The sequence below is a fragment of the Ptychodera flava genome, chromosome 7 (genome assembly GCF_041260155.1).
Source record: "Ptychodera flava strain L36383 chromosome 7, AS_Pfla_20210202, whole genome shotgun sequence".
Taxonomy (NCBI): domain Eukaryota; kingdom Metazoa; phylum Hemichordata; class Enteropneusta; family Ptychoderidae; genus Ptychodera; species Ptychodera flava.
The window spans coordinates 18972428-19116606 of record NC_091934.1 but is presented as its reverse complement, the minus strand read 5'-3'; the positions used below and the strand labels follow the sequence as shown (position 1 = coordinate 19116606).

Below are 144179 nucleotides of genomic sequence, written 5' to 3'. Positions count from 1 at the left end.
TATTGAAAAAATCAAAAGTTAACATTTCTGGCCATTTAGGCAATTTCATACAAGGCCGGGAGTTCCTGATGAGACTGAAGAGAAAACAAGTTGATTCAACTTATTTACAATGGAAAACTGAGATCTCTCAGGTTTGAGTGAGATACACTCATAAAACAGTGTGTCCTATCACGGGGAGGCCAGGATAAACAATTGAAAGATATAAGAAAGTAATAAATTGAATAAGAATTGGAAATAATTGACTGCACAATGCATGCAATATATTCAACATGTGACTTGAGTGTCAGGGAGTGGTGATTGCGTTGCTACATCCTGAATATGCTGCTTGTGTTGTTCAGTCTATAATGTAAATTGTTACTGAATTTTATGTTTTCTCATATTTAATTATTCGTTTATATTTTTGTATGGTTTGTTTGCTTTCTTTGCTTCCCTGTTGTACCATGATTTCAAGAGATATGCCTTGAGGTAGTGTGAGCCTCAGAACTGAAAGTGTTCGACTTATGCTCAGAACATTCTATTTCATATTATCGGCAATAAAAATCGAAATAATCTTGACGTACACACACAAATACCCCCAGATTTACCAAATATTTACCATTCAAAATGGCCGCTAGCTGTTCCCATACGATTCAGAGCATGGTTTACGCTCCGCGGCCGCGGACCTACGCCAAAAAAATCAAGGTTACGCAAAGGTGTTGCCGTAAAAGGGGATGGGGTTTACGACGATGGATACTCCCCGTGCTAATTCCGGTCGCGAAAAATATTCCATGTTCACAAAAACAAGATGTTCAAAACTTCATTGAATCCACTGGCTTTGATGTGAGCACACACAAGGGATGGGGCCGCCCCGTCTGTGGCTATGCATATGGGATCCGTACGGTGCATCTGTTGCTATGCTCAACATATCCCATCATCCCTTGTGCTCATCAAAACTACTGCCAACTGCTGTCTCCAATATTCTTACGGTAAGAAAACATTTCAGCCCCTCTCCCCTCCCTCCCAATTCAAGCAGTGAAAATCTACAAATGAGCAAACATGTAGACTTTAAGAACAGTGTACTGATAAGGCGAAAAATCAGATTTGTTTCTTGTCCATTAGCAAATCATTTTGAAATCTGCACAGCATCATGTATTTTCTCCCACTTTTTATAGCATTCAAAAACTCTAATCGTAGTTTCTCCAAGCAAATAGCTAACACACAATGATTCATAATATCGTATCAATAAAAGCAATTGACCTAAATACAATGCTAGAGAGTTAAAGAACGTGTTTTGCAGTCTGTGTAAATACTAGATGTTGTATTGATCCCGTATCAAAGCGATATCCAAAAAAAAGAAATAAAGAAAAAAAACTAAAATCGCACCGCGGCATCAGTTTTGTTTAATATAAATGACTAGAAAATTATAATTTCCCCCAGCCTAAGCTAACTGAAAAATAGCGATCTCTAAAAGGAGACTTCACAAAATAAAAAAAAAAGATTTGTTTTAAGGTAGTATGCGCCTGGAAAGTGAAAGACTTAAAGCCCCAGTGCTGCTAACGTTTGGTGATAATTTCACCATTTTTATTTTGAATGTGAACCATAATTCCTTGTTCTTCTCCCCAAAGAATGTTGATATACACAGTATCCAGCTTGACAACTCAGCTCCTGTGGTTGTAAAGTGCATTGTTATTGTTGAAAATTGACTTCTGGTCCGGACGAGAATTCAAAATGTAAACAATATTCATGCATTTTATACATATAGACGCTAAGTTGACAAGCTAAATAGTGGGTGTTTCAACATTCTTTAGGGAGTAGAATAAGAAGTTGCTATTGATTTATAAAATAAAAATAGTGAAAAAACCATCGAAAGTTAGCTATGGAGAAAAAAATAAAATTTTCGTATTTCGAAAAACTAAACCCGTGAAAAGTTTTTCTTACACCAAGAGCTTTAAAATGAACCCCCACAAGAGGTATATCTGAAAAGAGTTGTGAAAGTTTAAGAGTGTGAATATCTGTCCCCGAGGTGCGTTCTACCTTTAATAGATCTGGGACGGTTACGGTACACTTTCCAAAGTCCCCTCCAAGGCCCACTCCGTTTATTGTACTGAGTGTACAATCTTTTAAAAAGATGTAAACTCGATATTATCTTTCTTACATCGGAAGAAACAGATGTACCTCTTGACAAGTATAGATTTTGTCCAATTGCTGCTTCCTTGAAAGGGACAATAGCTGTAATATTTCATATTTTCTGGGTTCCCGTAGGAGATATATACATGTGCACAACATGCAGCGGTATTGTTTACAAATTAATGCTTATTTGGTGTTAAATAAAATTTTCAGTTAAGGATGTGCCATAACACACACACAGGCTAAGTCGACAAATTGGTCGCCTTAATTTGAACAGGAAACTCTGTTTTTTGTCTAGGAAAATAATGGCCTCTTCATCCAAACTGCTATAATTGCTAAAGTAACTTTTTGAGAAAAAATCGGCCCTAAAACATAATTTTGCTAGCTACATTTGTACTCAATCTTTGAGCCAGTAATGCATGGCATAAAGTTCTTTCTATAGTAGTAAATCGATTAATTACCCTCTCATACCCATTTTTGAGTTACAAAGTCCAACTTTACCCTGAATACTTCAGGATTTGAACAAATCGTAGAAGTTGAATTGCTTTTTGATCGATGACATTTAACCAAATCTTGACAGAACGTTCTCTTCTCAGTTTGTGTCGCTGCGTTTTGAAAGCTGTAACACGCCCTTGACGGCTTCATTGAAAATTTGAGTATGAAACATGGCGCCTAGCCTCCGTGTGCAAGCTAGACTTTTTGAAGATTTATACTGCCGACCTTTTCGGTTGATGATATCGCTGTAAAACTCTATAAAGTATCTCGCAGGAGGGCGCCCCACTCCAAATCGGTCTTTGAAGTTGTTGACAAGAGTTCTTTCTGCTGTGTGGCGTAAATTTATCTGGGTGACCAGAGGTATAAATTTGGACAATAACAATTTGGTAATTTGCATATGCAAAATGTAAATCTAAACGAAAGATTCGATAATGAACACATTTGTCCCAGATAAAGACTCCACCGTCTTCTTTCAAACTTTGTCAGGAGCCATGCTACCGTAAGTCAGAAACACAATTTTATACGGAATGGCACTCTAGAATAATTCTTGCGACAGTGTAGATTAGTGGACGGCGCTTTTCATTAATCACTGGTAACCTAGGGAGTCGTTAGCGCTTGGTTCTGGGATAGATGAGTGCACCACGAGAGGCTCAAGGAAACAACCCTTTCACTTTGTATCCCAATATTTGTGTCCACTATTATTCATTCTTGCTCGAAAGCAAAGATGGCATTTGTACTATGGCCGAGACATTTCACCCAAATTTAAAGTGAAACTAGGTTTGGTACACAAACTCCTGAGTGGGCAATTTCGTCATAATTTATTTTTCGAATCGCGGATAAATACTTCTATTGCCTGGTGCGAAGGAGTGTGTTGCTTCGCATTCAGCCATCGGCATTGCCGCGGCGCACGTGGCTTGGTACAAGAGATTACTCAAGGAAGACGCTAAGAAAACTGGAACGGGGAAAAGAAATGAGTGCACTGTGGCGACGATTGCTGTGGACACTGTTCAAAAAATCCGCATGCAGAGTTCAAAAAGTGATAAACGTAATTTAAATAAAATACATCGACACAGTGACAGTACGAAGAATTTGACAAATATAGGTACGTCAATGCAAAGATATTTTGAAATTTGTACACATAATAGAGGGAACCCCTAGGCTAACTTACTGTACGGAACCGTGGATAATTCTTTTCGACCAATACCAAGGCACGTTACATGATTTACAGTCTTTTTGTCAAATTCAGACATAAGCATTAATCATCTCAAAGTCGCCTGTTGTACAGATGGGCCCGGGGAGCAGTTTGCACCAACAGGGAGCAGACTCGAACTGACGTAACTCTTGAAAGTGTGAGGCTGCAATTTTGTTCACTCAGGTGTTTGAGGGCGCACTTTGTCAGGCGCATGCGTGGATCACAAAAGATCTGATAGTGCAGTGATTTCTGGCGCGCACATTGAAAGTTTTAGCGGTCAGTTTATCACAATTTGAGTGCGTTCATCACAACTTGCAGAGAACTCACATGAACCCCCTCTTGGTAAGCGTCCTTGTGTTGTATTTGAAGTCTTTCAGAATACTTTTCATTCAATTCTATAGACGTTTTCAGTTCGTATCTGGTTGGATGCGAACGTACGCACATGTGTGCGGACACACAGACAAGTGTTCAGCGGCCAGTGTTTACCGTTCATGGCCACAGTATTTTTCTGCTTTGATATTTCACGTTACTGTTGACACAAAACCGAGTCTAGTACTTTACGATGTGACTCCTAGTCATAGCCATTCTGAACACAGGACACTTTGGTGGTAATTTTGTCAGTAGACTCTTAGAGCGGCAACATTTTAATGTAATGTAATGTTTACACGTAGCGTACACTGATGGAATGTTCTGTACAATTTGCAAGACACTTACACCGCTGTCCTATTACTTAAACAGGTGTTTTAGTGTGATAACTGCAGAGGTTGTATGAGGCTACAGACACAGGTTGCATCCTGTCAGGGTGAGTTTTGTGTATTATTCACATGCAGTCCAAATTGTAGTACTGTATTCAACAAGTCTTTATTATTGTAATGCTGTGATGAAATAGCCACCCAGTCTATCCATTGCTCAGCATGTAATCTCTCTGATGCAACAATATATTGAATTTGTTACTGTACTGCATGTAGAGGTATGTGAATTTGATTTCTCAGTGGAAACTTGAAACAGCAGTGTAATTATTTACATGGGTATTTTCTGTACTTCTTGTACACAGGTCTTCTTCTTATCCTCCGTGCCGTTCCTTTACCTTGGCATAAGAGTTAACTGTTCTGTACTGAATGTACTGGCAGGAATGTACTACTGATTTGCCTGGAATTAATGTAGAATTGGAAATAAAAGAACCAGGTATTGATGACTCAAGCTGCTGTGTCTCTGTGCATCTCTACCGAACGTTACACATGGCGTAGTCGGCAGGATTTCCTCATCAATATTCTACATCGAAGACCCTGACTGTATCCGGATGTGATGGTGTTTGTGCAGTTGTATGAAAAGACAAGTTTATGCTGTACTGCTGAACTGTTCTGGACACACATATGTGCTATGTACGAAGAAGTGTCACTGTGCTGTGAACATTTAGAAATGTTTTAAAGTGACTACACATATTGAACAATATTACTGCTGATACTTGTAGAAACTTTTGAATGTTTTATGGTAATGCCATAGGTTGCTATGATACACAGATATAATTTCAGTCATTGAACAAAATTGTCACTTGCTATCGATTCCAGTGTAGTAACGTATCATACTAGTGTACTTCTGTGGTAAAGTGTTATCTATTCAGGATGGCCAACCCTACGGCAATGAAGGTAGAGATCACTGAGCAGGAGATGAAACAGTTACAGGATACTATAGCAAGCTTGAAGGCAGAAGTAGCTCGTAAAGACGATGAGGCTGCAGCGGCAGTTGCTAATACCAGAGAGGCAGAGAGAGAAATCAAGAGGCTGGTTTCAGAGAAGAAACACGTTGCCTCTGAAGTCGAGTCACCTTCAGGCCATGCCAGTAAAAGTGCAGCTACAAAGATGGTATATGTGTCACCAAATCAAAAAATTGACAGATTTGATGGCAAGCGTGAATCAGGGCTGCTCATTGAAGACTGGATAGAAGATGCCAGAGCAGTAATTGCATCAAGGGGTCTGACCAGCCATGAACAAGCAGCGTTTCTGATTGAAAACTTGTCTGGCAAAGCACGACGTGAAATATTGGGCAGAGGGAAGAGCATAAGCTCGGATCCAAGTAAGATATTTGCAGTGTTGACTAAAGTATTTGGTGATGGTGACACGTTGCCACAATTACAACAGCGCTTTTTTGCGTACCACCAGAAGGATGGAGAAGATTTAGTGGCTTGTTCCCTGGAGCTGGTGAACCTGTATGATAGAATCATCCAACTTGATCCATCGTTCAAACCAGGTAGGGAAACGCAACTGAAAAATCGACTTGCCAAGGCCGTGTTAGATGACAACCTACGAACAGAACTCAGACGTCTGAATGCTGACCAGCCTTCTCTATCATTCTTCGATGCTAGAGACCATGTCATAACTCTCATGGGACGGACTGAAAGACGTTCACGGGCAAAGCGTGGTGCCGTTTTATGTGAGGTTGCAGCAGAGGAAGACTTGCGCGCTCTGATTGTCAAACAAGGTGAACAGGTTGCAGCCCAGCAGAAGCAGTTAGAACTGTTGACATCTATGATACAAAATAGAAACACTAGTACCAGAACAAAGCCGTCAAAGCCTACTGTATCTGCAGATGGTAAGAGGCGATGCTGGAAGTGTGATGCTATTGGCCATATAAGTCGAGACTGTCCCAAGAAACGTGATCGACAAAATGGAAGTGCTACTGATACCAATGGGAGAGCCGAGACTGATGAGTTAAACTAGGCAAGCCTACTACCGTGAGCCATGTGGTAGGCGAGACTGTGACTAATGGAGGCTCAATCATACTTAAAGCAATTGGTGACTGTCCAACGACAATGGTGAAGTTAGGTGGTGTTGAGGCGGCATGTTTGATTGACACTGGCGCAGAGGTGTCGACCATAACTGATAGATTCTTCAGGGAGTATTTGACTCAGGAAGGGGAACTGGTAGATGTCTCCTCGTGCATCACGATTACAGCTTCGCAAGGGTTGGAAATCCCCTACAGTGGGTATGTGGAGCTTTCCGTGACTGTATTCAATATGAAGTTTGATGGTCTTGGATTCCTTGTGGTACGTGATCCAGTCAACACTCCTGTCGAGGCCCGGAAAAGGAGAGTTCCTGGTGTGATCGGATCTAATGTACTACGGGATATTAGACAAAAGTTAGTCTGTAAATATGGTGATGATTACCACAAGAAGTTATCTTCATCACTAGGCGATGGTGAGGTCAAACTTCTACATGCAGTAGAGATGTATAGGCCGATGGTAACGAGTCAAGAGACAATCGCAACGTCCAACGACATGCACCTTGTTCGTGTTGCTGGTAGGAAGCCTATTTGGTCCCCGCTCGATCAATCAGTGTTGTTGAAGGTTCTGTCAGGCCTGCTGCTAAGGGACAAGTATATCATGCCGTCATTGAAAGACATGAAGCCCGCGTGGCTGAGCTACGAAACGGACTTGCAGTTGGAGCGTCATATGTGTCTGTGGGTCGTGCTGGCAGAGTTCCCATGCAAATTGCTAACTTCAGTGATGCTGATGTCTATTTGCAGCCACGTACGCCCATTGGAGTTGCTAAGTCTGCAACTCTTGAACCGACTGTCACATTTCATAAGATTGACGAGAATTCAGTCCAAGTGAGAATGTCCAATCGGGACGAAACAACTTCATCCATTGTGAAGGACATTGTATCAAAGATGGATGTTGGTGAACTTAGTGAAGCGGAACAAGATGACTTGAATGAGGTAGTTGGCAAGTACTGTCAAACCTTTAGTATGCATGACAACGACATTGGTTCCTGCGATTTGGTTGAACATGAAATACACACCACTGATGACATTCCAGTTAAGATACCCTACCGGAGAGTGCCACCACATCAATGGGACGAGGTGAGAGAATACCTCCAGAGGTCTCTGGATGCAGGTGTTATAAGGGAGTCGAGCAGTCCATACGCCTCTCCTATCGTTTTGGTTCGCAAAAAGTGCGGGAAACTGCGTTTATGTGTTGATTATCGCGCACTGAATGCCAAGACGCGCAAGGACGCGTATCCGCTCCCCAGAATAGAGGAGGCACTGGACGTGTTGAATGGGGCAAAGTACTTTTGTAGTCTCGATCTTGCCCATGGCTTCCATCAAGTACCGGTCGCCGAGCAGGACATCGAGAAAACTGCCTTCCTGTCAGGCACAGGTGGTCACTATGAGTTTGTCAAGATGCCATTTGGTTTGTCAGGAGCACCGGCTACATTTATGAAGCTGATGGACAAGGTGTTTGGTGATCAAAACTTCCAGACCCTCCTTGTGTATTTGGACGATATCCTAGTGTTTGGATCAACGTTCAAGGAAACTCTGGAACGCCTTGAGATGGTCTTGTCACGGTTGACCAAACTCAACTTGAAAGTCAAACCGGAAAAGTGCCAGCTTTTTCACACAAAGGTCCACTATTTAGGCCATACCGTGAGTGCAGATGGTACTGCCCCGTTGCCTGAGAAAGTGAAGGCAGTACAAGATTGGCCAAGACCTCAGACGGAGCGTGAGTTGCGTGGGTTTCTAGGCCTGTCTAGCTACTACAGGAGGTTCATACCAGGTTATGCAAAGACAGCTGCACCTCTACAGAACCTGTTGAAGAAACCCGACGATACACATGGTAAGAAAAAGGACAAGAGAGTACACGCCAACAAGCGCAACCTACACAGGGTGGTCACTGAGTCATGGGACGAGTCATGTGAAGCATCCTTTTTGGCACTGAAGCAAGCTCTCATTTCACCACCAGTGTTAGGATATCCAGACTTTAAACTGCCTTTTATCCTGGAGACGGACGCAAGCTACCATGGATTGGGGGCTGTATTATCACAGAAGCAAGGTGATAAGGTGGTTGTGCTCAGCTACGCCAGCAGAAGTTTGAAACCCAATGAGCGAAATATGTCGAATTACTCTAGCATGAAGCTTGAGCTATTAGCACTACGTTGGGCTATCACCCAGAAATATCGCGACCTCCTTATTGGTGCGGAATTTACCGTCTACACAGACAACAACCCGCTCAGCTACCTCTTGACTACTGCCAAGCTAGGAGCCACTGAGACGAGATGGGCAGCTGAGTTGGCACAGTTTAACTTCAGTATAAAGTACAGATCTGGAAAAAGTAACGGGAACGCTGATGCATTAAGCCGGAAAAGGAATCACACTGATCAGGGAGAGTATGCCAGACTAGAAGAAATCCACATAGACATCGTTACTAAGGACACTTCGAGTGCCAGATCCTCAACACCTGTGCCCCAGGTTGTTCGTATTGAAGCTGAACAGAAAACGGCAAGGGTGCTGCTTAACGAAGTTAGGGCGAAGTCAAGCAAAATGGAACCCAGGGCAAGTTCTACATTTCCCTCGATCCAGGAATGTGACCTTAAGCTGATGCAGTCAACTGATGATGTTGTGGGTAGACTGTGGTTCTACTGGAATTCCAGACACGCCCCAACCAATCGCCAACTGATGAAAGAATCAAAAGAAGCCCGCAAACTTCTTCGAAATTGGAAAAGGATCCAAGAAAAGGACGGTGTTCTCTATCGTGTTGTGTATGACGCAGGGAGAGAAGTCAATCAGCTGATACTTCCAAGTTCTCTGAAAGAAAAAGTTCTAAACGCCGTTCACGATCAGGTCGGACACCAGTCTGCAGAGAAAACTACAGCACTCGTTAGGAACAGATGTTACTGGCCAGGCATGATAAAAGAAGTTGCTGACTATTGTCGCGTTTGCCAACGGTGTACTTTGGCCAAAGCAGGGAAGCGGTTACACCCCACCATGGGCTCCTTGACTGCTTCAAGACCACTAGAAGTACTTGCAATGGATTTCACAGTGCTCGAACCCAGTTCCAGCGGCATAGAAGATGTTCTTGTCCTCACTGACATATTCACAAAGTTTACTCAGGCAATCCCAACTAGGGATCAGAGAGCTGTGACTGTAGCGCGCACTCTTGTTAGAGATTGGTTCGTGAGATTTGGCGTCCCGCAACGGATCCATAGCGACCAGGGTCGCAATTTCGAAAGCAAGGTGATACAGGAACTCTGTCGAGTTTATGGCGTCAGGAAAAGTCATACCACGGCATATCACCCAGAAGGGAACGGCCAGTGCGAACGTTTTAACCGTACCCTTCACGATAGGCTGCGTACTCTTGCTCCAGAGAAGAAACGGAAATGGCCTGAACACTTGCCGGAGATTGTCTACGCGTATAACATTACGCCACATTCCTCCACTGGCTATTCGCCACACTATCTTTTCTTTGGAAGAGAGCCTACCCTTCCAATAGATCATCTGCTGGGTACAGAGGCTTGTGCAAGCACAGAGAGCCAGATGGATGATTGGGTTTTTGAACACCAGAAGAGATTGAATGAAGCCTTTGAGGCTGCATCCCAAAATACTGAGAAAGAAGCTAAGAGGAGGCGAGATAGGAATGATGCCAAGGCGGACAACACTGATTTGCCCATAGGCACAACTGTATTCTGTAGGAACAGAGCCATTAGAGGCAGGAACAAGATTCAAGACAAGTGGAGTGCTGAACCATACCGTGTGATCAAAAGGCTGGACACGGGAGGTCACACTTATGTCATTGAACCTTTCAGCAAAGAACTGCCAGTGAAAACTGTGAACAGGTGTGAGTTGCTTGATGCTAGGCATATGATCAAGGATATTGACAACGGTTATAATCCAGAAATATCCCTCGAAGATGAACATTCCGAGGATGTTAATAGTGAAGTTGACGATGACTTTTGCATAGACAGCGAAAGCTGGGATCAAGTGGTGAGTCAATCAGAGAACCAGGAAACGGCCACTTGCATCTCCATAGATGTTCCAGGCGATGACTCCAAGGCAGAAGATCAAGATCGTACCTTGATAACCCATTCAGAGCCACCGCAACCCTCCAGGACAGGATTGCCTGAACATTCCAGTGTAGAGTCCGAACACTCTGTGACGGATGACACTCATCCACAGTTGAGGCGATCGACAAGGGTTAACGCTGGGTTACATTCAAATCCACATCACTTGCCTCGATCGGTAATTAGTGAGTCAAATTCTGGTGATGCTAATGCTAATTTACCATCAAAACTTGATCCGCAAGTTCTTGCCAATTTAGTTCAGTCACATCTATTCATGACACAGTTACTAAATTCACAGAATTTTTAATGTTGTATTTTGCAATGTTTAGTATATTTCATTATAATGTTGGTTATGGGGACATTAACCGTCAAGCAGGGAAGTGTGTGAGGCTGCAATTTTGTTCACTCAGGTGTTTGAGGGCGCACTTTGTCAGGCGCATGCGTGGATCACAAAAGATCTGATAGTGCAGTGATTTCTGGCGCGCACATTGAAAGTTTTAGCGGTCAGTTTATCACAATTTGAGTGCGTTCATCACAACTTGCAGAGAACTCACATGAACCCCCTCTTGGTAAGCGTCCTTGTGTTGTATTTGAAGTCTTTCAGAATAGTTTTCATTCAATTCTATAGACGTTTTCAGTTCGTATCTAGCTGGATGCGAACGTACGCACATGTGTGCGGACACACAGACAAGTGTTCGTTCAGCAGCCAGTGTTTACTGTTCGTGGCCACAGTAATTTTTCTGCTTTGATATTTCACATTACTGTTGACACAAAACCGAGTCTAGTACTTTATGATGTGACTCCTAGTCATAGCCATTCTGAACACAGGACATTTTGGTGGTATTTTTGTCAGTAGACTCTTAGAGCGGCAACATTTTAATGTAATGTAATGTTTACACGTAGCGTACACTGATGGAATGTTCTGTACAATTTGCAAGACACTTACACCGCTGTCCTATTACTTAAACAGGTGTTTTAGTGTGATAACTGCAGAGGTTGTATGAGGCTACAGACACAGGTTGCATCCTGTCAGGGTGAGTTTTGTGTATTATTCACATGCAGTCCAAATTGTAGTACTGTATTCAACAAGTCTTTATTATTGTAATGCTGTGATGAAATAGCCACCCAGTCTATCCATTGCTCAGCATGTAATCTCTCTGATGCAACAATATATTGAATTTGTTACTGTACTGCATGTAGAGGTATGTGAATTTGATTTCTCAGTGGAAACTTGAAACAGCAGTGTAATTATTTACATGGGTATTTTCTGTACTTCTTGTACACAGGTCTTCTTCTTATCCTCCGTGCCGTTCCTTTACCTTGGCATAAGAGTTAACTGTTCTGTACTGAATGTACTGGCAGGAATGTACTACTGATTTGCCTGGAATTAATGTAGAATTGGAAATAAAAGAACCAGGTATTGATGACTCAAGCTGCTGTGTCTCTGTGCATCTCTACCGAACGTTTACAAAAGGAGGCGGTGGTCGGAACTGCGCTCAAACACAGTCACTCGTGAGCTATTCAGCTCTGGGACTATTCGCCCCATAGACGTGTGTACAAGCATATGTACACACGTCTATGGGGCGCACGTCTATAGCTCACAGGGGACTGTGGCTCAAAGATCGCTACGGACCCCTACGACCGATGTAAAATCTGTATCCAAGGTACGTTAGCGATTGATGAAAGTTAAAACATGTTTGTCTTAATGTACATCGTAAAATTTAAATGCTGCAGATATGTTGACATGATGCATCTATATATAGAGCATGAAATACATTGTATGTAAACAAGAAAGTCGCACATGCGCAGTTCCGACGACCGTTTCTCTTTAAATGTTTGCTTTCCATGGCACAATAAGTGCAATTTTTTTCAAATAAGTATCACATTTGTCTATACACAGTCCCTCTATCCACAGAGGGACTGTGGTCTATACAAACATCACAGAGCTAGCAGCAAGCAGCTTATCACACGATGCGCGTAGTCTCGTCACGGTTTACCAATGCTGTAGAAGAAAACAAGTGAATGAAAGGCAACATACTAGTATAATTAATATTAATGTCGTCAGGATTATTGCTGGTATTAAAGTGGCACTCCCACTGGGTAACATTTTTAAAGCACATTTTTTTAATGCTAACGGTCGATATTTGACTTGGCGACTGCGCGCGGATCAAGAGATATCGATAAAAACATGTCCTCAAAAAAGTAAAAGTTTTAATTCCGGTGGCCCACCTAAATTCAGCTTCCGAACATGGACCATTCGAACTGGGTCCATTGTCAATTAAGCTATGGAGTACGAGTTTACGCTTACGCTGCTGTATGCCACAGTACTACTCGCGTGGTGATCGGTCATGCCCCCTGGGGAAAGCCTAGTCTTACTGACTCTGAGAAAAAACGGAAAACAAAGTTTGATTCCACCAGAATTCGCACAGGTGACTAGCACAATTAGGCCTACGTGCGGTTGATACATAGCGGCCGCCGAGTGGTATGCATAGACACATACCACGCGCGCGGCGTACTGTGTGGCAGACGACAAAATGTAGTCATCGGAGGCGGCTAATATTTGACGCGTAAAAACTGATGTTTATGTGGTATTGGTTAAAAATATAATACAGCTGATTTAGAATAATGAAAACGACAAAAACTAAGGAGACGTTTTACAACACTTACCTGAGGTAATGGCATAATGCTGTATAGTCTTCGCAGTGGGAAGTAAATTAATTGCGTCGTTCGAACTTATTGTAGACTCCCTAGAATATCGTCAATCAGCACAACAACAAACGTTCGGGAGATTTCGGGTCAAAATCAGAAACGATCGTAAAACTTCGGGATGTGAAAAATACGCTCGGGAAATGATATGTTCTTATCGATATCTCGCGATCCGCGCGCAGTCGCCACGTCAAATATCGACCATTTGCATAATAAAAATGTGTTTTAAAAATGTTACTAAGTGGGAGTGCCTCTTTAAAGTGCTTTTTTGAGGTAAATTTTATAGTTTTATTTCGTCAATTGTTGCATCCTGATTATATTTCATGTCGTCTCTTCTGGTGTATGGTTTTATCAGTTCAGAAAATTACCCCAAAGATCGGATTGTGCGCCCGCAGGCGAGAAACACGCCCTATTGTACTACGAAAACGATACGAAAACAAAGGATTTTTGAAGATGTGACCTAGTGTATGTGGCGCTGCCCGTCACGTGACACTTTCAACTCAAGATGGCTGAATATGATCAGGTAAGTCGACTTCTAGATCTTGTGAAAGAACCCGTTTCACCTGTTTTTCCTTCGTATTCAGTCGAGCTGTAGTAAGCTCATCCAAATGTGGTCACATCGTGCGTGAAGGGGATTCACTTTACTTTTTTACTCGATCGATTGACTGTTAGGTACGTGTGTGTGTTTGATCGCCGGACTACGAGGCCCTCCTCCCAGCTAACGACGCGACGTTTGGTCTGTCAACATTTACGTACATATCAGAAGCATTTCCGGTTGATCAAAAAAGAGCATCGCCACATTTGTTGTTTTTGTGCGTATCATAGGCGAAGCAGACAGCGATATATTTTCATATTTTGCAGTTCATATGAATCGGTATCAGTTAAAATCACTGCGCCTGAATTCGCCTGATTTAATTTCATCATCGATTGTAACAAGGAGATGTCTGGGCACAGTGCAGACAGACACAGACTGTGGTGCAAAGGTGTATAGAGTTGCTATAATGCTCGCGTTTCAGACTCACCATAAAAGTTGTTCGGCTAATATCAGTAGAAGTATAGTCCCTACGTTGTTGTCGAGGGACTGTGGTAAAAGTTAGTCGTTTTTTTCATCATCAATATCGCGTGACATTTACCGCGGCGTCGATCTTGAAGTGTCACGTAGTGAATGTAACGCAGTATATTATTGTGCAGTCCAGAAACAAAAAAATGTTCAATCATTGAACAAGGGGCAGAGTCGAATCACGTGAACTTTGCTCATTTGCCAATGGCTGGTTACGAACAAGGGTTTTCCTTTGTCCCGGGATCGTTGTGTCAGAGACGACTACAATAGAACACTGGTGTATAAATGAATTTGGTCAGCCTTAATTGACGGCCATGTCACATGAAAAAAATGTGACAGTGAATATTTGGAGACATTTGACTTCCGGATTTGTGTTTACTTTTCTCGCAAAGATGCAGTGCTGTTTTTCTCACTATAGTATTTCCATATGTTAATCAAAGTGAACAATGTCTATAGTGGCCTCTAGATAACGCAAAATATGCAGATTTAAGGTGACATGTTGTGAAATGTATTGAACAGAAAATAATTGTTTCAAATGATTATAATTCTATGGAAAAGTAAAACTTGAGAAATGTCAATTAGACATTTGTGCAGGGAGAACATTAGGTTATGTGATGCATATTAAAGTGTCCATTTTGACAGCAGCTAGCGTCATTCACAGCGTGGTTATGAAGTCACTGAGAAACATGGTTCATGGGACAAAAGTTGTTGTTTTATGGAACATGTACATTTGCTCTCTTTTCTCCAGAAAGTATGTTGAAATACAGGGTACTAGCATTTCCAACACACTGTGAATATTGTTATTGTTGACCAATATCCAGACTAGAATCCATTTGTCAACACGCAGTCATGACTGTAGTCAATGGTAATATTTGACGTATACTTGTATACAGGCTGTACTGACAGATTGAAGTGGAGACTCATTAAATTAAATTTGGCAATACAACAAGAGATCTTATTTTACAAATAGACAAAAAAAATAATGAAAAAATTCTGTCAAAACTCATCGCTGATTGAGATTTCAGCCGTCTGTTGTAGAAACAGAGACAACACTTTGAGATATGCTCTCCTTTCTCGGTTCTGTGAGGTCTATGGTGTCTCTTTTGCGCACTGAAGTATAGAATGCAAGGGTTAAAGACCTGTGATGGATACTGAAGTGAGACCCATTGTCTGTGGTTGGCCTGTCTATTTCATTTTCAATGCAAAGAGATTAAATATCGGTTGTGAATAGCCAGTGCCAACACAAGATCCTGCAGAATTTTATGAAGGGTATTGTGACCTGAAGCGTGTGTCAACTGATAAATTGAATGAGTTTTCCTTGGTTTATAAATACATTTTTAACATTTTAACATGTTCAGTCTAAAAATTATTAAAGACTTCAACATGTTTCTGATCTGGATAAAGCATAAATTTAAAGTTAAAATGTCAATCGGCTTGATCAAACTACCTTGTAACAATGATTTTGAAACACTTTTCTGAGGTATAGTGTTTCACACATAACAGAATATACTACAGTTTTACCCATGCAGTTTTCTGCAACCAAACCCGCTCTGGTAGCCAGTCTTAAGTCCGCAAAGGCACTCAGTGAAAGGGCGATATACACTCAACAGCTGAAAACTGGAAAATTCGGCGTAGTCATTGTGTAGCAGCAGCTTGGAGCAGCAGTGTAGTGGAGGACAAAAACCACCTGTTTGATTGTCATCCTGTGCATAGCCACAACTACCCACTCAGTTTAACCCTGATCTTGCCAAGTTCATATTTTGCCATCAGGTCAAGTTGATGAAAGGTACAGTGAAGCATAACATGTCCAATATAGTGCATGTTAGCGAGATATTGAAGATTTTTAGGCCCCTGAAAAACGGAGATACTGCGAAGGTGATTTTTCAAACTAAAGCTGCTTATAACAGACCAGACAAAGTGTATAGCAATACATATGGTTTTAGCTGACTTGGCAGATGGGGATGTGATACTGTGGCGAAGGATTAATTATGCGCAGTGAACTTGCGCTCTCATGACTCCAACACTCAAATGTGATTGTCAAGTGCATGATGAATGTCTAACAGCCAGTGAAAATAAGTGGACATACCCATGATATACTGTACATGATTTTATCAATGTTACTATCTGAACAGAAAGCAATATGGAAAAGTTGCATATCACTTAAAAACTGTGATAATTCTTTTGAACATTTGAATCACAAGAACTGTTGATACTGTATATTCATGTACCAAAACATTAGCATGAGGAGCTAAATGAGTACTGGTCTGCTCTAAAACTGCTGGTTTTTAGGTATTGCTTCAAAAGCACGGTGAAAATAATCCCATAAATATGACGCAAGGGCATAGTTAGTTTTGTTGAACTCTGAACTGCACTTTGTCCAAGTAGAGGAGGTAGGTAGTTTATTTCTAGGGAGCACAGTGGCTGGTTTCTGTTTACAGGTCTTACTGGGTTTTGATACAAAGCAGGTCATGGTGACCTTTTGATCCATGTAGAGATAGGTAAATGTGGTTTATGATATTTACAGTGCACAGTGCCAAATCTAGTCAAAAAAGCTGTATACTTTGAAGTAATTGTTTCATTTGCTGTGTAACTAACCCACCCATACATTTCTGGAAGTCTTGAAAGTGTTTTGCATTTGTTGAGAATATAGTCTTTCAAGGATTGATTATGGCACACCTGAATAAAAAGGGCTGTCTTAGGGGTACCTGAATGATGATTTTTTTTTTTGGAAGATACCCCCTAAGATAGTGTTGAACTGTACCACAGAATAACGTGAGCTTGCTATTGTCCAGTCTTGTCAGTACACTAGGAAATTAAAGTCATGTCTCTTTTTCTGTCATGGAGACACTTATAATCCAAGAAAAGTCCTAGTCATCTTGAAGAAGATCCAGCCCTGTCCTTGTCCTGGTTTATGTTACACATGCTAGGGGGCCTGGAATCACTCATCATGAAAACATACCCCCTAGGATGACACTGAATTTAAATAGAGATTATTGCAGTTTGCACCATGAAACAATTTAGGTGTACTATCCTTCAGTTTTGCAGATGATGACAAAAAAGTGAGCGTGGTAAATAATGCGCAGCTAATATTTATTGCACACTAGAGTTCCGCATACGTAAACTCTCTTTCGAATGTAAGTCAGTTTTCTTGTAAAGCATCTAATAATTCTTCAAAGGGGTTGGAAAAGAAATCATTTGTCTTCTGTGCAGCTATGTTCACGTAGTTGCATTTCAGTGTTTAAAGTCTGGTCAGTGCTAGAGAAGGAAATTTGACTTTCAACCACCTTGTGTTGAGAACCAGGAGGTGTGACGAGGGAGAGTGTATGGCTAGACTAGAAATGGTAAAAAATTGACTGTTTCATAAATTGTTGACATAAAATGAAATCACTACGCCGTAAGCCTTCTTCGTAGGGAACCTTCTCGTGCCAGATATTTTCATACTTTTGCAAAATGGCAGGAAGTATGCGTGAAGGGGCTTTAGAAATGTGCCTGGTTCTAAAGAACGTGTGTCTCTTCTCTCTGTCTGAAGTAGTTGTTGGCTTGTGTAACTCAATGGGCTAACAGCACCCACATGGCCTACACAATGAAGTTGGAAATACCTGAGTATTAATTAGCATATCAATATAAAGGTCAGGGATCACCAAAGATCCCAGCATTGAAGTGACATGCCATGGGGCCGACATACAACAGTCGGCCAGTAGTTGAAGTCGTGGCAGATTATCTGAAAGTGAAATCTGTTGAATGTAAGCATTTTATCCGACTCTCATTCATAAATTGGTTGTGCTGCTGTAGAGTCCGTTTGTAAAGTCAGCCTTCTCACATTCCTGCTCTGAGAACGGGACTGAATGGATTGAATGAAACAAAGGGAAGATTTTCACAGGGGCTCTTCAAGTTGTAGGTTGAAATCTAACATGGCAGAGTAAAATGTGACATATACACGTGGTGAAGATTGGTGAATATTGGTCCAACGATACAAAAAATGTAAAAAACAAACAAAAAAGTGCAGCATAAGCATTGTAAGTATGAGACAGCTAATGGTGAAAATGGTGAGACTGTTATGTATATCCAGTCACGCTACAGTAAACAGAGAACAGACATCACATGAATTTTCATCGATCAAGCTGACAAATCAAATTTACCACAGAAAGTGACAAGGATAGAAATGCCTGTGAAGTGACTAATTACCAGCACGAGATTGTGAATCGTGTTCAAATTCCCCAGGTGAACTACCCATTAATGGCAGAGCTAGCTTATGAATGCAGTGAGTAGGTGTAACATCAGAGACACGTTATTCCGTAAGCTCAGTACAAGCAAGAGAAATCTGCATGACTTATTCCACTGCTGTTCTCTCAGGACATGATACTGCCTGTAGAAAGCCCTCGCTTCATGATTGACTGCCACGAGGCTTGGCTGAATAGAGAAGCATAGGTCTTATTCTGATAAGGTGATGTACACACAGCTTGAAGCTGGACATATTCACTCTTGAATTTCTCAGATAATTTTTTTTGTTGTCGTGGACAAAGTCCTCGGAATGGGGAACAATTCAAGTTGCTGGTGAGTTGAGGTAACTACACAACTTTTTATGTATAGTGTTAGGTGAAGCTCAAAATTCTTTTCTGAAAGATGCCTGATGAGAGAATTTAATAGCACACTGAACTAACTGATCAGTTTCAGTTTCGTTTCTTAATGCCAATTGCTCATGTGTAGACTTGTATCGTTGAAGGTCATACAAGGTCACTTCAATTCATGCCAACGGACTTTGCTGAAGAAAGACAACGGATACTGGAAACCAATTGACATTGACCATGTAATATTTTCCCGTTTTACAATCAAAACTTACTGATTTACATTCATTCATATTACAAGTGACCCGTTTAAGTAACAACCTTCAGTCTGACAGCAAGAAGCACAATGACAAAAAAGAATTACCAACTCACAAATTTTACTTAATCTTGTCTAATGATATGAATTAGCAAGTTAAACTAATTTAACAGTATTTTCTCACAAGCAAAGTGAGATTTTAACAGTGAAAGCTATTGGCCATGACTATGACAGTGACATTGACAGTGTATAATATATATATACACACACACACACACACACACACACACACACACACATGTATATACACTACTGTATACATGCTGAACAAGGCAGAATGACACATACCAATATTAATAATGGAGTCATTCATAAGGCAGAGTTGGATTATATTGAAAGATATTGATTGTTTCTGTGATGTTGGACAGAATGGGTGGTAATTACTAGGCATGTGTTATTGATAAGAGTGGAGACTGTGAAAAAAGTATGCTGTCACCGTGTAGGACAGATGCGGTCACTCAGTGCAGTTAACTAGCCTTCTATTCAACTGACTCGCTCGTAGTAGGAAGTGCTCTCAATGTGAATGAATGGGATGATGTGATTTCATTGCAGTCTATCAACAGGAAACATTCAGTCTTGATGACTTGCCTTGTTATGAAAACATATCCGGTTGGCTGGGCTTTTTATGCGCTAGGAGCTGACATCCAGGAACCAATGGTTCATGAATGTCTAGGCTTGATTACGATGATATGAAATGAAAACAGATTTATATTTGTGTTTGTGTGCTGATATTACCCCAGTGACTGCAAAATGTTGTTACAGTTTTATTGTTTGCAATGGTGTGTCATAATTCATATACAGAGGAAATAGTTGGGGTGGGGGGTTAGGGTCAGGGCAGGGTAGGGTGATAGTTTTAAAATGTTGATCCGTATCTCCCTGTTTATATCGGTTCAGCCAACAAACTGAAAAAAATAGGGATTTTCCAAAGTCTAATACTAGGGGTAAGGGAGAAATAATTTCTGCTGTCAAGCTGTTCACCCCAATTCCCTGTAAACAGGTCCACAATCACCATTGATAACAATGGGTTTGGGCCAAACCATGGCGGTGAAAGGGGTTAGAGGGACAGTAGCTGTAAATGTTGTTCACATTTTTCGTGATATCTATTGTTTTTCACAAGTTTTCACATATTAATTTGCCTCCCTAACATGTACACATGTATTGAAGTATGTAGCATTAGACTAGCCAACCCAACAGAATAAAATGTACATATATGTGTGTTATTGGTGCTCAGTGGTTATGTTCAATTTCAGCTGCTAATAATAACATTTGACTTTGCAGGCACTGTTGATAAATTAGAACCTCTGCATTTTAGTACGGCAGTCGAACAAGAAACTGTATTTATTACAAAGAAAACAAAAACAGCAGAAAATTCCTTACTTTTCTCTGCCATGGTTTTTGCCATAACCCCACTGCAATCAATAGTGATTGTGGACCGGTTTACAGGAGTTAGGGGTGGACAGGTTAAAACAAGGTGAAAGAACACGTAATGACAGCTATTGTTTATTGTTGATATTGTTGATATCTGTTAATCATTTTGTACCATACACTACCACCAAAATTGAACATAGGAATAGATAAACTGTACATCAAGCAGTCGGTTGCTTGACGACTTTGCATGCGTAACTGCAGTGTTGATTGGTTCCTGTATTACACAGATAACAATCACCCACTTCGCCATTCAGTGATTGCGCAATACCTAATTTGTTTCTTTCCCTTTCACTTTGCATTTTAAATGTGCAAAGCACAAGTACTGGCATCCTGTTCCCTTGTTGCCATGGCAACTGACTGCAACCAGCAGAGTAATTTTATCGCTGTGGTAAAGCAAGGCTGATCACATGCTGTGACAGTAATGTGCATTGCGCTGTTAAAAGACACTGACGCCATGGGGGTTAAGAACTTTTTTGTGCTCTAAGGGCATTGTTCATTTCATCATCATCATAGCCCGATCTGTTTTATCATCTGATATTTGTCAATTCCATCGCATATTTTGCCAATTGCACCACCCATGTGACATCCTGTGTAACCTGATTTATCAAAGTGTGTCATCTTTCACTGGTGCTGTTGGTGAGTTCCAATTCTTTCGGCACATCTTGAGCTCATTTAGATTGACAAGAACAATTCTCTGATAAAGAGCTTATAACCTGTTCACCTCCCTCCCCCAATTCTCTGTAATCTGGTCCACAATCATCATATAATGACAATAAATTTGGGCTGAACCATTGTGGCAGAAAGGTGTTTTTTTATACCTGAAAACGAATCTTCAATAATAATGAAGTTTGAGAGCAGATCAGTGATCTTTTGGCAGTTTAGCAGTACATGACGCATGTGAGTTTATCGATGAACGTGATAGTTCGACATAAAATAAAAACAGCGGTATTTCAAAAATGTTTTATCTGCCTCCCCTTCCAGCAGATATGATATCTGATGATTTTCAGTTGATAACACGGTAATGTGCTCTGATAAAGTCTGCCAGTGGGTGAGATTTGATATTTTTCCAGTGGTAATTATTTGTAAATTGGTTCGTGATAAGTAGATCTAGTACGTTTCTTATCGCAGAAGAAGATATTGATATGCTGGGGAGATTTCAGCTGACTACCAGCTGTGTATATTTTACACTTTACAAGATTTGCATATGTCTTGTACACCGTCAAGACATTTCTAGGCTTGTAAATGAGTGTAATATTGTCATATTTTTATTGCGGACAGTGTTGTACCAGTGGGTTGCTGTAGTATACAACGTTATTCATTGATACTCAATTGTAGATGTTGCCATGGTTACAGCATTTGTAATTCTTTCTATGACCTTCCAAGGTGGTCAGAAAATAAATACGTTCCTGCAAAACGCAAGTTTATAATTATTGCAGATATTTTCAAAAATGATGTAATTTTGATTCCTGACTTAAAATCATCATTGGGTATCAGTGTATATTGTTACACATTACAGATCTCCATGCTGTAGCAAAACTGATTAATACTTGACCCACACAGATGACTGTACAAAGAAATATGATCCTAGGGGTGCAGTTGCTTCACAAAGCTATGGTAGGGCCCCCCTCAGAAAATGCTATTGCTTTCATATACACAAACATTAGGCCCAGTTTTCTCCATGTACAGCACATTATTTTTCATGCAAGTAGTTTTTGTTTGCACTGTAACTGTCAGCAAGTTGGGAGCATTTGCTGTAAAATAAACCCAGCAGTTTTTACTATACTGCTGTGTTGAAAGCATGAATGAGTATTTTGAGAGCGTAACAATGGTTCAGTGTAGTGAACTAATTACCGCAATTTCCATTATTCTGTATGTGTACAAACACTGAAGCAGAATGAATTAGAATGACTGTGTTCGCAAACCAATCGATAGCCCGGGTTCAGTGCAAAGCATTGTGGGTATCGAGTAGGAACGCGCATACATTATAATGTCATCATCAAAAAGAGTGCTCCAAGAATTGTTGATACAATGGAATTATTGAGCCTTGTGGTGCAGGGACAGTGAAGATGTTTTGACAGCATACAGGTATGGTTTGTGTCATTTGTAGGTTCTCTAATCTTCATTTCAATATTTTATTCAAATGGGTGAATTTTTTTTGTTTTTTCGTGGTATTCTGGTGCAAATGTGTTCAGAGCCAGGAGGGCTCATGCCTTGTTTATAAAATATTTGATACATGTTGCATGGGTGAATGTTTTTACTGATGTGAAAGTGTACACTTTTTAGGTCACCGGTAACTTGTATCATGTCTTACATGATATTACTACAATGATGATTACTGCCCGCGGTAAAATTACTGGTTTTTGCAAATCTTTCATGCAAGCTATAGTACCTTCTGTATAGAGGTTATGCCGGCTTTGGAAAAATGTAGATGTCCCCCTCAGGAGGTAAATAATACAGTTTCAATGGGTCACTGTAGCTGGGCAGGCAGTGAGTGTGAAAACGCAGTCCTGGCATTTGCAAGTGCCTTTAGTAAACTTGAATACATAAAGAAATTTTGATCAGTCAATATATTATTGACATGGTATGGGCTTTGATGCTGTGTTTGACAAGTCTGTCACCACTACACCATGGACTTTGTGAAATGAGTTATTAATTACTTTGTTTGAGTATCAGTGTTCTATCTTCCTGAGCAGACTCCCTAGCTTGATGGGAAAAAAAGGCTTCTGTGTCAAATGTTTGCATGCTTGAGGTATGGTGGAGTGGTCATTTTTGCGGAAAATGTAACATTTTGTTATGAAACACATGTTCTGTCCAGGGTAGTCAAAAGTTGGGTAGAAGCACAAAACTGCTGTAACGGTCAGAGAGGGCTGTAAATGGTCATCTGGAAACATGAACTCATGAAGATAAATGAAACCAGCTTCCTATCAGCTTCATCTATTGCTGTTTTGTAAATATTCCAAATAGACCTTACACATCCCATGGAATGAATTCTGTGGCCCTTAAACCACAAAGAAAGACAAAGAATAATTCCTAGACTGATAAGATATACATAGTGTTATTTCCAGATTTGACCAGAAGTAGTTCTCTTGGTAATACAATTTGAAAAAAAAAATTTGATGGAGATTGTCTTATCCATTGGTTTAATGTCTATATACTTTGCTATTTTATGGATAAAAATAGTTTGATTGCAGAAATAGTTTTACTGTTCTAATCTTGAAAAGACAGGATACGCAATTACAATGGAGTTTCGTTGTCAACTTTTGAGTAGAAGGGCCAGTAGCTTTTACTTTTGATGAGTTTTTTTTCACGATTTTTGTTACGCACGCCAACTGCACCTTCTCATTCTGCTCCCCAAGGCATGTCAAAATCACTATTCAGCCCGTCAACACAGCATATAAGACATTACGAAAAAAAGTGAAAAAAAAAGTCATCAAAGATTACAGCCACTATCTGTTTAACCCCACGCGTAATCGTATCATTGGTCGTAAAAACTGACGCATGTAAAACATGGTTCCTTTTGTTTTTGAGGTGGTAGCACTTACAGTCAGATCTCAGTTTGTTTTCTCTTCATCAGAATCTCATTTTGAGGACGAGGGAAGCAGTCAACACAGAAGTAAAGATAGTATATATAGGCAATAATGATAATGTATTGGCTCATTTGCTTCGACCAGTGTTAATTTAATTGATTAAATTTGCTGCGGGTACGCAAAGGCATTAGGCGTAATTAAGGCAAGTCAACATGCAAGGTCTGTATTTTGTGAACTAATTACATCATTTCAACCGGTTCTTTTGTTCCTACGGTAATTCATGGCGGCATTGTTTCTGTTTCAATGTATGCTATTATTTCATGATAGGCATATGCGCTTCAACTGAAATTTATGAATGAAGAAATAGGGTCAATCAAATCAGCGAAAAATGTTATTTGTGAGATTATGATGTGAGGTACCATATATATATATATATATATATATATATATATATATATATATATATATATATATATATATATATATATATATATATATTATATAATATATTTATATATATATATATTTTTTTTTTTTTTTTTTTTTTTTTTTTTTTTTTTTCTTTCTTTTTCTTTTTTTTTGTGATAGATATTTTGTGAGAACGGGGAAGCAGATGTCCATATATTAAATTTGCTTTAGTATCTCTTGCAAAAACAGTCATTTTACAGGTAATTATTTTTCAAAATTCAGCCGTAATGTTGGTGTAACACCTGCCTTGCGCGGTGAAAATACATGCTGCCTATGTGTACAGTGTGCTGTAAGGCATTTCGTGTCTATGTTGACACCTACCAGCTTATGAAATGTCAATATTTTACAAGTAGAATCTATAGAAACCCATTAACTACACGGTCGTTTTTTTTTATAGGGTACATTTTACAACCCGTAATTTTGTACTGTAGATCTCAAAATTTGATCCTGTGACAATCCTTTGACTGTCTCAGAAAACAATTCAGCTCAGAATGGATTTGTTATTTTTGTCAGTTGTCAGAAATAATTTCTGGTTTGTCAAATGAGGGAGCCCTTATTCACTGTGTGCTAGAGAATTATTGATTTTATAGGTTGTCTTTGGCTTCTGTTTAAGAATTCTATGATAATTGATTTTTTTTGAAGGTTCTTTCGGATATTTATTTGTTCTCATTTTGTGTCAATTAAAGTCAGAGGATGTACTCTTGATAAATTCACTTCTGATTAATTGACGTTAGAACGTGTTCTTAAAAATCATTGATGTTTATGTGACCATGAACTCATGTGTATGGTACTGTGTGTGTGTGTGTGTGTGTGTGTGTGTGTGTGTGTATCTGTACATGTATATACAGTGTATGCATGTATGTGAGTATGTGTGTGTATGCATGCATGCATGTACATACATTTGTGTATGTACCCAGTATGTGTGTATGTCTATGTCTGTGTCTGTGTGTGTCTCACTGTGTGTTTAAGAGTTGCTACTAACTCCTCAGCTGCGTGTTTTAAACTTCAAAGAAAAGCCTGTGAATGATTTCACCAGTACACGTTTTCACAACCCAGCACACATGCGTATTCCTAACAGTCCCTGTAGTACAGTAACTTGCCCATGCATTTTCACAAATATCTTTTCCGTAGCCAAATTTCAATCCTTTAGCAGGGCTTTTCCATATGTACTTCTCTTATGTCACCGTCAGTCTGTCACCATACAAAGTCTGTACAGTCTACCAGTACAACAAAAGTGTGGTATGGAGTCTGGTTGTGTTCATTATCCACTCACAATGTCACTGTAGTTTGTCCAGGCATTTATAGCATATATTTTTTGTGAGATGATTCGTAAGATCCATATTTCATGTATGTTTATTTTGATTTTATGCCGGTCATATTTGGCAATGCTAGAATCCTAGATATGAATAAGCATACATACCTATGCCCAGCATGCCTTTTGTATAGTTGTAAACTTTGCTGTTGCCAAGAGATTTAGAATTCCTTTTCTGACAGACTTCTAACTTATTGCCTTCTGTATCCTCTGAGCCATTTTCACTAACAAATAAGGAAATGGCCACTTCATTGTAGGGATTGTAAATTTCTAGTTTTCAGGCATATCTTTGTCCTGGTTGTGATGAAATTATGTCAAAACGTGGACATAATTTTTGTGACATAATGCAAAGTACATGTAGATTCTCATGAACAAATCCTTTATACTTGACTTAAGCACTGATGACTTTGCACAGTCGTGTATTGTGTAATTAATTTGTATGCTAGTAGGTGAACACCTCTGTGTGGCAACGACCTTGCCAACCTGAAGGTCAAGTGATGAATTAACGGTTGACCTGGTAGTATTCAACCTCCATCCCAATGTAGAATTGCCCTTTGAGTCTGTCTGTCCTTCCCTTGGCCTACATCAGCTGATTCTTGAGTGATAAAATAATTTTTGTGGATAAAATTACGCCAAATAAGTCAGATCAGATACTACCGGTATAGAACCGTATGTTTTTAGAAATTGATGTATGATAATATTAAAAGTGCTAGCTGGCTGAGACTTGGTAAATATAGACTTTCCATCTAAATGGGTCACCAGTATTTACAGATTTTTGTCTATATTTCTGGCAAAAACACTGAGAATTGCAAAATTTTACAATGTTTTTTGCCGTGCTATAATTTCATAAACAAGTACTGTCTGAATATATAATGGAAAAAATATGCAAATGTAAGCTGCCCCAGCCAAATATTTCAGGAAGGACAAAACATATCACGTTCAGTCAGTGTCTGTCAGTAATCGCTTTACAATGCTGTAAACGATGTACTTGGTTAATACATTTGAGTAATACCATTTACCTTATTGTTGAATGTCAACACCATTTAATAGTCTTCCTTGTGTGATAAACCTAATTGACAATGCGGAGTCAGTCAGATAGACGTGGGCACTTTTGTTCCGAGTCATCACGATCATTATTGATTCCGTAAGCTTCCATAGTGAAATTCAAGATCAAATGGAAGTACACATCTGCTACTACGAAACAGACAAGGAGGTGTTTGTTGGTAGTGCCATAGACTTCAAGCATGTTAAATGGTCCATGAGTTGATTAATTTTTGTCAGCGTCTATCCAAGTTACATCTTCATCAGAGTTCAGCTTTCCTGTGTCCAGGAAAGACTTTGTAAGATATTGTCGCAACCCTTTGGCACTGCATTTGTGCAGCTTTTTAGGAACAACATTTTTAGGTTCAGAAATCATGAAATATTTTTCCAAGTCCTTATAGATTATTATTTCAATGGAAAAGAAAAGTGAAAACCAACTGAAATGACTTGAAAAAAAATGGGTGTACCTGTTTTCTGTGCAACATACTTGTGTAATCATGGAAGTAGACATCATTTTTAGTCAACCCTTTGAGTGCTATAATTTCCCACCAAAGTTTCAGTGCAACATTTTACCAATTTTTATGAATTTTTCTGTAATTTTTTTTATAGTTTTGGACCAAATAGATATAACTTTTCATCAGCTATAGTTTTCGTCCAAAATTTTGCAAAATCTCTACAAAATTATCGAGATATTGTTATGTAGGTCATTTCCCCCACACTCATCATGACCTGAGTTCAATTAGTCTAGAACATTCTCAAGGTCACTGCCCTTAATGACCTCACAACCTTGAATTCAATTAGTCATGTTTGGAATGTTCTGGAAAGTTGATTAGTTGTGTAAGAGAGATAATTTTAGAACAGTAATTAGCATGTCAATAAAAGTTCTAGATTGTTCTTATATGCCTTTATAAAAGGGACGTGCACTGCTTCCGGTCAGACTTTTGGGATCGTGTCTCTTGTGTGTTATGGATCGTCTCTGTGTGTTACTAAACTCCAGCAGTAGTCATTCTCAAGACTTTTCAAGACCTTCACTGTCAACGCTGGATTTATACTGTGGACTTTGTGCAGCTTCAAGCCTGCAAGCCAAAGGACTGTTCATTCATCCGACTGACTGTTACAACTCTGAGACTGGAGCTTTGCCGTCCCAGCTGAGATAAGTAGTCTGTACACTTTTAAAGCTTGTACTCTATCCCTGACTTAGCAATTAGTTTTATTTTCGTAATAAATTTTGTTTAAACGTTAACTGCTGAGTTCACCCTTTTTGTTCGTTTTCTCTGCACGTAACAAATTGGGGGCTCGTCCGGGAACGAACATTTTGAGCCGTTTGACAACATTTTGCCAGCCTTTTCAAAACTACTGTATACTGTGAACTCAGCGAAATTTAATCATGGCGGAATTCAAGCCAGACGAATTTATGGATGACCTTGATCAGGACACATTTAATTCCCTCAGAAAAGACAACCTCATAGCACTGGCCAATTTCCTTAAAGTAGATGTCAAAAGATCTATGCGCAAGCTGGAAATACAGTACCACATTGCAAAACATTTAGTTAATTTAGGCCAATTTGAGGAATCCACCTTGAAAGATTATGAACCCGAGTCTACTTTTGAACTAAGAAAACTAGAAATACAGGCAGATTTGGAAATTAAGAAATGGAATTACAAATGAAAGAAAAGAAAGGCAGGAAAGATTAGAAATGGAAGAAAGACAGAGAGAAAAAGAATTGCGATTAGAAGAACAGCGATTGCAGGTAGAAATAAAACGTTTAGAGCTTGGACAGTCAGGAAAATTCTCCCCTTCAGACAAGTTTGACATCACTAAGCATTTCAGGTTGGTTCCCCCGTTCCAAGAAAAGGATGTTGATAAATATTTCCTTCATTTTGAGAAAATTGCTCAGAGTCTGAACTGGCCTAAGGAGTCCTGGTCTATGCTTTTGCAGAGTGCTTTGGTGGGTAAAGCCAGAGAAATTTACATTCAGTTGTCAGTAGAGCAGGCTTCAAATTATGATTCTGTGAAGGAATTAATTCTCAAGGGCTATGAGTTGGTGCTGAAGCTTACCGTCAGAAATTTAGGGATTGTGAGAAGGTGAGGATCAAACTTATGTTGAATTTGCTCGAACAAAAGAACAACTGTTTGATCGTTGGTGTTCTTCTGAAAAGGTCAGTCAGAATTATGACAAATTACGACAGCTTGTTTTGATTGAGGAATTTAAAAGGTGCATCCGGAGTGACATCAAGACGTTTATCAATGAACAAAAGGCAGATACATTAGAGGTTGCTGCACGTTTGGCCGATGATTATTCATTGACCCACAAATCTTCATTTCTCAGCAAACCATCCCAGTCTTTTCATACAGAAACAATGCAGGTAAATTTAACTCCTCCTTTTCATCCAAGAATTTCTCAAAGGACAGTAGGAAATCAAATGACAACAGTTCACAGAGTTCAAGTAACACTCCCACATCATCAGATCCCAAGTCTCAATCTCCTTCTGACAAACAGTTTGGTACACTTTCTTGTAATTATTGTAAGAAAGACGGCCATTTAATGTCAGATTGTTTCAAATTGAAAAGAAAACGTGAAGGTCAAAGTGGTCAAAGTGGATCTAAGCCAACCGGCTTTATTTCTTCATCAACTCATTAGAGTCTAATAATGTGTGTAACACATTGTCTGAGGTTAAACCCCTCTTATCCCCAATTAATGAGGTCAAGGTCAATTCTTCTCAAGATAGCATTATGGGTATTTTCGAACCATTTATTCACGATGGTTTTATATCACTTTCTAGTGATTTTTCTGCCGCTACCCCTGTCAAAATTTTAAGAGATACCGGGGCTTCCCAGTCTCTTTTGTTGGCAGATACCCTGCCGTTTTCTGAAAAGTCATTTTCAGGTTCTAAAGTTCTTATTAAGGGGTAGATTGCAATGACTTTATTCCTGTTCCTCTCCATAATGTCTATTTGTCTTCGGACTTTGTTTCTGGACCTGTGACTTTAGGTATTAGGCCTTTTTTGCCTTTTGAAGGGATTCACCTTCTTCTTGGAAACGACCTTGCTGGGGACAAGGTCATTACTAATCCACTTGTGACTGATAATCCTAGTTTAGATCAGGATCCAGAGCCAATTGAACAAGAGATACCCGATTTATTTCCTTCATGTGCCATTACTCGAGCCATGAAAACTTCCGAGAATCAAATACTCTCAAAATAATGTCACAGATGTTGACTTAAATGACACCTTTCTCAGTCAGGTGTTTGACACGGATCATTCCGTTATCCCTCGTGGATTTGAAACTTCCAGTAAAACTTCTGCTGACCAAAGTCAGACATTTTCTAGATCAAATCTCATTGCAGAACAACACAAAGACCCAGATATTTTGTCTTTGTTTGACAGGGTAGATGATGAAGGTAAAACTTCAGATAGCTCTGTTTCCTATTATACAAAATCTGGTATTCTCATGCGTAAATGGAGACCTCCAGATGTTTTGGTTGATGACGATTGGGCTATAAAACATCAAATTGTGGTTCCAAAGCCCTACCGTGCTGAAATATTGCGCCTGGCCCATGAAACGCCCTGGGCTGGTCACTTAGGAGTCAGGAAAACTTATCATAAAATTCTCAGTCACTTTTATTGGCCTAATCTCAGGCAGGATGTAGCACATTTCTGTAAAACTTGTCACACATGTCAAATGGTAGGAAAGCCAAATCAGACCATTCCAAAGGCCCCTTTACAGCCAATTCCTGCATTTCAAGAACCATTAGTAGGATACTAATAGACTGTGTTGGGCCCCTACCAAAAACAAGATCAGGAAATGAGTACATGCTGACAATTATGTGTACATCAACTCGGTTCCCAGAAGCCATACCACTGAGAAATATAAAGACAAAGACTATAGTGAGAGCTTTAGTCAAATTTTTCACTTTATTTGGCCTCCCTAAATGTGTCCAGTCCGATCAAGGCTCCAACTTTATGTCTGGAATTTTTCAACAAGTAATGGATCAGCTAGGCATTAAACAGTATAGGTCATCCGCCTATCATCCAGAAAGTCAGGGTGCTCTTGAGCGATTTCATCAAACTTTGAAAAACATGATTAGGACCTACTGTTTTGACACAGAGAAGCAGTGGGATGAAGGAATTCATTTTCTGCTCTTTGCTGTTAGAGAGTCAATTCAAGAGTCTCTTGGTTTTAGCCCATTGAGCTTGTATTTGGACATACAGTCCGTGGCCCACTTAAGCTCGTTAAAGAGAAATTCCTATCAGACGATGATGATTGTCTGAATATTTTGCAATATGTGTCAGATTTTCGTACGAAAACTCTCTAAAGCATGTGAATTAGCCAGAGAAAATCTTGAGTCATCTCAGCAGTCAATGAAAATCAAATATGATAAAAGCACCTCAAAACGGAAGTTTGAACCAGGTCAAAAAGTTCTTGTTCTACTTCCAATTCCTGGCAAACCACTCCATGCTCGTTACTTTGGGCCATATCTAATCGATAAGAAATTGAGTGATTTAAATTACATCATAATAACACCTGACAGGCGAAAACAAAAACAGCTATGTCACATAAATATGCTTAAGCCATATTTGGATAGGGATAATCCTACTAAAACAAAGCCTGTCAGTACAGTCAGTTCTGGCCATTATGAAGATAGTGATACTGAAACTGACTTGAGTGAAAATACTCTAAACTCAAAGCTGGGCTCGGTCAAGCTTCAGAACTCAGAAATCCTGGAGAAGCTGGAGTCTACAAAGTTGGCACACCTCCAGCCAGAACAACAACAACAGGTGAAAGAACTGCTCCATGAATATAAACACCTGTTTCAAGATGTTCCAACGAGGACAAACGTCATCTATCACGACGTTGATGTTGGGGACAGTAAGCCTGTAAAAAACATCCATACAGACTGAATCCAACAAAAGCGAAATATCTCCAGGAAGAAGTCAAATACCTGCTGGACAATGACTTTATTGAACCCAGTAAAAGTAACTGGAGTTCGCCATGCATACTTGTTCCCAAATCAGACCACAGTTATCGTATGTGCACGGACTTTAGGAAGGTCAACACTTTAACAAAGACAGACACTTTCCCAATCCCGAGGATTGATGACTGCATCGACCGAGTGGGAAAAGCCAAGTATGTGACAAAATTTGACCTACTGAAGGGATTTTGGCAAGTCCCTCTGACGGATCGTGCTCGTGAAATATCCGCCTTTGTTACACCAGACGGATTGTTCCAGTACAAGGTGATGCCATTCGGAATGAAGAACTCTCCGGCAACGTTCCAACGGATGATCAACGACGTCATATCCGGGCTAGACGGGTGTGCAGCCTACGTTGACGACGTCGTCCTGTATAGTGACACCTGGGAGGAACACATCAAGCTCATGCGGAAGTTCTTTGAGAGACTGAGCAAAGCAATGTTGACTGTCAACCTTGCCAATCTGAGTTTGGTTGGGCTACGGTAACTTACCTCGGACATACTGTAGGACAGGGTGAGGTAAAACCTGTTGATGCCAAAATCAGTGCCATTTCAAGTTTTCCCATACCAAACTGCAAACGACAACTGATGCGCTTTCTCGGTATGGCTGGTTACTACAGAAAATTCTGTCCAAATTTCTCCACAATTACTGAGCCTTTGACTAACTTACTTAAAAAGAAAGTAAAGTTTGTTTGGTCAGAGCAATGCCAACAGGCATTTGATACACTTAAAGCCATACTGCAAAGTGCCCCAGTGTTGTCTGCACCAGATTTCACTTTGCCATTCAAATTAGCTGTAGATGCTAGTGATACGGCTGCTGGTGCTGTTTTATTGCAAGAGGATAGTCATGGTGTAGATCATCCTGTTTGCTATTTTTCACGCAAATTTAACAAATCCCAGAGAAACTACTCTACAATTGAAAAAGAGTGTTTATCTTTGATATTAGCTTTACAGCATTTTGAAGTTTATGTTACTTCTTCAAATCAGCCAATAGTGGTTTATATTGATCACAACCCTCTTGTTTTTCTGCAGAAATTTAAAGGCAAAAATCAGAGATTGCTAAGATGGAGTTTAATGTTACAGGAGTTTAATCTTGACATTAGACATATCAAAGGCAGAGACAATTTAATTGCAGACTGTCTCTCTCGTATTTAGAGTTTATTGTTGTTCACTTTCAAGAAATTTTACTTTAGAGTAAAACAAAATTTGAGTACTTAAATCCTTTTCAAGATTACATTTGTAAAAGAAAGATTTTTCTTTGAAAAATTTTCTTTTTTGAAGAGGGGTGTGTTATGTAGGTCATTTCCCCCACACTCATCATGACCTGAGTTCAATAGTCTAGAACATTCTCAAGGTCACTGCCCTTAATGACCTCACAACCTTGAATTCAATTAGTCATGTTTGGAATGTTCTGGAAAGTTGATTAGTTGTGTAAGAGAGATAATTTTAGAACAGTAATTAGCATGTCAATAAAAGTTCTAGATTGTTCTTATATGCCTTTATAAAAGGGACGTGCACTGCTTCCGGTCAGACTTTTGGATCGTGTCTCTTGTGTGTTACTAAACTCCAGCAGTAGTCATTCTCAAGACTTTTCAAGACCTTCACTGTCAACGCTGGATTTATACTGTGGACTTTGTGCAGCTTCAAGCCTGCAAGCCAAAGGACTGTTCATTCATCCGACTGACTGTTACAACTCTGAGACTGGAGCTTTGCCGTCCCAGCTGAGATAAGTAGTCTGTACACTTTTAAAGCTTGTACTCTATCCCTGACTTAGCAATTAGTTTTATTTTCGTAATAAATTTTGTTTAAACGTTAACTGCTGAGTTCACCTTTTTGTTCGTTTTCTCTGCACGTAACAATATGAAAAAAATGTTGATGTTATATAAAGGCAACAAGAATTGACTTTGGCACTCAAAGGGTTAACCTGTTCACCCCTGATTCCCTGTAAACACATCCATTCACAGTCGATAACAATGAGTTTTAGTCAAAACACAGTGGTATAACGGTTAAAGATAAAAGAGGCAATGGTTGACGGATGATAAATGACAAAGGGGACTTGCGGATAAAAACTTCAAGTACCATACCATACAAGAGTCTTATTGCCAAAAAAATTCGTATGCTGTTTGCAAATTTCACAATACCAGTAATCTACTGCATGACTTGCAATATCTGTAGGAGAACACCCATGGAAACTGCAAATGTCCTCAAGAGGGAGGTGTTCTTTTGAGTAGACAGGTAAAAACCATGTTTAGCTGATACATATCACAGCTGCCAATATCCATGTGACTATCCTGAAGAATGTGGTTTTCAGAACAGAAATATGCTCATATGGAATGGGATTGTTGTCACGGTACCGGTACATGAGACCGTTCATCACGTGAATACCGTAATATGGATGACCTACCGGTAGACATGCATCTTGTTGTAGTGAACTGGCAGATATATCAATGTCACAAACTGGCCTGTGAATGATAGCTGTCTTTTCTCATCATTTAAAACTCTCATTGCTGGGATGATACCGCATGTCAAAATCAGTATGTACATGTACTTGTTCAACATTATACATTCAATATCACGGTTACCATGGTGATTTCCCCTAAGGTGCCATATGACTTTGCATGAGGCGGGCAGATGTCAGTCAACTCTCTAATATGGTCTTCAGTAAATCATCGATTCCATCATTTCCTGACGTCGCACTTTAATTTCCATAATTATGATCATATGAAACTCAGCATAATGCACTACTGCCAGTGCCTATCAATAGCATAGTGGTTTACTGTAAATGTTGACAAAATGCATATATTAGGATATTTTATGTGAGTAGAAATTATGTCATTTCCTGACATATTTATGTCTTTTCTTCACAGATTATATAGTTGTCATCATTAATGTCATGTTTGCATGAAAAAGCATAATTATTTTAATTCAATGTCAGCTGATTTTGAATGATGCCAAAATTCTGCATGACCATCGGATAGCAGTCATGTACAAAACCTGTCCTCTGCTGAATCCTGTTTTGCATTTCCCATCTTTTGACCTGGCAGGGAAATTAAGAAATATGCATATTACATTTGTAACGTTTTATTTTAGGGATATGAGTAAAAATACGGTACAATTTCGTTGTTGTATGACAATGGAGGACAAAGTGTGGGCAGAGATTCTGATAAAATAACATTTTGAGAGAAAGTCTAACCTGGGTAAAAATTACCTTCAGAGGAACTCTGGACAGGACTCGTATAATTGTACGTGTGTGAGAGAGAGAGAGAGGGTAGTTGAGCAAGGTGTAACGCCCTAGATTAGAAGACTTGGAGAGAGAGAGAGAGAGAGAGAGAGAGAGAGAGAGAGATATGTGAGCAAAGCGTAACGTCCTAGATTAGAAGACTTGGCATATCGTATATGTGTGATATATCACATCCTTCAATTTCTGATTTAGTATTCATAGGAAGCCACTCACTCACTTAACAGTCTGGGCAGGATAACTGGATCATTCCCATTCACAATCGACATTAACAATCAGTGAGTCACGTTGTTATAAATGTTTCCGCGTAGCACTGTGTTGTTTCCTCACTGAACTCAAAGATGTGGTGGTTCATAAGGATGCTAGTTTCCAGTCAGACAAAAATTGAGTTAATGTTACAAAATTTGCAAATGTATGATATTCAGATGGCAGACAAATTTATGTCAAGAGAGAGAGAGAGAGACAAGTTTTACCAAATGTATGCAACCTTTCAGAAGAGTCTGTCTTCTTCATAAATTACCTGTACCGCTGAAAAATTATGTGACAGTTATCATAGGTTGAATAACTGCCATTATTGCATTTGCATAAAAGCAATTTTCTTTATTTGACATCTTTCAGTAGAAGAGATGGCAGTCATGATATATTTTACCAAGGATAAATATATCACATTGTATTTATTCACAACAATGTACTGTCAGATTGTAAAAGTATTTAACGGGAACGTGATAGTCACATCAAATTTTGAACAAGATAATGATTTCTACCTTTTTCTGCCGTGCATAGATTCAATAGTCAAGTTTTTGATCCAGACAAAAATTCTCTTACAACAGCTTTTCAAAAGAAATTTATTGTTCCAAGAAATATAACGATTTATGGTTTTCGAATAGAGAAACTGATAGCACTCTGCTTTTACTTGTATCTTGTGGAGGGTGTATCTAATACCATTAAATCACTGATACAGGAGGGAGTTCAGTATTTGACCCTGTCGATGTAATCGCTTGACACAATGTCAAGGGGTCACAAAGCATGCAAATTTCCCGATATATCAACATGTACACAGGTCAGACGTGAGTATTGTCTCCAAATGTGCAATGTGCATATACATGTACAAATTTGGAATGTGATATAGTGGTCAAATACTGAATGTACAAAGTGTTAAAATGAAAATATGAACATATACCGGTGTTATACTGCCTCTGACAGATCAGATGTGTGTGCCAGAATTTTGACAATTGTTAACTTTGTGTTGAGGAACCTCTGTAGTACTTTAATGAATTTCATTTGTCAGGCTTGACAGGACCAGGTACATTTTCAGAACTAGCGAGCGCATCCATCTTGCAAGACTTGCAAGCATTACCAGGTTAGACATACCGATGCTTCGGCACATTTACAGGGCACACTGCAGAAGTACCGGTACATGCCTCATATTTCAACAAGTGGAGTGCTTTTTTCCTTTAAAGGTACACATTTTGTCAAGTATTCTTAAGTAAAGAAAATGGTTAGAATGATAGAAAGTGAAAATTAGGATAAGGAAAACAATATTCCGTCCTCCTCCTACAGCAGTAAAAAATACACGAGGCAAGAATAAAATATTTTTGGGGGTTGTCATTTTAAAAAAATGGCGTGATGTTCCATGTTTTCTTTTATCCTTTATACTGTATGATCCAACTATTTGTACCATGTGTACACTGTGCATGCATGTACGGTACCGCCAGAACAACTGGACTGCAAAATTCAAAGCATAGCATAGGCTGGTACAAGGAATTTCTTTTTTCCCCTGTCCACAGTGTACACGTACAGATGGAAGTAAATGATATCAGCAGGGATTTCAAACTGATACATGCCCTGAACAGAAACAGCCAATTGGTTTGTTTTTTTTGGCCATAACAGCAGGAACTAGAGGAATATCCAAGATTTTACTCCTTCTTCCCACCTACACACACCTTGCATTTCCGGCAGCGCACGGATCAGTTCAGTGTTTCAGGCAGTCAGGTGTAATTATGACACCACTACGTATGCCTGCCACGCCGTCTTGCACAAACCCCACAGCCATATTGATTCACAGATTCATTGTATTTTATCTGGGTATAGCCGGGTTCCTCTGAATAATTTATACTGTACAGGATATATAATCATGTTAAACCTTTGATATTTTTACTTTAGCGATTGACCTTAGCTTCTCTTTCATAATCTCAGACAGAGAGGTGCCAAAAAACAGTCTTACATCCACCATGAAAACAAAGCCGGCTCATGAAATCGCCACAAATCCCGGTGCGTTAAGACTTTTTATGATGTACGATATCAAAGTCCTTGTAAATATTTCATAGGTTTTGGCATACCGCGATTACTTCTTGAGCTCTTGTTGTTTCCATGGAATCCTTTCACGGCTAATGTTCATGGTTTGGAGGCATGTATTAACAAGGCATCGAGAACAGAAGAAAAAATCCCTGCCAGTAAAATGAAAGATTTATGTCTTTGAATATCAGATATAAGGCTCCCACTACTGTAGCAGAAAATTTCTCTCTAAAACTAAAAGGTTGGTAATGTCCGGTGAGTATATAAGTAAAATTGAACATCTTGGTGAAGCTAATACCAGATGGAGCAAATCTGTCAATTGTGGGCACGGGAATAAAGGTAGGAATAATGTGGGCCAATCATTTCAACCTGACTAAGATTGAAGCTTTTGCCTGCAAATTTCTCATTGTAAGCGGCTTATGTGCGGTTGAAGTACTTGTTCAAGAGAGATTTAATTTCCAAGACTGTTGTGAAGTGACTGGAGTTGGTTCCTTGTGCGTGGACAGGATCTGGGAAGGATTGTTCGTTGGCTTTTATTGAAGTCAGCAATTGAAGACATTATTGAAGACAGCAATGTTCAACTGAATTCTGATATGATTTCTTGGGTATTATGTATCTCCATGGCAGGGATATTAGGCAAGATGCAGCGTTTTGTGTTGTAGAGGCTCAGGACTGTGTTCTCTGCACTGGAAAAGGATTCTTGGTGCGTTTTGCTGAAGTCAGCAAAACAACTGAATATTCACCATTCAACTGATTTTGACATCATTGTTTTGGGATCATATAGCTCTATGACATGGATACATGTATGTGGCAAGATGCAGTTTTTTATGTGGATGATCATGAAATTGGGACAATTTATACCCCTTTTGTCAACAAGCGACCTAGCGGCCGATATAGCTCCGCTGTGTTTATGTAGAGAATAACTATTTTTGACACATGTTGATGAAGAAGGTGGAAATCTTTGATAGCTCAATGCAGTGGCCAGAAAAAAGTGGCTAAAATAGCTGCAAAAATACACAATTGAAGATTTCATCATACTTTGAATATATCACATCGGATCATCCCTAAGAACATGTCAACCAAAGCTATCTGATGAGTAGTTTTTTGAGAATAAAATTTTCTGACCAAAAATGGCAACAATTGCCCCCCCCCCCCCCCCCAAAAAAAAAATTGCAGATTTCATCATAACTTCAAAAGATCAAATTTAGTTCATCTATAGAAACCTGTATACCAAATTTCAAAGCTGTTAGACCAGTACTTTTTGAGAAACATATGTTTTGACCAAAAATGGCTAAAATTGCCCAAAAAATACAAAATTACAGATTTCATCAGAAATTCAATATATATTACTTAGCTCATCTGTAGAAACCTGTATACAAAATTTCAAAGCTTTCAGACCAGTACTTTTTAAGAAACACATTTTTTGACCAAAAATGGCAAAAATTGCCCAAAATTACAAAATTGCAGATTTCATCATAATTTCAATAAATATCATTAAGGTGATCTGTAGGAACATGTATACAAAATTGCAAAGCTATCAGATGAGTAGTTTTGGAAATACACATTTTTTGACCAAAAATGGCAAAAATTGCCCCAAAAATACAAAATTACAGATTTCATCAGAAATTCAATACATATTACTTAGTTCATCTATAGAAAGCTGTATACCGAATTTTAAAACTATCAGACCAGTACTTTTTGAAAAATACATTTTTTGAGCAAAAATGGCAAAAATTGCCCAAAATTACAAAATTGCAGATTTCATCATAATTTCAATAAATATCATTAAGGTGATCTTTAGGAACATGTATACAAAATTGCAAAGCTATCAGATGAGCTGTTTGGAAATACACATTTTTGACCAAAAATGGCAAAAATTGCCCCAAAAATACACAATTTCAGATTTCATCAGAAATTCAATATATATTACTTAGTTCATCTATAGAAACCTGTATACCGAATTTCAAAACTATAAGACCAGTACTTTTGAGAAATACAATTTTTGATCAAAAATGGCAAAAATTGCCTAAAAATGCAAATTTGCATATTTCTGCACAATTTTAACAAATCTGAAATAGATCATCCCTAGGGACATATGTACCAAATATCAAAGCTATCTGAATGGTAGTTTTGAAGAAGAAGATTTTTAAAGATTTTTTTACCAAAAATGACAAAAATTGCCTTAAAAATACAAATATGCAAATTTCACCACGATTTGAACAAATCTGACTGAAGTCACCCTAAGTAAACTGCTATATCAAATTTCAAAGCAATTGGACAAGGGGTTTCAGAGAAGTAGATTTTTTTACCAAAAACACCAAAAAATGCCCCAAAAATACAAATGTGCAAATTTCACCACGATTTGAACAAACTGAAGTGAGGTCACCCCAAGTGAAGTGCATATAAAATTTCAAAGCGATTGGACTTGCAGTTTCAGAGGAGAAGGCAATTGTTGACGGACGACGACGACGCGGACGACGACGGAAAATCAACCTATTTGATAAGCTCCGCGTCGCTGACAGCGGAGCTAAAAAAAGCAGTAAATTTACTTCTTTGGAGAAGTTGTGAAATCTTTGAGTGATGATGCAATCATCTTTCAACTTTCTTCTTTGACATAATTGTGTTCCAGTTCAATGAACTGCAATCTTCCCAAATAAACAAAATTTCAGAAATTGTACTCCTAGGTCTCCGTAGCCCTTTCTCTATTTGATAGAAAACTCACAGTGAGGGTGAATCAGAACTCCCAGTACTGAACAATTTACCGGCATACTGTCTGTATCAAATGGATACACAGGTACGAGTGAACATCAGTAATTTTACTGTATTGGGATGTATTTATTGACCAATTATACATTATTGTCATCTGTTTTCTTCACAGTTATGGTGGTGATGCAGTAAAGCTGGGATGGTTTACGACAGCATTAGGATTTCATAGAGTTTTGAACCACTGCCTTCAGACAATGGAGAGGATAAATAGTGCATGAGGAATGAAAAATCTTCACTGAAGCAAAGAGACTAGTTCGTTACCCTACAGGGGGAAGCAGAGAGAAATCTTGTTTGTTATAAAGACCAGTGAAAAAAGGAAAATACTTTATTGTATACTTATCATAAGTACTGCTTTGACATTTGAACTTTGACATTTACCCTTTGGCATCCAATATGGCAGACAATGGATCTGGCCCGGGAAGAGACGATCTGGATCGGACATACGAAATATTGCAACCAGAGGAGCCAAAACAAACACAGAACAAAAAGGGACCGAGCCCGTACTACTTCACAGTTGTTCCCGATGCCGACACGGCAGACACTGACGGTCAAGCCATCTACGAAGTCGTGGAGTCGGAAAAGATAAAACAGCGGAATCAAGCTGCTTCCCAGGCAGCTGGTGATCCCTACTATCACACCCTCTCTGCAGAGCCTGACCAGGACAGTGGTGACAAGCATGCATTGGGGCGTCTCACAAGCGATCAGAGTCGAGTGGCAACCATCATCTCGTCAACAAAGAGGCCTGAGGATTGTGGCTGGGTTGAAAATGTTAGCTATGAAGGTGAGTCCAAAGCTCATGGCACAACTGCATAGAGCATTGTAGAAGTAGTTTCATTATGTAAAAATCATACACCGTGAGTAAGATTTGTCTGTTTATGTTGATTGCTTACGGCGTTATACCACTATTTTTATATGGTTTGCTTCAAAATTTCCGGCAAATATTAAATGATACAATTTTTTTGCTGTCAACTGGACCATTTTGTCCACATTCTGTCATTGAGTCCTACCATTCATTTTGTTAATAGGATGTACCTTTGACTGATTTGCTATGAATTTCTGTGATTTCATATAAATGATTTCATATCCATTTTATTAAGAAGAAAATACTCAAAAAATAGAACAGAATACTCTTCAATAGTCAAACCCATAATGCATATGGATCATGGTACAAACAAGTCCACATGTAATATGCAGGTTTGTTTGTATTGCATCACGTGATCTCTGGGCTAGCATTGCTAAGGATGAGTAAATTCAAGTACCGTTAAGGTCATTGATGGTGAGGTTAGCAATCCAATGTTGGCTTAGTTTAGGAATAATTTTTGCTTGGACAGTAATTGACCTAAACACATGTGCGGCCCACCTGGTATAGTCTTTCTTTGTTTCACTGAAGATGCAAGCATTGTAGTTATTATAAACTTTGCGTTGCTACTTATGCAAGTCACGATTTTCACATGTGGAAGGTGTATAGTACAGTATTGATACTGTTCAATGGACGAGATAAACAGAACTCAAGTTAGGAAATTTGCAAGGTGTTGGTGAAAATCATACTGAAAGTGAGATAAGGCAAGTTCTCCCATAATGCGCTGTACACATACTCAAAACTTTAGAACAACACGTTGTTTCTCTTTGATAAGCACTTTTGTAGCAAAAATTGAAGAGATAAAGTGGCTTAGTTTGGAATTTTTAACCAAGTATTTGTGGTACATCAACCATAGTCCAAAATGGTTTCTAAATATCCCGTTAGAATGTTTAATGTTGTTCATGCCTTGAAAGTGAACGACTTAGACTTGCTCAAATACTCCTCAAGAAAACTTCTGACTTTTCTCTTACCAAATCAAGAATAAACATCAGGGGTCATTGTGCAAATTTTGGTACAAGAGAAATAAATTACCTAACATTTACCGATATTTGAAATTCAAAATGGCTGCCATTCATGTGTTAGCTCTATGGAGAAATATGAAAATTTTCAATTGTCAAAACACTGAGATGTTGAAAATCTCTCTTAAGTACTCCAAGAGCTTTAAAGCGAACCTTAACATGGGCTCTTTGTAGAGCCACAGTCAACTGAGTGCGTAGTCTGAGGCTGGCTAGAAATCTTGTTCACTTTGACACTGACAGTCATGTTTCTCTATCTGTTCTGTCTGTCTGTGTTTTATTATGCATTCTGTCAACATAATTTACAATTATTTTCTGATGATGATTATTGATTTTTCATAAGCTGTTGATATTGGAAACAAAATTTAAAAAAACTCAGAATATTGTAAAGCAACCAGTCCTTTTGAATGTACCAGTAGAGTGCCTGGGATGAAACAAATATATCCTAAAATAATGAAAATGTATTCTTTCCATTTTTTCATAAGCCTTCCTCTATACTCTTTTGGAATCTACCGGTATAATCCTAATTAAAAGAATTGATAAACGGAAAGTACAGTGCACAGTGCTTCATTATTTATTTTTTATGATTTGAACCTAACTCATTTACATAATACTATATGCAGATAAATTGAGTCCTTTGGCAATTCTGATTCTAGCTGTGCATGTCCACGCACATGTACACATCACGACAGCATCGTATGCTGACGATCTTGTCAATTCTCAAAGAAACCAAAATTTATGCGTGACCTTTGCATCATTGCAGAATGAGATAGCTACGTGCATTCTTTAGTATGGTAGTGTTACTGTTCAGAATTCACAATTTGTGTGCAGGTGTACTCACATAAAGGATCTAGAAAAAGTACAAACATGTTATATCAAAAATTTTATTTTTCTCTCATAGAGTTAACACAGGGATGGCGGCCATTTTGAATGTCAAATACTAGTATCAGTAAACATTGGGTAATTTATTTGTTTAGTACAAAAATGTGCACTGTGACCCTTGATTTTTAGTTTTGCATTTGAAAGTGAATGGTTATAAGTCTTGAGGATAGTTTTAGCAAAAGTTTAAGTCTGTCACTTCCGAGGTGCATACTACCTTGTTTTTTTTCTGTTGATTAAGGTATTCTATTATATGTGTACTGTATTGTCCTGTCTTCCTGTTGACTTTTGAACAACTTGACATGATTATGTGTTTATTGAAAAATTGTAAGAAATATTATCTGTGTCAGATATGACACTAGATGGGGTTGTCTAGAAGATTGGTTCATTATTGTAATGTTAATAAGTAATGAGGTGTTTTTATTGATACAAAGACAAAATTGTTGAAATAATATATTAAATTTGAATAATGCAGTTAAGAGAAACAGCTTTCATGGTCAGAGCAAATTGTATTATTTATCAGGATGATAATATTTTTAAGGCTGTTAAGTTACCGTATGCGCCTCAAAAGTGAAAGACTTAAACTTTTGCTCAAACTTTCCTATAGGACTCTTTCAACCCTTTACTTTCAAACTCAAGAATAAAAATTTGGAGTCACCGTGCAAAATTTGGTACTAGAGAAACAAATTACTCAAGATTTACTGATATTTGAAATTCAAAATGGCTGCTGCCCCAATGTTAACTCTATGGAGAAAAATAAAATTTTTGATTTTTGAAAGTTGGATGGTCAAAAGTTTTCTTACACCAAGACTAGATTTAAAATGAACCCCCACAAGTGGTAGATCAGAAAAGAATTGTTAAAGTTTTGATCCTAATATCTGTCCCTAAGGCACATTCTAAATTAACCCTTTCACCCCCAGTTCTCTGTGTACAGGTCCAACTTTACCATAGAACACAATGGATTTGGGACAAACCATGGTGGTGAAAGGGTTGAGGCTGTTAATATATATCTAGATGTATTGAAATTCATGCAATATATCATCAACTTAAAGTTATTTTGATGCGATGTGTATGTTTATTCTTCATTACCCTTAAAGTATGTTGCATTTACAAATTATTAGCCTCGTCAATCAAACTCATTGTGTGCACTGCACATTGTTATTGTTGACAAAGGAAATCTCGTCTGGACCAGAATCCACTGGTCAACAACAGCAGTGCAGTTGAAATATAGGCTGAGTTGACAATCTTAATGCTGTGTATCACAACATGCCTTGGGGAGTTCAATAAGACACTGTAGTAGACATGTAAAACAAAAAATGGTGAAAAAAAATCGTCAAAAGTTATCCAGCTACTGGCCCCTTAAAACTCAGCAACTGTAAAAGCAGCAAATACGAAGAAAGGTTCTATTTTACCGTGCAGGATTTTGTTCATCACACCACAAGACACACCCTGGGGTAGATGACCTACAGCTGTGATTTCAATCACACAAATCTCCAAATCAGATACAAGTACCATTAGTGATCTTCTGTATCTTTGGCTGGATTGACAATTGCTGTTGCATGTTCATGAATCATGCACGGATCATGAATGAGAGGGCATCCAACTGAAATTTCCTTATGGGCAAAGTTTTATCTGCATATTCTCTGCAACAAAAAAGCAACTTAAAGAGGCAAGCTAGCGTACTGATTCACCCTTCCAGTGAAGTCATTGGATTAAGACTACTCAATAAATGTCAGAGTTGTATCTGTCCAATTTTGAAAATTAACTTTTTCATCCCATTTCCTTGTACTGATATTGTGGTCCATCTTTACTCAGGGTAGACACAGGGTTGTACTGACATTTGATGACAATAGGGTTAAAACTTACCCATTGTACCAGTAGCTCCCATGCCATGGGTGAATTTTAGGAGCTGTTTGTCATGATTTCTTGGTATTTGAACTAAGTTTAGCCATAGCAACCTCAAGTCGTCTTGCGCCAAAGCTTGAAATAATAGAGAGAAACAGTTTTGTTACATTAGATGGCAGTGTATCTTCTGATGTCTATGGGTTCTGAGCTGGTGATAAGCATATGCTATTTTTGGTCTTATTTTCAAGAAACTTCTTTTTACAGCCTGGCACCAGTAATCATGCTGGGATACCCACAACAACCACTTAAAAATGACCAAGACTTTTAAAATTGTGTCCTTGGAGATTTGAATTCGATACAAGAATTCAAATTCATTTGATTTTCTGTATGACTTTAAAGTTGTCATGGTATCTTTGAGGAAGGTTTTATTTATTTATATTTATTTGTAAATTCTGTGGGATAAAGTCGCATTTACTGGTTCCTCAAAAAAAAATAAAAAACCTTTACAGAAAACACTACATTTACGGTATATAGTTTAATGTGACATTGAACTTGCCAAAAATGAATGTGTTGATGGTTAACAGTGAGCTGGTGTACTACATTAGCATTCCAATGTGTGAATGACAGTTGGAAATTCATACACTCTTGTAACCTATTGTTGATTTCAGTCAGGTCACTGTGTCATTTAGATTGTCTGAGTGACGAAAACTCCAGAAAGACTCCAGCCTATCTTTAGTTGTTCTTTGAATGTATGTCTGTAGAGTTGATGGCCGGCCCCACTGAGATATTTTCTGGTATCTGTATGTAGGCATTTCATCAAAAAACAACAATATGCATTAGTGAAATTACAAGAGGATACCTACCGGGGTATAACTAAAATTTCATGTTTTCAAGCAGCATTCAACCCCTTATCCTTACAGGCTCTTTATTCTGGTTGTCAAACATTTCGATGGTATTGCAGTATTCTGATTGAAAAACTGTGCTTCTTTGTATTCCTCCCTACAAAAAAGAAATAAAAAATGCAACAAAGGAAACGTTAACCTTTGAAAATCTTGAATACCTGCTTGGTGCCAGGCCTCTAATACCGAGGTTAGAAATTGAAAATGGCACAGACATTATGCCCAAGATTAGGGGATTGAATGCAATCTTTATTAGATATGACAGCATTTCTTCATAAATGTTGGAAGCCGTCCAACTCTGTTGCCTGCAGTACTGAGACGAATTGCTGTCTGTAATACGATGAATCAGAATATCACGACACGAGGCTTGAAGCACCTTCTGGCGCGTAATCAAGGCCAATATTCAAACTCCCCATTTTCAACTATACAAAGCGACATTCAACATTCAAACTCCCCATTTTCAACTATACAAAGTGACATTCAACATTCAAACTCCCCATTTTCAACTATACAAGCGACATTCAACATTCAAGCTCCCCATTTTCAACTATACAACTCGACATTCAACATTCAAACTCCCCATTTTCAACTATACAAAGCGACATTCAACATTCAAACTCCCCATTTTCAACTATACAAAGCGACATTCAACATTCAAACTCCCCATTTTCAACTATACAAAGCGACATTCAACATTCAAACTCCCCATTTTCAACTATACAAAGCGACATTCAACATTCAAACTCCCCATTTTCAACTATACAAAGCGACATTCAACATTCAAACTCCCCATTTTCAACTATACAAAGCGACATTCAACATTCAAACTCCCCATTTTCAACTATACAAAGCGACATTCAACATTCAAACTCCCCATTTTCAACTATACAAAGCGACATTCAACATTCAAACTCCCCATTTTCAACTATCGAAGTCATAGGTCCCCCTAGACCACTAGCCAGCGAACACAAGCCAAAATTAGCATACATATAGTCAAATACGACTTTAAAAATCGTCGGTGTCATTTTACATGAAACTACTTATCACTTTGTTAGGGAGTCCCAAACATATGGTGACCTCGCAGTTAATTTTGGACGACACCGGGTTCGTTAGTGACCACGTCAGTGGTAGTTTGTCTAGGCTGCTACTTGACCTTGACCAGCCCGACAGACGGGGAGATGTGTCACGTAGGTGTGAGAGTCTTGTTAGACTTTTGTCACAGTTAGGCCTAAGTGGCATTGGATGTGTAGTGAGCGTATTGTCCAGCTAGTGCAAGCCGCTCAACGTGAAATACATGATGTTGAACATACCGGTAGTGGTCACGGTGTAATAAAGGAAAAGTGGCTTCACACATCAGCCATCTCGTCTTGTATGTGCTTTGGTGTGTTTAGTGTTAGCTCTGCATTGCACTGGGCTGTGTGTTCCGCTGCGTTATACGGCCTCCCACTACATGTGGTGGGAGGCCGTATAACGCCGGTAACACACAGCCCTGCCTAGCCCTGCGTACGATGCTGTGTGTTCCGCTACAGCTAATCGCCACGCTCACCAGGCGATTAGCTGTAGCGGAACACACAGCATCGTACGCAGGGCTAAGCCCTGCCATGCAGAGCTAGTTTAGTGTTTGAGTTGTGTCTTGGCTGTAATAGTGTGGAAATTAACAAGCGAGTTTTTAATTTTAAAATAAGCCATGGCGAGCCACGCATGCATGCTCTTGATTAGACGACATGATAGCGACCGAATTAGGCCTAAGTGATGGCGGAGGTCGGCGGTAAATCTTGATAGCATCACAAGTGTTTCTCGGTTCATATTTTTGGACCCTCTAGAACATCACATAGGAATAACTCTAAAACTCCGAAACGTCATGTGACGTATCTATGACGCGTTCTGACGTAGTATAGCCCAGAAGGAAAACGTGGGTAACTACAATGAAGCAAGTTAGGGATGCCTAGGGAGAATGCGAATCCTAAATGTTGAGTTCGAGAGTTGAAAATGTGGAGTTCGAAAGTGAAAATGGGGAATAGCAATCCCAAATGTTGAGTTCGATAGTTGAATGTTGAGTTGTAAGCTTATAGTTGAAAATGGGGAGTTTGAATGTTGAATGTCGGGTTGTATAGTTGAAAATGGGGAGTTTGAATGTGAATATCGCTTTGTATAGTTGAAAATGGGGAGTTTGAATGTTGAATGTCGAGTTGTATAGTTGAAAATTGGGAGTTAGAATATTGGCCTTGATTACGCGCCATAGCACCTCGCTCTTTCTGAGTTGTGTGGGCTGTGAATTAGCATATTCATGACACAGTCATCACAGTATCTATACTTTAGTTTTAAAGTATTCTCAGGGATAAAATAGATTTTGTTTTAATAATCATTTGAAAAAGGGGTGGATTTTAAAAGAATATCATGTATTTTTAGTGCTTGCACTGTTGCAAGCTGTCAGATACTGCTGTCTAGACAATACCTTAGGTTATAAGAAACTGTCGAATGTTTAATTTTTGGAAGCAGGGATAATTTCAAATTAATGTTGTTTTATTCCTTATGAATGTGTCAGACCACTAGTTGGAGTGTATTATTTATGACACATTGAAATGAGGGCTGTTGGCACACTCGCACTGTTTCTAAAGCATTCTTAATGACATTCAATACACCGAGAATTGTCAATTTAAGCATGCTGTGAGGAAACTTGAAGTAGGGTCCCAATCTGCAAATCACTGTGAGAGGCGTGAGTGTTTGTTCTCGAAATTGAATTCTGTAAATTGGGTTTTAATATTAACAAGGTTTAGCTGCTCGCGTGTTTGCGCTGCACCATTGGTTATTGAGTCGGTGATTTGTGTACTGCTTGTGTTCAAGAGTCTCGATACCGTAGTGGGAAAAATGCCACCTGTCAGAAATTGGAAAACACAGAACAACCATTTTGATTCTTGCTACCTTGAAGAAGGTTTATGAACATGGACTTCAAGGTTAAAGTATAACAATGCATTGTTCAATGAGTATTGGCTGTGACTTCTTATAAATTTTACACAATACTGCGAAGTTTGTTGTCGTGGAGATGCACTAAACTCCTCAGGGCATGCTGCAACAGTATTGATGTTCTTGTTAGTCATTTGAACCTTACATTTAAATGGCTGGCAGAAATAATTTTTTTTCTTGAAAAAGCTGAGAAATGAAAACATTGTGACCTTTCTTTTAAGGTACAAATACACTGTAGGGATTGAGTTCCCTTGCTGTATTTTGCACACACAGTGTGTTATTAATAGTCTGGCATCAATTAAAGGCAGGCGGCCATCTATTGGATGGAGATAATCGTCAAAGAGACATGACAGGATTCACGGAGGGAAAAAACAAGGAATCTCCATCTGGATAAATTAACATTTCTTGTAAACCTTAGTCACAGATGTTTGAGAAGGACGGCTTCTGTTCACAAGCAGAGGACAAGTGAATGTGAAAACCAGTAAGATGGCTCGGAAGATATTTTTGCTTTTTCTTACTTGAGTGCAAGGTGAGTCTCTGGAGCTACAGTGGTGTCTGTTGCCTAGCGATACCATCTTAGAGTCATATTTCATAGTTTCCATGGAAACTAATGCAATGGCGGTCGTCTTACTGTTTTCTCTAATTTGTAGGAGAGTGGCAATGTCATTTACCCCATGTACTGTGTATGCATCGTGACAATATTGCGAAAATTGGTCTCCTCGCGGTAATGTACTTGCTGCCATAATGAAGTTGCCTAAAACAAACATAAGACACACTGTTCTATGTAACTGCAGGGCACAGTGATAAGGCCATCATAGTGCACTTTGTGATTAGCTCAGCGGATTGCAGCTTAATACATCCTCAGATACTGTATATTTATGAACATCTCTAGAGAGATACTCAGACAGGACTTTCCAATGTACATAAATACCAGTACCTACGAAAAGATATGGGTTTTGTTCGTTTACGTTTTCTGGTGTCTGTCTTTACACAGACGCTACGTCTTGCTGAGTGTTACTATTTTTTTCCATCTCTGACACATACCGGTTGTGCTGGTAGTAGATCACATACTGCACAAGGAAAGGACAATAACACAACCTTGGTTTTCAGATTAGAAATATAACATATCTCATTGTACAGTTGTTGAGATGTTCCTTCAAATTAAAGATGATTCAAAATGTGACTGGAAAGTATATACCCCTGTGTTTTCCCAAGCTGTGAAGAACACTGTGTAACCAGCATGTGTGGGGGTACTGTTTGCACTGTGATTCACTATGACGTCAGAAAACTCTTAAACTCATCAAAGGAAACAGATTTACAGCTGAAGTTGTTTGTTTTTCTGTGGATGTTGAGCCTTTGATTGATATTTCATTCACATTTCTATCTCTTGGTGATACATGTGCATATGCCTTATCCAGTCATTGATACCACTCTTTAACCCTTTGAGCACCTAAAGTCTAATTATTGTCTTCTTATAATATAAACCTGTGTCAATTTTTCTCGATTTTTTGCCAAAATTTTGAGAAAATGCTGTACATAGCCAATGAAATGGGATTGCCATTTGGTCAAAAATTATTTAAAAAAATACAGAAAATTTCATAAAAATTGGTAAAATGTTGCACTAAAATTTTGGCGGGAAAAAATTACAGCACTCAAAGAGCTAATGTCTCCACACAGTTTGTATCAGGTAAATTGGCTTCGCAAAGGCTTAGATAGCTTGTGCCATGTGATGGTAATTCAGCTCTTGTTTACAGAATTGCTGAAAAAGAAAATGGAAGTAATAAAACTGGATAGTCATGGAAAATGAAAGATGCGTGACACTATGCTTTTCTTTGGTCAGATTTGACAAATTTGTAAGTTTGACATTATAACATAATGAAAGCCGTCAAAAAGCAGTTTTAGAATGATTTAAACTGGCCCTCACATTAACATATGCAAATTTCATCATCAAGTAAGAAAATCTGAGTAAAGGCCTTCCCTGGGAATCTACAGACCAAATTTGAAAGCCATAGAAGTTTTAGAGGTGAAGATTTGACCAAATTGAGAAAATTGACCCACAAAATTTACGTCTACAAATTTCATCATCATTTCCATAAAGTGAAATGATACCATCCCCTGGAACCTGAAAAACTAAACTTCAAATAATATTTCAAGTGGTTTCAGAGAAACGTTTTGAAAAAAACTGAGAAAACATGTTCAAACATAAATTCTCATACATTGGTTTCAACAAATCTGAAATTCCTCAAAATATGGATATAATGTACACAAGCGATGGCAAAAGTTTCTGAGGTTTGATTTTGACTATTTTTGACCATAGCTTTTGAATAACCAGTAAAGTATTTAGATCAACAAAATCCCATTCTCAACACATAATGCATCTTCAGACTGAATAGTGATATGAGAGTGTGCATTAGTTCTCAAGTTTTGGAGTGGACGGACATACATACATACATACATACATACATACATATGGTACATATACATACATGCAAGGTACCGGTATGCTTACCGATTCCAATACTTGTAGCTCCCATGCCAACTACAGCTACCTGCACATGTGTAGCAAATGGGAACCAAATATTGGAAAGTATTGCTTCTTTCAAGTATCACACTTAATAAAGAGAGTCAAAGTGTATTTATTTATGGTGTACTCCAGTCACGATTCCATTAGGTGTAACAAAAATTCTTGTCGCAAGAGTCGACAACATGCACATGCCAAGAAAAGATTAAGTCAGTTGTCACACTCACAAGAGGATATATTTCCTGGTATCAATAAAAGTAAATATGTGTGCATCAAATAAATTATTTTGGGGAGGTATCAAAACAGTAAATTGGAGTTCTCGATAAATAACGACGCATCCTTTCAGATAAATACGATATAATACGGCTTAACACAGATCTATTATTCTTTTCTGCTGTCACATTCGCAATGTAACACAACAAGTATGCTAAATTGGCATTCTTGATAAAGTATTAGATTGCCCAGTCCATGTTTTCAAATGCTATTGAACTTTCCAACAATCAATACACTGTGTAAGTTTTTTTCCTGTTCAAAGATTTGACCTGAATCGCCTGTTTCTATGGAAACCGGGAGGTTATTTAGCCAAAATGACAATTATTTGTATTTGAACAGCAGCCACTCACATTAGCTGTTCAGTGTTGTGTAACATCATGTAAACAACTGTGACAGTCATTGTGTGAAAGTCAGTATCTGTATGTTAGCCATTAACTGTGTTTAATCTTGAAAAGTCTAGTCTTTCATTTTGATACAAACAATTTTAGCTTCTTAAAACTTAATCCAGTGCATGTTCAATGTCGTTTCATTCTCATGTTCTACTTTGAGTTAATTGCTTCCTTGTAAATGTCGTTCTACAGTTCCGTAGCCATGTACCTTTTTTGAAATTATATACTGTGAAAATCTGTGATTTCTCTGTGGGTGATAGAGAACCTTATGTCACTGAAGTAATGACGCTGACTTTCCATTGCAAATTACAACTTTGAAAATTGCATTAACAGAAAAAAAACACAGACAAATATAAGAATTGCAAGTCAGACATGATGCTTGTGAAGGTACCAGTACAGGCTTGTGGTGGTATATACGTATGCCTACTATGGATGGCAAGATCCTTAATAATCACTTACTAATGGACTAGCCAACATTAATACAAATATTCATAAAAGATATGTAAGTAGCAGGGATTACCCTGGCTCAAGAACTGCATGAGATAAAATCCCACATGAAAAAAAACTGGGGGAGAATTTCAAAGTCTGTGGGAACCAGACCTAACTTTCCCTGATTTTCTGATATTGGTTAATTTGCATAACAATACACTCAGTGAGACAGTTTTCGGACGACCTCAGTTTTCAGACATTTAATGACATGCTGTTCCTTATCACTTTGCTCCGTTTTGATAGCGTTTTACAAGTCATGCTATAGCATATTAAGCCAGGTGACGCTGCCGTCCCATTTTTGATAGTTTTTTTTGGTAGAAGCTATTTCGGGTGCTACAAACTTGGTGAAGTTAGCCACACCGTACGAAACGAGGTGTCGAACGTAACACACAGAGACAGCCTATGTCAGATATCTAAGTGCTATACACGTCGAAACATAGTTGCGTCGTCCATGAATTAAATGTAACTAATTATCCCGAAATATTTCCATATAGTTTTCTAAACACATCGAAATTGAAAATCGGGTTTCAAAGTTTCAAAATATCAGTATTTAGCCCCTATAATCATATTCCAAATACGACGTCCGATTACTGCGATAGCAGTCCGATTACACGCACTCAACGTGGGTAAAAAATTTGGCAACTTTGACCCCCTAAATGCCACTTCTGTCGGTGTTAACAGTTTGAGGATAAACACAATAAAGTTTCGAAAGGTATGATAATAAGATTTCGTAGTGCTCGTCATTTGTGAAACGGCTTTGGGCGAAATTCACTACCCTGTCCGAAAACTGTCACACTGAGTGTAGTTGTAATCGGAGGCGATCGAATCCATACTTTCTAGTGCGGGAGTAACAGAAGTACAGTAGTCCGGAATAGTGCATTTTCGTTTTTTCTTCGCACTACCACTCGTACTGGACACGAATTCCTTCGAAAGGGCCATTTTGAGCAACGACAACACGCTGTACATCAGCAATGAACACTTGCTGTATCGACTCCAATGATTTGTCAATGAACGCAAAAAACTTCCTGTTGGCAACCAATCACAAACGCTGTTTGAAACGGGTAACTCTGCAGCAGCTTTTTCTAGCGTAATTATAGCGCTCTCTATGGCGACACAATGAGTGGTTCTGTACTGAAAACCTGCCAAATATTACCAATTAATTTAGATCGCGTAAATGTATCACGTTCGTGCCGTTTGCATTATCGGCGCGACTTTTTTGCCAAATTGATTTTTCTGAATGCGATTTTTCTGATTTTTGAGCATAAATATCGCGTTATCGCACCTCAAAGTGATCCCTGAAGTAGGTCATACAGATGTTGCCATATTCCATGTACAATGCTAAAAATATTTTTAATATACGTTAAAAGAGTACAAATTGAGCTTTTCCTCTGGCTATTTGAAATAATTAGGTGCAGGGGTATCAATATAGCTAAGTTGAATAAAGCTCTGTCATTTTCTGGATCAGGGTAAGCCATAATGCTATTTGATTCATAGAAATCGTTGCTGATTTAAAGTTTCATGAGCATCTTCCTTTCAAGGGGTTCCGTTTCACAGCAGCCTGGTTAATGTTAGTTGGGAGTGCTGTTCATCTAATTCCATACTTGATGAACTTGCCGTTTAAGTGGGCACTACATACAACATGTTCCATTTGGTTTGACCTGTCATCTGTTCAATGTCCATTTATGAGTAAGGATGTTTAGTTTTAAAGAGGCCACATCACACTGGTATAATTTGTATAGTTAATAATTTTGGATGTCAAGTTGTATTATGTTGGGAGATGTCGTTAACAGAAACTTGAGTCAACAAAATTGAGTTTGGTCAAATCAGAGTGTCAACATCACTTACTGGGCAGGATGTAAAGGTTATATGAAATGTGACCAGAATGGTATGACAAATTATGGAAACAGATAATGTTCATCTTACGAACATGCTTGTATTCATTTATGCATTGTACACAAAGAAACGGAAGAAGTTTTGGTCAAAAAGGATATTGCACGCCTACATTGCCCATAAAATAACATTTACAACTGAGCATTATTAGATTTTAGATGTATGAAAAAACTTCCAATTGTTGTGAAAGATGATCCGCCCTGGGATACAAATGAACCAGGAGTGCATGGATACAGGGAATGTGGCATATGTACCCGGCTTTCAGCATTTATGAACAGGATCTATCCTTTTAGTAATCAATTCCAGCACAGATGATCAAATTGCAAAAAAAAAAAAATTAAAAAAAAATCCCCCGTCTTCACAAACTTCTGGTCTGCTTCTAAATTTTAAGATTTTGTTACATTTTTGTTTGAGAGACCGTAAGGGTTAGATTCTTGTTGCTACTGCCTGTGAAATTTATATGCTTGCTGGAGCCAGATTAGTAATGAGATTAAGGTATTACCTGGAGGTTAAAACTGAGAAGATGGCATCTGTATATAGTCATATGTTTTGAGCTGGCGTAAAAGCCGATATGTGATTATGGTATGTTTGAGAAGTAGTCAAGAGGCATCAGCATTCTTATGCTGTTGTAGATATTGAATGTAAAGTTTTTTAGCTTGTGTCACTGATTAGTATTTCTTGAAGTGGAAACACAAAATAAAATCTTTCACAGAATAGTATGGCACATATAGATTGGAATGATGTCATACGTATGTAGCTGTTAAGTGTGGAAACTGCCATAAGGACTAATGATTTGATGTGTTCATTATGTCTGCCTTGGTAGAAAAGGAAACCCTAACTCACTGGGCAGGATGAGTTGGTGAAGCTTCTCCCTGTCAGTGTATGCTTCTTTCATCTTTTTATAGCATCCAAGTGATATGTCAAGTCAATAAAATATAAAAATATGGCTAGAGGATATCCAGCACATACTTGACGAGAAAGTAAGAATGCGCAGTCATTCATTAATTCCAGTCTTGTTGTACCATAGGTTAAATGTCAAGACCTTTAAATGTTGTAAAGTCACTCTTAAATTAGCATCACTGTTGAAAATTGAGGGATTTTTGTGATGATTAAACTCATCAAATAGACTGCAAATGGACATGAGGTGTGTTTTGTTTCTGGATGTGTGACAAATTAGCCAATTTGGAGAATACATTGCCTTGTTTCGCACATACCTTAATTTGATCAAATCCCATGGGAGTCTACAGCAGTCGTGGGCAGATATTCAACTCTTGGTCCCCATACCTGCTGACTGCACTACAGCAAAATTTACTTGCACAATATCAGTCATTATTTATACGTAATTTTACTGGCACTGATTCATTAAGATATAACTGATTGGTCATTGGTTTAAAAGAGGATTTTGCAATGTAATGATTTGAAACAAAAAAATAACTCTTGGGTATTTGTTTGCTGATATCATTTGTCAGTGTACATGTAGCATAAAAATGAACAATTCCATCTTTCCTTGCTTGACAAATAATTAAATTTGAAATTGTTGTAGATCTTTATTCTATATAATGTGATTTGTTAATCCAATCTTAGATGGAACATAGCAGATAGCTGGACACTCACGAAGGCTGTGATATAAGCTGAAAACCACTGCTCAGGCCAAAAGTATAGACAGCTTAATACTATATACAGTTTAACTTCATTTAGTTTTGTTTGTTTCTTTCTGATTGCTGCACTCATGTCAGAGCAAATTTATACAGCAGTGACATCTATGTACACTTAGACAAGATGGAGGGCTGTTCATGTTTGATGGTTAAGATGAAATAATTGAGTTTACATCTGTCCACGGGATATGTGGATACTTGAGGCAATTGATCAGTGAACTCATACACGTAGTCAAAGGTGAAACGAGTGCCTGCAGTAGATGCAGACACGGGTATGGGTTTCAAATTGCACTAGTATTACAACATTAAATTCCAAAATGAAGGTTAACATAATGCTGATTTATACAGGTCACATTTACTAAAAGCGCAAAATATCTCATGATATCTGAGTTATAGAGTAGTGATTCATGCTGTTTTATGGTTAACCAAAGATATGATATTACTAGAATTCATGCAGATGGTGGCAATGGTCACTCAATTAGGAGAAACACATGTACTCTACTGTTGTTTTGCTTTTAGCTCAAGGGAACAATTTGTATATATATATGTGATATGTGAAATATATCATGCTGCAAATTCAAGAAGTACAAAGGTCATATTATTCTGGTGCAGTTGCTTAATTTACTCCGGCGTCTATGTTCTGTGTTGGAAACACTACAGGGATTTGCCTCAAGGAGTGATGGTGTTGTGTTGCACCTTTCAAGGATTTCAATTCTCCTGGTTCTTTATTCAAGGTTTTTGTTTCTTTTCCTTTTTCCTGCCACGTTGAATTATTGATGCTCAGGTAACGCATATTGTACTTGTGTGTTGTTTCCAAGTTTATCCACCGGGATAGGCTGTCAATCAGATGGCACAAGAGTGTTGTTAGAGACCGTGAAGTGTGGATGTTGTTTTTGTTTTTCTGGTCTTTGAGCACCCTAGTGTACCGGTATAGCCGTAAAGTGTCGGGACATTAAAAAGTGGATTATTGAGTATTTATTATTGGTATGCTCTTTTTCCCTTGCTAAAGTTCCTTACCACTGTTATTATGCCAGATGTATCAAACAACAGTCAGGTAGACCTTCTGGGCAGGAGTACTCAACAACGTCCATACCCATTATTATGGATGAGAAATGCTATCAGTCCCACAATGTAATCAAAACTGGTGATGTTAAGAACAAAATGATGTATCATAGGATCCTAGTAATGACCAAGGAAATTGCTTTCTGCATAATTGTAGATTTTATGAGCCAAAGATATTCGCAATCAATGTTTCTGTATTCTTTGTAGCATGAGATACTTCAAGATTGTAGTCTGTTCCCTTTTACATGTCGGCACATGTCGGTAGATTAAAGGATTTTTTTTACTTCTGATGGACTATCAAGTGTCAAATATGAAATACTGCTTTTAATATCGTCAACAGTCTGTTGGGATGAGAACAAAGGACATGGGGAAGGACATTATTGAATGATGATGATTGCAAGTCGGCAGTGAAAGTATTTGTAAACAGGGCTAGAGTGAGCCATTGCTGTTTTACAGTCAGAATGACGGTGCCTATGCTGGAATTGAAAGGAAGATTGTGTGCACTTCCATTCTCTGTGTAAGTAATTTGCTTCAAAAAAGGAAAGCAATTTTCTCTTTTTGAACTCCTGTGTATTACTGTTCCGTGATTGTCAGATGTTTTTGTCAGTCTAAGCTGGTAAATGTTGGTACGTAATTTAATATTAAAAGCTCTATTTACTGAAGTCTGGCTAACACTACATGTATATCTGCAGGAGGCCCAGTGCACGAATACATTCAGATTTGCTCCCTCAAAAGAATTTTTCTGAAACAATGCAATTCAAGCTGTGTGTTATCAGTTGGTGCAAATGAGCAGCTTCCAGCACCATGATGGAATTATAAATGGGTAAGAAGAACAGAAAATGTCTGTAGTGCCTGTAATTTGTAATATTGCCAGAATTCTGGTATATGACGCATAAACAGTGTAATACAAATACCGTTCATCAAATTTTTGGTTGTGTGCCAGGAAAGATAAAAAAACCCATAGTAATCCTCTTTCGAAGCCATTGTTGTGATGTTTATAGTAATATACCGTTATGCATGTATACACCAGTAATTGAACATACCCAAAGACTAAGGAGTTATTGGTGTTTCAACTGAATGGATTTAGGGAAAGCTCAAGCAAATTCTGTTTTTGCTTTAGTGATGTGACTGTAATAGTAGTGTGATTGTGAAAACCAAAGATTTGTCTCCCTTGAGCATTTTGATAGCCATGTAAATAATTCATAATGATGTTAGGTCTGAGAAATGTGCATAAAAAGTCTAAGGAGAGTTTGAGACTTTTCAAAAACTCCCCATGAAACTCCTAAGAATGTCCCATGTGGCAACTTCGTGGTTTGTGTTTTTCCAAGTTGGATGAGTTGACGACCTAACTGGATAGGAAAGAAAAGTATGTGTACAATATGAGAGCTTACATGGAGAAAGAAATAAAATGGTTCATACTGGGTTTGAACAACTGATTCAGCGCCTGATTCTCATTAAAAACATAGCAACACCGAGGGTGCGAGTGTGATGTAAACACATGTATGTCACCATGCATTGATATCACAGTAGATTGTAACATTGTGTACCGGTATGTACAGGGAAAAAGTCAGTGCAGTGCCAACTTGGGTCTGAATAAGAATGCAGGCAGCATTTTGTATCACTATATTATAATATTTGCTTTCCTGAATGTTAACTAATTATTTATTGGTAATACCGAATGCTAACTTGCATTCTGCTATACCCATTCTTGGAGCATGCTCACCGCAAATAGCTTTTCTCGTGACAACGTTAGACGTGGCCTAAGTACCTTGACAGCAATGCTGTCGGTGCAGTAGATGTGGTCTTGTGTACTGTATGTAACTTGAAATAGCTAGACTTTTGATTAGATAGCCACTATAACGTAAGTGCTGGGCTTCTTTTTAAATGTCAAGAGTCTCTTCATTTGATCATATAAATACCAGTGTAGAGCAGATTTAAAACGGCGTACAGTGAACATCACAAAAACCCACAATTTTCAGACTTCAGGATGTCATTTAAGTAAAGCTTTTAACCAACAATGTAATTTTGGATCAGATCAAGTGACAGATTGTAGTATCCTCGTTAGCTATTTTAGTCATTCAGATGGAAAAAAAACAGCGAAGAATGAGAGCAGTAAGAGAAGTGTAGTGTGAAACGTGACTTCGTGATTACATACACAGACATCGGAGCAGTGAAGATTGCAGTCAGTCAATATGACAAGTCAATTTGAAATGAGTTTAGTCTCGATTGGCTCGGATTGCTTGGATGGCATTCATGAATTTTCTTTGACAGCGTTGCCGCACAGGAACTTATCTACACAAAGCATCCAAATATTGTATTTCAGAGTGGTTTAGGAAAGGTATATGATTTGGGAATAACAGTAATATTTCTTCTGTGCCCTGATGTGACTGTGTTTATATACCAGGGGATAGCCCATATTAAAATGACATAGGAACACTGGTAACATCAATTGTACTGCTGTCAGCTAAAAACGACTGCATCTTGTCTTAATCTGCTGTAGTGAGTACTGGACCAGTATTTTCTCCAGGTATTTCTCACAAGGGGGGAATGTCGCCCCTGCTTGCAAATTTTTTGGATTTGGTTCTGATTGAGGGGGACTACTATAAATTATGCAAATTTTAAATTATTGAAATTAAGATTTTTTCAAAGTATTAGCCAATAAGGTTATAGCATCGATCAAATATCAAATAAAGACACTCCTATTTCTTTATTTTTTCCATCCAGTAAATGTTGAATAAATTAGATGCTTACACAAATCATTCACACTTCATTTATTTCAGTTCAGAGACAATTTTGTAATATGAAGGCAAACTTTAGTTTTAGTCTAACACTTGAATCATATCCTTCAGCAAATAGGAAGCTTGTATCTCACAGTGGCTACAGATAGTGGATTACATCAACTGTATGATGTTACATCATAGACAGTAATCATGAAGTGGAATACTACTATAAATACTGTGTGTAAATCATAATCTCAAACCTCATTGTAGACTGGGGTGACATGTATTCCGTTTGTGATTTTCTCTGAGAGGGATTTGATTATAGAGGGGTATTTGTGCAATCGCACGTCTTGGAGAAAACACTGCCGTACATGTATCGGTACATGCTGTCTTGTTGTGTGATCCAATCCAAGTCAGCTGATGTATAATAATACCAGTAGTTGCCACATATGAAGTGAATAAATATCACAGGCTGATCCATCCTTTCCATGATTGAAGCTTTGCTTCAGAATTATATTTCTGTAATATTGATTTCATTTTGTCCTTGATAGTCCTCCAGTACTTGTGGTAGAAACCAGCCTCCACGAATGTTAGCATAAGAGATCCAAGAAACATTGCTTTCATTTCAGTGATGAAAGTACAGGAATGCAGTATCGATAATGCCACATCATGTCTTGGAAAAATGCATGTGCTTCTGATTTGCTCCAATTGATTTCATTTTGTATTATACGGTTACGTGAAATCTCACAAATGAACTGAGGACATGTTGGCCAGTTTTAGGTTTTTTCAAGTGGAAAATGTCACATCCATGGATTGAACATGCCCATGAATCACCTTGTTCCCCATAGTGTAGCGCGGAGAAAAGAACTTTAAGTTCCCTTGTTGTATTTGTTACTTGCTGGATATTGACATCATTGTGAATTTTGAAACACTATCACTAGCCATACACTGAAAGATGTTGTGCTATCATGTTACACAGGAAGCCGTGTAATTATTCATCTTTTCAAACAAAAACTTTGCAAAACATTACCGCAGAAATTATTGCAATATGCCATTTAGACCCTTTGAACTTTCTAAAATTTACTAGAAATTACAACGATAATCAGTGATATGCAGTGTTGCTAAGACAGGCAGCCATCACGAAAACACCCTAAATGGGACAGGGCTCACGTATATCAAGTGTATTTTGAAACTTTCAAGCTTAAGTTTCTGCTTTATTCTGCGAATTGCAGTAATTTAATTGTGGTACTGGTACGTGTACTGCCTTCTATCTGTGCTGAAAGATAGAAGTTTCATGGCGGCTTCACGTGTTTCCCTTTACAGCTTCCTTTGCTGCGTGACTGCCAACACCATAATCTTCTATCATACCTGAGTTGTCCCTTTAAGGTAGCATGCAGTTCGAAAGTGAAAGACTTTATCAACTTTCTTCAGTGAAACTTTCAACCATTCTCTTACCAAATCAGTGATAAAAATTAGGGTCATGCTACAAAGTTCTGTACCAGAGAAACAAAATTACCCAACATCTACCGTGATTTGAAATTCAAGATGGCCGCATTCTTATGTTAACTCTATGAAGAAAATACAGTTTTTTTATTTCTGAACAGCTAAGATGGTGACAATTTTTCTTACTCCTAGTGACTTTGAAATGAACCCCCATAGTGGAAGACCAGAAATTTTAAAATATTGGAAAAGTTTGACAGTCCGAATATCTGTCCCCGAGGCACATTCTACCTTAAAAACACAAATCTTTACATCTTCAACATCAAACTGACTGCACACCGCAATATCCATGGAGCATCCGTAGAATATCTGTATGAACCATGGAGTTTCAGTGGTAATTTATATAGATCTTGGCATGATATGCTGTACAGTGTCTGAAAGTCTCCAGTATCGCAAATGCCATGATATTCATACTCAGATATGAATGTCTGTAGAATTTACTGTGTATACTGTCTGTTCCTGTATGACATGTTTTTAAAAGTAGCAACAATGTTTTTAGAGTACTTAACACAGCAGCCGTCATAAATCGTACTTATACTGAATTCATAGATGTCGTGACTTTTCTTGAATATCTTGTTGGCTTCACGAGCCATGACGTCAGCAATTTGATATTTTTCTTGTTTATTGATCTTGCTCTTTCACTACCGTGGACATTAGACAGCGTGAAACTAGGCAGATTCTATACAGGTCTTTTCACTATTTCTCTGAAGTAGATTAGATATCATGGAAATATGTGTTTGTGATGAATTATTGGCCAGTAGAAAGTAAAGCCACTTCTTTGCATTCAGAATTTTCAAATTATCATTTCCCATTTTATCAGAATTTGTATTTAACTGTAACATAGCCTTACATTCCAGGTTATTTTTAAGATAGGGCATTTAACTGATAAATGAAAAATGTGGAGTCAGCATTTTTTTCACCAGTGAATCTCTGTATGGGTGCGAAAGTGTAATGAAATATTCCTGAAAATTTAGCTCATAGGCAACAACTTTGGCTATTGAATATATTAACTATTTGAGTGCTGTAATTATTCCCACCAAAATTTTACTGCAACATTTTACCAATTTTCATGAATTTTCCTGTCATTTTTGTATGATTTTGGACCAAATGGACATTACATTATATTGGCTACAGCTTTGTTTTTATTTATTTATTTATTTATTTGTTGCAACCCTTTTAAAGCAGGGACTCACTAAAAACTATAGGAGCAGCAAATTACACAGGGCACTGGAAATGAAAGTAAAAAGTTACAGAAGAGCTAGCTGTAAAATATAACAAAGAAAAAATATTTTGCAAAAATCTGACAAATTGACTGGGTTATATTTAATATAGGTGACAAAAACTTTGGTGCCCAAAGGGTTTACGTAAGACCAATGTTGCACCGATGTCATTAAAATGGCAATAGTCAGAGTAGGAATGAGTTTTTCCAGTAACTCTCATTCTGTGACAAAATCAAATTTGCTGGTATTCCAGTACATGTACTAGTATGTTCTTTACTGTCCAAAGGTTGTCTTTGCCTCATAGCATGATTCTTACATGTGGGGTACATATTATCAGGCATGTACGCAAAATTCAGTATCCAGAAATTTCCTGAACTTTCCATAAGCAAATCGAGAAGTCAATTTTCTCAGTAATTGTCACAAACAAATATCCAAAATTTTGAAGATTGACAATGTGATTTTAATCGCATCCTAGTGGTACGGAACTCATACACTTGGCATCTGCCAAACGTAGTGGATCACCATGGTGACAGCTAACATAAGCAGTCAATATAGATGTTTATCTTGAAGAAATCATTCTGCTTCTTAAGATTTTACCTTGATGGCATAATTGAACGTAAATGCCGAGATTGGTGAACTCCGATGGTTTACGTGGTTTATACTGATTAGAATGTAATTGCCGTGGTGGGGAATCATCCATGCATGACGCCAGTATCCAGATTTCTTCATGTTGTATTGTATTAACCCCTTCACCTCAATGGAATAGCCCAACCAGTGATGAAGTTAGACCTATGTACACAGAAATGGGGGATGGGGAGGGGGGCATTGCTACATCCAAACCAGTCAAGATTTATTAAATTTCATGGTTCACAAATCTTAAAGATGTCACATACTGTAATGTAGCGTGTAGCAGGGAGACGTTGTTTGCAGATTCAACCAAATGTACTGCGGTCCATCACAAGCCATTAGATCAGTTAACTGCCATTTCAGTATGGTTAAGTGGGCTGTACAAACAGAAAGAGGATTAATCCATTGTCTCCTAAGGGGGGTTACAGTTCAAAATTAACCAGTGTGAGAACAGATTTATAGGAAAGTATTTTTAAATAACTTGTCCTTTAAACTCTGCTCTGTGAGCTCCACTTTATCTTTGTTCAGTGCGCATCAACTATCTGAATATGGTCCTTGTGAAATGACAAAAGTTGAACATGAATTTCTCATTTTGTTTGAAATGCCAAGGGCTCAGAACAACCTTCACAAAATTTAACTTTTTAAAAATCAATTATATTGGTCATTGTAGAATAGGATGGATAGAATAAAAGTCCAAGGCTCAGATAAAACAGCTGGCATACCGGTATTTTGTCTCTGACTTGGTCAAAGTCAAAATATTATAGGTGAATTGGTGATAACATTTTTAGAGCCTGTCAACATTTAAACTTATCACTGGAAACCTTTGTATGTGTACATTGTAAAATTTGCAAAAGTACACAAGAGTGTATTTCTGTGTCTATGTGGAGAGAAGTCTTCAAGAACTTGAGTTGTACGATGTAAGAAGTTGACAGTCAGTTTCATAATGAAATTGGCCACAATGTCAAATCAATTTGTTACAGCAGTTAGCCATCGTAATAGAAGTATCTTGTAGGATACATTATTATGGCTACAAGATGATTGGAGCAACTGGAAGATCAAAGGTGACACCTCATGAATATCTCTTCATATTAAGTTTTAATTTATTATTATATTTTATTATAACTTTATTTCGAGAGCCAGCTCAGAGAAGGAAAGTATAAAAAATAACAACAACAAAAGTTACAATCGATTGAAACAAAAAAGTCACAGCAAACCAAGTAAAATGCCAAAATAGCAATACGACAAAAATGGGAAACCAAAGTTAATGATTAAAATACTGTGGACATCACCCTTTTCCACCATTTACTCTCTCTTCTAATATAATCAGACATGACTGCACTTATCAAGGTATTAACACTCCTGTTAAGTCTAATGTAAAAACGAGCCCTCATAGCCCGCTGCTTACTGTCAAATGTCGAAATGCAGTTCTGCACAAAAGTATCACTAATGCTTATTCGGTTTCTGATATTTAACAAAATTCTGAAGGAATTAGGCCAAAGTAAGTAAATTCTTGTTTTGCGTCCGCGCGCGCCTAGGTTTTTGGAGATTTTCGGAAAAAAAAAACACAAACTTTCCTTTCAAAATTTCGCCGTTGGTGGCGCATTATGTCGCAAAAACAAGTCGTGTCTTTTAACTTTGCGATGAAATACTCCTTTACGGCAGTCAGATTTCACTTACAGACCGTGCGGTGACGTAAAACAGTACTCTATACACATTTACCCCTGTCGATCCTCTCTGCCTCACGCCGGGGCCTCACGTTCTCGCTGTCTGTTGTGGCTTTGCCTGTTGTGGCTTTGCCGTCACGATAAAAAATGGATGGAAGCAGGGAAATAATCGAAGTTAAAAAACAGGAAACCTTTGCACGGTAACTTGAAGGCATGGTCATTGCGAGCATTCGGGACTTGAACAGAGAGAGATTAAGTCGGCCGTTTAGACTTGGGTACCACGACACGGAGAATATGGCAGACGGAAAAATCGGAAAGTGTTGAAGCCTATCCTAGTTTATCGGTCTTCCAGGTTTGCCAAAAATTTGGTTCATTCGTCCATTTTAACTTGAAACAAAAAACAAACCAGTGATCAGGCCTATAAACGAAAGGCCTTTACGTACTTTTTTGTTCAGTTTGGGTATGGGAAAGTATATTAGAATCCCTCTGTGAAAGTTCAAACTTGTAGTAGGCGGTCGTAGCTGCTCTTGAAGGAGGTCACACTTTCTGCATTAATGACATCGGCTGGTAATTTATTTCAAATGTGCACAACTCTTGCTGAAAAAAGAACTTCCTTGTGTTAAGTCGAACGGTCAGTTTATGAAGTTTGGGACAGTGTCCTTGAGTTCTCGAGTCTGCTGCTAACTCAAGTGAAAGGTTACAGTGGTCATGGCCTTTGATAACTTTCTAGAGTTGAATCATGTCGCCGCGAATTCTTCTTTGTTCAAGTTCATTAAATCAAGCTGTTTAATTCTATTTTGATAATTGTAGTGTTGGAGTTTAGGTATTATTTGCCGTGCTAAGATTTTTATGTCCTTTTGTAGCCATGGTAACCGAACTTGTACTGCATATTTAAGCGGTGTGGTCTCACAAGTTGCTTGTAAAGACGAAGAATGACATATTTTTGATTTGATCGACAATAATCATTTGATGAGATCAAGCATTCTGTTTGCTTTATTGCAAACTTATCACATTTGCTTGAATGTTTTAAGGTAGAATCGTAGGACGCCGAAGTCATTTTCTTCAGTTGTACGTCCCAGTGAAATGTTGTTCATTGAGAATTTATGGAAGGGAGTGTTGTAGCCAATATGCGTTCGCCAGTGTTCACTCATTTTTTGTAGCTTGTCCAAACCAGCTTGTAGAATTCAGGATCAATACAATTTCGCAAGGGGTTATATGTCTTGGTATTGTCAGTAAATTTTTGAGTTCAGACTAATTTCACCGCCAGTATGATTGATGTAGATTAGAAAGAGTAATGGTCAAGAACTGAACCCTGTGGGACACCACTTGTGACGTATTCTCCATTCAGATGATGCTCCATTTATGACTACTCGCTGTTTTGTATTTGTCAATCATGCTTTGACCCACTGTAGAATATTTCCATTTATGCCATGATACTCCATCTTTTCAATCAATCTGGAGTGTGTACTTTGAAAGTGCAAGGAATATAGATGTGAAGCTTCCATTTAAATTTGGGTCTGATGAGTCTGTGTGTGGAGACTGACAATTGCGAAATGCTTTCTTTTATTTGATGGAAAGGAAAGGTGTGGTTTTACGGATGGTCCCAGGGAAGCTACAGGGAATAGCTTTTGTCATTATATCACCAATGTCTTGTTCTCTCTGATGCCCCATCTTTCTAAAATTGAATGCAGAGGCTACGAGTTACCCAATCTGTTTGGTGTTTTCTTTCAAAACAGACACCCATCAGCATAAACATTTCAAGAAACTTGAAAGAAACGTACAAGAACTTGAGGACAAAAGACTGCTACTGTATACTGTTATAGTGTACCCATTCCTCAAACTGTCCATATTTAAGTAATTTGATGAGGCTGTCAAGTTGCTGTGCAATGGTATTGACATGTTGACACTTTGAATGCACAAGAAAGAAATCTAAAACTAATAAAAGAAAAGCAAACGTCAAAGAATGACTGTTAATTTTGATCCATTTGTCATGAAAATGCATACAGTGATCATACAGTGTGTCACACTGTGACAGGAGTATTCATGTTGTTTGAGAAAAATTGTCCAATAAAGGCAAACAGATTTTGTGTTAAATTTTCTGTGTGTGTTTTTAACCGCTTACCCGCGTACCTTTTAGGATTTTTAGTGGACAGCAAAACAAAGATACTTACTTTGGCCTTATTATAAGCAACACGACATCATCAATTCTGTTTGTGTAAGAACTCCATAAATGTGAACAATACATTGAAGAACAATAACTTTGAAAGAGGGTAAACTTAACTTTAGTGGAACATTTACAAAATTTACGGATCAATAAATTCGCTTTAGAGTACAAAGACCTCAATTGTCGCCTGATATCATCATTGTCATCACCCGATGAATCAGAATTACACCCAATAACAGTGTTTGTCGACAAATTTCAGAATGGTGTCATTTAGGTAGACATTGGGAAAACGTGAGATTTTACAACGTAGTGGTTTAACCAACAAACATTTCGATTTTTTAGCATTAAAGACAATGTCATTATTAGCTGCAAAGCTACAACAATGTTTGATGAGTACATTTAGTCCTTTAATCGAAGGACAGATAAGGACAATATCGTCTGCATACAACAGATGATTTACACATTTTCCAGCAAGGAAACACCCGGTTTTGGTAGAGTCTAGCTGATTACTAAGATTGTCCACATATACTGCAAAAAGCCAAGGTGAGAGTATACCTCCCTGTCTGACACCATTATACACTGGGAAAGGGTCAGATAAAATATGACCCCATCGAATACGAAATTCCTGGTGTCTGTACCAGTACAATAACAATCTAATTAAATACATTGGAACAGATCTGTTGATCAGTTTATGGAATAACTTCCATGGTTAATTCTACATGGTTAATTCTATCAAATGCCTTTGTGGCATCAAGAAAACACAGGACCACGGGACTGTTATGCCGGTTATAAAAGTCAATAACTTCTTTTAGAAGGAAAATACACATATCTGTTGAATGATTTTCTTTAAAGCCGAATTGATGGTCACTTGTAGTAAGATGATGCTTGCACCTCTCCAACATGATAATTTCGTATAATTTGGAAATAGACGTAGTGATGGCGATAGGTCGATAATTATTAGAGTCAGTAATGTCACCATTCTTATCTTTTAAAAGTGGCACCAATGTAGTGTCCAGCATTCGAGAAGGCAAAAACCCATGAACATGAACGGAGGATAACAGAATTGACAAGAGTGTACTCAGACGTCTATGTGCATATTTTATGTGTTCAGAGGCAATGGCATCTGGACCAACAGCCTTGCCAACAGTGAGCCTGTCAATGGCCTGCATAATCTCAGCAGGTGTGACCATCATTTCATTTGAAAAGTGAACATTAGACACACTTGTTTGTACAAAAGATTCGCTGTCGTTATTTGAAACGCTTGACAAAGCCCAGAAAAGTGGTCACGCCACATGTCTGCAATATTTTGGTGCCCGTTACACCCTCCAACTGAGATGAAAGTGTTCAGACTTTTTAGAACCCACATATTTCCAAAATTGTCTCTTATCTTTACAATTAAAAGCGTCAGAAATCTGATCAGCTCGTATTTGGTCTTCGTTTTGTCTACAACACTTCAAAATATATTTAAATTTTGCACGAGTTTTCCTCATAATATCAAAAATAGGTCCACATCTAGGTTTCTGGTTATCACGCCATAGAATAAATGCATCCCGAGCCAGATTGTGGTAATCCTTCACATGCTGATTCCAACCAGGTACACATTTTGTATTACTTTTGTACTCTGAATGTAGACTTTCAACAGCAGCAAGACGTAAAGCGTTCACAATTTCATTGTACAATCCATCTATAGCAGATGTATGGGAAGGATTATTACAGTGAACATCATGGCATCCAAACACCTGGCTAGAGATTTGATTTTACTGAGTTTGTCACCTGTTAAAGAGTGATATTTTGACAGAGAATAATCATCCAAAGAGGACCAATTAATATAACCAGTTTTGTCAAAATGAGACTTTGTCAATTCATACTTCTGAAGGTCATTAAGATTACAACACACATTTATAGGAAAGTGATCTGACCCTATGTATTGATGTAAAATGGAAATATCTGTGATGGCGTTGTGGGCAGTGACAGTGGAGACACAATGGTCAAGCCATGACGTAGTATGATGTGCTTCGCTGATATATGTAAAATTATTTGGGTTGTTACCCTCTAACAGACTAAGGTCTGAGCAAATAAGATTATTATCATTGCAAAAAGACATCATTTCATTACCAAAAGACGATTTATGAACATTTGCGTTCCAATCGCCCATAACCATGACGGCATTGGTCGGAGTTTCCACCATACAGTGTTGAACTTTTTGTAAGTACTCAAGGAAAACATGGTGGTTTTCATTATTTTCAGTTGGCATATAAATATTAATAAGCAAGAGAGAACTAGAGCCATGGCCAATCTCTAAACCAATTAATCGACTATCATCATAGCGCTTAATATTAACGCTTTTTAGTGATTTTCTCCATAAAATGGCTACGCCACCATATGGCCGGCCAAATCGTACACCTGACTCATCATTCATAGCAGTCTCTCCAATTGCATAGAAATCGTCACTGATCTGTGAAAGCGACGCCAACTCTGATTTCGTGAGCCAATGCTCTTGTAAAAAACACACATCGCATGAATCGCAGATATCTTTAACCGTTTGAATGGATGATTTGATCCCTCGACAGTTATATGATGTAATGTTTAAATTCATAGAGAAACAGTTACTTTAAGTTATATTAAGGTAGTGTGCGCCTTGAATATCAAAGACTTAAGCTTTCACTCAAACTTTCCTCAGTGAAACTTTCAATCGTACTTTTACCAAATCAAGAAAAAAATGAGGGGTATATATAGTAATCTGCAAAGTTTTGTACTAGGGAGACAAATTACCTAACATTTACCAATATTTGAAATTCAAAATGGCCGCCACCTTTGTGTTAAATCTATGAGGAAAAAAAAAATATTCAATTTTCGAAAAACTAAGATGATAAAAGTATTTCTTACACCAAAAGCTTTAAAATGAGCCCCCACAAGTGGTAGACCAGAACAATATTTAAAAAACCCAGAGCCTGAATATCTGTCCCCGAGGCACATACCACCTTAAGCTATGCTTATGACAACAGTGTGAAGCCTAGAAAGTATTTCCTTTGCAATATAATTCTTGCACTTGAGGGCACAGTGTCCAATAATTGAATCTATCACCTGTACATGCTGCTTTCTTATATCTGATTAAAAAATGTCTTATGTCGGACAAATTTCAGTAGTCATGTGAAGCATTTGCATCAGGTGTGTCCACGAGCCTCAATTACGCTTTGTGGCTGTAATTTTCATGAATAACATCACAAAGCCTGTTTTCCCCATTTCCATGGCAGCCGCAAAGTCGTAATAGCAAATTAACGTTCAATATGCATGTCAGCGTTCCGCTGACTTAATAACAGAAAGTCTATATCCTCAGCCATGGGTATTTTATGATTTGTGCAGTAACACTAACAGTCATGAAAACTTAAGTGTGAAGCTTTAGTTATGAAAGTTTTATGCGGAGCCTCCATATCACATAAAAAATAAAAGGCTTCTGCCAGTACAGATGGGGTTTTGTAAAAAGGTTATGACATACTCTGATAATATGCTCAAATTGCACAAACGGGAATTGCAAAGATTTGCACAATTTTTGTTTCTCGATAAGGGAATATTAGACTGGCACCTGTGTGGATAATCTGCCAAGCAAAATCAAACGTTTATGCAATAGTCTTGAATAATCGTACTTAATACAGTGACTCCAGAAAGGAGCAGAATTTTGTGAAAAAAAAGGAGTGAAACTCTGACTTTTCAAGTAAAATGTCTTCCTGTCCTGAATGTGTGAAATATTTATGACGTCCACCACCATATCCTCATGTGTGTGCGCACACATGTTGTCAAATAATTGAAATCTGATTTCTGTTGCATTCACCACACAGATCAGTAACTCCCTAGAGGTTTTCATCGGCTAGGAGTAGGATTTGTTTCACACTTTCCATTTTATTTCAATGACGCACACACACATGTATATGTTTGCACTGACATATATATATATATATATATATATATATATATATATATATATATATATATATATATATATATATATATATATATATATATATATATATATATATATATATCTATATATAGATATATATAGGTAATGATTTTATGAATAGGGATATTTTGCATAACATATTAATGTGCCTGCCCAGTCTGTACCCGTAACCAACTATACTCTTATATTTACACTTGTAACCAAAATTTTCTATATCCCTGTTGTAGATACACACAGATAACCATGTGAGGTCAAATGTCAATCTGTAAACCCTTGAATTTTGAATTTAAAAATGTTTTGTTAGAGGCTTTGGTAGCAAGCTAACTTGATTAGCATGGTTACGGTTTTTGCAATGTTATTAGGCATTTTGTTAGCTTATCAAATGCAAAGAGGGGATGGTTTGTCTACTCAGTGCGACTACCATCTTATCTAATCTGTATGAGCTATGTACGGTACTCAAGTTTTACTTTTGTGAAATTCGCTTTGCATTTCTCAAGCTGTACTGTTCTGTCTTTCAGGTTTTGAAGGTATCCAGCCGTCCGAGGATGTGAAATTATTTTCCATGGCTGGCTCTGACTCGCCCGGTGATGCTGCACTCCTGTACGAAGAGCTGAGCACCAGACATGGTTGCCGAGCAAGGGACGTCACATGACCAAAATAACTACTTTTTATTGGTTAAGCAGGGGTTGTGTTAAAAAGTAGAGAAAGAGAGTTTAATGCAATATTATTGTAAAAAGAAGGTAGATGCAGTTATATTCATCAGGGGATCCTGTAATATACTTGTCATGGCATTAATTAAAGGCCCAGTTGATTTTTTCACTTTTGTGTTTTTAATGTCAACTACAGTTTCTTGTTCTTCTCCTGAAAGCATGTTGAATTACACAGTATTTTATCTTGTCAACCTGTACAAACAGTGTTGCCCCGCCATGACGGCGCCCTTGTGACAAATGTCCCCCAAAACGGAACCCGTTGTCCCATCATTCTTGCGTAGATGCGGGTCACCTGGGCGCACGATCTTGTGGTCAACTGTGTTGGATGTAGTCTACAAGTAATATCTGTTACTAAACGATGGCCTTTGTTTTGCATAATTATTTCCAGGCTTGCACTTTAAATACGTACTGTCGGAGCTAGCCATGGTTAAAAGTAATTAAAACAATTGCACTTGATATCATATTGCTTGACCCTAGTCCGTCGATTGGCGACAGATATGGAGATATGGTAGACTGCTACAATCGCCTGAATTCAAGCATATGACCCGGTCCTAGTAGCTTGAAATTTGTTCAGTAAACTAATTTGTTGTAAAATAATACAAAATTTGGATGGACAACTTTTTTTTGTCCCCAAAATGTACAAAATGTCCCCCAAAATAAACTGTAGTGGGGACACAGTGTCCCCTGATTTAAAATTCCTGGCTGCAACACTGTACATTTGTAGACTGCTGTGTTATTGTTGACAAGTAAAGCCTTGTCCAGAACTAAAATTCAAAATCATAAAGTATGACGATACATTTTACACATATAGGAGCTGTGTTTACAAGCTAAGAAGTGGATATTTAACATGTCTGCCGAGTAGAAAAAGAAACTGTTTTTAACATTAAAATAAAAAATGGTGAAAAAAATCATCAAAATTTGTGACCATTGAAAAATGATGAAAACATTCAAACAAACTGATTTGGAGAAATTCAAGTTTGGCTACGATATGAAAATGACCTTTTATATTGATGTTTTTAGCATCATAGTTCGTGATATGTGCCAGATAGCCAGGGTCAATTTAACTAACTCGTGTTCTGACCTTGTGTGTGTTTCCATGGGGATGACATGCTTGTGGAATAGGGTTCACCTTTGGAGATAGGCATGTTCACTGTCACGATTAATCAAGATATCTTGGCACGTATTTCCAAGAAATAGCAAAATTGAATAAGCAAGACAGTGTAGTTTCTGAAGCAAAAATTAGACCTAAACTTAGAAACTGTATCCCCCCTACTGTAGTTTCTTGGTTGGGCACCAAAATTTCAAAGAAAGGAAAAATTTTCAAATATTTCAATATTTCATTTTTTCTAATTAAATGCATTTTTTTTCTATTCTTATCTTGGTTGGTAGTCATGTTTGTGTCAAATTTGAAAAAACAGTACAATCCATAGAGACAAAGCTTTAAACTTGTCCCGTGTGAAATGAAATGATATATTCTGTTTATCGGTATGGCAAACATTCTGAATGACATCTGTGATTCTTGGTATATTTAAAAATTAAAATCATGAAAATTTTCAAAACCTTCATCTCATGTACTCTCCTTCCATTTGACTTCAGCAGAAAACAGTCATAAAGTTTTGGTGAATCCAAACCTTGCTTTACTCACTGTTTCTGATGTTGTACAGATTGGAGAGTTTATGTTAAACTGTCATGCACCCAAAATTCTTTCATAAATTTGTTTTTGATGTGCATCAGTCTGAGCTCGTTTGTATTCTTAATAAAGTACTCCACATGTCACTTAAAAAACCCTCCAAAGGTAGTGCATCCCTTGAAAATGATAGATTCAAAGTGAGACAACAAACCAGATTTTCAGGAGAAAAACAAACAGACAACAGGGATAATGTTCTATATGAGAAATGGAGCAATTAAAAAATTCTCACACATTTTTAGGGCAACCCTTCATCAGTGTGTGATGAAAAAGGACTGCATACAAAATTGTAAAAAAAAAATAATTCACCAGTCTTGAGAAATGTAGGATAGCAGGTTAGGACTGAGAAAAAGTTGACGAGAAAAATTTCATTTTATGTGAAAAACGCTGGTAATAGTTAGTAAATGGAAGCATTAGTCTTGTGTCTAGCTAAAGTGATCCCATTGTCTGCGTATGCCCAAAATAAAATAGTACACCACCGCAACATACCAGTATGTTTTTTGCATATTGTACCTGTCACAGATGTCTCAGCATCATATCATACTGTTGAATGATAGAAAGTATTTTTTTTTTGTCTCCTTGGAATAGCGTATCTCACAAAATTAACCCTTTGAGTACTGTAATTTTTCCCCCTAAAATTTTAGTGCAACATTTTTACCAATGATGATAAGTTTTTCTGTCATTTTTTTTGATAATTTTGGACCACATTGACATCACTTTTTAAGCTACAGTTTTTGATAAAACTTTTGGAACAAAATTGGAAGAAAAATTTACTGGATCTGCAAAAAAGGTTATATTTTATAAAGGCAACCAAAATTCAGTTTTGCATTCAAAGGGTCAATTCTACACCCACCATGACTCAAATAACAACGTCATTCTACTGACAGGTTTCTTCATCGATGATGAACTCCTTTACGACGACATTCCGGCCTACAACTCAGCATTCGCCGGGGAAACAGACTCCCTTTCCAGCTGGGGCTCCGACGAGTGGGACAAGTCGGACGAAGACGAGAGTGGCGCCGACAGCGATGTCCACAGCTACTACGAAGACACACCTCAAGGAACGGGTGTCAATCGGCAGGCGTCAGCCAGGAGCACCCCGGGGAGGAGTCGGAAGTTTGAATCAACGGAGGTAAATGTTAAAAATCAGTGCGTAGACGCAGACTTCTTCCTCTAAGTTGTTTTCAGGCTGAGATGGCAAGGTTTCAAATGGTCAGTCGCGAGAAGCTGTAACTTTGTATCAAGTACTGTTTCTTGTTCAACTCTCAAAAGCATGTTTAGATTCAGGTACTCGGCTCATCAGCCTGTACATGTACAGGCCGAGTTGTTATCGTTGACAAGTGAATTTTAGTCTTGACAAAATTTCAAACAATTACGGTGCATTACATGTATACAGACTGTGTTGTCAAGCTGAAAAGTGGGTGTTTTAACGTGCTTTGGGGAGCAGAACAAGGAGTTGCACTTGACATACAAAACAAAAATAGTCAAAAAAATCATAAAAAGTTACAGCTACAGTGCCTTTGGTACCTGTAGTCCTTTCATGGCAAAACCATAATGATTTTTCTTTACAATGAAACTTTTGTTGTGATTTGTTTTTATGTTATCAATTAAAAGAATACTATGAATCTTATGTGATCATTTTGTTCAGAAATTACTCAGATATACCAAATATACCATTCTCGAATTGTGAGCTGTCGTATACCAAGACAGGCATTTTTGTTAGTCATACTGATATCTAGACCAAGCTGCTTGAAAATGAGGATAAGAACTTTTGATAATTTTTCATGCTCTCTTTTTTTTTACCAGGTAATTTTTTGTGAATGTTTTCCATTAAGTCTGCTTCTGTTCCCCCCAAAAAACTGAAATTCCTAGACATGCCTGTTGTTAAAATGTTCTTAAAATGTTGTGACTGTCTCCTTCAATGATGCCTTTCAGTGCATTACATCAAGGCTTGCTGATAAAATCGGACTGATAAGTACATATAAAAGCCCATCAGACACAGAGACATGTTTACATATAGCAGGTGTCCAGAGTGCCTCTGAGAGATATTTTGAAGACAGTGTGTACAGAACGAGATATTAGCGAAAAAAATTGTTTGGTATCTGGAGAGAGTTGGTTTACTCAGGCAGCTGTTGGTCGGATAATAGATATTACAGCGGTTTCACAATGTACATAAATGATGTTTTCCATACATGGAACCCAAACCTGACCCTGGAACAAGAGCCATAATGTCTCTGATTTAATGATTTAAGAAACACATTAAAGAGTAATTTTTTATCATCTTCTCCATGTCTTGTTTATCCTCCAAAGCAGCATCGTGATGAGGACGGTGTCCTGCGACTCCTGGATTTCCGCAAAGCTCCCAACGACAAACAGGAAGACGATAAAGGTCAGTGCACTGTCTGGCATTGGCATTCCAGTCGTGTTTTGCAATAAGTGATCTACACCGCTGAAGGCTGTACAAAATTGTACCAGTAAATAGGAACTGAAGTACTGCGCTTTGTAAATAGTGGATATTGCATGCTGTCTGTGGAATTACAATCTTGTGTTGCAGTAGAATGCTTGAATTTTTAGTACTTGCTGTTGTGCATGCTTGATGCTTGCATAATCTTACATACATGCATGCATGTATGTATATATGTATGTATGTATGTATGTATTTATGTATGTATGTATGTATGTATGTACGTACATACGTACATACATACGTATGTATGTGAAGTATCTATGATGGCATACATACCTGCATACATGTAACATACATACATACATACATACACACACATACATACATACATAAATACATACATACAACATACATAATGTGAGATAGAGAAATAGATAGGTAATATGCATACATACACATATTACAAACATCTTATTTAATGCCTAGTATATCCACAGCATTTCATGATAACTCGTCATGATGACGTCCGCTGGCTGCATAGTCATCATTTGACTAAAAGTGAACCGGCACTATTTCCAACCTGACAACTTACTTCAGGATTTGAAAATTATGACAATTATGTGTTATACAACGGAAACCTATTTTCATAAAATTATACATAAAAAAAGAGATAAACCACATAACAGTGAATTAATGTATGAATGCACTGTTCGGTGATGAGAATTGTTCTACTTTTTAATAGAGTTTTGTGTAATATGGTAATGAAACATATGATTGTCAGTTGCAAATAAACCTAAATTATATATATATATATATATATATATATATATATATATATATATATTAAAACCAGTGTCTTCTAAATATATTAATTAAATGTCTTGTAAATTCACTGACTTCTTACAGAGGAAGAGAGTCCTTACATAGATGTTGCAATCTGTGACAGTCGGCACCCACCACCAGAACTCCCACCAGAGCCAGAGGGGCTCAGTAAAGAAGACATCTTAAGGAGACATATCGTGCAGAGTATCATAGACAGTGAGAATTCCTATGTCAGGACGCTGAAAAAACTTATAAATGTGAGTTATGGATGATTTACAGTGTCTATAACCCTTACAGGTGATTTACAGTGTCTGTAACCTTTGACCTCAAAAGGAAAGCAAAACTGTGTTCGGATTTAGTCACAATGTTACCGTGAACTCAGGTATATATGCACCAATGGTTCAAAGTGTTCTTTTTCAGTCTCTGTGCCTCAATCATCAGTTTGCGTCACAAAGACCATCTGCCGACTGACTCCATCTAGCGACAGATGGCGGGAAATAAACATGCCTCATTAAGAATTTATCACATGATATTAAAATTCAGAATGCTCATATAACATAGAGAATGAAAAAATAAATGTCCAGTCATCCCTATTTGCAAACGCTGTCTGTCTCTACATTCGCAAATCATCATGATTGCTACAACCTGCCAGCCCAATCTTAGTGGGTTACCGATGTCCCAGATCAGCTTTCATGAGAAAAAAATCTCTCAAATCTGTCATATTTCAATAATTTTTCCCTCTTTAAGCTCTCATCATACAAAAGAATGTATTGTATACCATGGAAAATTTTCAACCATTTCATTTAGCAATCTTATCATTTCAATGACATAAATAGCTACTCCTAATATATTTTGTTTGTAATAATAGCTATGTATATTGTGCTTGATTTAATCCCCTTAAGAGACACAATCTAAAATTAGAGATAATTATTTTGGTCAATTTATTGTGAAGGTAGCTCTGAATAGACATAAAATGTATTTAATGGATTGGATGAATTGATCTTATTATTGGGCGTTCATAATAATATTGTTCCTGCATTGTTCACCCTTGAACTGTAGAGGGCGCTTTGCAGTCCTGAAATTAGGAAGTTAACTCTTTGAACGTCAGTGGAAGAAAATGGTGTGACAAGATGGTACATTAGCTGGTCATTGAAAAAAAATTAATGCTTCCTCATGCACATGCGTCTACCGAGCTTCAAATCTAACATGGTGAAGAATAAAATGGTATCCAATTCATTGAAAAGGTTAACCCTTTGAGCGCCAAAGTCAATTTTTGTCGCCTTTAAAAATATCCCAAGTAAATTTTTTTTCAGACTTTTGCCAAAATTTTGATAGGAAACTGTAGCCAATGAAATGTGATATCCATTTGGTTCAAAATTATCACAGAAATTACAGGAAAATTCATACAAATTGGTAAAATTTGCACTAAAATTTTGGTTGGAAAATTACAGCACTCAAAGAGTTAAAGCTATATATCACTGCAGGTTTCCCAGGTGTGTGTTGTTACCTTATATATCATGTTACTTTGCCTAGAATTGCATATCATAAGATTGTGTGATAAAAATCAGGTTACTTTGGGTCGTAGAATAAATAAATACTTGAAAAGTAGTGTTCTATTACACTGGTAGAGAACAAGCAATCTGCAAAAATAAATGAAATCCGTCGTTCGCAATCTAGCTGAAATTGGATGTTAGAGGTGCTTAATCTTTGCGATGGACGTTTATTGCCCTCGCCTCCTTTGACCAATCTATAAAAAGAATTTGAAAGAGTTAGCGACGAAGACAGGAGCCGGCTAATCTTGTCATCTCATTTCAATCAGACGCCTCACTTTCAGTCTGTGCAAATCACCATAGAAACAGTAACCATAGCGACAAAAGGATAGTTCATAATTTCATTCTGGCAAACACGCAGCCCTGTTCTGTAGGCTTCCATGTAATGCATTGTAAAGCATGACCAAGTGCGTTGATGAAGATATCAGTGCAATGCTTTGCTCACAATCTTTTGCTAAACGTACTTTCATACTACGTTCTTGAACATTTCCTGTATTTCTGTTTTTATTATCAGTTAATCATTAATATGCATTTGAACTTCAGACTTGGTGAAATGTCATTACTTTGTGAAATGCCATGTACACATGACAAAAATAAACAGAGACAGAACACTATATCCCTTTACCTGCCAGACAGTATCACTCCCCCATCTGCCAAGTCAGTAAAAAGCGGTATTGAGCCAGAACATGACGTATTGTCACCCACTTGGCTTGGTGCATTATAGCAGCTTTAGTCTGTAAAACTCTGTTTACAGTATCTGTGTCTTCATGGACCTTCAAATCTTCAAGTCTTTGTTAGAATGCACCATATGGGACATGTTTTGTCTTCACTAGTTTTAACCAACTTGACCTGATGATGAAATATGAACTTGGCAGGTAAAGGGATATAGATAAACCAGAATACATGTACATGACACCAGATACACAACAATTCAAAAAATATAAACGGCAACTCATGATCAAATCATTGTAAAAATCTCTTGAGCTTGTGCAATGTGCAGCGTGAAAACTGCCTCCACAACAACAGACATTAGAAATGAGCAGAATTTGCTGTTTTTTTTAATTTTCCGCTTTTGTGGCCGTTCTCCCCAGGATTACCAGGTGCCCTTGGAGAACAGCTCCCAGATCCTTGAGCGGGAGAAAGTGGACACCATATTCAAACAAGTCAGGGCGATCCACCAATGCCATGGAATATTCCAGATAGCGCTGGCGGCACGGGTCAAGGAATGGGACACTGTGCAGTGCCTTGGAGACGTCTTTGTGGCATCTGTAAGTACGGCAGTAAAGTTCTATTTGAGTATTTCAATTTTTTGGTATTTATCATTTTCTGTGGAAACTGAGAATTTACAATACAACAGGGAGTGATCTTGATATTAAAGGAAATAAATGAATTCTCTCATTTTGATCATTCGCTAAAATTGTAAAACAATTTTAGAAACTTTTTCAGCCTTCTTCAGAGTCAATACTTCATGTATTTGTGGTTATTTTAATTTTTTTCCTCCTGTTAATTGCCCTGTGTGGTTATCTGTATGATGTATAATGCAAGTAGTATTTGCATAATATTGCTCGGGTCACAATAATGTGATCATATTTTATTAGTTCACACAGCCTAGTTTATTATTTTACAAAGCACAGCAGTCAAGCTTTTAGCCATAATAAAAGCAGCAAGTTACCATCAGCTGTATGGCAGCCCTGTAAATTTTCTCAGATCCGCCATTTGGTTACAAGAAATCAATGATAAATTCACTACAGGAAGAAACTGGACGCACTAGCCCATCCACTGTATCATTTGCAGCAGGGGTTGTAAAATATTATGTGTGAATTCAGTATCGGAAAATTTATGGTGGAGTCACTGCCTGTGTATCTGTAATGCATTGAAATATGGGTTATCTACTCGGTCAATACATCACAAGCCAGTGAATTGTACATTGAATAACAAAATACACTTACTGAATTCAACTTCATTTAATTTAGTGTTTAGTATTACTCCTGTAGAAACAGTCAATATATGTATGATTAACTCTTTGAGTGCTGTAATTTTTCCCTACAAAATTTTAGTGCAACATTTTACCAATTTTTATGAATTTTTCTGTTATTTTTGTGATAATTTTGGACTAAATTGACATTTTCTTCATAGGCTTCAGTTTTTTATCAAAATTTTGGCAAAAATCGGAAAAAAAATGGATTGGGATATATTTTATAAAGGCGACAAAAATCGACTTAGGCACTCAAAGGATAAACTGATCAGTATACAAACAGTTGTGCAATATTTCTGCTAATGTAAAGTTTAATCTGATTTCCTTGTTTTCCAGGGAAGGGAAAGAGAAATATATCAAACTAAAAATTATATGTTTTTCATGGCGAGATTTGGATGTGTAATACCAAGACCATTGAGCAAAAGAATGGATATCTGATGTCAGCCCCAATTATTTTTATTTTCGGATAACTCTATAGTCTTGCCATGATGTGCATATAATTTTTATTTAATTCTGGTGTTATTTTTGGGGGGAGGCAGAAAGGATGCAAGGCTTTTCTTTAGACTAGACCCCAACAAAAGTTTGTTGTATCATTATTGATACCTTAACAAATGCATTACACATACTGTTCAGCGCATTTTACGCATCCAAATTGACAACATTCAAGCAGAACCAAAAAAATTCAAATTAAAGCATTAAAAGCATTAAAAATCAATTTTATGAAAAATATAGGATATTAAAACAATTTAAGATGATGAAAATTTTGGTCTTTACTATAACAGTGTATGGTGTTACTTACACGATAATTATGTACATAATATTTTGATTTTCTGTTTTGCTTTCTATTTTTAGTTTTCTAAGTCTATGGTGCTGGCAGCCTACAGTGTTTATGTCAATAATTTCACCACAGCAATGGAAACCATGAAAAAAGCCTGTGCCAGCAAGCCATCCTTTGAGGAATTCCTCAAGGCAAGTATATCAGAATATGCAATTATCTCATGTAGCGCCCTCATTGGTGAAGGAGTCAATACTTTTGTTTTGTTATTCTTGCGTATTTAGAATGGGGAAATTCAAGCCTTGCAGTTGGCCGTTGCAGTGTGACAAGTTTCTTCTTTGCTGTTAGGTGTCACTCTGAGGCAGGACAAATGGCAAACAAAGAGATTGGAGGTCAGAGGTCACAAGTCTTTGTGTTCCTGGAAGGTACAGTGTTTAACTTGATGAGTTGATAAGATGTTCGTCTTGTTCATGGTATGATTTTCTTTTCCAGGAGAGACAAAGCAAGAATGAAGACAGGTTAGATCTTCAAGGAATGATGCTGAAACCCATTCAGAGATTTCCACAGTTCATATGCCTTCTGCAGGTAAAATATTGCCATCTGTTTCATCTCTCACACAGGCCTGATACTTCAGGGATTTGGATCGCACTTTGATATCAGTCTTACCTAATCCAGTTTCAAGGCTTTGAAAATCTTTGTAATTTCAGACAAATGGTTGGAAAAAAACAAGATCCGCTCTGAATAAAGTGTCAGGGTCTACTTGAAAAACTTTTGTGACCTTATACTTTATGTGTTTTCAGATATTAGCATGTACTTTAAATTGTGATTGGTGATTATCCTCAACTACTAAAATATTTAATCCTTTGAGTGCTATAATTTTTCCCAGCAAAATTTTAGTGCAACATTTTACCGTTCATATGAATTTTTCTGTAATTTTTTTTGATAATTTTGGACCAAATAGACATCACATTTCATAGGCTACATTTTTTTATCAAAAGTTTGGCAAAAATCTGAAAAAATTGACTTCGGGATATTTTATAAAGGTGACAAATTATGACTTTGGTACTCAAAGGGTTAACAACTTTGAGTAATCAGATTTCAGTTGCCCGTAATATACAAATACAGAATTCTGTAACTCCCCTTATTGCCAAGAATTAGTGAGGGACAGCTATTTTCAATTGAGTAGCTAGGTTTGTATGCTATTTAGAAGGGGTAAAACATTAACATGCCCAATTCCTTTCCATACAGGATCTCTTAAAGCACACACCACAGGGCCATCAAGACCGGATGTCTCTGCAACTAGCACTGACCAGACTGGAGACACTAGCAGGCAGACTCAATGAGAGGAAGAGACAAGCTGAACAGAGGCATGAAGTCAGACAAGTTCTGAAAAACCTCAATGTCAAGTTCTCCACAAAGGTGAGTAGCCCTGTTGTGTAGGGAGCCCTCCAGAGGGAAAAAGTAGAATTGTAGGGAGCCCTCTAGAGGGGAAAAAGCCAAATTTTGTTGAGGTTTTTATATGCAACATACACCGGTTTCTGTTTGAAAGTTTTGTAGAATATTTCACTGCAATATATTGATGACAAAATTAAAAAACGTGTTACTTCAGTGATTATCTTGAATTTCATAGCATTGCTAACTGAACAAGACTTGTCCAAGTTCAGGTTTTCGTGTGTTGGGTCACACTTCACACATTGATTATACTCTAAACACTACATCGCTGCTACAAATCTTTGAAAACATGGTGATTTATCATAATTTCTTGACCCAATTGCCCCCACCCCTCTTCCCAGATTTCTTGTGAACCAGGGTCCACTATCACCCAAGATAACACTTGGTTTTGACCAAATTATGGCAATGAAACCATCAAAGTGACAATAAATGAAATGTAACCTATTCATGTTGCAGGCCACAACGTCCACCAACAGGTGTCTGATCAGACAAGATGATATGCTGCAAATAGTGAGTACTTTAATCACTGATTGTTTTTCCATCAACAATGTTAGCAGCCATACGGGGGAGTACAGGCCCTATGAACTATAACCAAGCCCTGGCACCCTATAGCATTGGTATATGGCTATGTCCAACCGACTTGAGAAACATTTTTGGGCATGTTCACTGTGAACACTGTAATATTTTTGTCACAACAGATGTGTGGAGAACCTGCAAGCCGGGCCGCAGAACCACTTGATTTAATCCCAATATGCGCTGCACCAAACAAAATTGATTGTGAATCCATTATTTCGTTTCTCAGCCAGGGTAAACTGATAAACTGAGAAATATTGTATTGCTTTCATTCAAAACTGTTGATTTTGAATATCTCCATGTTTCTCAACATTGTGAACAGTACACCTTTCACCCATTTCTACCATTACGTTGCCTTCTTTCACCTGTCATATTCAATCGATTGTTAGGTAAATGCATTAATGTCATCACTTCTTAAAGGTGCAACTCTAACAACAATAATCTACGTGTTACTTTTGGTGTTTGTAAAAATTTGTGTCATGGGTACACGTGACTGACAAAGTGAGAGCCAAAGTCACCTTGTTAAGTCTTATCCACCATGAAATGAAAGTGATTGTGAGGAATAAGAAAAAAACCTGAGGAAAAAATGTATCTTTGTCAAACGAAAAAAATCTATTTACTTGTAGTTTGTATAATGCATGTAAGCTTTCTTTCATGCCACAATAATTATCACCTTCATCTTTTACATCTTTTAACTACGACAAAATGCCGACTTGCCATTTTAGGAGTGGCTAAAGATGAAACAGCATTTCCCGGCAAACACATGTGCATTCTTGCTTAAGAAATAACAATATAAAGTGTACCCACTTCCTCAATGATGTATATGTTTTTATAGTGTTGTTTGTTTGTTATATATGTCGCCTGGTATTACTTCTTTTTTGTATTTTCTTTCTTGCATGTAGGATGAAGTAAGTTCCTTAATTCCGGTGCCTGACTAAGATCAGTAACATTTTCTTTATGATTTCCTTTCACCGTTTGCCGTTAATTTTGGTTTTTACCTGCATGTGACTTTTTATTTCGTTTGCTGTATATTTCTGATTTCTTGTCATTAAGCGAATGGAGGGAATTGACAACGAATTGCCTCACAAGTTGTTTGCTAACATACTGTACCTGTGGTTTCTTTCATCTCAGGGGAAATGTCGGACAGTAATGTAATTTTGTTTTACTTCAGAAATGAGGCTGTTGAAATTTACACAGTAACAACATTAATAACTAAACTTCTTCTAACAGTCTCTTATATTAAGTACTGACATGAAATTCACGTATTGCATAGCAGTGACAATTTTTTTTCACCAACAATGTTGGTTTCCCATTTAACCTTTTGAACTCCACCCTATTGACCTATGACATGATATTCAGGGTTCAAAGGTCGATTGGTTTTTGAACTCTCACTTTTAAACGATACCGCCAAGTCATGAAAAGACACGTGCCAAGCACACTCTTGACATCAAACATTGATGTTATCATTGGACCTGATAGGCCCAGATCAAGTTGTTTGACAACAGGCCAAACTGAAGCTTCCACAAGTAACCAAAGAATATTTCTACATTTTTTTCACAGAATTACAACAGTTCCGGTGAGGAGGCGAAAATCAATGAAAGACGTATATTCATGTTGACAGATCTTGTGATCTGTGCGTTGGTGGTACACAAGTAAGTCCAAGAATCGCCATTGTCTTTCTACTCAGAAGACCTGACAATGTGTTGATCAATGCAAGCATGATCTGCACAGTCAAGATACAACTGCTGGACAAAATAAATTGCATTTCCTTATTAGGCAAAATAAAAGTGTGTGTTTTTCCGGTAACCCTACGTACCGTATCGAAAACTCTCCAAGCCTAAATATTTTTTTAGTATTTTCAAAAATCATGCATGATTTTGCCCTTTTTTGGTCACATCTCAAAAATCTACTTTTATTCTTTTTGTTTTCAAAAAAATTGGACTATGAAAGTCTTCCTTCCTTACTCCAAGAGCATCAAAATGAGTCCCCACAAGTGGTAGGTCAGAGAATTAGTATAAAAATTTGAGAGTCCGATATCTGTCCCCAAGGCGGATTCTACCTGAATGTAAAGTGTGCCCTTTGCTGTTTTCTGTTCCAACAGATCAACATTTGCTGGCTCGTACGATCCATCCGGACCAAAGTATAAACTGAAGTGGAGCGTACCGCTGAGAGACGTTGATGTCCTAGAGCCCCTAGATTCCGCAATCTACTCCTCGGAGAAAAATGCCGGGAAGTCAACCCTCTCGTTGGGACATGGAAACAAGGGCACACTGACGGGGAAAGGTGGGTTGTGAACGTCATTTTCCAGACGAGGGTTTCATTCAGAATAAAATGTGGTGAAAAAAAAGTACCATAAAACCCCTATTAATTTGACCCGAAAAAATAATTACGATTTTAAATAGTTGAATTATTAGAAAATTCACAAAGCTAAAATAATTTTAGGGGTTGAATTATTAGGGATTTCAACTTTTTCAGTTCATAAGTGATATGCTTTCCTTCTTGGAAGATTGAAACATATAAAGGTGACATTCCTGAAGTCCCAACTGAGACATTGTGTGCTCTACATTGTAGTGTTCTGTGTATTTTATCGAACATAAAATGTTCAAAACAGTAGTCATGATTGGTTGGTTGAATTATGAGAGATTGAGAAAGTCTCAATTTCCCTCTGTGGTCGAATTAATAATAATGTTTTGAGGAAAAAAAAGGGTGGTTGAGTTATTATATTGGTAGAATTAATAGGGTTTTTACAGTAATTCATGATCTTGGCAGTGTGGCTCAAGGTTTCAGCATTTTTGAGCATATTCGTGAAATGTTGATATTATTGCTATGTACTGTCTGCCTGTGTTTTGATGATTTTCATTCATCATGATGCTTGCATGCATGCAGCAACTTCTGTATATTGACTATTTGAAGAACAAATTCAGTATGAAAATTATTCACTGACTTTGACACATTCTTTTTTACATTTACCAAATGTTGAAGAGAGAAAAGTGGCAATGATTTCTTTGTTATGAAATGATGGTGCTTAATTATTAACCCTTTGAACGCCAAAGTCAATTTTTGTCGCCTTCATAAAATATACCAAAGTCTATTTTTTTCAGAGTTTTTTACAACATTTTGGTAAAAAACTGTAGCCAATGAAATATGATATCCTTTTGGTCCAAAATAATCAAAATAGTTACAGAAAAATTCATAAACTGGTAAATTTGCACTAAAATTTTGGTGGGAAAAAAATTACAGCATTCAAAGGGTTAAACATTGTCGCCAATTGTCACTTTGAACAGAAACTACTAATTTTCCCTGCACTGTCTCCATAATACCATTGAATATAGGGAGGTCATACCAAGTTGAGATGCTTTAAAGGGGTGAAGTACAGCACATGTAAAGTCAAACATGGGCATTGCAGTAGCTATTTGAGTCATATTGTCAACTATGCTGAAATTTCTACAATCTCAATCAAACACAGGGACGGGCAAACTTTACGCCGAGAGGGAGGACCTATTGAACGACTTGGCAATCGCTGAGAAGTTTGGGGCTGAAGTGAAGTTGTTGAAACGCACCTACAAGACGTTCAACTCAGCGTCCGTGGACACCTGGATAAACTACATCCACACCTTGATAGCACGGAAAGATGAAGAGATCCGCGCTGCAGATTCTTGTAAAATACAGCTGTCTCTCCCAGCAACCGGAAAGTAGGTGGCACTCTGGATGGCCGAATCAGTTCTTTCTTGTGTCATGTAGATGATAAGTCATACCTGGCCCACAGTTTACAAAAAGAGACAAAGTATACATACACACATCCATGCACCCGTGCATCTATTGATTCATATGGACAGTACATACCTACCTACCAGCACACACACACCACATACACGCACACCATACACACACAGGCACCACTGTGTCAAAATAAACTAACCCAAAGAGAGGTGTCTGCATTTGACTGTTCAGAATAGCTGTCATGATATGAAGCTTGCAATGAACTTTGACATGTCCGCTTCTACATAGTAGTACATTAACCCTTTGAGTGCTGTAATTTTTCCCACCAAAATTTTAGTGCAAAATTTTACCAATTTTTATGAATTTTTCTGTAATTTTTTTTATTATTTTGGACCAAATGGACATCACATTTCATCAGCTACAGTTTTTTATCAAAATTTGGACGAAAATCTGAAAAAAATTGAATGGGATATATTTTATAAAGGCAATGAAAATTGATTTTGGTGCTCAAAAGGGTTATCAAAATATGTGTATACTTTGAACAAGAACTTCATAGTACCATGAATGTCAGTTTTATTTTTTCTTTCTATATGTTCTTAATACTTTTGACCCAGAGCTTCAGAAATTATTTCTAGCCAGCCAGTTCAGGCCTTTCCCACGGAAATAGTACCTATTGACATTGAAAAGTTTTCACAAATGACTATTTATTCAAGAACATTGATCTGTAATATGAGTAAGCAATATGTCGGATATAACCTTGATTTTATAATTCCTACAGTGTGGAATAATATTTTACAAAACTTCTTTCTCTTTTTTGCCAGATCTGGTACAACCATTGTCACTTTGAAAGCCAAACACCACAAGGACAAGACCAACTGGATAGCTGATCTGGAAATGGCCAAACTTGCCTTACGTGAGTATTTTAATTTCGGCAGAGGTTGGTTCTCAGTAGTGGCAGAGTGACACCTTTTCTTGCTAAAGTTTTTGCTATCACAGATCCATTTAAGGTCGCATGCGCCTCGGCCACAGATATTCAGGCTCTAAATTTTTTCATTACTTTTCTGGTTTACCACTTAATGGGGCTGAAAAGCAATATATATATGAGACCTTTCCAAGAAAAAATACAAAAATCTTTGATCAATGAAGAGAAACAGCTAGATACTGAAAATTGCTGTGTTGAAAGCATCACTTCTATAGGAGGCTATCATTGCTAAATTGTACTCTCATTACTCACTAACATTTCACACTTTTGAACTTTCGTTCAGGAGGAGGGGGAGGGGGTTTTGACCTTAAACAAATGGCAAGAAGCAGTCACAGTTTTTTAGAGGGGTAATGCTAGAAAATGCACAAAGAAGGCCAATAGGCTCTTTTCTACACAATCCTAGCATCATCAAGATTGCAAATACACTGAACTGCACTTTTTTATTGGGAACAGGTATAAAAAAGATTAAAGTACATTAACCCTTTGCACCCTGACCCCCTGGTGACCTATGACATCATACAGACAATTTTTTCGAGCCAGGGTCAAAGGGTTAAGCATCTAATGTATCATTCATATTGATAACTGTTGGGCACAGATCTTGATTCTTTGGGTCTATATTTACTGTGTTTGCCTTGGCAGAATCTCGCAATAACCCAGCCTGGTATGACCCTGATGAAGAAGGCAAGCTGGACATCACAAGCTTGCCTCTGATGATGACATCACTTCCTGTAGCAGTCACATCCCCTAAACAATCCATGAAGGTATGTCATTGGTCAGTTTTTTTATATTCAATAAGCCAATTGGCTGATATTTTGCCAACTTGTCGCCGGATTCTCAACGTGTTCATGGCATCCTTTCATATGCTGTAGTCAGGGACGGTTTCTTCATAGATCACTGTGCAATTCAGTTTGTTGTGCATTATATAGAGAACTTGTGAGTGCTTCACAGAAAATGTTACTTACGAGAAACACCATTGGGTAATGTGCCTAACTGTGAAGTATTAGGGTAATGCCAAACTGCTTTTTGTGTCTGTGTGATATCGTTTCAGAAATATGCAACAGGAACAGTAAGTATAAAAAAATGGAATTGATGAATGTCAATTTCAACGGAACAAAACTGCTCTGTTTTTTTCTTTACTGTACCATTCTCTCTCTCTTCCTATGAAAAACAAAACCACACCTTTTTTCTTACAAAAATATACAAATAACCGCATTTGCTTTTTTATAAAATGGGACTATATAGGTGTATTTTTACTCGTTTTCTTGCACTCTAGTTTTGAGTTTATTCCTTCAAGTGTGCAGATTTTAAACACAATGCTTCCATGCAGGCTTGTCTATGCTCAGAGTATTAAATGTTATCATAAGGTTGTCTGTTAAGTGGATATTTGCATAGTGATGAGTGGTACTGGCACATGATAGTCTTTTAGTATGTGATTTCTCTCACGCCCCGCCTTGTATATCCGCTCTCACAGCTGTAACACCGATAGGCATGCCAGCGCTGTGTTGTGTTATAGAAGTAGAACATTGAGTCAAAATAGCAAGCAGCAATAATTTTTCTGATTCACGGGTAAAAGCAAGGAATTAAGGTTGCGTGCGCCTCGAAAGTGAACAGCTTAAACTTTTGCTCAAACTTTCCTTAAGAATTATTTCAACCATTCTCTTTCAAAATCAAGAATAAAAATCGGGGGTCACCTCTCAAACTTTGGTACTAGAGAAACAAATTACCCAAGATTTATCAATATTTGAAATTCAAAATGGCCGCCATCCCTCTGGTAACTCTATGGAGAAAAATTAAATTTCTGATTTTTGAAAGATGATGAAAAGTTTTCTTACACCAAAAGCTTTAAAATGGATCTCCATAAGTGGTAGATCAGAAAAGAAATGTAAAAGTTTGAGAGTCCGAATATCTGTCAATGAGGCGCATTTCTACCTTAAGCACCCGTGCTAACGCCAGCATTCCCGTGACCTTTTCACACGTGCGTGTGTGTGATCATTATCAAGGGATGCTGCCTCATGCAAGACTCTCCCTTCATCTGATCACGTTTCATCTTATACATTTCTCATCTCTTATTTTTTCTCACTCATCCTCCCAAAGGGCCTGCTGGACGCATTGATGAAGACACAACTCGTGGTCCGTATCCCTGTCAAACAAAACAATTCCCTAGTTACCAAGTCTTCCATACCCGTGGGCTTTCAGAACGCGTGAAACTCAGGACTTTTAGCTCGGCAAGGAGTGGCGTGTTTCGCATGTCTTTAGGTCAACCAAGGCAGAAATACCTACGAAGCTGGTTAATTTCTGTGCTAAAAGTCACCTCTTAACTAGAATTGACAAATGTCAGCCTGATCTGTGTAGAACATCTTCCATTTATATACAAAGCATTAGGACCTACTTTATCCTTGGAAATTGTAGAATAGATTTGGATTCAAAGGTTGAAAAAAAACCACAGTCAATATATTGAATAGTACATGTGATTCCAGTATTACTTTTTTCTCCTTTTTGCAATATTTTTCAGTATCTTGTTTATCTTTTCATAGTTCTTCTGTCAATTTATTCTTGTGTCATTGCATAGTTTTTTCTAATATTAAGCAGACTGTCGTTTTCCAATACAATGACATTATCTAAGACAAAATTAATTCATGAAGTCTTGAGTTTTGCATTTTATGAAAGCCCACTTTTGGAAAGCTTTCTCACTATCTATTCATATTCAGTAATACCTCTTCCCAATATACATTTATGTAATTTATCTTATTATTGAATTAATTAATTTATGCATGCAACTTTATATTTGCCCTAGGTGAGGATGTTCCCTTTTTTTCTGTCTATTTTGTAAACATGGTTTGTCAGGTTTGGACTCGTCAAAGATTATCATGTAACCATGGCAATGCTTGTTTATTTCCCAACTACTCTACCCATTAGTTGAGTAAAGATGAACACCTACCAACACACAGTAACTGCTCCATGTGATGTGTCTATCACTGCATGTGATTGGCTAGTGACACTGACCATCTGTATATGTAAATTACCCCCTCCCCCCATGTCAGTCACATGTTTGTCATGTGGTGTCCATGTGATTGTCATGTGTGGTAACAGGACTAAAAAGACAACTCTCAAACTCTCAATTGCAGCAGTACACAGAGAACTTTTTAGGGCTTAGTGGGAGTGATTTCGTAGTAAGTGTCCTGTAAACTACTTTATCCATCGTCTTGGCAGTCCCCCCTCCCCATCGTTGTATTGCATCTGCACACTCAGTGAAGCTGGCCCAATTTCTGTGAAAGTAAACCGAAGTACTGTGTCAGCCATGCACTGTCATGCCAGCAGTGGTTTAATTCACAGAAATGGACTAGAAACATTGGCGGCAGATGCATTTATTAATATAAATAACATCAACTTCTTTCCGTTTTGTTTCATCTTATTCAGTGGTGTATAGGTCGTTTATCGTTCATTGGCATAACAATATAATAATTTGTTTTCTACAACTTTCTGTTGCAATTGAGAGTGTGTTGGTATTTACTAAATGTTGCATGTGCTCTCGTATGTAATTTCAACATTTGCCTCTAAGTTTCCTAGCTGGCTAGTCGGTGTCATATCTCTTAAAATTCTGTATCAGTAACAGACTTGTCGTTCTGGTTGCCAGGTGCAAGCTGCTGTATACTGCCCCCTAGAGTTCTCAGACATGTCCCCGAAGCAGCATTTGAAGATCACCAAGGCGGGACTCTACGAGGGTTCCATATGGGTCAGCAGCGGGGAGCAGAAACGCTCCATCCTCAGTATTGTGTCATTCCATCCGCCCACTCCGCATGTAGTGGAGTCGTTCCCGGCTGGCGAAGCTCTCGTCTCCTGCATAGAGTATGTTCCGGGAGTCAGCAAACTCGCCAAAACTCGCAAGCAGTCAGAGTCAGACTTCTGCCTGCCAGAGGCAACGATGTGGGTCGGCACAGAGACAGGGAGGTAAGAGTTTTTCAAAACGTGACTACAGTAATCACAATATTATGATGCGGTAAATAAGCATTTATAGCTGTACTAAATTTTCTTGCCCTTTCACCTTGTCACACATTCTTTTTCCCGAATTATTGTAAAAAAACTGCTCTAATTTTCCTGTTCTATTTTATTGTACTGGTGTGTCATGTGATGTTTCATATTCAGAATAGGATTATGCAATGGGGTCAAGAAGAGGTAAAGTAGTACGGCAGGTTACCTGGGCAAAGTCAGAAACCATGGGCAGATATCTCAGCAAGTTGTTCTTGCATACTGTATAGGTTAAAGGTCAGAGCGAAGGTCATAGGTCACTAACCTTAGTATCTCATTTCAGGATTACTGTGTTCAACTGTGAGGACCAGGAGAGGAAGTGTGTGTTCACGTTCAAAGTATCACCTTCAGCAGTTACGTCGTTGAAATTTCTGTCCAATAGAATGTTTGTCGGGCTTCATGATGGAACCCTGGTTGTGTTCAAGAGAATGAAAGGTAGATGGTTTCGTTTGTTACTTTAAGTCGTTTCTTGTAAATATGTTAGAGTACGGTGCTACCGTTGTATCCATTTCTATTGATAGCAGTCATTCCCTATTCGTTAAGTTCCCACCAAATATGACCAATTCCTGAAATGCTAAAAATTGTCAAAATAAAGCAAAAATATTTATCTTTAATTTTGCACTAATTCTGTAAAATATTCTTAGCCTTCACTACAGAAAGTTAAGTATCCAATTTTTTTCCATTTTTTGAGCCAAATTCCGAAGTCTTTTTTTCACCTGCAGAAATATGTTGAGTACTGGGTACTCTTTCACTGCTATGGTTTAGCCCAAACCCATGGTTATGAATGGTGATTGTGGCGTACTTTACAGGGAATCGGGGGTGAACAGGTTCAAGGAGAGGCTCTTATGGAGATTCAGAAAACCTCCAAATCGAATTCAGTGATTGATAAAAACTTCCCCTCAATATCATTTTCTTTGGTGGATCCCCAAGTTGTAAAAATGACTTTCTCGACATTATCAACCATAAAATGAACATCCTGATTTCTTTCAAAGATGGCGTTTGGTTGTTGGAGGAACCACATGTGTCACTCCTGACCACGGCGCCGGTGCTGTCATTACTGCCGGTCGCCGGCTGCATGTGGTGTGCCAGTGGTAATGGCGTCTTCATCCTCAACGCCAACACCGTACAGAGACAGGTGAGTGTATTCACCCAATTTGATCTGTGTGCAGATTTCCAGTGGTGCCTGGATGGACATATTCTAATGCATTTCAAAATTCAAAAATTGCAAATTTAATTTCGTGTTTTTTCCCTTCCAATAGGATATTGACAAGTGATGTTTTTTCAATTCGACTGCTTAAGAAATTTGTATGAGAATATTTCACAGCTTGTACCAGAGCCAGAAAGGACTGACAACATATTTTTTGAATTTCTGATCAGATCATAGACCAAAATATTCAGGAAATTGTAGAGTTTCCCCATGCCATTTGATTTGTAAAAACCTTACCTGTATAATTAAGTGAATTTGGAAGGTATAAATACAGAAAACGATCTATGCACAAGATGAGAGAAATATTGTCAAGATTGTCAGAATGACAAGACAATCTCTCTCTTTCTCTTCAGGCAAGTTTTGTCGTACACAATGACCGCAGGGTGTGTGTGCAGTTTATGGTGAGGGCTGGGGTGGGTGTCTGGGTATCCATGAAGAATAAAGCCACTATTAGACTCTTCCACACGGAAACACAGCAGTATCTCCAAGAGATCAATATAGCTGCTCCCATTGGCAGAATGTTCCAAGGTAAGTGGATGTCCCACTGAGGTGGTTTGCCTTGTGAAAAAGATGTTATGGTCATTTGTTAGTGTAGTGATGGCGCCCTCTCTGTGTGTCTTGATGAATGGATGGATAGATAGATACAAACACCCTTTTGACAATTTTTGAATCCCGGAGTAAACTCTAGACAAACGTCAATGGATAGGTAAATGGATCGATGGGATGGAGCAGTGGATGGGAGATAAAACAGATGGCGGATTGATGGATAGATTGATGGCCATCATGGATAGATGGATAACTGGACTGATGGAGGGCTGAATAATAATTAAGTCGATAGATACGAAATCAGTGTCATCATGGTCTGTAGTGTTGAATAACTTGGTTGTGATACACCACTCAGTGTACAATAGTAAAAATTGTTCTGTTATGTGTTGATATAACCTTCATATTGAGTATGGAGGATTTTACAAATAAGTAAATTGAAATGGGGATGGTGACATATGTTTTCATTTACTCCAAGGGGTACATGTTGTGTTTTAAGTTTTGAATGTTTCATCTGGTTACATTCTGTGCTTTACCATTATTTTTTCAGGACTTGAGAGCCGGACAAAGTCTTTCTTTCATGCCAGACACGTCTCTGTGACATCCATGCTGGCCTGTCAAGGTTCCCTGTGGGTGGGCACCAGCGTTGGGGCACTGCTTGATCTGCCAATCCCGCAGCTAGAGGGCGTCCCACTCATCAATGGCCCGGCTCGGGTGGCCTACCATACTCATGTCGGTCCGGTCAAGTTCCTGGTGGCCACCCAGAGGAAGAAGCTGCCCGGTTGGCAGTTTGTGCGGCCAGACTTGCTGCGGTCTGAGGACCTGGACACTTTCAGCTTGACCAGCGAGGAAGGGATTGACATCACTCAAGACACCAGCACTGCAGCCACTGTTGCCATGGCCACCAAGCCGCAGAATTATATGGCGTTCACGTTTGCGGATGAGGAGGACAGCACCTACCAACAAACAGCTGAAGAAGACGACCAGAAGGACTCTGTGTTTCTCGAGTCCGGCGAGTCAGATTCCCTCAATCTTCCCAAATCACCACGAAAGAGCAAACAGAGGGACACTGTTGGACCGCCAATGCTCGTTGTTTCTGGCGGCGAGGGACACTGGTATCTGAAAGGAGACGACAAAGAAAGGAAGAACAAAGAACCAATGCTGATAACGTGGCAAGTGGCGTAAAAGTGGTTGTGTCATCAGGCATGAGCAACATTAGAAATATAGTCTGTCATGTTTGATGTTAAACAAAAGACATGACAAATTCCAAATTGGACGTTTTGTAGCCGACAGGCTTATTCAGAATCAGACAAAATGCTGTACATCACGCTCCGTGTTCGTGTAATATGTTTGATGTACAACGTAAAGTCCAGAATTTTATGTGAAACCTAGCCTTGTTGAAAGTCACAAAGGGGACAGCCTTCCTCGCAAAGCAGCTCACACAAACATCATGTAGCATACTGTAATGTGTAGCATTCTATGTAGAAATGCGTAGCTTTTAATGGACAGATAGTAAATTAACGTGGTCACAATTTTCATCTGCCAAAAACTCCTTCAAAGACACTCATAATATGTGATGGATATGTTATGCATTGGACATAACAATGATACATAGCTGTAAAATATTTTATTCTGGAAAGTTTTATTTCCAAAGGTTCATCCAAAAAATCTGGTAATTTTTCTATTGGATGATGTACATGTTTACTGCTTGTGTCTGTGTCAACGCATGGCAGTGTCCTTTGAAATAGCATCCACTTAATGTGGAAGTATGCCTGGCAGTGTAAAGTCAGCTGTATTTTCTGACACCACAGCAAAATCTAACTTTGCTGACAACTTTTAAACTCTTTTGTTTTGTGTGTAAATTAGGAATGAAATTCACATGGCAGCATGCAGTGTTGTAATATGAAACACAAATGTACATTTCAGATCAAAGTCATGAAATTTGCACTGGCAGTACATACAACGTGGTTATGAATTTTGTCTTTTCCCCAACAGGGTACAAATTAATCTGATTGAGTCGGATAAGAGGCAAGCAAATAGAGTTGGTTGTAAAGGGCTTTTACACAGGTTCCTTTTTTTTTAGAATTTCATCAATTGGACTTAATTTTAATCACGTCATTCCAAAATGTACATCATTGAATTATTTTAAACCTTTGGCATGAATTTTTTTAAGTCTTGAAATTTAATACGCCAAATAGAGCAATCTGTGCACCAAAGTGTCACCCCTCCTGCATTAAACATGTGGTACAACTGTATCGTTTTCAGTGGATCTGTAACACTTTAACATGAGGAGTAGGGAGGGAAGCATGGTTTAGATGTATCACATTCATTGCCGGACAGTTTTCAATAGTGTCGCAGAAAATCACAAAGCGCATGTGGTCAGTCGCTGCCTTCCCGAAAATGAACCAGCTGGGCTCAGAGTCTACAGGAGTGGTTCACTTTGTTTGAACGCTTCCGCCATCATGGTTTGACCCAAACCCATTGTTTGGCCTACCAGTAAACCTATTGTGCTTAATGGTGGACTGACCCATTTTATTGGTAGGGGAGAACAGGTCAAGGGAAACTACATGTGTGTCACACTTTGAATATAAGTGTCTACAATCTGTAGTTTTACATCATAGAATGGGTAATTTATTTTACTTCCGTGAAAAAAATAGCAACAGTAGTAGTTCCAACAAGGCTGAAAAGGATAAAATCTCAACTAAAAAAATGATGGAAGGTAGTATATGCCGCAAGAGTGAAAGACTTGAACTTTTGCTCAAACTCTCCTAAAAGAAACTTTCGATCATTCTGCCATCAGGGTTCACCGTGCAAAGTTTGGTACAAGAGAAATAAATAACCAAAAATTATCGATATTTGCAATTCAAAATGGCCACCATCCCTGTGTTAAACTCTATGGGGAAAAACAAAATTTTGGACTTTTGAAAATGAAGAATGTGAAAAGATTTCTTACTCAAAGGACTTCAAAATGAGCCCCCACAAGTAGTAGATCAACAAAGAATTGTAAAAATTGGAAAGTCCAAACATCTGAGGTGCATTCGCGAAGGGAACCGTATATCAGCTTGATTGTGGGTGATTATATCTATGATTACATTCTACTTTTTGTGATGTGAGAACTCCCATCTTTCCAGTGTGTAATCTTGAATATTCAAGCATCATGAATTCCTGTCACGTACAAAATTTTTGCAATTGAAAAATTTGAGGGCTGACAGAAACTTCGAATTCCTAGTGTAGCTCAATGAAACAGAATTTACACATTAAGAAAATTTAAAACGCTCATATCCCAGCAACTGACGGCCATGTTATTAACTTCAATTGTGAGTGTGTGAATTTTCTGTCATTGATTATCTATTTAGTTTCATGCCTGCCATTTTTAACATTGTTTTGCAAAGTCATTCTGTGCTTTCTTATGCGGCGCTTGAATGAAGTATTTTTGCTTCTTTACAGTACTTAGTGCAGAGCTCTCACTTCGTTCAGTAATAATGGTCAGAATTTATTCACAGAAACAAGTTTAAAAGAGCGCCATGTCAAAAGAACTATTAATCCTGTGCTGACAAACGCGACAATGATGTGTTTTATGTCGTGACTTCCTGTCTTCTTGGGAAAAAAAATTCAATTTTTATATTGTGATTTAACACAGGGAGTCCAAAACCAGAAGCTTTGAAATTGAGATAATGTAAATTCTAGGTGAGGTATGGGTCTCTTTGAACCAAATTAGGAAATGTTGATAAAAAGTGAAAAACTATACTCAAATTTAATGGATTTTAACCTTGAACCACATCATGAGTGTCTGATCTCAAATTTTAATTTTTGTGTTTTAACCTGTTGGAAAACGGGAACTCTCAACTTAGCAATTGTTAAAGTTGTGAACACATTGATGTACAATTTTAGTGTACTCAAACTCACAACTCCATAAGAATTTTTGCAGATTGTATTATTTTGAATTTTTATATCAAAACTGCCAAAGATCAACCTATGGAACAAATGCTAGCGTATTATATTGATTTTGCTATTTTCATACATAATTTTAAACAAGAGTAACCTTATTTTATTTCTTAAGTGAATATGTAAGATGTTAGCGCTGAGCAAGACACATTTTCCTGGTTTTTTCAATGCTACATGAAAATATGTACATGAAATATCATTAATCTCCGAGGGCCTTGAGAGGGCGCCCTCCACAACTTTCAAGTTTTTATGTTTATTTCTTTCAAATTTATTCATTTGGGAGGGAATTACCTTTTGAATAGAAATTCATTTACTTTTTCATCATACCAGTGTTCATATTTTTGACATTTTGGACTATATTTGTATATTTTGGTTCAGTTGTCTTTTTGAAACATGATATAAATGTGCTGATCATGAAATCGCTTTTCCTGTCGTAATTCACGACATTCTATGGGTTATCGGTCAAATACATTTACCGATTAGTACTCCTAGTAATAGACATGAAACTTCATCTCTAGCTGAATTTTTAAGAAATTGTCCAAGGATGGTAATTCATTTTTTTCAATAATGTCTGTTCCTTTATTTCTAAAACATATTTTTGGAACTTGTCGTCAGATTATCATGGTTTTTTTTAACTGCAAAAGTAGTAGCTCAAACATTTCTTTAAAACTCAGCATGTTATATTTCCTTGTTTGTGAAAAAATATCTCAAGGACATTAAACAAAGAATACGGACAAAACTATGACCTTTTGCAATCCAAATATCGCTTATGTTTTCAACATTCGGTTCTGTATGCTAAAAATTTATTCTTACAGATTTATATATGCCATTTTACATTTTCTTGATATCTGAAGGAATTTTTAAGATATTTCCTGTGAGAGTTTGACAAAAGTGTAAGATTTGTTTTCAAGGCTGTTGTTACTCCAAATGGGAGCAAATAGATAAACTTATGGCGTTTTATATTCCCGGTTTGAAGTCCTGAGTTGTGTGTTTTCTTACAGTCTTGTTATTCTTGATTCATGGTACAGCTTACACTGAAAGATCCATTGCTTGAGGGTACTTAGAGAGTTCTACAGAGAGCGCCCTAGAGCAAGGGATCTTTCAGTCTCTATGCGTCTTAGATATACTCTTTTGGCCTATGAATTTTTGAGGAACATCATCATCATCATAATTTTTTCATATTTTCAGAGATCACTCAAACCACTCCAAAATCACTCCAGATATATGATTTAGTATGTTTATCGCATAACGAAGGGAAGAGTCATATTTTTCATTCAGCATCGTGTCTGAACGGCACAAGGAGCTGCTTGACACATGTTCATCAATCATCTGTTCATACTTCTCTGTCACAATGGAGACGAAGGAATAAGTTCTGTTCTGATTCGTTGTGGGAAAACGATGATATTCCTGCTCAGTGACACAAGACATACAATCTCAAATCATGCAACTTGAAAAGTAATTGATATTCAGAGAAAAGTACACAACATACATGAGGGATGTTCATGAAGAGGTCCAGTGATTTATTTGGATTCCTATTTTGCAAATGTTACCATTCTACAACAAGAAAAAGCTAGTCTTACTGATTATCTCAGAAATTAACAGCTCTAAGTCTATCATCAGAGTATGATCCGAGACACTAGTAGATTTAGTTAGTAAATAGTATCAGAAAGACTGCCATATGCAGATCTCAGCGTGGATTAAATCTCTGCTCGTTGATATTAAAATACTCATAGCCGTGGAAACCAATAACTTTGGTAATCAATTACAAGTGTTCTGCAACATAAAAGTACCAGTTTGTTTGTTTTTTAGCTACTATAGACTATAGTCTATAGAAGCTATTGGGATGGGTATCCGTCCGGCGTCCGTCGTCAGTCTGTATGTATGTATGTATGTATGTATGTATGTATGTCCGTTTGTGAGGCGTCCGTCCACTCAAATATCTTGAGAACCGCAGTACTTACTGATTTGATATTTGTTGTGTAGATGAAAAATACGATTTTGAGAAACTATTTTTTTTAATTTTTTGATATTGTTGAAAATAGGCAAATTAATGCCAAAAAAGGTGTTTTTGGTAAAAAATCTTCTTCTTCATAACCGCTGGTCAGACAGCTTTGTTATTTGGTATACAGGTCCCTAGGGGTAACCCAACTGAGACTTGTTCAAATTGTGATGAAATATGCAAATCTGTATTTTTAAGGAATTTTTTTGTCATTTTTGGTCAAAATTTGACTTACATTGTATGTAATTCTTGTACTGTATAAACCCTATCAATTCACCCAGAAAAAAATAATTAATATGATTTTAAATAATTGAATTAATTAGGAATCATCAAAGCCAAAATAATTTTAGTGTAGAATTATCAGAAAGTTCAACTTTTTTTGACAGTTCATAGTGAAATGCTTACCATCTTGGAGGATTAAACATGTAAAGGCAACTTTCCTGAATCCCAACTTTGACATATTCTGAACCGTCATTTATTGTGCCCTGTATGTTATCTAAAGAAATTGCTCAAAATAGTCAATAGAGATAGAGATAGAGAAAGTTCTAATTTCCATTTATGGTTGACTTGGTAAGGATAAAATAAAATTACTTTTTGAGGAAAAAAAAAAGTGGTCAATTAAAAGAGTGGTGAAAGTGATAGAGTTTTTATGGTAAAGCTGGGCTGTATAAAGATTCCTCATGTGCTATTTATAGCAATTATGCAATCTGTGTAAACAGTGCAATGAAAGTGTAACATGATTCCTTATAATGCTTTTGATGACCTTGAACTTCTTAAGTTTCAAACCTTTGTCTCTTCAGTGTGCTTTCTCTGAGTATGTACAGTCTCAACTTATTAAACAGAACTCACAATGTTAATCAAAGATATCCACCTTCTTCATCAATACATGTGTCACAAAAGGTTATTCTCTACATAACTCAACAGAGCTCTGTCAACTGTTGAGTTGCTTGTTCTTTCAAAACCGCTGGTCAGACAGCTTTAATATTTAGTTTACTTGTCCGTAGGATGACCTTAGTGAGATAATTTCATACAGTCAGGAAATACTTAATTTTGTATCCATGTCTATAGTAGCTTCAGGGACTTTGGCCCTATGTTTGTAAAAATTATTTAATTGTGGTGTTTTTGCAAATCTGTGTGACGTTTTGAAACCTCAACAAGTTGATACTGTCACAAAATACAGCAATAAAAGGGAGGGCATCGAATGGCTTTGATGGGTAGAGTCGTAAAGTGACTGCAAGATTTACAAAGTAACAGAGGGTCTTGGTCACATGGTGTAAGGTAGACCTCACATTTGCCACACAGAGTAGTTACATCTACTAGTATTCAAATGATTTTTATGAGGAGCAAGTTCGTCACATAAATGTTTAAATTTTGACAAGCTTTTAAGCTCAATTTAAAGTCAATTTTTGATGTATTTTTTATATGCATTTTATGTTTGACATTTTGTTTAATATCATTTACCCCATATGTTTACTGCTCTACTTAACACCCACAATATGCAAATTTCAGTTAGGCTATATATGATGTTTGTATAAAGAAAACAAAATAAGTGCTTTGTAAGTCAACCAACCAGAGACTAGTTTACATCAGCTATTTTGTCACAAGCTACAGAGTTGGCCAATCCGAGATGTGTTTACCTGTACAATTTTCATCACAAACTCCACTTGGTATCTTTTGACAAGTATACTGTACATCTGTTATACATACTGTAAGGTCCCAAGCAGAATAGTGTCCACAAGATAATACCACCCCAAAGCTCCTTTCCAACGTCAGATTTTGGAAAAAGCAGCCCTAAAGTCTTTTCAATGCATTTCTGTCAGTATTCTTATGTATCTTGTAAATAACCAAGAATATTAGACCATCAAAATTGTCAAACATATTTTTGTAAATTAACTGGAACGTCTATTTCCTTCAAGAATGTGCGCTTTTTCTTTTGATCTGTATATCATTTATGTTAACATATCCTTTGATCAACTCCTTTTCTTATCAGTCTTGGAAGAATTTCTGTTTCCAAGATCGTCATCAGAAAAAAAAACGCAAGAGAGATCTGTCCATGCTTAGGTTGTGGTGCCTTGTAAAAATAAATGTACCAAGTCCAGAAATAAACTTTCCATGAAACAAAGAGAGTTTGTGAAACTTGAACGATTGGCTAAATTATATGTCTGTGGGGAGTGCATATTAACAGTGTTGCAGCCCTTGTGACAATGTCCCAAAACGGAACCCGGTGTCCCGCATTCTCACGTACTGTTGGTTGCCTTGGGCGCAACAAGTAGTCAACTGTGTGCAATGGGTGCAGTCTGCAAGTAATACCTCTTACTGACGATGACCTTTGTTTTGCATGATATTTTGAGGCTAATATATTTACGTACTTTTGGAACAATGATTAAAAGTAATTAAAATGCTGCTGCACTAGAGTATATTAACTTGCTTGTAGTCTGACTGAGCTCTAATTGGAGGTAGATACGGTATACTGCTACAATGGGAACTGACATTCAGGCAAGGCGACGGGATCCTTGTAGCTCGAATTTTGTTTTTGAAGCTAAGTTTTCATAAAATAATACAAAATTTGATCCATGACTGATGCATGTTGTCCCCAAAATGTGCAAAATGTCCCAAAAAGTAAATGGGAATGGGACACAGTGTCCCCAGGTTTAAAATTCCAGGCTGCAACACTATTAACTTGCTGTTGGAATCCTACAGTGTGGATTCAGAATTCAAGAACATTCATAGATGGACAGGAAAGGAGTTTATTGTGAGAGAGAAGGAATTGATGTGTATTCCAGCCTCCTCCAGAGAAGCAAGGCGTATCTATGGCAACAATTAGTAAGAGAACATGTAAAGTAAGAATGCATCCTGAATTATGTAATCTTAGATGTATGTACAGATCCTTGAGAAATATTGCAAAAATCATTAACTCACACTAAGAAATTAAACTATAATATCATGGATACAGGATGTGCATTTCATATATGTAAATGATACATTCCATTTTCTTTGGACCAGTTCTGTGCACACCTATCCATACCTGGTCAGGTAATGGCCAGATGCTATGTTGATGGAAATTTTAAGCAATCATCTGAGTGACGTCACCAAACTGCTCTACATATGCAAAAGTGACCCAACTTTTCATGTTCAGAAGCGAAAACATAAGAAATTGTCATATTTAAATTATTTTTAGTCAAAAGTATAGAAGGTTAAATAAATGCATCAGCTCGCCCAAAAATAATCACTTTTAGGGTCTCAGCTTTCAATTAGCCCAAGCTCTATATTTCTATTTACTCGGGGATACATGCACCCTAAGGGAAAACAAGTAACCATTTTGGGGAAACTGAGCGAGGTACTCGTCAAGAGTGAAAAGCTGACTGCAAAATTTCTGTGAACTTAAAAAAAGCTAGCTCTAACAAAAACACTTGAAAAATGAAGGTCAAGATATTGTCTGTCCGATAGGTTTCTAAAAACACGATTGGAACTAATTTGTGATAATTGGAAGGTGAAGTAATGTCGATTTAATCTACAAACGTTATCTCATCTGCTTTTCTTTTACATTACAAACGTGATTTTATGAGTAATTTGCGATATTGTAACATTCAGCTGTATGGCACCTAACACTTTTGAGAAATTTGCAAAATATGAAAATCCAATTATCCCAAATTAGTTCCAATTGTGTAAAAATGTCTTTACCGACATAGAAATGTATTAAATAAAAGTAGTACACATCTGTATATCTAAGTTCGGGCAGAGGGTAATTCGTAAAGTGAGACGTCAATTGATCAGGGGTGTGGTGACCTTTGATGAAAAAAATAAACGCGTTTTAGTCACCATACATTCATTAGACCCGAGGAATTGCCTCCCTAGCTCCAATACAAAAAAACATAATCACGTGGTTGGCATTGCTAGGTCTATTGATTCTCAGGCTAAATGACAAGGAACGCGATGTTGGTATTAAATGTTTTCATTCAAACACGATTCGAACTAATTTTGGATAATTGGATATTTTAATTGTTCGACTTCATCAAAAGTGATAGGTGCCATAGCTGAAAGTAGAGATATTACAAATTACTGATAAAAATAAGTAAATTGCAAAAAGGAAAATTAGATGAGCTTACATTTGCTGATTAAACCAACATCAATACGATATCTAATTACCCCAAATTAGTTCCAATCGTGTTCTGATGTACATTTTAACATAATAACAGAAAACTGTAATATTAGTTGATAACAATTCTAATGACTTTGTTGAGCATGAACCATAAAGAACTTATCTTCGACGTCATATCAAAGGGATGAAAACGTGCCACAATTCGAATATTGAAAGGTCAACTAACTATATTACTTGTCAAAACAAATGACAATAGATGAATGAGATAGTCAATATAATCTAAAACGACTTCATCTTTGCTTAAATTTTGTTTCTCTTGATTGGTTTTTAGCTTCTTTAGGTAAAAATATGCAAACGATTTACTACCAACATCTGACATTTTAAACATGATACCATATTTGTCTACGACTTTAATGTTAAAGTTTGAGTCCAAACTTCAGGATAACGTACACCTCTGAAGCTTTACTATTATGAATGTCTACGAGTATTTAAACAACCGAATAGGAAACTTTAAATGCAATTCTGAAGTCTAAATGGTCATTTTTATTACTTTACCAAAAGTGGGACACAACATAATGAGAGATAACTAGCCGAAACATCAAAAATATTGTGTTCATAACTTGTGGCAAATTTTGTACGTCTTAACTGTGCATTCTAGGTATAACTTCACAGGTTGATCATTCTATTTTGAACGAATAATTTGTCTGTTAAGCTGAGACTTGTTTCAAAACTTAGAGCTTTGAATTTTTCAAACATTTAATAAAGTTAATAGCAGCAACTGTAACTACCGTAACCAGATTGAAATGTGGTCCCACAAATGAATTTACGTCACTGCTATCAGATAAACACTGACTAAACTTCCTTATCAACGATTACGATTTGGAAACCTTAATAAAACTTTAAAACATCAGAAACAAGCTCCATTCATATAGCAGCTTCTTCGTCACAAATTATTTATAATATGTCTGAATCACAACACTGAAGGTACAAGCAAGTGATATCTTTACCTCTTGAAAACGATATAAATTCATGCCACATATAACACTGTAGTATTCCTACAAACTGCTGAGAATTACACCACTCAAAAATTGGAACATTGATGAGGATTGCATCCAGCTTGACACTAGAGAATTCGGTTTTCTAGGTGTATATCGAACTAACACTTACACCAATCTTATCAATAGGTAAAAATTACAAACTACCTCAAAAGAGGGATAAAACTGCAGCAAGTGTAAATGAATACAGTAAAAAATTTGCCGACTAGCGGGAAATACAATACTCGCTCTCCTTTGCAAGTGTTTTATTTCCCGCTGGTCGGTTAGTATTTTACCGTATTCTTTATTTTAACGAGTATTGTATTTCCCGCTAGTCGGCCAATTTTTTACTGTTATCAACAGGTATTCCTGTGTATCAACATAAGCACTTCGTCAATTGTGCAGTAGCTATTCCATTTCGATACTTGTCGTGAACGTTGTCAGATGATTGCACAGGCAAACAGTTGATGTCATGTTCGATGCTGGTGATACCTAGGGAAAAGAACAGGACTTATTGACTTTGCAATGTTGAAATGTTCGATTAAATATAATTTCTTGAAATGTGTCACACGTTCTTTATCAGACTAGTGTAGACACTCGTGGGAGAAATGATACGAAAATGTTTTGATGTAAGAGCAAAACCAGTACTTGTGTGCGTTGCATGTATTTTCATTTACAAAGTACGTTACATTTTAACATGGATATCTGTAAATTCAGGAAATATTCATTTTGAAACAGTTAAGGCATTGTTATAATGTAGTTTAATCTTTACCTTGCAACCGTCATTCTTCCAGGTACCAGATTCTTCATTCTGATAACTACAAGTCACGTGCTTGATACTCACAGCGAAATTGAGATCTTGCTCTACAATAAAAACAAGACATTTATCAAGCGGCCTATGTTTTTCAACACATTATAAAAATAACATTAACATTGTGTCATGCACTTTTCTTTTGTTTTATCAAACCTCATAAACATTCTACATCGACTTTGCTAAAAAAAGTCAAGTAGAAAACTGACAAATTCATAAATCACATAAGAAATATAATCGTTATGCGCTTCCTGGGTTATTACATATCTCCTTTTGTTTTATACCTTTAGGAAAACATATTTTAACAGTGCAATTCATCAGCACTTTTGTTTTACTCAGCCAAAACGCGTTACTTTTATGATAAAACTATTCAAACATCGAAATTGAAAATACCGAAATGCCGCATTACTCAAACTGTTACATGTAGACTTTCATGTTAAGCAGCGTTTACACCCTTTCAAATCCTGAATTACTGAGTATTTTTTCTCGGTAAGTACTTTTGCCTGGTGAAATTTTCAGACACAAGACTTTTCAGCTATTTTCTGTTTTATGTTCATACTTATTGTATCTCTGTATGTATTAAACTATGTCATGAGGTGCGCGCTCCCCATACCCCCTCTCTCTTACACACACACACACACACACACACACACACACACACACACACACACACACACACACACACACACACACACAAGAAATAAGAGACATTGAACTGGGCCACTTACTCGATGGCAGTGTGAACGTCAAGTAATACCCTCCTGTCACAAAAACAACGTGCTCTGGGATAAAAATACTAGAATCGCCATCACCAAACTGGACATCAACAGAAAACCGGTAACCACTGTAGTTGCTGGAATACTCAACCACGTCATCGAAGATATAGGCAGTAGCATTTCCAGACATTGGGTGTGAACTTTCCAAATGGATAATAACTGCGTGGAACAAGTGTGTGATCTGTGAAAAATAACATAAGAATAACAGTTTTGAAATTCCAATTGTCCCTGTATTGCTAAAAAGTTATTTATAGTACAATGACTACATAATTACGCATCGTTCAACTCGAACTATTGATTAAGATGTATTTCAATGTGATACATTCATGTGATGCGTGCGGTAAGTGTGTGGTCCGTATGATATGCAAAAAAGGATGCACACGTTTTTGCGCAAGGCACAGCTAGAGCGTTAACTTAATGAGAGACAAACGTAATTTAGTACATCAGCGTGCACCGCTTATCTGGTACGGTAAGATCCAATACTCTAGGCTTTCCTTCGGACAGTAATTGTTCAAAAACATCTTATAGGCTTGCTTGTCCTACGTTATTCCTCATTCATTCTTCCAAGGGGAATAGTCATCATATTGTCCTCCAAAACATGTCTGTCTCCAGTAATAACTTACGCTAGAAGCGAGAAGCAATGTATGGCCTGAAAGCGACGTTTCGGTATATGTGGCGTAATGAGATGCATGGTATTTGAATCCTATTGTCTGACTTTTTGTTTGAAGCGACTGGCATGTCACTCGTAAGTTGCTTGAAACACTGACTGTTCTTGCGGCAACAGATGAAGAGGTTGCTACGAGATTTTTGAGTAACAGCGTGGTGTCGCAGTGAAGCTAAGGCTAGTTTGAGTAACCTCGCCTTGCTTGTAGCTTAAGCCAAGTATAGATAATCCCTTGAAAATCATATTTAGACATCATTCCACCAACAGTCTTGCGGAATAACTATAGAACGGCAATAGAATTGGAAATTATCTTTGTTTACTCATGAAACTGCCAGATTAATTAAATTCTTTATTTTGCATCAATGCGGAATTTTTAAAGGTGTGTGGGTAAGTAGTTTAAGAGCAAGCCCGGGAAATTACACTTGTGTAAGTCTTATATGGCCTTTAATCAAAGCACAGACATTTTTTTCCATATATAGGTAATATCAGGTCTTTGCATTTATTCAGCATCCCTTTCGGGGGATATTTTTTAAAATCCGTATTAATATATTGCACCATCATATAGCCTGGGAATTTACTGTCAAGTGTAAAGTATTGAATCAGCTTGTGACCAATGGTTTTTACCAGTGTACATGATAATGAAAGCTGTCACGGGCATTAATAAATGTTCGCTCAAGACTAGGTTGACAAAAAGTAGACGATTGAACTTACATTTACTTGAAATCTGAAGTGGGTGACATCATCCAATTTAAGGTACACGCCTTCTAACAGGACAAGTGTTTCCTGTGCTTGGGAATCGCAGGCAAATATGATAGCGATATCTTCTTTTGTGCCATTAACTGAGTGTTGAAAATGCAAAGCTTTGTCATTTGAACTCTATTACTACCTTTCGAAGGAATTGTATTAACTAATTCTCCATTTTTGATTGCCAGATGTCAGACTACTTTAAAAAGTGCAAAAACTTTACTAGCTTATTGAACAACCCCATTATAGAGGTGGACAAGTTAGCCCAGCGGCTCTGACTACTGACGTCTTCACTAGGTGAATAGATGCCGTATGAGTGTAAGCTCGAATGGAGGTAGTTCTTCTGAAGCCAAGTTTAGTCAAATGTCCATTGCTTTCAATAAGCTGGTATGTGATGTACAAAAATGCATTCTAGTGCTTCGTAAACATAACAGCACGTAACAGAAAATTGGAACAACTTAACTTGGTTTACTGTACAACTGCTATTTGGAAGGATAAATTAAGCCGACTATTATGTTTACTCTAAGCGAATCGGTGCCATACAGTTTTTATTATAGCAAGTATGTATTGGATTTAACTGCACTAGTCTTATAGAAGATCTCAGGCCAGCAAAAGACATTCTGGTTTTGATATCGGATCTATCACTATCAGGAATGATAGCAGATAATTCTATATATGCATAGTAAATACGAATGTCTAATTAGAAGCAGTGCTAGATACTGCGGTAATATTATTTTACCTTTTATTTCATTTAATTCTGCGTCAGTAAGTGACATACTCAGTATGTCATATTCATTAGCCTTATCACCATGAGGAAACGATCTTCTAACCAACCGTTTAATCTGTCATGAATGAAATAAGAGTTGAATGTGTCAGCAATTCAAATGCTCACTAAGTTGGCGTGATAAAAAAATCGATCCATAACATGTTTTGCCTTTGGAATTCAAAAATTTTGGAAACTTAAAAAAGGTAATCCAGTGTATTTGCTCTCCTTATACTAGGAAACCGTTTAATATTGAGAGAAGACAACTATAAAGAGATAATCCAACAAAACGTCACTGTGTATATGTGTAAACATATCCCCTTGTCTAAGTTTTAATCGTAGTATCGGTCAGAATTACAGACCTTCAGTTTTACTCACACACTAGACCAGTGTGTGCAGACAATAAAGTAAAAATTCCCCTCACCAAGAAATTTGTAATGCTTTTACTCCCATATCTCTGTTCCTCATAAATGAACATGAGCGTCAACTTACAATTCTGCCGATCGGCTGCTGAGACGTCCAGTTAGAGAAAAGTGTGTCCACTGGTGGAATGCTAAATCCATGTCCATCTCCCATGTCTATTGAAGTGTTGGTGAGTTCCTGTATAGAGTCAGAGTCCAAGTTCAAAAGAATTGAAGGGGTTTCCAACACCACAGGGCCGCTACCTGGTTCGGTGTTGCGTAGAACAAACGTTGCCAGGTCATCTGTTGTCTTCAGCAATGATTTTGTCAGCAAATCCACGTCGCCATTGTTTTGGCCATTTTCAGCCGGCATGTTGCTAATAACCTCTATCGCTTCATCCATTGACTGGAGTATGTCTGCTGGGTCGAGCAAATCAATATATGATTCTGGTTTATTCAGCTGGAAAACTTGATATGAATACACCAGATACATATATTAATTGGTGAGGAAAAACTTGAGAAGTGGACATGTTTGATACATGTAAGTGGCATAATAACGATGATAATTTCACTGTAGGAGTATGAACAAGGAGGATGCAAATATTTGAATTAGCAATTAGCTTCTTAATACCTGATTCATTTATATTCTCATGAAACTACTTTGCCATGAATATTTTACAAGCGAACTATAGTTAGAAAATTCCAAAACAAAATTGCAAAAGCATTTCATTTCATTTCATTTTATTTCCTTTTCCAGGCACACTTGTTTACTCATTATGCATAGATACACCAATTTCACAGTTATGTTGAAATCTGCAAAAATGAAAAAAATTCTAAAATTTCATTGGAAAGCGTCCTTGCCAGTGGTTGCCTACCAATTTAACTTTCATCTTAAAATCAAGTGCATTGATTGATGTTATTGAAATATAGATCTTGATTTCAAATTATCTAAAAGTTCTTTGGAATAGTTTATGCGCATTCGATTAATATCGCTTCGGGAGATTTTATCTTTGAAATTTATGTTGCTTTCAAATTATCTAGAAATTCTTTTGTAAAACAGTTTGTTGGTGCAGTTAAGAACTGGGCGAATTTAAAGAAAACCATCACGTTACAGTATTAGACTTATCCACCATTTAACAAAAGCTCTAATACATTGTTGAACGTACTGATCATCTTGATGATGACACTGACTGGTTAGAATCTTTCTTGCGAAGAGATAATGTGCGATTGTATGGCATAGCGGAAGAACCAGGAGAGAATTTCGACAAATGCAAGATCAAGAGAAATAAAGAAAGCCTAGAAGATATGATTGAAGACCCACATTCAAGTATCTGTAATTGTATTGATAAATTGGGGGATGCGTTTATGTTTGCAGCTGAAAAATGTAATATGGTCAACAAAGTGTCTTCAACAGTCACAGTGGCAAATTATTGTAAACAGCCTCCTTAGTTCGATGAAGAATGCAGTTAGTTAAAGAATAAGAAGTATCATTTATTGAGAAATTTCAGAAGCATTTTGTACTGTAATAAGATGCAAGTAAAGATTTTAAAATGTTTGTCGCAACAAAAAGCGAATTTATATACTGAAAAAGATCAAATAGGCGACACTCGCCTTCTAAGACACAAAGCAGTCCCGGGATATTTTCAAGTGTAATTGGGTATGTCTATTTTTGTCCCCTTTATAAAATAAACCAAAGTAAATTTTTCTCATATTTTTGCGAAAATGTTGAGAAAAAACTGTAGCCAATGAAATGTGATGTCCATTTGGTCCAAAATTATCAAAAAATTACAGAAAAATTGGTAAAATTTTCACTAAAATTTTGGTGAGAGAAAATTACAGCGCTCAGAGGGTTAATCATTTTAGAAATTTGCTAACAAATGATACATCAGAAGATGATGATATTTTCCTCAGAGGCGACTTGGGTGGTTTTTTAGACTTTGTTGATAGTATTTCTGGTAATTCTGAAGTAGATTAGAATATCTTAAATCGCCTCATTTTCCATGACGAGATTTTCAAGGCGTCTGGAAAACGTAAACATGGTAAAACCAGACAGTCTTTAAGGTGAATTCTTAAAGTCTACAAGTCATTTCCTGGTACCATATTTACATGTTTTGTTTAACAGACTTCTTGATTCTTGAATATTTTCCCGAGGATTGGTCAAAAGCTATCACCATTCCTCTCCACAGAAGGGACCTATTAAGCTACAGAGGTATATCCTTATTAAGTATCCTCAGTATAAAGTTTTCACAATACTTTTGAGCAGTCGTCTGTTTTGGGGCGGATGCGCTTGGAGTTATTGACGAATCACAGGCTGGTTTGGGTCGTGGCTATTCAAATAAGGACAACATATTTATTCTACAGTCAATTATTTAGAAGTATTTGTCACGAGAACGTAGCAAATTTTACTGCGCACTTGTCGATTTTTATAAGGCTTTTTACATCTTTAGACGCCAAAGACTTTGGTATATTCTTTTGAAAGGTGGAGTGAAAGGGAAAATGTTTATAATATTATATGAAATTAATTCCGATGTCAAGTCATGTGTACGAACTAAAAATTGTTCAACATATTACTGATGCCCTATTGGCGTTCTTCAATGTTGTATACTTAGCCTATTGTTGTTTTCATTTTATATTTACGAATTGACCCGTGAAATACACAGCAGCCAATATCGTTGTATACAACTATTTCCAGATTCGATAGAACTTTACCTACCTACCTACCTACCGACCTACCTAACTGCCTAATGCCCACCTACCTAACTGCCTACCTACCCCCCCCCCCCCACACACACACACGCACACACAAATGGAACATGAAACACGAGTAAAATAATTTGCTTCAAAGCACGATGCAACAGTTCTCAACTACGATTTACATACATACACTCCGGAACAAGGTGAAAGTAAATCAATAAATAAATAAATCAAACATTTCAGAAAATATATCACTGACCTTGCGCTAAGATTTTGCTTTCTTCTGCTGAAACATTTACGTTAATTAGTTCCTTGGTCGCATCAAATGTCCTAATAAACTTGTCTACAATCTATCATGAAAGAAAGGAGGAAAATCCCAGAGTTAGCATTTTTTTATCGAAAATTTTAAGTGATTGCGGTGTTTGTTGTAATGACAGCATCATATTGCATTCATTCACTTCCATGATTTGTACTTTGAAAGCAAGTGAACATCGATTCAGAAAAGAATTTACCTGAAATTCTGCATTTTTACTAACCTGGGATACGGACACATTGGTCTTCTTTCCATTTGAATCATCAAAGAAAGGTCTTGCCAAAGCTTCGTCCGTATCGTAGGATGCATTAATTAGGCAAAGGAAAACAAAGGTAATTTCTAAAATAAATAACTTTTGTCTGAAGTCAATCAGAAATTGCTTGAGGAATGGGGAAGCACTGTGGGTAAAAACGATTCCAGGTTGAACAAACAAAGTATGTACATTTCGCCGTAGCGAGTTAAAAATAAATAAATAAATAAATAAATAAATAAATAAATAAATAAATGAATATTCACAAAGTTCAATAGATACACATATAAATGTATAGAAAAATAGGTACATCGATAATATATAGATAGATGACACATACATACATACATACATACATACATACATACATACATACATACATACATACATAAGTAGTAAGGAATATTTGACCTCCAGGACAAAATAAGAATTTTACACCCATTTTATTCATTTATCTACATGGAGCGAAGGAAAATTTAACCATCCATGTAACTAAAGTGTGACCCTGACCTATATACGAACTCACGCATGCGCAACAGGGGTTTGACGCAGCAGTGCATTGTCCTGAACTAAGCGGGCCTGCTGAGCATGTTTATACACGTTTCGAAGGTGTACGGGAAATTCCGTGTGAGTCATCACCATCAAACTAGCCTATATAAAGGGACTTTTACACCCGTTGTCAGTCCGGCCGGGGAGTCTAGCTGATGTTGAACACGAAGTTCCTATCGATGCGAACTAACTTTCATATCCATTCAATCCATAATATCGTAGATATCGCTCCAGCGGCGGACTAAATCCTTCTTGTTTTTGAATTTCTAGCGCCTGATGAAATATGTTCTGAATAAGTTCTGACCCCGGAGCCTCCTCGTTCCGAAGGGTTGCGCCTTTTTCTTGTATTTGTGTAAGCAGCTGTTTATATTGAACATAATAATGTTTATATTTCTCTCGTCTCTTTGCTACACCAGTTTTCCCTTGTATCACATCAATAACAACACCTGGTATAGGAGTTAAGGCTAACAGTACCGGAACTGTCGGAATTGCTGCTATTACAGCAGAGCTTACAAGAATTCCCTTAGTAATATTGAGAGCCATATCAATTCGACCCATTAATTTGTAACTTCGTCGATATGCAGCACTTGTTCTTTCTATGTAATCAGCCAATTGTTCAACACTTTCAACAACTGAGACGTGCATTTTTTTTACTGTATATGTAAGGGATGATAAAAAATAATTGTAGTAATATAGAAAGACAATATGGCAGAAGGAGGAGAAGAAATATAACACTCCAGGATTTCGATGATGCAAATGTAAATGACGATGATGATGCTACTGCTGAAACAACTTTTTCCTATGATGATGATACCTTTGCAGAAGCCGATTCTTCCCAGGCCGTCTCAAGCGCGCGGAGCCCGCAGGTAGATCCTACGACTAGATATAAAGTAGAACTTAGAATACAAATGGCTAAAGAATTCTTAGATGAGAATAATATTACTGATGAAGCAGCACGAAACGAATTAATTTTGAATGCAAAGATTAGGGACGGAAAGCTGTATTATAAAAACCTCAGGCTATCAAAAACTACAGGACGTGGATTTAGATCACTCGAGACAGTAAAAAGACAAGAAGGAGGATCTGAATTTGCAAGGAAAGTATATAATTATAGTGAGCCCGAATTTGTGGGACGTGCATTGCATTCTAAAGATGTGGAAAATGATAAAATACCAGCTGAGAAGATGACGCCAGAAGACATGGGTATATACAAAGATGAACTGACAGAGTTACGGCAAGATGCTTCTGGTAATGCAGATAAAATACAAGCTTTTGAAAAAAATCGACCAATGGAACAATCTAAACCCAGAATATAGAGCTATTAATGATGAATTAAGGATTGCGAATATGCGTATTAGCGACCTTAACAACGAAAAAGTTAAAATAAGGCTATTGAAAAGAGAAGCTGAAAAACAGTTAAAGGAAATTCCTGAAGATCACACCCAAGGAAAAGAAAAAGCCAAGAAACTACTAGCTGAACTCATAACAAGAGAAGCTAAAGTTGACAATCGAATTGAATACGAAAATGGTAAGATTAGTGAGGCACGTGAAAGTCTGGCTACGACTAGGTCTCTTCGTGATGTAATTTCCGATCCAGAATTATCACTGAGACTGAAGCTGACAGAGTTATTTAAACGAAATGGTATAACAATCGCTGCAATACTGACTGCCCTTGGAATGACAATATCAACAATTGCCCTGGCTGTGACTAAAGGAGGAGGAGGAGGAGCAGGAGCAGGAACTGGCGGGTCTGGTTCAGGTCCGCCCAAAGTATATACAAAAGCGAAAGAAATTGTAAAGCAATTTGGCGAATGGTTAAAAACATTGGCTGCAAAAAGTGCTGCTGCAATACCAGGTTTAATCGGTTCCCTCGTCAGTTTTCTATTAAAAACAGCAGGATCGGTTGTCGGATTTGTTGGAGAACAGCTATGGATATTTTTAACTGGTTTAACATTAGTCATTATAAATAAAATTATGTACTAATATGGCATCGACATGTTTGGTGAAAAGAATATTGCAAAGTTTCTTTCTAAAAATAAAGACCTGTTTGGTTTCTCTGTCGAATTGGAATGGTGCAAACTCCGACGAGTAAATCGACATATACTTCGAGCAAATCCAGGTGTCCGACTCAAAGATGATAATCTATATCATAACATTTTAGCTTTCGTGAAGGAATGTCAAAAGACTAACTTCTTTAAGCGACTAGAATTCATAGCTGTATTCCAGGATACTGAGGATGACCAAGAGGCTCATCATCTCCAAGAATATTGGGTTCTTCGATTGATTCGCGACACAGGCAATCGATTTATCTTTCAGGCAGACGGAAATATTTACGTAAAGATGTGATTAATTTTCTTTTTTTTCTTCTACTATATACATTACACGAAAATGGGGTACGATAGAACATTATCACCGACTTTCACCAACCGAATACCGAATGGAACGAAGTCAGAAAGAACTCATCACGTGATTGCTCATAATCCAAGTGAGGCAGATCCAGGCCAGACACTTATCATACGATGTCCGAAGTTAGAAAGCGGAGTACTCTTAGTTCCAGATACTTTCGACCTGGTTTTTGATCTCGAAGTAATGGGAGGTGGAACTACCCGTGTAGTACAAAATGTTGCAAAAAATTTGGTGGAGAGTATGAAACTCACATTTGAGGTCAGACACTTTCGATTTGAATAAATATAACCTTATTGAATGTTATCGCGATCTCTTCAAACATAAAAAGGAGAGAACGAACATGACACTGTACGGAATTCAGAACGAAAATCTAAGAAAATTGAGAAGTGGCGCGGCCGATGCAGATGCCGCCGTCGTGGGTGATAATTTACTTTTTGACACATATAAAACAAAATATGCTATTCGTCTCACTCACCCCCTCATAACAGGCCATGGAGTTGCATATCCATCAGCGTTAGGGAGTCATATCGAATGGGAAATTACGTTGGCACCCGCCCCCCAATTACTTGTTAGTAATAAACTGATTACAACCAATTATAAATTAAAAAACATTCAAATGGAATACGAAGACAATTTCTGACCTCAATCTCGCGAGGTCAACTGCTGGTTATTACAACGGTGGAAAAAGTTACCTTTACGAGCATATACATTATTTTAGAAAAATCCCATTCAAAGAATCGGACACGGTTATCAATGAAAATATAAATGTACCACGACGTAGCATTAGAGGTATCGCTATACTCTTCACTAAAAATCAGAATCAGTCAGAACTGAACAGTGAACTTTTCTTTAACCCATCCATTGAATCTGTGTCTGTAATGATTGAAGGCATTGCAAATAAAGTGTACGCTCAGAAGATGATACCAAGACAATTTTGGCGAGAGGTGCGACGGTATTTTGCTGAAGATAAAGATTGGTGTGAAATTGATATAGATGAGGCCGATTATTTGAAGAATAAATTCTGTCTGTTTATCGATCTGCGTAGCTTTAAAGATATTGAGTTTCATGGAAATGGTTTAAAAGTAATGAACACAAAGGACGGAATTCAACTTGAGATCCTGAAGAAAGATACCGCGTGGGGTGGCGATGACGCTCACAATGATAATATATTTGCCCACATTTATGTTATCAGTGATGCCCTGGTCTCTATTGAAAATAGTAGATTAAAGTCTTTACAATTTTAAACCATGACCCGTCGTCCGTCCTATCGGCCATGTTTCTGCCAGCCATTCGCCCGTGTCTGGATTGTATAACTGCACACGTTTGATATCATTTGGCGCCATCATGATTTTACTACGCTTTTCACTACGGATTTCTCCAGCCTTTTTCCGTACAAACTGTACAAACTGTGCCGGCTCCGGCTTCTTCCCAGTTTCAAATAGATCTTTATAATCTTCAAAGTTCAAATGTTTTCTAACACAAACATCTTTCACCCCTTTATTTTTTTTCGTCTCCGAAGTTGGAGTTCGAAAAGCATACACTTTCGAGCGTATGCCGACAAAATCAAGAATAGGTTCACCATTCAACTCATCTTTAAATTTACCTATCACTTTTTTATTAATCTTCGGAAAGTTGGGGGCCACCATGGCCCCACTCATCCCACTAGTATCATATATAGACTTCTCACCATTCTTTTCCACATCTTCCCGAACTATATCATTGAAAGTGCTGACGCGTGAGCCGTCCGGGGAGGGTATCGGTACACTGTAAACAAAACTGTCAGTATCCATGTAGGCTAATCGTATTCCAGGGAACCGTGTCCGAAAGTAATTGTAATGCGTCTCATACATAAGCAGCTTAGAAAGTTCCAGTACTGCCGCGCCAATGAAAACTGGCTTTTTATATTCATATTTATCCCTTTTGAGTTCCAGTAGGGCACTGTCGCAGGAATCACCATCCTCTTCGGAAGTTATGAAAGTTATATGTTTCATCTTTGGATTATACTTCTGAATCTTTTTACGTCCACTATCCGTGCCCCTATCGGAACCGTTCCGTGAGGGGTTCCAGTCTGAAACAAATTTAAAGTCTCTGTACTTTCGAACATCTTCTATTGTCTTACCGAACATTGCATTATTCATCAGCTTATAGAAATTCTTTTCGAAATCTGTCCTCCCCTTTGCCCTCATTTTAGTGTTAAAGTCGATATATTTCGCGAGACATGGAGCTTCATCGAAAGCAAGCACCCGATAAATCCTTTTCAATCTCATTCCCATCCGAAGATAGAATTCCAGCAACTTGTAGTGTAAGACATAGGACTCTCTATCCATCACACTTGTAATCAGTCGACCGCCCTGCCTCGGAAATTCATAGTGATGCGGTGCTAATGGCAAATCGCTGTGTTCTTATGTAATTCGGCTGGATATTCTAGATCTACTTCTAGAAAACTTGGTGGAAAGGTGGCGCCGGGTCCCCACGCCCCGCCAGCTGTGCCGTCTCGGGCCCCGCCTTCCCATTCGTCCCACTCTTCCATCGTCATCCAATGAAGTCCGCCCGTAGGCATTGCCTGACTCATTGCCCAGCCGTAGAGATTGTTTGCATCGAGATATTTTATTTCGGTCACCGGCTTCTCCGGATCGTAATTCCCGTAAGCAGGATGATTTGTCTGTAAGTAATGAATATTACACTGGCTGATACCGCCTCGAATTCCCCGTTGTACGAAAGTCATCTGCTCAGCATCTTGAATGAGTTTAAACTTATTACCCGTGTAAAGTAACATAGCATCCCATGTCAAGCCGGGCGCTGACATATAGTGGGCTGGATCTAACTTATATGCCCTTAAACATGTGTCACGGAAATTTTCAAATATATTTGCAAGAAGTAGAACGTCAGTCTCACAATAGAATTCCATATAATCACGAATCGTCTTACATCCAACTTCGTCCCATACTCTTAATGCATGTTCGTAATCAGACTCCGAAATCCCCTCTTCCGTCAATTCGCTATAAAATTCCCCCCTCTCCGGGAGCTGGTTCTCTCCCAGTCTGTCAACCGAGTCTAAATATTCGTAGGGGAAGAAACCTTTCGCCCTTTGAATGTCCGGGTACGAAAGTGGGGCCGCCGTCCATCCGTGGTCCGGCACAGTTTTTGCCAACTTCGCCAATGACCCCATCATCAACTGAGCACTGTCCATAAACTTTATAGAAAAGAAACGTTTCTTTGTCTCCCTCTTCCCTCCGGCAACAACAATTGAGGCGTGAAAAATAAATGTTTTCGAGAGACCCATAATTCCTCCATTGCTCGTCTTAGCTATGATTTTAGGCTCTGGTCCCCCTCCAGCGTCGATTTCATGTAATTCTTTCAAAATAAAGAACCATCGTATCCCTTGAGGTTGTGAAAGTAGATAGGAATGGTTCTCGACGGTCCGGCATCCTTCGCAATAGAAGGTCGCCTCCTCCTTCACTACTCGGTATCCTGCCGGCTCTCCACATGCAATACAGACTGGATCACATCCGTCGCGCGCCGGTAATTAGAAGGATCCCTCATCGGTATTATTTTCCAATAATACGATTTCGAATAATACTCGGCCCGTTCTTTCATATCCTTTAGAAAGTCTGTAACACAGGAGAGACCTGTGAATGTTCTTTTACCATAAACAGTGGGTCGGCCCCACCCCCGTTCCACCATAACATACGAAAGACAAATTGGAATGTGCCGGCCGGTCCCCTTCTCAATAATTGCCTCAGTATCTGCATAGACGACGTAGGGAGAAGGAACCTTCTTCGATGTCCTTCAAATTGACACACTTCCTTAGGAAAATCTGGCTGGGCAGTGTCTGTTCCACAGTATACCTGATGTTTTTCTAATTCTTCTGTTGACTTAAAACCTCTTTTACAAACCATACAAATACACTTCCGTCTGCGCTCATTCTTTCGATTAGTACGAGAATTACGAAGGCGATTTTCCGCAGTAATTGGTACGAAGTGAGAACGGCCGCCGTCTTCGCCAACTATCAGTAAGATATTTGCTATTTGATTCCTATCACCTTCGAATGGGCTCCACCTTCCCCTATCGGAACGGTTCCGTCAGGGGCTCCGCTACAGCTACTATATAACACATTTATGCCGGACGGATCGGGATCATTCTCGTAGATCTGAAATACTTGAAGTTTGACCCCTGGATTTTGCTGCTCGAAGCGCCTGAATACAGTCAGATCGGCGGGCGTGGGCGTGGGAATACCTTCCCAACAGTAGTCAGCCATAAATGGGGCGTACGTATTCCATTTTCTCCTTACCTGACCACATTTCTTTTCACGAAACTCGGGGTCGGCCAACTTTAAACTTGCTACGATGGCGTATTGAAAACAGTTCTCGCTGCCCGAAGGTAGCACCAGATCGCTAACACAATGCTTATTTTTTAACCATCTGGGAAGTTGGACTGCGCCATCCCCCGGGCCAGCCCCGAGTAAAACTTCTACTAGAATTACTTCAAAATTAAGTATCTCCTCGAGAACGAGACCAGAACCCTCAACATTTTCAATTGTATCAAGCATACGATCGTAGCGATCTATTAATTGTTGCCCCACATCCAATCCCGATCCTCTTACATCTTTTGTGTATGTATCATTTAATTTAACATACAATGAACGCGAGTTGTGTATTACCAGTTTTCGGATCCGATAATTTGACTTCCATTTCGGTAAAAACAGAGTACATCTTTCGTTCCGCCCCTTTGGTCCCTTTGACCATACCTTCAATATCCACCCCGATATCCCCGATATCCTTGACTCGCTTGATTTCAGGAAATTCTTTTTCGTAAAACTGCTCCCTTGAATGCTGTATGTAATTGACTGGCCATAATAATCTTTATGATATATACTATCCTAAAAATTTTTTAAAATGAAAAAATAATTATTCTATGATAGGTCATCAAAATCCACTATAATATTTTTGTCAGCATTTATTTGTTTATATATCTCACCTAATCTTTCTAAGTCGACTATTTCTTCCGCATCTTGAATTTCTGGTTTATTAGGTGCAGCACAAAATATTAATCTCTCAACAGTGAAAGAAAGGGCACGTTTATTTAAGCGCGGTTTAAATGCTAAGAATTCTATCTTACTACCTTTCCGGATATTACGAGGTACAATAGCAGGATTTTCTCGGACTGGTAGTAACGGACTCACTGCTTTAAAAGCACAGTCAATTTCTTGAACCATATCAATACATGTAGCGAAATCGTGAGCCCCTCCCCCTCTTTTAAATCGAAATTTAAAATACGCCACGCCCTGTGTCTCGCTCCCTCGCTTCTGATACACTTTAGATGGATAGTAAAATCTGGTAGTATTCTTGGAGTGAGCGGCTAGGCTTGCAGCATAACTTTTAGCAGTGCTTGCATCGAAACTTTCACCTAGGGTACGGAATACTATCAGATCGGTAAACTTTTGAAGACTTTGTTGCCAACGGACACACACCCCATCGCATGTAGCTGGATCTCCTCCCGAACCGTACTTAGGTCCGATGGGGAAAACCACTTCTAGCTCACTGTCTACATATATAATAGGATCTACATATTCACCAAATACTAATTTGCCTCCATCATCAATTTTGATGTTTTCTCCGGTTTCAAGTATTTTTATTGCATCTGAAATAGAAAGGATTGTCATTGTCTTATCGTATATATCTTAATAAAAAAAATTTTTTTAAAAAATTTCTATGATATAGTATCCCCAAAATGTCATACATATTCATAAATGGACCAACTGGAAGTGGTAAGAGTTACGATGCAGTAAATTTGTCTGCGTCTCACGTACCAGAATTTGACACTAGTTTTTCCAGCAACATTGCCGACTTTTATAATGGGCGCTCCCCCGTTTCGATTGCCGATTTTCAGAATCAGTTTATAGAACATACTCTTAGTTTACAATGTCAGGCTGGGAGGGAGGGTACCCCTTCGGAACGCTACATTATTTGTGACTCTTCCATAATTCAACATCTAACTTTTTCTAGAATCCGGGGCGTTTCCACGGAGTGGGAAGAAAAAAAGATTGTTTCTAGAGCATTTGACCATTTACCCAGTTTCATTATCATATTCAAGATATGCCCTGGGATTATTGCAGGCGGAATGTGTTGACTCGAGCCAGGTCGTACGAAATCAGCCGCCTTAAAGAACTAGAAGAGATTCACAACAAGTTCAAACAGACTTTCTTAGAAATTTGCCACGACTACAGGCTTCCATGTTTGGTAATTAGTCAGCCCCTTACGCCTGAAGTTCTCAAGAATATACTTAATCCAACGATTGATACAGAGACAGTCGGACCAGTAGATTTTCCACAAGCTTTTGACTTTGGAATTGCATGGGGCAGCCCTTCGGCACGCGGCTCACGCGATAGCAGCGGCAGCCAGGGATTTTTAATAGACGGTTTCGAGGAGGAGGAACTTGAAAAAGCGTACTTCCCACCTGGTCAAGAACAACTAGAACAACGTCGAGTCTCACTCAAGAACCTACACAAACTTCTTAATGCTTGTGAAACAGTGTGTGCTTATAATGCTCCGTTTGACTTACGAGCACTTGATATGATGAAAAGGGTGGACTTTGGAGTTACTTGTCTATGGCTCATGTCAGTTGTGTACATTATACTTCAGCCAGAACTTATTGATAAAGCTGAAAAAGGGGCGCTCGAAAGAACGGACCGTGGCAACATGAGAAGTCGCTTTGAAGATCTTGCAAACTTAATATGTTCAGGAACTGAGGGGGTACCACCTCATCCACATACGGCCGAAAAAGATGCAATAAGTGAACATTACTTACGACAGTACATGATAAATACTTGGCCAGGTGGTTGGAAGCGGGGTGGTAAACTGACACTTTCTTCTTTCAAGAAATTAAGACTTCTTCCATGGTACTTATTGAATAACTTTCGTAAATACTTACGTTAGTACTTACGTTAGTACTTACGTTAGTACTTGACAAGTACCAGCACAGGAACTTACGTAGTACTTGACAAGAACCAGCACAGGAACTTACGAAGTACTTACGTAGTACTAATAACATTTTCCTCTGGCTCCCAACTATTGAAACTTTCTGGATAACCGCGCCATTTTATCAGATAATATTTCTTTCCTCTAATTTTTTTCGTCTTCAAAATTCGTTCTACTCTGTACAGCTCGTCGGCTCCCCGGGCGCTCTGAAGTTCATCAGAATAGAAAGTGCCGAGTATTTCCTCTCCATTCAGATCTTTTATTTTGTAAACTGGTGGCGTTCCCAAGCCAGCTGCGTACACAACTTTTGAAACCACGAAAATCTCCTCTGTCCAATTTGGTAAATATCCTTTCTTGAAAGTGGTCTTGTATTTTGTAATTCGAACCCGTTCTCCCGGCTTGAATTCAGGGTTAACTCCCCCGGCTGCCAACTCAGGACCGAATAGTGTATAAAATGCCTGCCAATCGTTCTCCTCTGTTACGTCCCTGGGTTTCATTTTGATACTTCCGTGTACGGTGTTATTGTAATTCTCGAGAAGGTGGGGTAGAATGGGGAGCCAGGAACGTGTCTGTTTATATGTAAAGTATTTCCACATCATCGTCTTGAGGGTCCGATTAAAACGTTCAACGACGCTAGCTTTTTTGTCACTGTAGGTGTGAAACCAATGAATGCCTGACTCCTGGAGCCACCCCTGCATTTTCTGATTAGTAAATTCCCGCCCCTCATCTGTCTGAAGTTTGTCGGGTCTTCTCCCAGATTTCTTAATCACATCTTGTAGTGCCTGTAACGTATCATCAGCCGTTTTTGACTGTATCGGCCTGGCCCATGCATATTTGCTGAGCACATCGATTACTGTTAGCATGTATCGAATGTTACGGTTCTCTTTTGCGAATGATGAAGGGAATTCCACGAGATCCGCTTCCCACTGGCGTCTATCGATGTTACGAAAACGCGCCGGCCCCTTCGGAACGCGCCACGAGTACGAGGTACCGGTTTATGTAGATTATAAGTTAGCTGAGTTTTTAACCACTCCTGCACCTCTTTCTTAGTGACGTGGAGTCCGCTGGAGCGTGCTGCGTCATATAATTTTTGTACACCTCCAAAACCAGTTTTCGGGTTGTAATATAATTCTCTAAGAGTTCCTTCGGTAGAACCTTCGGGGGTGTCGCCTTCCATGATTAGCTATATTAAACGAAAAATTGAATGTCGTACGGATGCCGTAAATGAAATACTAGTTTACTGAATGGCCTACTTTTCAATTGTCTGACCAGGTCCGTGGCCTCCCGTTCTGACACCTCCATTCCATATTCTTTAATAATAGTTTTGTTGTCTGTCTTGCTCGGTGTGTAAAAAAGTACTAACATCTGTATGTTTTCCCTAAATGGTTTACTAATACTAGTATATTGCTGAGTCAGAACCCAGACAGATAGTCCGTCGTGTCTTGCGCTGAAACCAAGTTTGACTAAAACGTCACTGCGCTTCTTCATATCTTTGGACGCGGCGCAGTCATCGAGGATTATTAAAGTGTTTGTACCGGCCCATTCGTTCCGTACGAAGGCTAGTGTATCATCCACAGCATCGAGTCCGACTGGAAACACAAACACATTGTCATCGGTGAAAATGAATCTTTTATTATACGTTTTATTGTTCATGAATGTCGGACAAATGAAAACTATATATTCGAATTTTCCTAGGTACGGACCGGTGAGGAGATCCATTACATATTCCGTTTTGCCAGAATTTGTCGGTCCAGTTACAATCATGTTGAATGGTACAGTTGCATACATCGGATCTATATACTGTACATTAATGTAATGAATATTGCTAAAGATAACAAACCAATTTTACCATATTCATGAATAGGGTCTGCGCTGGTCACGGCTGCTGCCCGTTCCGGGGAGGGGAGGGGAGGGGACCGAATCCGAGTCGTGTCATTGTGAGGTGACTCTCCGGGCTCGTCTTGCCACTTCACGGGATCCCCTCCTCCTTCCATCTCGTGTACAGCACTTTCTCGAACTTCCGTGTTTATATCACCATTCACCCCGAAGGACATAGATTCTGTTGCGTATTGCAATTCATTATTATAACCTGAGATCGCCGGGCCCGAAAGGATGACCATCTCAGACGGTAAGAGAAGTAAATTTGGTGAGACTGCCATATCAAGTTTGACACCAGTATTCATTATTGTGTCTTGATATCGCCTATAACTGATTACTTTGTCGGTATTGCGAATTTCATCTTCGAGGAGAACGCCGAATTCTTTTCGGACTTGCTGTGCACTGCCAGTATCACCCACAATGGTACTACGAATATTCGCTTGTGCGCCAAGTATGCAATATACGTAGGCTTCAAGGCTTTCATTGAGGCGAGCGAGACCGGCCTTTGTTAGTCCCGAGTCTCCCTTCAGAGGAATGAAACTATTGTATTGTCCCTCCGATCCATCATTTCGGAAGAAATAGTAGTGCGGTCGTTCTTTGTCGGACAATTTATGTTTTTTCTTTCCAAAAATGGTATGTGTATAGAAAACGCCTCCGTCGGCGGAGAGGAAAAAGTCCCGACCGTTGTATATCGCTTTTGGCTGTCGAACGGGACCACGATTAGTATAATATTCATATCCATAACCAAGACCTTATTTTGACCTTTTCGATAACGAAAGTCGGACTTCGTTGGACTTATATTTCCAAATTCAGTACATAGAAGTTCATATTGGACGAGATTGTACGGATTGTCCCCCGCTTTGAAGGTGGGGGTATCGTCTGGAAGTGCAACGCCCATTTCGTGAAGGATACGACGTATTGTAAAGTATACATGGAAACGGCAGAATGATCGTATTTGGGGCGGAAATTTCTTATCAAAGAGATGGACGAATGATATACCACAACCAGTAGTGCTACACCATACGGCGAAATTCAGTTGCTGGTCCCAGTATTTCATGTTTGGACCGCCCAGCCAGACATTACTTTCTTTCGCTGATCGATGAGTGATTACGTTATCTTTAAATATATCCCGTGGATGAAAAGTAAATTTATCTGTCGGCGTTACATATATTTCTAAGTCCATGAGAATAGGTTTTATTCCCCCATTCGGTTTGGAAGGAATATCTGCATGCTGTACTGTTGGTGCGCTCGTCTTATTCAATTGAAAAGCAACTGGGAATAAGTCTGTACTCATTATTCGTGTTTCTATATACATATAGATTTAAATGGAGGAGAATTTTCCTGGAATCCCTGTCGGAATCGTTCTGTTAGGGTTACTAACATTCCAGACTATGTTAATACTTTATTTCGGATTCAGGTTTAAACGAATTTTTTATTTTTTACTAAGAATAGATAACATACTGCAAACAATGGAGAATTTAATAAAGTCATCGGCAGCAGCAAATACGCGTTCCGAAGGGTCTTCGGAACTACCTTCAGACGCTCGATCCATAATAGAAACAAAGCGTGAAAAAATACTCTGGGCCATCGCAAGTGGTCAAAGTAAGTTATTTTTTGGTAAGGAGATTTCAATTGCTGACGTAGAAAAATGGGGAGATGAAACGGTGAATAAAGCATTTAAAGTCTATGAAGCGAAATACAGTTCTCTTATAAGTGATAATATCACTCAAAGTTTCATAGATCTAGGAGCCCGTGCAATAAGTCAGGTAGTTCCAATCGATGATCGAGATAACTATGCCACTGATCTTAAAAAGGATTTTATTCTAAACAGTGAAATAAAACGATTATCAGGACGGATAGCGTACACGTGGGGGCCCATACTTGCTATAGTTTCCACCGGTTTAATTACAGGTAAACATTTAAATTTTAAAAAAATCGGGTTTAATATAGTACCTGAAATAAATGGATTCAACTTCGCAAACGGTTCCGACTCAGCAAACGGAAACGACCTCCACACCGCAAACGACGACCTTCCCGACTCCGTCACAGCGCAACATAGAGAAAGTTACAATGCCGCCGAAGCATCCAGGGAGAGTTGCTGCGGGCAAGAAATTAGCGGAATGGAACAGGCAAAACAAGGAGAAGAAACGCCAAGCAATGGAGGGGGGGAGTGATGCGGTAGCAGACCTACCGCCTACAATGAAAGAACAGTGTGATAATAATTCACGCTGGTATAATAAATGTTATCTTGTTTTAGGAATTGTGGGAGTTTCATTGACTGCATTAGGGCTATATTGGGGGCGTGCTCGACATACCCCCTGTCCCGTTCGGCCTCCACAGAAAGCGAAAAAATAGAGCACGTAGCAGCTCCATCCGGAACAGTTCCGACAGGGGTTCCGAGGGAGGGGAGGGGGAGGGGGAGGGGGAGGGAGGACCCAGCTCCTCTACATTGTATGAGATGGATTAACTCCCCATATTTTTTATTTTTATTTTTTATTTTATATACTAGTCAGCAATCATGGATATTAAAACAGTTGTAAACACAATGTACGATGGTATTGTAATCGCAGGACTTGCGATGGGATATCTTATGATCTCCAGCAAATTTCTGAAAATAGAGGTTGGCGATCCAAGTCGACCAAATTTAACTCGCTTGGCAAAATTAGGCGGTGCGACTGCTGCCGCAGTTGCGACAAAGATCTCCTTGAACAGAAAAATATTATTCCTGCAGAACCTTATACTTCGTAATAATAATATTCATCGAACATTTATACTTAGTAATATATACTACAACGTACAACGATGATCATTGGATTGAAAGCAAAACAGGTGAACCTGTTACTGTTAATTTTTACCCTTGTATTGACACGACACAGTTTACGAAGATAAGACTGCTAGAGTGCGGACTATATAATTCATGGCATAACATAACATCGACGAATAATGTAATAAAATATCAAGAAGGTGACCAACCGAAGAAGACTAAATCAATACGTCCAGGTAACTACAATATCGATACGTTAAACAAAGCATCGGGTTGAAGCAAAAAATTAATTTTGAAAAACATCTGCCGACAAACCACGTTCTTCTAACTTTGGCTAAAGATGTTAAGTTTATTTCAATGCTACAGGTAGCTTCGCCAACGTCGTTGGCTTTTCAGATAAGCCCGAGGACAACCCAGTTATAAAAAGTACTATGAGTCCGAAGAAAGTGGATTTCTTAACAGTCACTAAATATATAGTTCATTCAGATGTAGTCGATGTTACTGGAAATTATGTTTCATTTGGCTCCGGAGGATACATACAGGGGAAAGTATCGAACTGTTTACAAATACTTCCCATCCGGGATACGAGAGAAATAAGTGAAAAGGTTACTTACGATTTTAAAAACGGAGCAATTTCTATGCCATTGAGAAAAGGGGGAGATTACATGAATTCAATTCGTATCTGGATAACGGATCAGGATGGGAACATGATCGATTTCAATAACTGGCCAATTAGCTTTTGTATTGAATTATTGTAGTCGTTCCGCCTACCGGTGTAACATAAACCATCCCACGACTAATCCTCCAGCAATATAGATCATCTCATATTTCTTTTGCTCAGGGCTGGGTTGATAATAATCTGAGAATTGCGCTAACGCTTGCGCTGGACTTGACGTAGAGTTGCTTTGCACCGCTTCTGCTTCTTCCAGGATTTCTGCATCTGTATCTCTTAATTCTGCCGCAGCATGTGCGTCCTTTGCCTGATTTTCTCTTTCCCAGTCAGCCTGTAGTAATCTTTTTCTGACCAGACGTTGCGATCATGTTCAAATTTTTCTAATGCTTTATCATGTCGGACCTTCTCTTCAATAAGAGCATCACCATTACCGGAAAGCTTTTGTCCGATAATATTTCCTCCTGTGAATGCCGTTGCATTTAATACAGCACCAAGAACTGTCATTCCTATAGCTGAAGCCATGACTGTGTATTGTATATTACAAGGTATTATTTTAATTTTCACTGTATATAGGTCCCTACGGAGTATGTCTGATCCAAGTGGCTTCGGTCTAGGTACAATTCGTATGCAAAATCTTGAGCTCGAAGATCTGAGTGATGTTAAAGTTAACAATAATACTAAGATGGCTGCTAATCATAATAAGGATTACGTCCTTCGTTATAAAGACCGCGAAAAATATTTCGTTTTAGCCAATGCCGCGGCGCCACCCCACGAGCATGCTGTAGAATTTTCCGAACTTAAAGACATTGATGAAACTGTAATTGACGCCACAAAGGCTTCGAATGATTCTACTCCTTTTGCTCTGACATGGGATTCGGCTAGTCAGAAATTCATGCCTTATAATGTGCCGCGTAACATCTTAGATATATTGGATAGTGAAATTGCAGGAGGTGTTGCTGAACCACCAGGAACTCCGAATGTGATTTATTTTGATAGCAATGTAAACAAATATAAATTGTTAGATTTTCGTAGTTGGCTTACTCCTACGAATCCATACATTGCACTTCTTGGTATACCGATTCACCTTAAAATTAGTCCTCTTAATACAATAATGAAGGCAGATAATACACTAAGAAGGTGGATAAACGAGGGGGAGAATTATTGCTCGTATACAGCTAGCGGAGTTCCAGTTAGATTATTTTGGGACACAACTTTAAAGAAACTGGGTCTGAAAAGTGTCGGTGATGAGGCAGCTGTTCTCACTTTACAGACAGTAAATCAACAGATGACTGATAATATGAAAATACTTCAACATGGTACAGTTCTCATTAGATGTGTAAAGTTAGCTACTGGAGATGAATTTGACGATTTGGTTGGATATTATGCTATGAAAACAGATAACAGAACAACTTGTGATATTATCATAAGTATTGATAAAGATCGGGGAGGGGAAATGAGTATTGAATGTTTTGTTGGCGGGAATAGAATAGAGAACGACTTAGGAACTACATTTGTACGTAAAGATAAAAGAGTGAACACTTTAGATATCAGTACCATTCATCTGAAACGACTCATTTTGTTTGAAGTAATGGTCTTTCGTCATATTTTAAGTTCAGAGGAAATTACTAAAATTTTATCTATCGGGTGAACAAGTTCGTACCGATAGGAACTTCGTGTTCAACATCAGCTAGACTCCGCGACCGGCCGGACTGACAACGGGTGTAAAAGTCCCTTTATATAGGCTAGTTTGATGGTGATGACTCACACGGAATTTCCCACCTTCCCACCTTCGGAACGTGTATAAACATGCTCAGCAGGCCCGCTTAGTTCAGGACAATGCACTGCTGCGTCAAACCCCTGTTGCGCATGCGTGAGTTCGTATATAGGTCAGGGTCACACTTTAGTTACATGGATGGTTAATTTTTCCTTCGCTCCATGTAGATAAATGAATAAAATGGGTGTAAAATTCTTATTTTGTCCTGGAGGTCAAATATTCCTACATACATACATACATACATACATACATACATACATACATACAAGCTTGTGCCTTAGGGCTCATAAAACTTTTGTTCATGCTACCTTTAACGGTCACATCAAACCGACATGTAGCGCTATTGCCACAAGAATCCTCGGCTTCATACTCCACTGTTGTGACACCTATGGTAAAGTTACTTCCGGATGTATGGCTGCCAGACAGACGGATAGTACCAGAATTGTCAGAGGCATTCGGAAGTGCCCACGTTACTTGGATGGTAGGTGTGTCTATGTAAGTGTTTGTTGCAATGTTTGGTGGGCAGATGACTGCCGGTTTCTCGGTGTCTGGAAAAAGGAAAAAGAGTAATAAGAGGCACATAAAATTATTCTACTGTGAACCACTATTGATTTTATGGATCATTGTCTTTGTATCAGTCAACTCATATTACCAGGAAAACAGTCATAAACCACAAACAAAAATATGAAAGCGTGGTTGAAAATAATCTCATTCTGCCATTCCAGAACACCAAAATTGTATTTATGACTTTTGGATCTTTTTACTTGTGTTATCAGTTTTGATGAATAATTAAATCGTTTCATACAACAAGTTTTCTCTCTGCCTATGGATTAATACCGCGTATTTAGGTGCACTTTCTGTTTCACTATACGGCAGAATAATCTTCGTCATAATATATTGATTTTGTAGACATGAATTTATAGCAAATAATATACTGTGTTATAAAAGTACCTTCAATAACGCCTGACACTACGGTGTTATCCACAGATTTTGTTGGTACAGCATATTTTCTCCAGCACTGGTCATAGATTTTGTTATAATCCCAAGCCACACATCCATATGTTTCCAAACAAATTCGACAGCAATCCTCAACGGATGAGTTATAGATTGGAACGTCACCCATATCAAGTCCATTACGACGGAAATTATCCTCGTGAACACACAATGTCAGCTCTTGAAAACGAAAACTGGAATGTATGTATGTATGCATGCATGCATGCATCTATACATACATCTGTCTGTCTGTCTGTCTGTCTTTCTCTCTGTGTATGTATGTATGTATGTATGTATGTATGTATGTATGTATGTATGTATGTATGTATGTATGTATGTATGTATGTATGTATGTATGTATGTATGTATGTATGTATGTATGTATGTGTGTGTGTGTGTGTATGTATGTATGTATGTATGTATGTATGTATGACTGCATGCATGTATCTATCTATCTATCTATCTATCTATCTATCTATCTATCTATCTATCTATCTATCTATCTATCTATCTATCTATCTATCTATCTATCTATCTATCTGTCTATCTGTCTATGGAGGTAGGTCTGTATGGAGGTAGGTAGGTACTTAGGTAGGTAGGTACTTAGGTAGGTATAGGTGGGTAGGTAGCTAGGTGGGTAGGTATGTAGGTATAAATATTTGTGTATGTGGACTGCCATAGTAATCGGATTTATTTAGATTTATTTACATATGTACATTTATTGATATTTTCAATACATGTATGAAGAAAACGCAACGATAAGACTAAAATAAATATTTTGGCCTGCCCGAAAGGTTTCGTCCGATGACATCCAGACTACCTCATTGTATGATTTTCACCACAAGTGGCACATGGCAAGCGTGAACGTTAGCGATCTCCGCCGGTGTTAAAGTGTCAGTCCCCATTCCGTTCGTCAATGTTTACGTCCTAGAGACTTTAACTTTCCCTTGACACATATCAAGCACGTAGATGCCTTCCAATGTTTGTCACTGTTTTGTTGTCGACTTTCGATAAAGCATCGACAGCACTGAAGAGTTCATACTACAGCTGACGGCTGATGTCGTCGCTAGCCCTACGCTGCTGGTTTGATTCCGATCGAGAATTTACGAATTTTTTTAAGGAAATGAAGTAGACCACAAATCTGCACCTAGCTTGATAACTTAGCAATCAATTTCATAACTTTTTGTACATTTCTTTACATATAAGCATTAACCCCCTTCTCGCCGCAGGCGAGCATACGCAAGATTTTGCACAAATAGAGCACGAGCTGGTAAGCGAGCGTAATATGCCTTGAATTTTACGAAAATCTCCTTAATGAATTCAGCCGGTGTTATTGCCATTACATTCTATCGAATCGTGTCTCTGTTGGGGTATTCTCTCCAGTTTAAGCGACAAAGCGGAAAACGAACGTCTGATGGATCGAGCGTGAGAATTCAGCGCCCGACACCGTTCATTTTTAGAAGTTGGGATTACGTTGCCAACAGACACACAAAGCAAACGAAAAAAGGTGACAGTGCAAGGATGGCAATGTCACAGTGTCAAAAGTACAGTGAGGCATTTCTGAAACGAGTAAAAAAGTCTACCCCTGTGTTTGCAAAATACTAATTACTAAGTCAACCATTTATTTATTTTAGTTATTAATTGCCCCCAAATTTCCGTGTAAGATAAATACTCTCTCCTTTATTGGTTTCCGCATTAACTCTCTATGCTGGTTAACTGTCCGTTTAAGCACTTTTCATCAGCAGTGGAATGAGCTCTCGTCGAAGTAGAATGGCGCATGGCCATGGTAACATGATATAATATAATTAAGGTTTTAGCACTCAATCTGCATAATCATTCCGTGAAATGCTGAAAACATGAAAGCATATCATTGTAATGGAAAGTTGCATGTCACAAAAACAATGAGGAAATAAAGTAAATGACAAAACTGGTGCGGTCATAATGTGTTTTTATCTTTATCTGTTTTCTGATATTATTCTTTGTCAAAGAGTGATACAAGTGCATTCAAATATTTCTACAAATGGCAGTTTAATTTGCATCTTTCATCACAAACCCACAAATTTTGTAACTTTGTTTTTACAATTCACATTCTTTGTACAGGAAAAAACACTGTTCATTTTACATGTGATAAGTCAGCGAAATAACTGTCTCTCAATTTAATTATTAGCAAGGTGCTACGATGGTGATTATATGCCGACAAAATCCTGTTCTCAATCCCCTTACAGTTATGCTTCACTATATCTTATAGTCCAAATAAGGGACTATGTGCCAGTGGGTATGGGTGACCATTTGCCCGACGTCAGGAATTTTATTCTAGACGCGTATGTTGGAATGCATAGAATCGTTCGTGTTCAGCGCCGATATCGTCTTTTGAGCATTTTTAGAAGGCTGCACCATATAAATTAAAGAAAAAGGTGAAATTTTGACTTCTTTCCGTCCATCTCGTTTTAGGATAACGGCTTGGACCAAATTATTAAAAAGAAATGACTTCGTTTTCAAAATGGTATGTCGGTCTTCTCTGTTGAGCTAAGGTATAGGCCTAACATTTCTCTAAAAGAAACTTTGAAACACATCTGATTTTTAAAACCATAAAATTCATGATCGACCACCATCCACTTATCCGCGTGTTGTTTACTTTAAACATGTAGCTGCATGGTTTCTCACAAGTCCCCGATCTGATGATTGTCAATGCCACTATTGAGTGTATTGGAATCACTGAACTGCGTGGTTTGCTTCGGAATTTGATAAAGTACAAGAAATGAAAGAAAGAAACACGATATGAAGGCAGCAGTTAAAAGCTATTGTAAGTAGATGATGTCTTTCTTACCTTGTGACTGACCAGTCTGTACATAACACAAGGAAAGAATCCACAACAAACTTTGTGTGAAGAGTGTGTAACGTCTTCGCCTTGTAGCCATTGTCGTAAGCGTAATAAAGATGATAGGTCTTTGAATTCGGCCCAAGTTTTGTGTTTTCTTAACCAAAGAGCGGTAAGCTACGCCATAATAAAGAAGAAGAACATTTTTCATGACTATAATAGCCCAAGCGTCAGCTGTCCTCTATCTGTCAGTCAGGAGAATAATTGCTTCTCTGCCGCGTGCCAAATATATTTGAATATTCGGTGTTTGATATTTTAACTGGCACGTTCCGTTTTAAAGTTGATATCCTTTCTACAGAAGGCAGGTGTAAGGATAGAGGACAAAGCTATTAATTTGACTTTTCTTTCCGAGTTATGTAAAATAATACACTTAATATGTTGTAATGTGTGCACACGTAAACAATATCTGCGTTTAGAAGTGTATACCACTGTGCTATAGTTCAGTCAGATTGTGCTATCTATGCAGTGTGCCTCGAAAATGAACAATTATTGACGAAGGAAAAGTTTAACGATATAGTTGTGACGAACACGTTTTCGTTCGGAATAGACGCCCGAACGTACGTCATCTACATCTGGCACATTGAGAGCACTATTGTCCGTACGATGCTCGAAAGCTCACATAATCACATTTCTCACCGCTAAAAGTTATAAATTGTTTTCGTATTTTTAAGTGGCGTTCTATAATTTGAAATTGCATTACCAGTGTAGTGCTGCTGACTTAGTTAGGATACATATGTTCACATGAATACGTTTGATTCAATCTATCGCAGATGGAAATGTGTAGGCCAAATGATAAATTAGTTTCATCACACTGCGGGCAAGTTATGGTTTCGCTTCGGCTTCGTCAAAAGCTTTCTTAGAAAACCGTTGAGCATCAATCTATATATTGGACACTGAGTAAAAAAGCTCAAGTTTTTGGCAAAAAAATAATAATTTTAATAGTAATATCAGCATGGAATTGTAACAATACCTCGATTAAAAAGTTATTGTACCTGAGTGAGTTATCGATTTCAAAAATCATGTTAACTGTTCTCAAATTAATGACGAAATTAGTAGATTTTAAATCTTGCGCTAGCATGAATGTTGATATTTCTTGAAGCCTTATACATGCATACTCACTTCTTCAAACGACCGGAACTTGACAACCATCACCCTAGAATAACATTGAATGTCAATTACCCCGGTTTTAGGTATCTTGTTTTAAAGCGACGTAAGTACGCACGGCTGAATATTTGCACATGAAAATTGCAAAGTGGTACAACTTTATGTCCTTAGTAATAGCCGTCCACCATTAAGCCTTCATAATATGGACGAGATGTACGCCTGTATTAATTCCCATTGTTAGCTTAAACATTCATTCTTTTCAGCATTTTTAATGAACAAGTTGTCAAGGGAACCAAAGGGGCAAGTTTAAACAAAAAGAACAGTGTACAATAGTGGGAAAAATCAAAAACACATGTTAAATGCTCATTCGGCTTAAAATTATTTTAGCTATTCTCTATTGATGATGTTGATTATTCACCGTATAAACACAGTCACTATAATTTAATATCAATGGTACATTAAATGCAGGAGCATCAATAGATCAATATATTAACCGCTGTTCGGTGAGTGACTGAATTATACATACATACATTGTCTCTACACCGCAAATTTTGGGGGTTTCGTAAAGGGAAAAAACAACGTAAAACTAACTTGAACGTGTATGTTCTGTTTCAGAGTAATCCACAGTAGGGTTTGTATGTACCTTGTCGATATGGCACGTAGCTGACTTGACTTTAAAAGCGCTTCCTTGTTGCCAGGCTGTCTGAGATCTTAAAGGTTTAGTAACGAGCATGTCGATTGCTTTTGGAGTCACAGTTTGAAAGCATGGAGAATTCTAAAATCTATCGTAAGCAAAAATCAACATTTCAGATCGGTAGTAATGCGACGGTATTTTTTTACTTACCTTCGCCGGGACACATCTGTGTTTTTGCCCAGTGTTTCAACAACGGAGAGAAATTATGACAAACGAACAACAAAGTCTGTGCCACATGTGTCATCATAATACCTCTGTGCATCGCTCTAATGAGTAAGTGTTATGAATACGCCAACATTTTGTAGCCCATCGTCGAGTAATCATAGACGATAATACATTTAATCCAACTAATATTTTTCTCAACAGACAATAACACATTAATAATTTATGTAATTATTGAAGTAAATTTCGTAATTAGGACTGCATTGAAAGAAACAAAGGTTGCGTCGTTTGGTAAACTTTTATTATTTCAGTTCGTCTAAACTAATATCACAGACGTAAGTTGTTTAACCTCCAATCTAGCTAGTCAATTCATATATGTAAATTAAATACTTTTTAAAGAAGTAATTTACTTTCTAATTGGGTTTAGGCGCGTGGCCTTGAGGTAAAGTGAACAGTTTACAGATACGTCATTTCGAAGTAATAGTCGCGCCAGCAGCTTACTGACTACGCATGCGCATATTCATAATATACTATGCGAGTAACCGGTAGAGTACCCTACTTCCATGGGCGCCGCCATGTTTTTTGAGTACTTCGTAAATAAACAAATAACATTGAAACGTGCAAATTATTATTTTATATAATATATCTTTTATTAGCCTGTAAGTGCTATAATCCACCTTGTCGCTGGTACAAAAGATCGTTAATATCACGCATAAAAAATAGAATAAGAGAGAAAACTGTCATGCACATGAACGGGGGGGGGGGCATACGCAAAGAATGCTGGGATTGAATTTTAGAAAAGCGCCTCTGTGTCAATAACTAGATTCAAAAATTGCCAGTTTTTAGACGGAACGCTAGTTTTCAGCTTGCAAGTGGAAGGTTGGCAGAATGATTATGATGGCATAATGCGTCCCTTGTTTAAACAATAGGCTGTTATCATGGTAAAAATTGCCAATTTTTGTCCAACATTTTTACACAATATACAGAAAATCTATAGGCTACCTGCACTTCTGCAGGGTTTGACGTCGTGTACGTACGTGAACTGCTTTCATCAGAGAGAAACTGGGCGTAGTTGTCATACAAACGTATATAACAATTAATTCTATTTTATCATGAATCAATACAAATAACATTATTGCCAATCTTAACCCCTGGCGCGACACCAAGGGCTGAGCCCTATATAATATTAGAGGTGTTCTGATCCACTTACAATGGGGAAATGAAAATATCTTATTGTAGCTTGCTATTCTGTAGGCTATCTTGTACTGGCAAATTGCGTGTTGGAAGTTGTCTTGCGTGCTTATAAAGAGAACACAGCAGAGTCCAATGACAAGTGAACGGTGAGCTAGAGCTTTAATTACATTGATACAATTGGTAAGAATTCCACATCACAAAATATGGCAGGCTGGGTTAGAATCCCATGGGAATACTATGTGCAACAATTCGTCATCATAGTCGAATTCGTCGTCCAGAGAGATAAAATTAAACTCAACGGAAAAGGGCAGTATATTCAAGTGTCCCGAAATATATTAATATCTGATTAAGCTTATAATTATCCAAAAATCGCTTTCAAGGAAAGATACTATTCCACCATATTCATAACATCGGATGCACAAAATAAAGTCATTGTAGATAGTAGATTATTATACATCTACCATCGAGAATAATAGGAATTAGCGTTAGCTAAAAGAGCCGTACGGAACGCCCGTTCCGTAACACGTACGGTTTCAAGGCGCCCCATTTCCTGAGCCTGTATCTGCACGTTCACTGTAGAACGGTATCAAGGGACCCACTGGACGAGTGCCGGAACAAGTCTCGCGCGCGCTCTGTACATACGTGTATAGTGCACAGGCTCCTGCAGAAGCGCGTCCACTGGCGTGATAAAATCGGAAGAAAAATTGTAGACATTGCACGAAAACGGTCACTACTCTGACATTTTGATGCCCAGTCACGAATGTAAGATGTATAATAATAAGGTTATCACGAAAATACCGCAAAGGATGCACTCGGACATTGGCGCCGCGCATCGCCCGACGCGAATACGCTGCGCCAATGCCCTCTGCATCCTTTACGGTATTTTCGTAATTAGGGGTTATTACACGAAGTTTGGGCGATACCGCGTCGTATTCGAGTGATGTGTCCGTATTTTGACGAGTTGCGCAGCAACGAGTCAAAATACGGACACATCACGAGAATACGACGCGGTATCGCCCTAACTTCGTGTAATAACCCCTTTATCATACATGCATGCTTTGGTTATGACTGTTTTCCTACGGACGCTCCGAAATTAGCGACGAAATCAACTTGAAATCGACCTTGCTTCCTTCAGGCTGTATTTATAAAAAGTTGGTTGCTAAGGAGTGATGACAACCGTATCACTTCTTGATATTATTCCGCTATTGGGCCATTCCACTTCAAAGAAGGGTTTATGGAGCACTTTTGAAGCGAACAATTTAAATATTACGATGTCGACACAGGTTTTCACAATTTGAAGAAGATTTATCTTTAGTTTGAAATGACGGTGGATGTAAAACATAGGCGGGAGTTTGTAAAATGGGTGTGTTTTCGTGTTTTGATATATGACCTCATCCCTGCGTGAAAGTTATGAGGCCGCGAAAATCGGGTCAAAATACTCGCGCCACGCTCAAACTTTATCGAGCATGAACAGCTGACAGCACAGAGCAAGCAGCTCTGCGACATCTATGAATACACATACAGTGGATATAATACCCGTACCAGTCAGTTTATCTCGAAGAATTATACATGTCCCCAGACGTCAAATATGCCGAATTTACCATCTCAGTAAGCGGATTAGGGAAAACATGAAGTGAGTACACTGTAAGCTGTAGTGTCGTAACTCGTTCGTGATTTTGTTGCTGTACGGAATAAAACATTTCAAAGGTATTTCCGTCGTCTGCTCGTATATTTTCGTTCCTGGCTTGCCTAAATAGAACTAAACTACACCTAAGCGAAAGTTTGACTTTCCCTAAATCTTACATTGTATCTGAAACCCGCACCGCATCGGTGCCACCAGACACGATCATGACCTGTACACTGACAGATACAAATCGGGAATATAATGTGCACCTTAAACCTTGCCTATCGCGAGTATTTTCAGTGCGGTTGGATTTTCGTGGCTCATTTACGGCTGTAAACGATGTAATTCACCGCCCAGATACTTTAAGCTCACCAACAGGAAACTTGTCGTAAAGCGGTTCTATCATGATGCAGATGATGCTCTGTCAACGATATCTTTACGTGTAATCATACATCCATGGTGTAATCTTCAGCAGCGTAGACGACACGAAAACACTGAACCGTGCACCGCCACGGGACCGGCCGTGAATTGACAGGTGTCGGCAAATTATACACATTTTCAATACGTTTGTTTGTATGTTTTTGTTACAACTGTACTTGTGCCTAAGTTCAATGCCCATGAAATGACTGCAAACAACAGAATTTTGACCATAATCATAATGACGTTTGGGATTGTCATTTGTCTTATTCGCTCAGCTGTTTTATATGTACATATAACAATGAAGGTCATGCATACCAGCGAAGGTCACGCGTACGCGTCGCTGTAAGTAGTTCGGTTACAGTGAAAATATAATTCGTATTTTCACTAGTTAAAATATGGGTTCATATCAGTACCGTCTGAACAATAGAAGAATGGCAATACAGGCATAGCATGTATGATAATAACCTCAGGCGCGACTATTACACGAGACACAAAATCTCTCAACTAAAACACAAAAGACGGCAGATATGGTAAAAGAAATCATGGAGTCACTTGCATATATAATCAGATGGTGCCGCCATCGTAAGTTGAGTAGATGATATACCTTTGTTTTCATTGATCATCACATGGCGTTGCAGCATAGTTACTGACATACTACGACACTCAGTCACAATATGTTCGTAAAGCCCCAGTGAGGGCCGATCAAGATGAACAGGTTGTCCGCTTTTCGGTGGTTTAAATTGGGGAGAAGGCCAAGTAGGCGTTTGCTAACAATCTATCACTGATAAAAATGATAAATTCAGCAGAGAGATAACTTTTGGGCAATTAACAGCCTGATCCAAAAGCAGCGCCATGCTGGTATTAAAAAATGAATTTTTTGTTCATCAGTTCACTTCGATTTTTTGTATATTAGACAAAGTTGAAAATTTCAATAACAGAATTCTGGTATAAGTGCTTTATGGTCGAACGAAACTTGAAACAGAAAGTTTTAAAATTTGAAAACTTTGCAAAAGTTTAAACTCCTGCAAAAAGAGATTGTTTGAACAATTGAAATATTTCAAATTCAAAATGGTACTTTTCGAGTTATAAACTTTCTGTTCTGAGGCTCGTATTATCATAAGAAAAGCTTACCAATGGTAACACAGACAGTAAATCTTATCCATATTAGGTAAGACAGTGTCATAATCAGCACTGAATTACAGAAAATACTCAAAGTTTGGCCGGGAAATTTCGATTAAAAGTTTTCTCTAAGATGTGCACTTTTCAGCTAGTCTTATTTCAAACTTTGTAAATAAGCAAGAATATAAGACCATCAAAATTGTCAAACATATTTTTATAAATTATTATTAGTGCATTTTTCCTTCAAGCATGTGTGCTTTTCCAATTGAATTATTTAAACATGAAATACAAAAGTTAGGAGTAGCTTCTTTAACTTCCGTAACCAGATTGAAATATTATTCGACAAATGAAAACTGGCTTATACTGCTATTTCGTTGAAAACTGACAACACTTCCTTGTCAACAATAATGACTTTCGAAAGTTTAAAATATCGGCAACAAGCTTCATTCACATTCTCTGTTACAAATTCTTTCGTTACGGCAATATGTTTTAAACCGTAGTACTGATAGTGCAGGCAGATACTATCTTTGTCTCTTGAAGATAATATAAATCCATGCCATTCCATATTAACCCATATGATATTCCTGCAAACTGCTGAAGTACACCTCTGAAAGGTTTGTAGAAATCAGTTTCTAGATGTAAATTAGCCTCTGACGATTACATCTATCTAATTAATGGGTATTGCAGTGTATCAACATAAGTTGTGTAGTTTTTTCGGTTCGATACTTGTCGTGGACGTTTTCAGATGGTTACACAGACAAAAAGTTGAGGTCATGTTGGACGCTGGTGATACCTAGGAAAGAACCAGATATGAACTGAATATGCTCACGTGTTTTACAACAGGTTCATTAATGGTAGTACGCTTCACAGAACAATGAGATATATGTTATCATTATGTAGCAGTTTTTTTTAGACTTCGCACAGTACTCTCAGAGTTTAATCACTAATTACAAAACTTTATTGAATATGCGAATGAGCTGTCAATTAACTTGACACTGCTCAATGCTTTATGGGACAATTAGATATCCATCAGATCAACATTTTAGCACGTTTTATTTAATTTAATGCTGTAATTTTAGAGTAATGTCACTTATTGCAAAGTTCACTAAATATGCAAATAAACCCTACATTAACTTGACACTGATTCAATGATTCATAGCACAATTAAATATTTATCAAATCAATATCTGTAGCACGTTTCACCAAATTTAAGTGCCGAAATTTCAGAGTTATATACCTAATTACAAAGTTTATTAAATATGCAAATGAACCCTTAATTAACTTCATACTACTAAATGCTTTACAACACAGTAAGATATCTGTCGTATCAGTATGTGCAGCAGTGTTCATCACATTTGATGCAGTTATTTCGGAGTTATATGGATAATTATAAGACTTCATTGAATATGCAAATGAGCTAATTATTAACCTGACACTGCTCAATGCTTCTCAGTACAATTGGATATTTATCAGATCAACATCTGTAGCAAGTTTCATCAAATTTAATGCTTTAATTTTGGAGTGAAATCACTAATTACAAAGTTCGTTAAATTTGCAAATGAACTCTTAATTAACTTCACACAACTAAATGCTCTACACCACAATTAGATATCTGTCGGATCAGTATCTGCAGCAGATTTCAGCACATTTGGTGCAGTTATTTTGGAGTTATATCACTAATTACTAAACTTCATAAAATATGCAAATGACCTATTTGTTAACTTGACACTGCCAATGCTTCTCAGTACAATTAGATATTTATCAAAAAATATCTGTACCCAATTTCACTGACTTGGGTGCCGTAATTTCAGAGTTATATACCTAATTACAAAGTTCATTACATATGCAAATGAACCCTCTATTAATTTCACACTACTAAATGCTTTACACTACAGTTAGATATCAGTCAGATCAGTATCTGCAGCAGATTTCATCACATTTGGTCAAGTTATATCGGAGTTATATGACTAATTACAAATCTTCATAAAATATGCAAATGAGCTATTTATTAACTTGGCACTGCCTAATGCTTCTAACTGTAATTAGAGATATATTAGATCAATATTTATTGCAAGTATCATCAAGTTTGGTGCAGGAATTTCAGAGTTATCTCACTAATAACAAAAGTTCATTAAATATGCAAATGAGAAGATAATTGACATGACACTTACAGTATCATCATAATGTTCTTAGATTGTCATCTGTGAAAAGTTTCATGAATTTTGTGCAGTATTTCTTGATATATGTCTACACTGTCATTACCGTCTCCATAGGGAAACCATTGTATGGAAAAATACGATATTGCATAACTTCATTAATATGCAAGCCACACTAACCAAAATCTAATCAGTTCTTGCAAGTAGCACATGGTACCTGTGTACCAAATCTGACTTGAATCCGTTCAGGCGTTTTGAGTTATCGTGTAAACAGACAGACAGACACACACACACACACACTAACACACACACACACACACACACGGACAGACAGACAGACATCGCTATGACAATAGCCCACGTGTTTACACACGTGAGCTAAAAACGGAACTTATTGACTTTGCAATGTTAAAACGTTCGACTAAATACAATTATACCACTCCAGGTCATGTGACCTATTGTTCTTGCCATTCATTTATTCCTGAAAACATGACTGACACCTATTGTTCTTATGCAAAATAAGTAATCAGTCATACTTTTATTCATATGTAAATAAGTAATCACCACACTTTAATGAAAGAAAATCATTATCATATCAATAAAAGTGTAGTGATTACTTATTTAAATATGAAAAAAGTATGACTGATTACTAATTTGCAAGAGAACAATAGGTCAAGCCGAGATGTCTAAAGCATTCACAACATTCAATAACAAAATGAATACAATTTGTTCAACTGATATGTTATAGCATCACATTTTATAATTCAATTTTAACTTTGCTCAATGTAAGCAACATGATTTGTTGATGAAGACTGTCCATCTTTAGATTCGGCGTCTTCTTGGGTTGGACCAATCTTGTCTGTTTTGTTACATTGTTTTGTCGTAACTTGAGAAACTGGTTTACTTACAGATTCCTCTGATTTAACACTAGTATATGGAGGTGGTAGTAATATATTCGACACATGCTTTTGTTGTGCAGTAGACATACATTTGAGGCGCGTAAACCGTCATCTGATCTGTGACCTGTTTGTTCTTTGATAAGCTGCTCATCGAATCCCTGATGGTATAAAGATGTTGCTGCATTCACCTGAAATTATCAAACACAAAACATATGTCACGAATAGCATGGAAATAAGTACAGCCTTTTTGTAACGTTTGTGGAATAGTCGAAAGAAATTCTGTGATACTGCCGCACACACAACAAATTGTTATGGTCAATGAATTTAATTTTATAACTTTACAGAATTCGTTTTGTGTATAAATATTTTAGTAATAGAGTAAATTACCTTGCCAGATTATCCAGTGTGCTGGCAGTCTGGCCAAGCCATCTTGCACATTTGCTTTGTGTAAAGACGTATATTTTCTGGCAGGAGAACTTGATTATCCCTTGGCAAGGGTCATCGATAGTACAATCCCGTCCGGTGTTATCATTGCCAAGTACTTTTTTATAAGTTGAAGTACACATCGTGGATTTTATGCGCTCCGTAGTAGCGGCTGCTCTTATAGGGCAGTTTGCCCGTGTAAAATCCACTTTGGTTGTTTTTACATGGCCGTCCATGGAACTCGAGGAAGTCTCTTGGGTCATCAGATCAGACAAGTTGACAAGGTCCATCTTGACCAGTCGAAAACACGAAAATGGTATTGAAAGCCTGATGCATCCACGAGGCAATCACATGCATCTACAGATTGAATTCCTTCTCGCTAGCCAATAGCCAACAAGATAGAGTAAGGCAAGCCATTTTATTTAACCAATCAGACTAAAACAGTTTCCTTCTACACAGGTGCATTATACCACTCTGTAGCCCTTATTCAAATGCAGATTTGCAGTTGACCAGACCCCTTGTCCTACTTGTCTGGGATAGGTCATTCTCCCAAACTCACATGCCAGGTGCATAATGACCTCTGTAAACCTTGCGACGTACAATGGGTCGCCCCATTCCATTGTTGGTGTTCAAATCAAAAGTAGACGATTTATTGACAGTAATTTTCAAATTTTAGAGAAGATTGGCCTGTTTTTCGTGGTATAAGTCGTTAATCGCACCTCGTAGGTGAGCTGTTACAGTTGTAATCACCACACTTATGGTCAGGAACTTGTAAACATCACTCGGCCTTCGGCCTCGTGATGTTTACAAGTTCCTGACCATAAGTGTGGTGATTACAACTGTAACAGCACACCTACTCGTGCAATTAAATACAATTACTTGCTGTATGCTACACGTTCGTTTATCTTAAACCACGCTTCTGACGTCACACTATTGTTCTATGCGGTACTTATTTTAACGAACTACCTGGTCCTGACAGAACCGCCAGGCGATTCTGACAGAATCGCCAGGCGATTCTGACAGAACCGCCAGGCGATTCTGACAGAATCCTCAACACCTGGTAGTAATTAGCTCAATTGAGACACAAAACAGGTTAACATTTGCATATTTATTGTACTTGACTTCTTTCAGTCTAATCTTTATTTTACGAAATACACATCAATTTATTCTATAATGTTAATATTTATATGAATTCCTGGTATTCCTGGTACTGCATCAATATTTTCATTTTTTTTGGTTCAACCGAATTCGTGCAACCACCTCCAAGTTTGATCTTCTTGGTGTTTTGCTGACCATCTCTTCCTGCAAAATAAGGCAAATTGTACCTGTTAGTCCCGCTAAATAAAGTCGCCTCTGAACAATTGCAAAATTATGGAGCATTTTTTGAGATATTTTAAAACTGTCTGTATATGCTGCCTGGTAATTACATTTGACGCGCCTTGATTAAAGTATACGTCATTTTAACAGAGCTGAAAATGTTTTGGGCCGACTTGCAGCGATTTCGAAGCTGTTATCCTATTGGTTGGCTGAATCTTACCAATATAATTAAAACAATACAAATAAACTCCCTAAGTTGCTGTGAATAGTGACAATCGACCAATCAGATATAACCTTGCAAACACGCTGCGAGTCAGCCGAATGTTTTGAATATATATC

At 38.0% G+C, this 144179-nt stretch overlaps 2 protein-coding genes across 4 annotated transcripts; one reads left to right on the top strand and one right to left on the bottom strand.

Annotated features, from left to right (window-relative positions):
- The first annotated feature begins 40434 nt into the window (after positions 1-40434).
- Positions 40435-101411, top strand: LOC139136951 (rho guanine nucleotide exchange factor 10-like). Of its 3 annotated transcripts, none has more exons than XM_070704821.1 (21): positions 40435-41101; positions 71433-71554; positions 74200-74443; positions 75625-75700; positions 76625-76797; positions 79182-79358; positions 80918-81034; positions 81333-81425; positions 82089-82259; positions 82749-82802; positions 84426-84517; positions 84967-85148; positions 86332-86557; positions 87407-87498; positions 88207-88328; positions 89662-89697; positions 91202-91515; positions 91877-92028; positions 92586-92728; positions 93154-93328; positions 93894-101411. In XM_070704821.1, exons 2-21 carry the CDS (start codon positions 71538-71540, stop codon positions 94526-94528), a joined length of 3291 nt encoding a protein of 1096 aa, XP_070560922.1. In that variant the 5' UTR covers positions 40435-41101; positions 71433-71537; the 3' UTR covers positions 94529-101411. The 3 variants fall into 3 exon arrangements, with proteins under 3 accessions (XP_070560922.1, XP_070560921.1, XP_070560923.1); XM_070704820.1 differs by having other exon boundaries at positions 75622-75700; XM_070704822.1 differs by lacking the exon at positions 89662-89697 and having other exon boundaries at positions 75622-75700.
- Positions 101412-103736: 2325 nt separating this feature from the next.
- Positions 103737-134791, bottom strand: LOC139136950 (polycystin-1-like protein 2). Its single transcript, XM_070704819.1, has 12 exons — positions 134677-134791; positions 132678-132845; positions 129809-130030; positions 129166-129405; positions 111810-111871; positions 111533-111623; positions 108671-108996; positions 108155-108257; positions 107383-107510; positions 105960-106188; positions 105193-105284; positions 103737-104912 (listed from the first exon to the last, which is right to left on the bottom strand). Exons 1-12 carry the CDS (start codon positions 134786-134788, stop codon positions 104829-104831), a joined length of 1857 nt encoding a protein of 618 aa, XP_070560920.1. The 5' UTR covers positions 134789-134791; the 3' UTR covers positions 103737-104828.
- Between the last annotated feature and the right edge of the window lie 9388 nt (positions 134792-144179).

Excerpts from the sequence above, each read along its gene's own strand:
- LOC139136951 (XM_070704820.1), top strand. Across the intron at positions 82,260-82,748 it reads ATGTCAAGTTCTCCACAAAG|GCCACAACGTCCACCAACAG; the intron begins GTGAGTAGCCCT and ends TTCATGTTGCAG. Across the intron at positions 86,558-87,406 it reads TCTCTCCCAGCAACCGGAAA|ATCTGGTACAACCATTGTCA; the intron begins GTAGGTGGCACT and ends CTTTTTTGCCAG.
- LOC139136950 (XM_070704819.1), bottom strand. The coding sequence starts at position 134,788 with ATGCACAGAGGTATTATGATGACACATGTGGCACAGACTTTGTTGTTC. Across the intron at positions 111,872-129,165 it reads GTTTGATGTGACCGTTAAAG|CTTTGGCAAGACCTTTCTTT; the intron begins GTAGCATGAACA and ends ATACGGACGAAG. Across the intron at positions 108,997-111,532 it reads AAGCAAAATCTTAGCGCAAG|ACATACTCCAGTCAATGGAT; the intron begins GTCAGTGATATA and ends TCGACCCAGCAG.